Here is a 116,463-nt window from a genome sequence, read left to right as displayed (position 1 = left end):
ACCCTCTTTTTTTCCAGCTGTTAGTTTCCCATGAAGGGTTTCTTTCATCTTTCTGCTTCATCAAACTACTGTTCTGATTAAAGGTGGACATCTCCCACTTCAGTGGAGAGTAAACTGGGAGCTGATCTTGGTTTTAATTACGGTGACCATTTTCATTGTTGGCATTCAAAGACTCCAGCTCCCACAAGTTATATCGCTGGATATGCAGTCAGTACTTCATCACAAGTCTCAGCATCTCTTAGCTTTGTAAGACCACTCCAAAAACATCTGTCGAAAAATGTTTTTCTTTAGCTTTTTGCACCAGATTTATGTTAAATGCGTCATCGGTATAAAGTTTAAAATATCTGTGATTACTCTTTGACTGCTAGAAATCACCTGTTGAGTTTTGAGGGGAAACTGCTCTTGAATTCCAGATTGTCTTAATTGAGATTATGATTGTCAAATAAGAGACTTCTTTAATTAATTTTTTTTATTAGGATCTGCCAAAGAAATGTTATAAAATATCAGCTTTTTTATACCAAAGGGGGAAAAAAAAAAAAAGCTGAAGAACTGTAAATGCTTTCTAACTTTAATTATTAAAATTAAAATGCAAAATAATTAATTTGTAGCTTGCAGAAATATAATGGTTTAATATAATAGTTTGGTTTATGCTTTTTGGGCAGTTTGTTTTTCTTAGCATCCCTGGTAGTTTATTATTTTTAATTAAGTTTTAAGGCGATTGTTTGATTAGTGCTATTTTTGTTTAGACAGGTTTTTCCGTTTTCTTTTTTCTTTCCAGATTTTGTTTTTATTTGGTGGTGTGTGTGTGTGTGTGTGTTTTTTTTTTTTTTTTTTAACAACCATAACCGTTTGTTTCATGTTTTGTAAAAATTTTTTTTTTTTTTTTGTTAATTTTTCTTTTTCATTTGGGTGGCCGGTTGTTTTTATTGGTAGTAATTTATTTATTAGGCAGTCATCACGGTAGTTTTTCTTCTTTCTTGTTTAGTTTATTTTATTTTGTCTTGGGGGGCCGCGACGGTGGGAATCCTTCGCCGTGCGTCGTGACGCAGCACGCTACCAGCAGTCCTAACGGGGCGGGGCTCGTAAACAGAGGAATCGGAATAAAGGATCGTGCAGAAATTTAGCCTAAAGTGTTTCCGTTTTCCCGACACGTAAAAGGTAAGTTTGGTTTGTATGTACAGAAATTGTTTGCTAAACATGCAGTTGCACGGATGCGGTGCGGGAAGGAGCCGCTGGCCGGTGTTTTTTTCACGTTGTGCAGCTGGAATGAATTTCATCTGCCTTGTGAGACGCCATTACTGTGTGTATAAACCAACGGACAAAATGGCGAAAACTGCTGAAAAATTCTGGCACCTCGTCCTCTGGCTCCTGCGGACGTGATGGAAATCTGTTGGCAGAGGCTGGCGCGTCAGCGGGACAGCTTTGCGGTGCCTTGTAGGTGCGCTGCGTTTCACGAAATGCAAACTGCAGCTTTTCTTCAGTTGGAGCATAAAAGGCCTCAATGAATGGAGGGGGGTTTGGCACCAGCGTCAGCTTTAACCCTGTGCATACACAAAATGGGCCTCAAACCAGTTAAACACACAGTCACACTCCAACAAGCAAAACCTGAATTTATATTTATGAATACACTTTGAGCCGCATAAGGGAAATAATTGTGCACATTTTCATTGGATTTATTACTGTTAAGAACTCAAACTGAAGATAAATTACCATGTTTTGTTTATTTATCTGAAACATTATCTGAAATTATTACCTGAAACTGTTGTTATAACAACTCAAACCTACACCTTTCGCAATACACCTTGAATCCCAAATATTGATTGTAAAATAAATCAAATCTAGGGGTTCCATAATTAATAAATTGTAGACTTGCATTGATTTATAAAATGTCAGGTTGGCTGATAACATATTTCCAACCTTTTTGAGGCTTCATAGCACTTTTTTTTTTTTTTTTTTTAATTTGCCAGATAAATATTTGTCCCTGGCACTGAACTACAGGCACAATATTGTTATTAAAATGTACTTATGGAAGTTTAAATGTCTTTTTGGCTATTCTTAATTAAATATTGTTTGTTTAAAAAAAATGGTTTTCCACTCATCCAGGAACTCAAATGACTTTTGTGCTGCTGATCCTTCAGATAAATCTCCTGTGATGCCGATTCGCCGAGCAGCAGCGACTCCGACCCAGGAGAAGGCCCCCTCCGCTGCAGCAGAGAAAGGTGAGGCCGAGTTCATCCTTCGCCTGCACCCCTGCAAACGCACCATCAGGTTTTTCTGTGATCTGAGTGCTGTTACGAGCCACACAGCTGCAATGTGTGTTCAGCATACACCTCAGTTTATTTCTTTTAACAAAGAACAAGCAAAACTCTGGCTTGTTTTTATTTATTTATTTTTTCCAGCAATGTTTAAAAGGTTTTTGGTATAACTGTTGTTAACTTTAAAGATATTTGCTCATCCTTTAAGTTTATTAACATCTGCTTTACATTATCAATACAAATAAAAGCATTTTTTAATGCTTTTTTTAATGCAGAACCTGAAGCCTCTTCAGAGGAGTCACCTGCTGCTGACGAGGAGCAGGCTGCATCATCGACCGCGACTGCCGAGGGCGACCAGGGCAGCGCTGCGGGCAAGACTGCGTCCGCGGAGAACAGCGAAAAGGCCAACGGCGCGGCAGCGGAGAAGGAAGGAGATGGGAAAGAGAAGAAAGAGTGAGTTTCACAAGAGAGATAGTCTGCAAGTGTAAACAGTGCGATATTTCACTTTGATAGCACTTTTATCTGTTTATATTATCCTTACCTCTGCTGGATAACCGCAGACTGCTCCTCTCGTGGTTGCAGTGTTGCATTTCTAAAAGATGTGACCTGTCACATCCACATTCATTCCCTGTATCATAGCTGTCAGACAGATGTGACCGCAGTCTCGGAGGAGTCCAGGAGGAGAGGACATTGGCATCGCGACAGTCTGTGGATTTTATAACGCCCCAGTCCGTATTTTAAAAAATAGGAGAATGAGCGGTGTTTGTTTTGCCCACCGATAAAATTTAGCAGTTTAGCTCTAGATGATCGTTTTCATTTGGGCTGGACACAAGCACAAGCATTTATAGACCCCCCCCCCCCCCCCCCCCCCAATGTAGGTGTAAAAGATTTTGTAACTTATAGTTTTGGTCCTCCTCCTCTTCTTCTCCCAGACCTCGACAAAGCAGACCTTTACTTTTTTTGCACATTTGATCATTAACACTGCAATTCAGTCAGGGTCAAATTACCATGGTGGTCATTAAGACAGATGTTCTCAAACTTCATTTTGTCTTTCCCGTCGGTGACAAACGGACAAAGTGACAAATGCAAGGACTGCGCGGCTGGACAGTGCGCAACACACTGCTATGTTCTCCTATTAAGGTGAGGATGTGATAAAGATAAGGGTGGTAAAGATCACAGTGAAATATCGCTTCTAAAGAATCAGCCATCGTGACTGAATTTGTGTCTTGCTGCTTTTGGCGACAGGTTGAAGGATGGCTACAAGTACGAGAAGTCTAAAGTCAAGAAGGTGAAACGGACGATTCCTGCGTGGGCTAGTGTCACTGCAAGCAAAAAGGTCCCTGTTACCAACTTTGCCGGCACTCAGAACAAAGTGGATAACATCCTCATTGAAGCTATCACGGTGTGTGCCAACACTGTAAATCTCTCAACACAACCGCGCTCTCGATTATTTATTTTCCTTTTTAAATGCGTGTCTGTGTTCATTTCCTTTGTAGTCTTGCAATGACAGGTCTGGGGTTTCGTATCAATCTGTCATGAAATATATCGTGAAAAAATACCCAGGGATGGAGCTCGACAGGAAGAAGTTTCTCATCAAGAAGGCGATGAAGAAACATTTGGAGAAGGGAACCATTAAACAGGTGAAGAAGCCAAGAAACTGGCAGATGTAATCGGGGTGTGTGTGTGTCTGTTTGTTTAGTTTTCTGTTTCCTCAAGAATTTGTTGTTTTTATGGAATAACATGTAGAAACTTGTCAAGTCTACTTACTCTTATTTTAATTTTATCTCACACAGCTGAAGGGTAAAGGTCTTTCAGGAACCTTTACCATTGGGAAGCAGACTCCCCTCTCTAAGGTACGTCACAACAACACACGTGCTCAGTCCTAATTAGTGATCTTTATAGGTGCTAGGTATTTCTTAGGGTTGAATGTTAAGAGTTTCCCCATGGTTCGAGTCTTAAAGTTGACCCAAGCAGCCAGCTGTAGCAGCATAGTTCTGTACAAATGGTATATGAGTGCTATTGATCATCTAAGTCATGATATTTGCTCTATTCTTTATAGTTTATATACAGCACACTTGGTAGAGAAAACAAAGGTTTTAATCATGAACAGGTGACCACACCTTCAAGGTCATCTCCTGGTCCTCCTCTGCAGCACTTCCAGTGCAGCTGCTGTTTTTCCACTTGCTCTGTAGAAGCCCTGATCTGAGCACTTGCTCATTGTTGTTGCATCCTGGATCTCCTCCATTGTGTCATAATGGGAATTGTTCAATTTAAATTTTAAATTGTGGAAGAGGACAAAGTTGCAAGTTGGGTCCAAACCCCCCCCCCCAAAATCCAGTGATCAAGCAAACATCAGCACGCTGGCATGTGCCACAGTTGAGGATTAAGGCGTTCTCCCATCGAAGCCACAGGAGATTACCTGAGATCAACACTGACTGAGAAGGATAAGTTTTTGGTCCATAACTTATGACTGCATGACTAAGAATGTCTTTTTTTTTAAGAAGAAAAAAAAAAAGAAAAAGTAGTAAGCATTACTGATTTGAAAGCTGTCAAGTTTGAAGTCTATGGTAAAAATCACAGACTTACAATTACAAGTGGTCGGAGACTTCCAGGGTGCGATCTTTAAAATGGCAGCTGCACTGGAAGCAGTCCAGATGTGCACAAGGAGACAACTTTGAAGGAGATTTAAGCATCTTTTTTAAAATAAGGTAAAGTGTGTGTTTGTATGGGAAGAACATGTAGTGTCAACTTTTTTCCTTTTCCCCATTTTTCCCTATGAGACTGGGATGTGTTTGGTTGTAATTGTCATGTCTGTAAATGGGTGGTGTTTTAGAAAGCTGCTCTGAAGCAGGAATCTCTGGGAGACGCTCTTCCTCTCATCATCACTCGGCTCTGTGAGCCCAAAGAGGCCTCCTACAACCTGATCAAGAAGTACCTGGAGCAGCATTTTCCCAGCTTTAACATCGAAAACAGGTGCAGCGCAACATCTTTTCCCCAGTTGAATGTTGTTTCAATCGGCAGACATTCGAGCCCGGAGAGAAAAATGCTCTTTATTATTGAATCGTTTATTTTATTTATGAAATGGGACGGAAGGATCGATAAAAGATGGAGATGCCGTTGGGGTCAGAAGTTTACATATACTGGGCGTGGGCATGATTGTTATGGTAATTTGGGGCTTTTAATGATTTATTTGAACGGTTCTTTTTCCGTGGTGGAATGATTGCACAGCATCCATCTTTAATGACTTTTAAAAAAACACAAATTGGGTGCAAAAATTTGAATTTATTTTGGATTTTCTCCAACCCACACAGGATCTAAAGTGTGCATATAGGCTCAAATATATGCATACACCCCCACTAATATTTGGTTAAATGTCCCTTAGCAAGTTGCAACTTGACCAGATGTTTTTGGTAGTTCTCGCCAAGCTTCTGGCATAATTCTGGCTGGATATTTGACCATTCTTCTTGATAGAACTGCCAGAGCTAATTTAAAGTGGTTGGTTTCCTGGCACAGACTCAACTTCTTTGGGAACGCCATTCCTGAAGCTTAATGCTAACCAGTACAAAACCAGTTTTGATGTGTATTTGGGCTCGTTGTCCTGTTGGAAACACCCAGGCATGTCCAAGTTTCAATTGTCTTGCTGTGGATTTGAGGTGAATCTGGAGGTAGTCCTCCTTCATTATTCCATCCACTTTTTCCATTGTATCAGTACCTGCAGCAAAGTGGCTCCAGAGCATGACGCTACCACCACCATGCTTGGCAGTTGGTACAGTGTTCTTCGGTTTGAATGCCTCACTTTTATTCCTGCAAACAAACATCATTGTGGCCAAACTCAGTCTTTGTCTTGTCTGACCACGAAGGTTTTCTTCAGACGGCGTTTGGCTTGTTCGTGTGGGCAGCTGCAAGCTTGTAGGTTTTGATTTTGGAACAGGGGCTTCTTCCTTGGTCGGCACCTTCTCAGTCAATGATGATGTAAAACTCGCTTCACTGTGGACAGTGATGCTGGTGTTTCAGCAATATCCAGTTCATGGCAGGGTGAGCATTTTTGGTTTCTGGGTTGTTCCTGAACATCCTAACCAATTTCCTCTCATCTGAAGGTGGCACTTTGGGTCTTTTTCAGGACCTTGGCAAAGTGGCGACACATTCGAATAACTTGTACTTGATCTTGGAATGTGCAGTTATTTAGAAATGTCTGAGAGACTTTATCAACTTGGGTAAATCTGTGATCTCGGAAGACAACTTTACTGATGAGTTTATGTTCATTTAGTAAATTATGGTCTTTATCAGAGTCAAAAATGAAGATAGGCCTTGATTATACTCGGACACAGCCGGCTGGGGACCTTCAGCTGTGTAGTCATTCCTATTATACTTCTTTGAAGCCTGCTGCCTGTGGTGCATTAGCAGTTGTTGCATTGTAATGTAAATTCTCCACTGACGAGGTCGCACAATCACAAAAAAGCAGGCAGGCCCACAGACATCCACACAGAGCTTTGCACTCAACGTCTGATGACAAAATTGACATCACTTGGACTCCAGTGGGCTCATGGATACAGAAAATATAATCCCAGCTTTACTTTGTCACTGAAAAGTTGTATGAACATCCAAGGACCCTAAATTTCTTGTCAGGTCCTAGCTTGTCATATCCTGGTTCAAAACATCAAGATGGAAAGGTTAAACCTGAAGGTTTAATGGTTAAACTTTAAGGTTTTAATTAACCAGTGGGTGACAACACATTGGCTACGTCAGTCTGCCTTTACAATGTATGGATTAAAGAAACTTTGGCAAGTGTGGTCCTTTATTAAAGAAGGTTTAAAAACTTTTTAAACTGGAACCAATTTGCAGCCAAAAGTACTTGCTATGAATTTTTTTTAAAGGTTTTAAACTACTTGAATTAAAGCTTTCAACAGGATGTGAATTAAAAACTGCTTTGGCCATCTAAAATATCCATCTATTGTGTGTAAAAGATGTAAGCTGAAGATAAATGAAGGCCAAGCTGTACTTTAATGCAGTACCACTGTGTACCACATGATGGAGCAACAAGTCAGTGTAAACTGAAGAATATATTGATCATTTATTTCTTAGGCCAGAAGTCTTGAAGTCTGCCCTGGTGAGAGCTGTTGAAAAAGGACAGCTGGAGCAAATCACTGGGAAAGGAGCAAGAGGGACTTTTCAGGTAAACATCTTAACTTTTTTTGTTTTTGCTCCCAAAGGAGCGACGCGTGTTAAAATTGTCTGTGACGACACAGAGGTTTAGATTTTGTTGAAGAAAAGTTGGCCTCATTGAACTAAAATGGCATGTGTTCTGTTAACAGCAAAAAACCTCTTGTTGCGTTTCGTTAGCAGACCAATTCCTACATGATGTCTGCTTTTTTTAATCAGCATCTAATTTCATGTAGCAGTTGCCGCCTGCTATTAACACCTAAACATTTCAGTGACTGCTTTGTTTCTGCGCCGCATACAGGACAGGACCACAGAGCCAGTCAGTCTGCCAGCTCAGGCAGCTATACTTTTGCTTAGACGTAAATGACAGGTTGTTTCTTTGTACGTCAGAGGGCAGCAGACCTTGCTTTCTAAAATACTTATACCCGACAGCTGAAGCGCACTGGCAACAAGGTCCTGCTGAAGGGTGGAACCTTGGAGGACGCCATCACCGCAGCTATCACAGCCATGAATGAACCTAAAACCTGCAGCACAACAACTCTACGACGATACCTATTAGACGCCAACAAGGACAGAAAGGAGTACCAGTTAGGTAAGACTCTCTCTCTCTTTCTCGCTCGCCTTAACAGGATTGCCGAAGCTGACTGCGTCAGCTGGACATGGGAAGGTTGCCTTATCTGCACATGCTGCATCATCTAAAACTGCAACTTATTTCCTCATTAAACCTAACACAAGTCCTCCTAAAGCCAATGGAAATACAGGAGGTAACCCCTTTCCAAGCATTTCAAACCTTGGCTATGGTCTTATGTATGTGAGTAACACCTGAACTGTGCAACAATCACAGTTCAGGTGTTACTCACTTATTTGAATCCTCATGTTTGGATTCAAATATAGATTAATTACAACTGGTGCAAAGAAATGCAAAGATGCATCATGTCTTTTTAGACTGAGCCCTTTGGTCATCTGCACTGATTTATTTATTTATTTTTTGCTAGTAAACTGTCCCCTCACTCTTATTTTGAAAGTTCATTTGCTGGTAGCCCCAGCACTTCCCGTTTCCATTCCAGCAGGTCGCTGCTGTGGCGGTTCTCCGTATTGTTCAGCCGTCTCTCTGTAAAGCCTCTCGTCTCGAAGTCGGGTGGTTTTAAACTCCTTTTCCATGAACTGCAGCTGTCGACAGTAGTTCATGTGTTCTCCAGGTGGAGAACTGAGCCAAGCTCATCATCTTCTGCATATCACCTTGAGAACTATGGTCACCAGCTGCAGTTCAGGGTGATGGAGTTGGTGTCAAACTGCAGGGCTTCATTTTTAATTATTTTATAATGTGACATGAAAACTTTCTTTACAACAACAATGGCGTCACTAACAGAACTCTTGTTGTTCCTTTAGTGGCCAATCTAAGGAGGACCCTGACGAAGTGTAAAGTGCTCGGATGGATGGAGCAGATTACCGGTCACGGCTTCAATGGGACCTACCAGTTGTCATTTCCTTTCTACCCGAGGTATTTCACTTACATTTGGACAGTGTTGTTCTAATACTCAGCCTGATAGTGGAGCTTTGTCTGTGCAGCTCCTGTGCTTCTTTTTTCTGCCTGCCTTGTCTTGATGTCAAATCATTTCTTCTTTTTTTTCCTTTAGTCCCACCATCTTGTACCCAGACAAGTTCAAAGAAGTTCCAAAGAAAGATGCTGCCCCTCCAGCTAAGCGAAGGCGAACAGTTGAATCTTCAGATGAAGAAGAGGAAGAGTCAGAAGAAGAGGAAGAGTCTGAGGATGAAGCCCCACCCCCTAAGAGGTGCATATACCTGTTGCACCTTGACTCTTGGTTTTAGTATAATGTTTAAAAATGGCTACCACTGTATATACCAATCCACTCTTTTGTAATGACAGCTCTCCAACCCACAATGATTAGCAGTAACAAGTGGAGTATGATTTTGAAAATAAATAAAAATCAAAGGCACACTAATCTTGAACTGAAATACATAATTATGCTCATTTTTCTTTGTTAAAATAACTCTTAGGAAATCTCAAAAGAGGCCTCCACCCAAGGCTCGCCGTCCTCCTCCACCCAAGAAATCTCCGAGCTCCAGTCAGTCAAAAGCTAAAGGCAGAGGACGTCCGCTCGCAAAGAAGTCTCCAGCCAAGAAAGCAGTGTCTTCAGCCAAAAGGTCAGTAAAGAAGCAGTCGGCTTCTAAGAAGGAATCAGAATCGCCATCTAAAGCCACGCCTGTCAAGAGAGGTGCCCCTGCAAAAAAGCCCAAAACACCAGCTGTGAAAAAGCTAAACAAAAGGGGGTCCAAGCGACCTGTGTCCAGGGAGTCGTCCCCCGAGGAGCCCGTAGCCACGAAGGAGACAACAAGGAGCGGTTCCAAGCGCTCTAAGGCCGAAGAGTCGCCCCCGGAGGCGCCTGCACCTAAAAAGCAAGCGACCAAAGGTGGATCCAAACGACCTGAGCCCGAGGAGGAATCCCCCGCAGAGCCTGCAGTGAAAAAGGGGGCCAAGAGCAGCAAGCAGTCTGCTCGCAAGTCTAAGAGAGGGAAATACTGAACCCAGGAGCACCTTCCACAAACTGGGCTGAATATGCAGCAGTCTGCCGCTTTAGTTTCAGTGCTCTCTCTTTATATCATTGTTTTCTCCCTCTTTAATGGGGCCGTAGGTTTTTTTTTTTTTTTTTTTTTTAATTGTAGAATAAGAACATTATCCTACCAGTTAACTGTATTTTGAGAGTTTCTGAATTTAATTTTTTTAATCACCATATGTAGAAAAGCTCCGTTAGTGTTACCGGTGAAGCTGCCATCTCGGGAAAGTGTAGGAACATCGAGCATACTGTAAAACTAGAGCCACGTAGTGACTTCAGTTTTGTTATGTTTTTTTTTGTTTGTTTGTTTTTGTTTTTTAAAAAACATGTTCCTCATTTACTCTGTAGGTGCTGGCATCACACATTCCTAATCTCAAATCAAAGATCAGTGTTTTGGAGGAGTGAAAATGGTGTCAGTTTTAGGTTTAAAAGTAGGTTTAAAAGTTCAAAAGCTTACTAATGATATTACATTGTAAAACGCAGAAGTTAAGGCTGCTGGCTTTTGTCCCAGGATTAAATTAAACTTCGGTCATGCACTACTGCATCCAAATCTGAACTTTTATCCGTATTTATCGTTTATATGATTTCATTCTTTATTATTACCAATAATTTATATTTGGTTATTTAAACAGATATACCCCCTGGAAAAGATTAGGCCTGCAGGTGCCAAGTTGAGAATAAATTACTGTTAGTATTCAAGTCATACTAAGGAAAAAATGTCATTTTGAGGTGTGTGTGTGTGTGTGTGTGTGTGTGCGTGCGTGCGCGTGTGTGCGTGTATGTGTGTAAGCGAGCATATACATAAATTGATTTTTATTGCTTCACTTCTGTATTCAGTACCAAACTGTAAGAACTGTGTGTTGTGAATAAGAAAAAGGAGGATAATAGCTCATAACTTCCCTGCATGCATGTATCCCTTGTGTTGTTAAGCTTTTTTCCAAGTCATTAATAAAATGGCTATATTTGTAGACTGTTGGTTTATTATTTTTTTGTTGTTTAGTGGGAACTGAAAATGTTATTACACATTTCATAGATGTGAAAACCTTTTTAGTCCTGTAAATGGGAAATGTATTTATTACAGCAGCAAAGTGGATAGTGCAGAATAAATTGATGTAGCATAACTTGTACAGGGTTCATATCATCACCTTGTTAAAATAACGCCCTAAGTCATTATTAGTGAAAGTTTTATTTTTGCCTAAATCATGTAATTTCTATTTTTCGTTGAGTTTTTTTTGTCTTTTCTGAAAACCCTAAAAAAAAAAAAAAAAATGGCTTAGGCCAAGCACTTTCAAGGTCCATTTTCAATATTTTCCAGCACATTAACCCTGGGATACATATTTATACAAATACATACGGTACATACCCAAAATTATTTCACGTTTTTAATCACATTAAAAAGATTGTATTATGCAATAAGTCACTTGACAGGAAACAATAACTACTGATAGTTAATTCTGGAAACTTTAATCTCCAGATTGTGAGCAAATCCGGTTTAAAACAGCTCTTACGGTGCTGCCACGGTGTAACTCGGTAACCTGAACTATCCATCAAAGTGACAAGTCACATTAGGCTCCGCCCAAACGGTCAAAAGTCAGTTTCTTCACGGGCTAGAATTCAGCTCCGCGCGCGTATTTTCCTCATGAAAGCCTGAAAGTATGGCAAGCCGAATCGGCCATATATCGCCACTTCCAATGTGTTTAATAAAGAAATTATGAAAAAATGCCATAAAAGTCGGCGAAAATCCGGCCAGAATGACGGAATTTACGGCGTTTTGAATGCATCATGCTGAGCGGCGGAAAAACGACATTTTTCGTTCTGTGACAGATATGACTGTGTTTAAAACGCAATTTTCTTAAATTATGCAATGCCCTCCCATCCGGTTTTCTCAGGCACTGCAGTCAACCAATCGAAGAAGAGCAAGTGTAGACCACACTAGTTCATAACAGATTCACTTTGCTGCGAAGTAACTGCTTGCTGTGGCCCGCTCTGTCCATTCAATAGCAAACCTCTTGGCCTCTAGAGGACACACATGTCAACTACAAAAAAAAAAATGGTGAAATTTAAAAATGTTTGCTTGTTTTCCCTCTTTTGATGTTATGAGCCCAGATGGGACACAAGTGTTTTTCTCCATGTCTCCACTTCTTTCTTGCTACCTGCCTGTTTCCTAATTTATCCCGCCCTTTCAGAAAATTAAATAAGTTCTGATTGGATGTCGTCCCTGGTTGACGAAAGTGTCAGTTAATTTCGTCATCGTTTTTATCCTTTTAGGTAGTTTTTATTTAGTTATCCTCTCGTTTTCGTCATGAAAAAAAGGGGTAATTGACGAAAACTATGATGAATATATTTCGTCAACAAAATTAACACTGGTATACTGGACTAAAGACCATGCCAGTGAATGCCTCTAGTACCTTTCCCAGCTGATATCTTGGAGTGGACTCTATCTTGTAACAAGCTGATGCAGGTTGCTAACTACATTTTACTGTCATGTATGACGAGCTGATGTAGTGCCGTGAAGACCTGGCATTGAACGGTCTTAAGTTCTGCCAAATAAAGGCATTGTCTTTGCAACCGCCAATAAAACCTCAAGAAGAAGAAGGCATTGTGTTCAAATTCTTTTTTTTGGCTGCTCCTCTGAGCTAACCCGGTTACAGCTAGTGCTAACAACAGCTAACATCGCTAGCCTCTCCACCCGCACCACCCGCATAATTCTCGTTGGATATTTGAACACGCTTCTTGGCAGAATGAATTTAAAATAGAATAGAATGCCTTCATTGTCATTATATAGGATGTACAATGAGATTGGAGGACCGCTCCTGTTCAGTGCCGTGCAATAGAAAGTCAGGGTTGGAGCAGATGGGTGGTCATGAGGTGTCTCAAAGTGAGCAAAGAAACAGTTTAGTTACTCTGCTAGTGACAAACTGAGGTCATGTGACTCAGGTCTCCTGCAGTCACATGTCACGTTTTTTTGTTTTTTTTCCCTGGCTTTGGTAAGGCCATTCCAGAAGCTTAACATTAGCCTGCTTTATCTATTCCAAAACCAGTTTTGATATGTGTTTGGGATCATTGTCCTGCTGGAACACCCAAATGTGCCCAAGTTTCAATCATCTAGCTGTTAATTTGAGGCAATCTTGAAGAGTCCAGAGATAGTTCTCCTCCTCCAATATTCCAATGTACCATTGCAATGTACATGTACCACTGGCAGCAAAACAGCCCCACAGCATAATACTACCACCACCATGCTTGATAGCTGGTACAGTGTTCTTAGGTTTGAAAGTCTCACTTTCACTTTTCTAAACATTTTGACCTTTTGAAATTTTAGCCAAACAGCTCAATATTTGTTTCATCTGACCATATATATATGTGGTCTGGGTTTAAATCCAACTTGCCCTGGGCCTGTATGTGTGTGTGTGTGTGTGTGTGTGTGTGTGTGTGTGTGTGTGTGTGTGTGTGTGTGTGTATATATATATATATATAAAAATAAAATCTGCAAAATAATAAAGTGGTATGGAGTAGAAGAAGCATAAGTGCTCTTAGCCAGTTCTCTTCTGGACCTTTGGACCCCAAATCCCTGGTTAGAAAAAATGTTTCTTTAATAGAAAAACTTCCTGAACGACCTTCAACAGTATCAGCCACGGGGGGGATGCTTAAAATAGTCTAGTTAACTTTTGTAACCAAAGTTCATGTAGACGCAAGTTTTCCCATACAGCCTGCCATCTTGGTGACGCCTCCGGACATTTATTGTTTCTGCTTTTACCCAGTGGAATTTCAATGCAGAGCTTTTAGATAGTAATTAATATGGCAACATTTTACATTGTTTTATTGACACATGCTCCCATTTTTGGTTTTGTTATGAAGGCTTCAATTATTGCACAATGAGTGTGAATGTGCGGTGGAGCTGGGCGGGGGGGGGTTGGACCGAAACAGCTGCAGGGGGAGGGTGATGTGATTCATTGAGCTGTCTTCCCGCTGAGTTTTATGTCTCGGGAGAATAAGTTTGCATGTACACCCTGTCTTCCTCCCCCTTGTTTTTTTCCACCCAAACTCCGCCTCGGAGGAGCGCCGCACACCTGGGGTTCGCGTCAGCAGGTAAAAGTGGCAGGGGAAGCCTCGGTGTGCGGTGTGTCAGCTTCCCGAGAAGACGCATAGCGGTCGGAGGGGAGGAGGGTGAAGCCACGACTCTGAAGAGTGAGTTTCTGTGATTTCAAAATGTTGTTGCTACCTGTGAGCTGAGCGCAGGTGGAGACGACCCGGTGTAGCCTGCTACCGCTGCTGTTGGACTCGACAGGGCGGAAAACGTTAAAATATTGTCTGTCTTCGGCTTTGGATTTCGCCCACTGTTCGGGGCATTTCGTGGCGCATTATCTCAGTAAAGTCATCAAACTTTTCCTCTTGTAGCTGCGACTTTATTTGCGACGTTAATGGACCAAAACGCGTCTTCAAAATAAGGCTCTTGCGACAGACCAATCTTTCATGTTTTCCTGAATAGGTGCACACTAATTGTGATTCACTTGTTTTAAGTTCCCGTCATACTGCTGTTTCGAGTCCTAAATGAAGGCGTGTTGGCTCAGGAATTTATTATTATTTAATTGCTGTCTGGGTTTTCACAGGGCAGGATGGGTGAGGCATCGGTCAGAGAAGATGGTACAGTGACGCGATCAGCAGAGGTATGTCTGGAAATGTGATTTTCTGTCGTCACTAGTCTCTCTCTGTGTGTGTGTGTGTTTGTTTAACCTTGTGTCTTCACTGGTGAAGTATGTGGGCTCATTTCCTGTGGATGACAACTGTTTGGATGACCAGATTAAGCAACTGCACACACAGTTGAAGTCCCTTAAAGTGAGTCCCCATCTTTCTAAACCTACAGATGTGACGATAAAGACTGAACCTAATGCAGTTCTGTATTCAATTAGGCATGCAAGAGAAGGAGACCTGTGTCCCTAAAATTCTCCATTAAAGGTGTGAAAATGTATAATGAGGATGAAACTGTAAGTAGAGAAAATGTGAGATTGAATTTGTCTCGAGCTCTTTACGTCACTCTGGTTCTTTTTGTCTGATTGCGTCCCCCCCGCCGCCTGTGTGCAGACCCTCCTGATGGCTCATGCTCTGCGCAGAATCTCTCTTTCCACCGCCCGACCCGTCGATTCCCAGTTTGCCTTTGTCGCCCACAACCCAGGCTGCACCGACACCCAGCTCTACTGCCATGTCTTTAAAGCAAGGCACTCCAGAGCGGTAAGGAATTGTTCTGTAACAGTGAAGTAAATATTTTGGGCTTCCTGTTTGGTCAGAAAAAACTACTGTTTTCCCAAGTCCTTTTATCAGACAGTATATTATAAAAAGTGTGAGTAAAGTTTATGCAGCGCTTTCCATAAAAAGAAAAAAACAATGATTAAAATTTGCCCACAATCCCATTCAAGGGTCTCTCCTTTTTTTGCACTTGGACTACTTCCAGTGTTACTAATATCTTTATATTCCCTAAAAGACCTGCTTTGACCACTTGCCTATTTGCATTTGCAAGTTCACCATGTTGTTGGCCAAACTGACCCGACGAACTGGTGATGACCACCAGCTATGACCCAAGACAGTGGACGAGTTAGCACTGCCCAGAACCAAAGTTGGTGCATCAGGTCAGAAGTGTGTGACAAAGGGCATGCTTGAAGGTTTTATTTAATGCAGCATTTACCAGGCTATACACAGAAAAGTTTGCAAGATATTAATAAAATATGAATATTTTTGGACCGTTTTGGTCAGTGCTTGAAACAGTCGTAGGATTTTTTTAAAGATACATTAAAAGCATGATGCCATGCATTTTTAAAGAGACCTGAGAATGAGAATAAGCAGTTATTGTTTACATGGCCTCTTCCCTCAAATGTATTTATTTATTTTTTCCCCCTAAAATTTGGTGCAACTAGAGGTTTGTATTAACAGGGTCATGAAAACTGTTCTACCTGATTTTTTCATATTTCCATTCTTATCTTAATAGGCAAATGATTTTAGAGCCTCTCTGGGTAGGAAAATAATGCTGATACAATGGCTGAGTGGAAGAAAATGGATGGATGGATAATGACTGACGTTTCTGCTGTTAACAGCAGCTTGAGTTCAATGACCTTTTGACACATTGAATGGATTTATTTTCCTGTGTCATCAAACTGAGGTGTTGCATTTACAACTCCGTGCACCTAATCACAATGCAAGTCTGACCACCTCAAAATGTGGTCGGTCCTGCTGATCTAGTCACACATTAAGCACAATGTATGCATTTCCACTTCCATTTGCCATGGTAACTGCAAATAAAAGAAGAGAAACCACACAAGTTTGGACTGGAGAGTGTTGAGAAATATGCTAATCAATCTGTCTTAAATTCCTTTTCATACTAAACACTGATCTGATCCCAACCAACTACTGAATCTTCCCAAGTCACCCTTGAAACTAAGCTTGCTGTGTGACACTATAATGTGTGACCGCTCCACTGTTTGATCTGGTAGTATTCAATTGTTTTGAGTCAGTCTCACCACACTGTAGTTTGTAGTGAGACTTGTTGCAACATGGAGAGATAAGAAATAGTTTGACACTGATGTTGCCTCATGTCTGTCAGTTATCTGGTGCTTTACTAAGTCTCTTGCTAAGCTTTATCTTTTATGAACACTGTTGTATTATATTTTTCATGGTGAATTGCTGTAGTTCCAGCATTGATAGCGTAACTGTTGGGTTGTCTGTGCCCACCTTCCCTCTATCAGGCCCAGTTCCTGAACCTGCTGCTGTGCCGCTGTTTCCAGCTGTTATACCTGGAGAAGCACCCAGAAGAGGCCCAGGAAGACTCTGCTGGTTCACTGCCCCATCGCAAGCCCTCACTGCTCAATCACGGCTTTCCACTCAGTGTTAGCGCCCTGGTTTCATTCAGAAGAGCTCCTTTTCGTGGGTTATTGGATGGCATTAAGGTTTGGATATTCATCTTTTTTTTTTTTTTTTCTCTTTTCCCCTTCACCCAAACCCCTTGAACCAACTTATGTTTGCACAAAGTATTCACAAGAGGTATTGTTTTTATAAATGAAAATTTCTTTTTTTTGTTTTCATTTAATCTGAAAAGTAACGCAGCTTTAAACTGTCCGTGGCCAAATGTGATTCAAGTATAAATTTAAGGATTTTTATTTTGCTTCCAAGGAGCCAGTGTCATGGTCCTGGGTTAGTTTCCCAGCATCCCCCCCCCCTCTTATGATACTTTATGGAAGCACTGGGATGCATCATCGGTGATGTGTCCTGGGCTCATCGAGTGTTTCAGGTCTGTTCGAACATCAGACATCCTCGCCCAAGTGATCCAACTGGGGGTGATCAGTCCCCAGCTTGCATCCCAGCAGCAGTAGACCACTGGACTTCCCTCTTTAGCTAGAGCCATCTTGTGGCACTCTCTATGGCAGCCATGGTCCATCTGATGGCCCTCTTCTGTATCACACCCACTATACGTAACTTGGTCAGGACTCTGCAGAAATACCGGCCTGCAAAGCCCCAATAACCCTCCTCAATAGGCTCACAGTGGGTGATCCAGCCCTGTCACCAGTACAAGTCTGTCAACTCCCAGTACTTGGCATGTTTCCGCTCTTGAGCTTCATCCATGCACTCTTCCCGGGTACATAAAGTTCCACCATGATCATTCATTTGGAACTGGAGAAAAGGTCCATGCCTGGATGCAGTGTATTTGAGGCAATGTGCTCAGGAAAGCGCAGCTGCCTGTCCAGATCAACTCTCAGCCATTAATCCGCTGCTGAGGCAAGGAGAACAGTTATGGATCTTGACTGTGGGGTGTATTTTCCTCCAGCCTTGGCAAAGATAGTTCTCTGGTGGCATTGCTTGCTGGTTGTTATGCCTGAGGCTACTGTCTCCTCCACTGCCTTAAGCACTTGGTCGTGCTGCCAACTGTAACGGCCGTTCGTAAGTGCCATCAGGCAGCTGCTAAGGATATGCTCTATGGACCCCTGTCCAGAGCAGAGAGCACAAAGTTGTTGTTTTGCTGTTCCCCAGATGTGGAGGTTTGCTGGGCTTGGTAGGCCATCCTAGATGGCCTGAATCAGGAACTGAGAGAAGCCATTCTTATGGGGGGGGAGAAACAGGGAGAAAAGGCTAATGCAGTAAAAGCATACCTGGATAGAAGAACCAATAACAGAACACTATCATTCATGGACTAGCCTCCCCAGAGCCTGGACCTCAACATTATTGAAGCATTGTGGAATCATCCTGACAGAGAACAGAACAAAAGGCAGCCAACATCCAAAGAAGAGCTTTGATTGTCCTTTAACAAGCCTGGAGAACTTCTCCTGTAGACAACCTAAAGCACAATAAAGAAACTAAGATGGTCATATAAAATACATGTTTCAATAAATTTCTGCACCTAGTTCCCATTTTCGTAGTGAAATACAAAGAAATCAAGAACATCAAGATTTTTGCACAGTGCTATAGTTTCCAAATGCATGCCTAAAACTTTAAATTATCTCTACAGAAAACTCCAAAGTCTTCGGATGACCAACAAAGCAGCCAAGATGAGGTCTTTCCCACCTCCTCTCCCTCCCTGATGCGCAAGAAAGTCATACGCACCAAAGCGCTGCGTTCTGGTGCTTACCGCTCCTTCACTTTTACGCCACGCAAACAGCACACCATTCAGGAGCAACTGAGTGTATCACAAGGTGGGCCGAGTGTTCACAGAGCGCTATCGAGGTTCAGAGAGTTGATTAGGTAAAGCGAATCTGTCAGTGTCTGAAGGGAAGTCACTGCTGTGGTGTCTTTTTTTTGTTTGTTTTTTTTGGTAGTTTTAGGCTACATAATGAGGAAACTTTATCTCACGTGGGTGATGCTACATTTCTAGAAGCTTCACTGTTCTGTCACTAATGTTCCTTTTAGAAGGTTGAACATGTTGAACCACGTCTTTGTCTTTAAGGGGGTATTTGGCCTTCACTGAGTTGAGATTGTCCACATGAACATGGTGGTGGAATATGCCACCTTTTTTTTTTTTTTTTTTTTTTTTTAAATCAAATTTTGCATTTATGACTCTTATTATATCCAAAACAGAAAAGGATCAAGACAAGACTCCAGCGAGGAGAGCCCGTGCTTCAAGCTTGGCCGAAACAGAAGAAGCGCTTGCTCAGGCGGTGTATTGTTGGGCTGGTATCGCAACGTAAGTACATCGTGCATCAAACCCATATTTACGTTCATAAATGTCCTTTTCTTGTTAACACATCAGCGGTTTCCTCTTTGATATTACAGTAACAGCAGCTATTCGCTGCTTGCAGATGATGTTCTGGGGTCCTACCTTCTGTGCCCACATCCTAAAAAAGCCAAATGTGGTTCTCTAATTATTCACTTCCCCTCTGGCCCGATCACCCACCTTATTGAAAACACCCGTAAAGGGAAATTCATGCTTGAGGTAATTTTGTTAAGACATGTTGGATCTTATGTGATTATTAGCAAATATTAGGAAATAGTGAGTCTCTAAGGGAAACCAGATCATGAATGATGATTAAATGTACTTTTCTTTATGGACATATACAAAAATCTTTTTAAAATTTTCTTCTTAAATTTACAAATGTATTGTTTTTTATTTCAATCCCTCAGAGAAAATTCATGAGGATGATATCTTATTAAAGCATCAACAAAAAAAGAGGCAGTTATTTTTAGGATATCTTGCCACCTTATACTTAATTTGAAAGCTGGACATTGCCACCCTACCTTCACCTATCAGTGTTTGGACTTCAGTTTTGAAACCTCAGATTTGATATTTTGACCTTCTGCATCACTAAACCATGTTGGGCTGGAAGCAGAGTTATTGCCAGTGCTGACTTTTCATTAAATCAAATTTTACTGGTGATTTATATACATATAGATGTTGTGTTCAAGTGACCGTCAAAGTTCATTTAGATAAATTAGCCCAAATAGGTGCCCAGAGGCATTTCAGTGTGGCTGCCAAGTGGAATGCAGACTTTGGCCAGTGAACAAAAGGTTTGAAAGCAGCTTGATGTCCAGTTTAAAGAGAACAAGATGAAATGTCACCCACTAGTGAGATCACACCTAGAGCTCGATTGATTAATGGGCTGATATTATCAGCTGATATTATAATGGCAATACCAATAGATCGGCAGATAGCTAAAGTGGCTTTTTTTGCACTGGAGATTTCCACTTGACAGCCACACTGAGATTTTTCACTGAAACCAGATAATTAAACTATTTGTAGTTGATTAGAAATGTGATAAGAGACTCATAATCATGTGTAATGTGATTTTTATATTTTGCATTACTTTTTTCTCTATTTATATATTTTATTTTTTTGATAGAAATGCAAGACTGAATTCGATTCCATAGCTGAGCTGATTGAGCACTACACAGAGACCCAGGACGAGCTGCCGTGTCTGCTGAGCTGTGCTCGGGTGAACCACTGCTACGAGTGGGAGGAAAGCGTCAGCGGACGGCAGCCTGTGAAGCTTCAGATGAGCCCAAACAAAGCCAAAGTTAAAAGCACCCATAAAAAGGAATGGGTGTAAACCCTGGACACAGGAACATGTGGACTGCCAACCTTAGAGGGCACAGAATAAGCAACACTGATCATTTCTTTTGCACATTTATCTTTTAGTCTGTGTTGTGGTGTTGGGGGGGTTTAACTATAAAACAGTCACTGTTTAAAAGTGTTGGCATTTAATGTGAATAGTATACATTTCCTAAGAGGGTAGTTCTGTGTCAAAGACACCACTCCTGCTTTTTTGTTTTTATTTCAAAATAAGTTTTTAAAGATTATGTGCCTATAGGGGATTTTTTTTCCCTTTTTCTGCTTATTTTTTTTAAAGACATTAAGCTAACAACCTGAATCTGTAACAGGGAATTAATCACTGTTTATTGTACCTGATGGCAAAGATGTAATACCTTTTCTTCTTGTTTCCTTGTCTTGTAAATATCTTACTCAAATATATTTGGTCAAATTTTGATTGATTCCTTTTTACTCATATTTTTTGTATGCAGTTTATTTAGTTGGTAATTTGGTGAGGATTAATATAACTGAAGCCACTTTTTCAGATTTTTTAATTCCTGACAGAATATACCAATAAAGCCAGCAGTAATTCATCATACAAGCAGCCTACTTTAAGGCTTTATATAGAAATTATTTTCATTATTATATGTATTGGGGGGGGGGGGGGGGTTGTCCATAAAATTGAGGAACATTGTTTACTGTATGACCAGCAGCCAAAACTACAAAATTCAGATTAATATAAATTTTTGAGAAGTTTGTATATTTGAATGTATACTAGATATACAGTACTGTTAAAGTATGTGCCCCCTTCCCGTTTTTTTTTTTTTTGCATATTTGTCTCACGTTTCAGATCATCAAATATATTTTAATATTAGACAAAGATAATCTGAGCAAATACAAAATACAGTTTTTAAGTGATGATTTCATTTCTTAAAGGGGGGGGGGGTACCCAAACCAACCTGCCCTGTGTAAAAAAAAAAAAAAAAAAAAAAAAAGTAATTGCCCCCTAAAACTAATAGCTGGTCGTGCCACCCTTGGGAGCAAGAACTGCAATCAAGCATTTGCGATAAACAGCAATGAGTCTTTCACATCGCTGTGGAGAAATTTTGGCCCACTCTTCTTTGCAGAATTGTTTGAATTCAGCCACATTGGAGGATTTTATTTTATTTTCTGAGCCATTCAGAGGTGGACATGCTGCTGCTGTTTTCTTCTGTTGCATAACCAGGGGCGGGCTGGGTTTAAAATTCAGCCCGGGAGCTTGGTTTGGAGAGGCCTTTTATCCGATCGTACAACGGACAAACCATAATTTAAAGACAAGAGAACTTTATTTGCAGGCGCGGACTGCAAATGTGGCCGCGAGAGCTGCAGCTGCGAGCGCTGCTGTGCTTAATTGGGTAAAAACCTCCCGAACCTCCCGATGGCCACCACGCCCCTGTGCATAACCCAAGTGCACTTGAGTTTCAGGGAACAATGGTCAGACATTCTCTTTTAGGATTTTCTTTTGGAGAGCAGAATTCACGTTTGCCTGTTGGTACGATGTTCTATGCAGTTTTATACCAAATGTAATGGGATGCAAACCTTCCAAAAAAGTTCCAAGTTTTGTCCCATCAGTCCACAGCATATTTCCCAAAAGTCTTGGGGAATCATCAAGATGGGGTTTTTTTTGGGGAAATGTGAAGCAGACCTGCAGTTCTTTGGATGTTGTTCTGGGTTCTTTTGTGACCTCCTGGATGAGTTCTTTGGAAAACTGGCCGCTCCTGGGAAGGTTCGCCACTGTTCCAAGTTTTCTCCATGTGTGGATAATGGCTCTCACTGTGGTTCCCGGAGTCCCAAAGCCTTAGAAATGAGTTCGTAACCGTTTCCAGACTGATAGATGTCAGTGACTTTGTTTCTCATCTGTTCTTGAGTTTCTTTAGATTGTGTTATGATGTGTGGGTGTTTTTTTTTATTGTCTGGGGACGCTCGGTCCCTTTGACAGATTAAAACAAGCACCGAAAAGGGCTGTAGTTTTCCTGCTAAAATCAGTTTTAACATGTCTTCACAGTAACACATAAAGCTTACAGCAAACTGTTTTCCCCTCTCACCTCACTCTGACCTCACTAAAATGGCCGCCGCTCTGGGCCTGTTACATTCCTCAGCTGTTACTGATGGTTGCTAAGCAACTCCAAACACCTAGGGGACAGGAACAGAATGGGAAAGGACCTGAAACGATACCTGCCAAGGTCCATCAACACTGTGTCTGGAAAGTTTCCTGCTTTTTCTCCACTGATCGCTTCTCACTGAACTTCAGTGGAGACGCGAGCTGTTAGTGAACTACTGCTGTCATCTGCTTATTAAGGTAAGGTTAGCCATCAGGGTCCTGCTGCCACGCTTCTCAACACTCCCGTATTTGTAAAGCAGAATTTAGCAGGTTTTGTGCTGCATTGCTTTCACCTGTTATCCACAACACCAGCCAGCTGCTGTGGAGTGAATGCTGAGACATGGGGTCAGAGTCGGTGAAGGTGGTGGTCAGGTGCAGGCCCCTGAATGACAGGGAGAAGGCGCTCAGCTCTAAGATGGTGCTGTCCATGGACCTGCAGCGCTGCCAGTGCTTCATAGAAAAGCCAGGTGCAGTGGATGAGCCACCCAAACAGTTCACCTTTGATGGGACCTACTACATTGATCAAACAACTGAGCAGATGTACAATGAGATTGCCTATGCTTTGGTTGAGGTATGCTTGTGATTTCTTAGATTACCAGCCTGCAGAGCTGGGCCTTAGAAAAGCAGCACACTTGTCACTGGACACCTTCAGTCCAACATCAGCAGCCTATATCTAGTTTCTAATGAACGCAGACCTCCTCATTATGAATATCCTGCTGTCAAAGTTTAACGCAACCTCATGAAAAAAATGTAACTTTTACAGGGTGTCACTGAGGGATACAACGGCACAATTTTTGCCTACGGACAAACTGGAAGTGGAAAGTCGTTCACCATGCAAGGGGTGTCTCAGCCGGCAGCCCAGAAGGGCATCATCCCACGGGCCTTTGAGCACGTCTTTGAGAGCATTCAGGTATGTTTGTTGACCACAACCATCTTATAAATTGCAACATGCATACAGTTTTTGTCTAGGCTTGCCTCAGCACTGAGAGAATAATCATGTGTTTTATCTTTGTGTGCAAGCTAGTGTGCAGAAAATACCAAATTCCTGGTGAGGGCCTCCTACTTGGAGATTTACAATGAAGAAATCAGAGACCTTTTGGGAAGCGACACCAAGCAGGGATTAGAGGTGAGTCGCTGTTTTTTAAATAAACAGAACAGGCTACACTGTAACAGAAGAAGCCAAAGGCATTCTTGTTCTTTGGTTACAGCAGTTTTTTTTCTACATAGTACTGTACATGTTGCCATGGTGACTTAAAGTACAGTTGATTCTTTTAAAGGTCAAGGTGTTTGAACAGGGTGACATATTTGCTGATTGTGTGCGTGCGTGTGTGTGTGTGTGTGTGTGTGTGTGTGTGTGTTTATGTGGCTGATGAATGCCTAGCTGAAAGAGCACCCAGAGCGTGGGGTGTATGTACGGGACCTTTCCATGCACACTGTGCACAGTGTGGGGGAGTGTGAAAGAATCATAGAGCAAGGCTGGAGGAACCGGGCGGTGGGCTACACACTGATGAACAAAGACTCCTCACGCTCCCACTCAATCTTCACTATCCACCTGGAGATCTGCAACACTGGTGAACATATGATATCTTTGCCTTAACTCTGTTTAATTTGTGCTGATGTTTTTCCTTTGCTTGTAGGAGCACATGATCTTCTTATGTCTCATAAGGTCATCAGCACTTCACCATCAGATTTGTCTTTGTTCTGTGGGGCCATATCTTTAAATCTGCTAATTTACAAAACTCCTCATATACAGAGTTTGTATGTTCTGCTTATGCTTGTACAGGGTTCTCACACCATCAAGTGGTAGACCCAGTAGATGTTAGTATTTCAAGGCCTTGTAATATACTGACACAAACTTGACAGTTGCATGCTGTCTGTATTCCCTCGGTCACCTCAAACTTTCAGATGCATCTGGCCAGGACCATCTGAGGGCAGGAAAACTCAACCTTGTGGACCTGGCAGGAAGTGAGCGTCAGTCTAAAACCGGTGCTACTGGCGAACGACTCCGCGAGGCCACAAAGATCAACCTTTCCCTCTCGGCCCTGGGCAACGTCATCTCCGCCCTGGTAGATGGACGCTCCAAATACATCCCCTACCGAGACTCCAAGCTGACCAGGCTGCTGCAGGACTCTCTGGGAGGAAACACGCGCACCTTGATGATTGCCTGTCTCTCCCCTGCAGACAACAACTATGAGGAAAGCCTGAGTACGCTGCGCTATGCAAACCGGGCCAAGAGCATTCAGAACAGGCCTCGCATCAACGAGGATCCGAAGGACGCTCTGCTCCGAGAGTATCAGGAGGAAATCAAGAAGTTGCGGGTGCTCCTCACAGGCCAGCTGGGCGCTGCTGACCTTTCAAGTAAGTGATAAATTTTGTGTTTATATAAAAAAGCAACATGCTGTTTTAGTTAATAGTCCTAAATCTACCTGTAGATTATAATAAATATTTGAGTTTCTTGCATGTTGTTTTGCTTTTATTATCTGAGCCCACAAAAAAGAACCCTTTAAAGAACTTTTATTTATCATGTAGCTCTGCTGTCCCGTCACTTTTCTGAGGCATCCCCTGCTGGTCCCTCAAGGCCACAATCCAGCACCACCGAAGCAAAGAAGGAAAAGATTAAAGAGGCAAGCATGAACCAATCCCACATCCATTTATCACGTCACCTTTAAGCATGCGTTGTATAAGAACCCTGTGATTTATGGTCTGTGTTCTGCGCTCTCTGTAGGAGTACGAGCAGAGGCTGGCCAAGTTGCAGGCTGAGTACAATGCAGAGCAGGAATCCAAGGCGAAGCTGCAGGAAGACATCACTGCTCTGCGTTCCTCCTATGAATCAAAGCTGTCTATTCTGGAGAAAGCCCAAGCCAGCAGGGGGAGCTCTGCCCCTAAGAATGGTAATAGAAAGTCATAAACCAGCAACAGAGAACCATGAAACCACTTTAACAGTGAATTTTCTTCAGGGAAAATGCTAAAGAAATAGCCTTTGCGTTTTAATTAAACACAAAAGCTTTTCTTCAGCATTTTTGCTGTTGCATCCTCCCCATGTAAACTGCTTTGTTTTGTGCTGCTTGTTGACGTTAGAGAGCGCCAGCTGTACGACCCAGGTTGCTGAGGAGGAATTGTGTATCAGCATTGATCCAGTCTGCCACAGTACATCTGAGGAAACTTCCCCAACCAAGGTACCACCCACCCCCACCTCCCACAAAGACCACTCATCCTTCAAATGATATTCTTATTCTGAAAGAAGGTATCAAAGCACCTCTGTGGTGCAAAATGTTGAATGTTATTCCCTCATGTAGGTCAGCAAACCTACCCAAAGAAGTCCAGATGGAGATGAGCTCATGGAGTCTACTGATGCCACTGCAGCAGGGCCTCTGGACCAGAAACATGTCCTGGAAAGGTTTGTGGGCTTCTATGCAACATCAGGGGCCTCAAATTCATATCTATGATATTGTTGTATATGATGTCTTGATTGTGTCTTTTCCAACACCATCAATCAACTGATCCATCTAATTTCTACTGCTTATTGGGGTGCGGGTTGTGAGGGCTCCAGTTTTTTCAGCCCTGTTCATGGGATACTGAAGATGTTATTATGATGGTATCTGCCATGTATTATTACATTACATGGTGGATATGTCATACCTATGCTACTGGCTACAGTGCATAATCAGTTCCCAGCAGTATATTTTTCAGATATATTTACCCCTGCATTTTTCTCCGGTATTAACATAATCCAATAATTAGCTATAATAGTATAGTGAGAATTATACTAAGCACGTATCTGCGTGGTGTCCTTGGTGTTCCTCAGACTGCAGCAGCTGGAACAGGAAGTGGTAGGAGGGGAGCAGGCCAGGAACAAAGAGCTACAGCAGAGACAATGGCAGAGAAAAAAACTTGCTGACCAGAGAAAAGCTCAGCTTATTAATGCTCTGTCAGAGAACAGCGAAGAGAGCGAAAATGTGCTGCTGAACGTCTACAACTCCATCCAGGAAGAAGTCCATGCCAAAAACCAGATGCTGGTCAAAGTTCAGGGGAAGGTGGGTGAAAGTAGTTGTAGGACGAATTTTTAATCTTTGTATGGGGCTTACAGCAGATTAAAAAAAGCATCTTTCTGTTGGACAGGAAGCATATATATATTAAGAGCTTTCTGTAAATTTCAAGGTGCGATCAAAAAGTTTGAAGTTTTCACCCATAAAAATCTATTTTTATGGGTGGAAACACGACCATTTCATGCAACTCTGGACAAATTTCACTTCTTAGAAGTCTAATTTTGACCACAGTGCAGTTTTACCACAGTGGGATTGCACGTTCGTACCCCTCTGTGGCCACAAAACCCCAATCTTTGCTCACCATTTTCTCTGTGACTTTGTATAATTCCTCAAAATCAAATTAAAGTTGAAGACTTGCTGTTTTAACACACTGAGCAAGATCCAACGCTCTTTGTAGAGGCACAAGTGCAACGGGCTTCCAGGGAGTGATCCAAAAATATCAGCGGTGGTCTGGAGATGAACGAGAAGGTGACTTTGACCACATTTAATTCGGGTATTTTATTAACTTTTTTTACCCTGAAAAATTAGGTTATCTCTTCAGGGATTTACTAATTTGGTGTGTCTTTCTTCACACATCAGATCCTCACTATGAACAAGTGGGTTCTAGCTGAACACCACAAACTATAGAAATATGTCTCTACTTTAAGATGTAACTGATAAATTAACATATGGGACTCTTTAAATGGTTTCCAGCGAATCATATACTCTGTCATTGTTGTAACAGCTGAAAGCAGCCAAACTGGAGATCCGTGACCTGCAGGCGGAGTTTGAGGTGGAAAGGAATGACTACCTGGCGACTATACGCAGGCTGGAGAAGGACGGCCAGCTCCTGAACAGCCTGCTGGAGCGTATGGTGTCTCTGGTGCGCCGCGACTGCAACTACAGCAACCTGGACCGCTTGAAGAAAGAAGCTGTCTGGGACGAAGACAGCGCCACCTGGAGGCTGCCAGATGTAATAGTGCAGAAAACAACACTGCCTGCAGGTGGGGCATATGATGGGGGGTATGTGTTAAAAATAGACTGTGAAAGCTTATCAGTTTATGAGTAATGGTGAAGCTGACATGACGCAGTGCATCCTGTGTTGGTTTTGCACATTACATTCTTTAAATATTTAATTATCACTTTCTTTCTCTTAGCAGTGGGTCCAAAAGCTTCAACTCGCAGAGGCTCAGGTCCTGATGTTGGAGAACCATTTATGGTGTGTGTGTATGTGTTTGTGTTTAATGGTTAGTCCTGTACTTGACATGCGCACACTGTAACATGGACAGAGACCATGTGTGTTTTAGCAGGTGGAAGAGGACAGGTACAAGCAAATGCTGGACCGAAGTGACAGCGAGAACATCGCCAGCAGCTACTTCAAGTCAAAGAGAGCAAGCCAGCTGCTGGGAGGTGACTCCACAAAGGGACACGGTGAGAAAAGAAACTGCAGACACATTAGCAGTTAAATTAGCTAATGTTACTTCATTCTCACTTAGCCATAAATTTGCATGATGTCAACATCTTGTGCTCCTCAGTCCCAACTGGTTGCTGCACCAACCTCAGCCTGGTTCTGCTGGAGGTTTCTTCCTGTTTAAAGGGAGTTTTTCCTTCCCACTGTCACCAAGTGCTTGCTCATGGGGGGTCGTTTTGACTGTTGGGATTTTCTCTGTATTATATTAGGGTCTTTACCTTAAAATATAAAACGCCTTGAGGTGACTAAATAAAATAGAATAGAAATGAACTGAATTAGATCCTGACTGGCAGCTCTTGGCAGGAGAGCAATTAATCAGGCCAAGATAATAAAAATGTAAATAAAAGTAATCAAGGCTAGAATGGAGAACCCTAAACTTAAAAGAGGAGCATCTCCAAAAATTATTTTGTTGTTTAAATAGAAACATTGATGGTTTTTTTACATTTTAGCAAAAGTTCACTCTAAAATTTTGAAAGGCATACAATAAGTCATGTTATTACACCGTCCACTACACTTTATGCTGCTACAATAAACTTTTTTATTGCATTTAGAAATTATTATTATTATGCTTTGTCAAATTTTAGCTATTTTACTTTATAAAGACAGTTTATGTATTCAGCTTTTTACATGGCATTTTATATATTTCAATTTTGACTTCTTTTTACTTTTGTTGTATTTCATTTGTATTTTTACTTATTGAGCTAATTTATTTAGTTTTACTTTATCTTTTCTTTTTGAGCTTCTTACTTTGGTTAGTTTTTACCTTATTAAGAGAATTGTTTTCTCATATTGTATTTTATCGAGCTATATATTTATAGTACTTTATTTAGGCTATTTTGCTATAGATCATGTTTATTTATTTTTAATTTTATTTTTATTTGGAAGATAACAGATTTGCATACAGATACTTATTTCGTTTTCCAGACATCTTCCCAGTTTCCAGTTTTTATCATTAAACAAGGGGGGAACTAAAAGCAACAAAATAAAAAGGGAAAACAAAAGAGTAAAAGAGGAACAGAAAGAGGTGGGGGATGGAGTTGGGATGGAGAATCAGAGAGGTTAGAGAAACCTGGCTCTAAATGGGGTTACATACTTTATCCACCTGTTCCAAATTCGGTAGAATTTATTTTTTTTGGATATTCAGGGTTTAGGTTAATTTTTCCATCTTGAATATTTCTAAAGTAATATCTAACAAACCATCTAATGTAGGAGGGATTGGGTTAAGCCATTTTCCTGTAATGTTTTTCTTGCTCGCCACTTAAAGGGCCTGCAATAGTTTCCTGTCCATTTTCTGTTTCAGAATGGCAACATCAGAAAGATAGAGCATCACAAAATCAAATGGTATTTCAGTTCTAAAAACCAAGTTCAAAGTTTTATGGATTTCTTTCCAGTAGGTACTCAATTTAGGGCAATCCCAGAACATGTGGTAATGATTGGCTTTTCCTGTTCCGTGCTGTCTCCAACATATCCCTGTCACCTTTTTGTATTTATCCCGGGCTGGAGACTTGACGTACCTTATTACATTTTTCCAGCCGTGTTCTCTTCAGAATGAGGAACTGGTGGAAGATCACTGGGATCTCCAAATATTCCCCCAGGTTTCCTCTGGAATGACAACTGCTGCTTCTTCCTCTCATTTTTGTTTTATATACAGAGTATTATCTTTCTCTGTTATAAACAGGGCAGTATATATTCTGGAAATCAATTTATTAGACTTTGAGTTATATGCAGACTCTAGAATCTTGAAAAACTCTGATTCAACTCCCGTAAAGCTATAGATCGTGTTTAATGTTTTGGTTACTGTGATATAGGAATTTACCACTTTTACTGTGAAATGCTCCTTTATTCACAAGGCGTCACCACAGAAAGTAGCTGTGCATGTTTGACTTGTGCCGGATTCCCTTCCTGATGCAACTAGGGTTCGATCCCTGGTTTGATATCTTCCAGGATCGAACCTTTCGCTTTGTTAGGAAAATGTGTAAAGCTTTACAATACAGAGCCACTACTACATAATAATCATCTCTTGCTAATTCATATCCTAATTATAACCTTGTGCAAGGGTCAGAGTGCCAGAGCAGCTTACATTTAACATTTTCCGTCAGTTTTATCTACCTTCGTGTCTCTTGCAGCCATCCACTCTCCTCCCGTGGTTAATGTGGCAGCGTACCTTTCTTTGAGCGGCTCCAACACGAACCTGCCTCTGACCTCAGACACCATCCTGCCTCGCCCCTTCCGTCTGGAGTCATTGGATGTCCCAGCGTCCAATAGTAAGGTGAAGCGCAAAAAAAGCAAATCTCAAATCCATAATGAGGGAATTTAAATGGACTGTGAATTCCAGTGCCCCACATATTCTCAGCTGCCTGCTTTTTTTTCTATATTTTCTCATCTATGACTGATCAGAAAATTGTGTATGGGTCACTCCACACTAAACTGTACCACTGGAGCCTGTGTGAAATATGGTATAATATTTATTTAATCAAAAGCAGCACAATTTTTTTCATACTCAATTTTAAATCCATGCTAGTCAAAGCTATTTTTTTTTTCCACGAGTAAGGACCTTCTCTTTAAATCTCTCTCCTAACACAACTTTATCAACAAGGAAAAAAATGAACGCTGGAATTTTGTTAGGAAAGGCATAAAGAAAGATTGTCAATGATGAAAATCAGACATTTGGCAACAATCTGCTCAGAAAGTGTGTTCAGATTTGTGTTGGCATCTTTGTTATGGGTGTAAATACTGGTGTCCAACTTTGCTACATCCATGGATCCTTTGTGCTGCTCTCACAAAAATATTCATCATACATCGCTCACTTGAAATAAACAGCAATTCAGCCTTGCATTAATAAATTAAAATTGATTGGTCCATTTTGTTAACACCTATCTAACACTTCAGAACAGTTTAGTGTGGAGTGACCTGGATATGAATCCCTGGATATGGATTTTTTTTTTTTTTTTGGAACTGCTGCTACTACAGTAGCCATTTATTGTGGAGGTTGTCATGTGTTTATAATTGCATTGTGAATGTTAATTCATTGCTATCTACAGTATGATGCTGTCCTTGATGTGTGTGTTTTTTTTTTTTTTTTTTGTACTATAGTTAAATGTTTGTGAGAGTTACGTTCTTGAATATTTAGATAATTGCATTTTAATGTTGCTGTTTTTTCTTTTTACACAGCATTTAAAATTCTGTACTTTTCATGAATAGATTACATCAAATGAACTGATCTAGCTTGTGTTTAATTTCATTCACTTTGCAAAAAAGCCATTTAAACTTGGAGTATTATGAAATATCAGCTTGGGTGTCAAATGTAGTACTCTGCTGTCACAAATGGAGAGGGGAGCTGTTCTCAAGGCAGGAGTATGCTAAGATGCAGTTCTTTGTTTCCAACTGAAGCCTTTCTGCAGCTCACTTTTCTGTGTGAATATTGTATTTCTCATTTTGGCCTGATTTATTCATTTGTTGTTTAATATTACTTGACCAGCAGAGAACTGTGTCAGGTTCAAAATTTGACACCATTTTTTTTTTTTTTTTTTTTCGTCTGTGGTGACACAATAGACACAGACACGGATTCTTTTTGGCAGGCCTGCTGCCTTACTAAGAGATAACACAACTCTAAAGCCTCCTGCAATAATTAACCACATGCTAATCTGGGTTCTTCAAGACTGTTACATAACAGACACCGTGCCATTCAGATAAGCCAGTGGTAGAAATTAGAAGTGTGACGTGAGGGTTACAAGAAAACAAATGAAGGAAAGCGCTGGTTCACACAGAGGTGGAGCTAAAGATAATTGGATGATGGAAGAACCGCTGAGCGGGCTTTTTCATCATGGGGGTGCTGTGTAAGATGAGTAGCATGGCTGATAGTCTTTCTGTAACAGGAGAGAGGCAATGACTACAGGTATACAATGATAAAGACTCAGGGTCCATGGGTTAGCTTGTTAATCAAGATAGTCAGACTGAATATAGACAACCACAGCCTGGTTCTTCCATATGCTGAAGTGTCTTTGGGTAAGACTCTGAAGTCCAAGGCCCTCCTCGTGGCAGCTCTGCCACCACTGATGTGTGAATATGTGTATAAATTAATTCATGAAGGAGTGACAGTAGGTTTAAAAACAGAACCACATGGACTGATGTAATCTTTAATATTTTTTTTTTGCAAATATAAAGATTTTAATATGCAATGAGGAGAAATAATGAGGTCATGAATGCAAGTGGCCAAAAATGAGTTTTCATATGTAGGATGACCTGGCTCAGCCTTAGAGATGTGAAACGCAAGCAGCCCGAGAGAGCTCTGACCAGAGCTGTTCATTTGTGCTGAGAAAGCCAGTTGAGGTTGTTTGGGCATCTACTTAGGGTGTCTCCTGGGCCCCTCCTTTTTTGAGGTTTTCTGGGCACACCCAACTGGGAAGAAACCTTATGGTAGACCCAGAACTCACTGGAGAGATTGTATACACTATATGAACAATAGAACAGGGCCACCTATACATTACACCTACAGGAGCTGCTCAGCCATGGAAACTCATGCCATGAAGCTCCTGGCACGCAGTTTTTGTGCTGATCTTAATGTCAGCAGGTTTGGAACTCATTGGCGACATTTACACAATATCTGCTTCAGCACTTGGTGACCCTGATCTGTAATGTGGTTGGCACTTTCTATCTGAGTTGCATAAATGTTTCCACTCTGCAAAAGTACCACGTTGTTTGTGGAATATCTATTTCGGAAGGAAATTTCCCAAACTGACTCACAGCAATGGTGGCATTCTGTTAGAGTACCACGCTTGAATTTAGCGAGCTCTTTAGAACGACCTGTTCTGTTACAAGTAGGTGCTTGATTTTATATACCTCTGGCAGTGGAATTGAAGCGAATTGAATTAAAAGTTTTAGAGGTGTGGGCCAGTGCTTTTGTCCATATAATCAATCTGATCTGACCTGGGAATGCCTCAGCATCCTCCAAGAGGAACTGGGAAACATTGCTGGGAAGAAGGACATCTGGACTTAGTCTGCTGTTCTGATGGCACAACTTCGAATAAGCAGAAAAAGATGGATGAATGGCTTAGTATGCAGTATATTACTGTATATGTAAACTTTATTTTCAGTGACATTCATTGACATTGTGGAATAGATAGAAATGATTAGATCATTGTTGTTTTTCATTCTGCGTAACCGTTCACATTTTCAGTTTTTAAACAATGAAGGCTGTTACATAAACACATTTGAACACTCTTTAATCCACTGTAAAAAAAAAAAAATAGTAGAAAAACGATTGATGCACAAGATCTCGTTTTGGAGACAAGTACTGAAAAATCATCCCCAAGCTCTTTCAAAATGTCATGACATTAAAAGACTGCATGAACTGATATGGTGCTTTGAGGCTTCGCTCCAAGAAATGTACTCAAAAAAACCCACTTACAGGCACATCTGTGAATTGTAAAACAATGAGTAAGATATAAATTCTGCTGATTTAGGCACACCCATGTGCATGTCTTTGATTTGATGTCTTATGCCTGTTGGGTTTAAAATTTCTATAACAACATTTTGTTACGATGGCAATAGATTAAGATACCAGTCTTGTGAGTGCATGAAAATGATTTTGAATTAAAAAAAAAACAAAAAACTACCTTTTAGATGACTATATGTTCTACATTGTAAGTGCTGGTATAGCCCTTTAAAAAATTCCTCTCCTGCTTTAATTTGACAAAGTGCCAAGTGCCAGATTTCCACTTAATGCTCTAACTCTCTTTAAGCTGATCGTGCTGTTGTGTTCTTTCTGAGCATTGCATTTACACCAGCAAGCATCTGCTGTTTCAGTCTTTGAGAAGTCCAAGCTTTTTGAGAGCCTCTTTTCGATCACCTCCCATCCCAGGCACCACCATCACGGTGTAGCCTACTAAATTTGAGGTTTTCTGGGGTACTGGGGGAGCTGCGGTGGTGGCGGTCATCATTGCTGGCTTGGCTGATTTGATGCTTTGTGGTTCAGAGCAGTTTCCACTACTTCTGTGGTTTTCTAGGGTAGCAGAGCGCTCCGGATTAGCCGTCCTCTGCCCATAGGATTGAGCAGGATGTGATGCTGACACAGGCTGCTGGTTGTGTCTGGTGTACTGATGCAAATTGGCACTGGTCTGCAGAGGCCTGTTCTTGGATTCTTTGGGCACTTGAGAGTTACAAAATAATTCACTCCTTGATGGATTACAATTAGCTGGACCTCTTGTAAACCTGTCAGTTGTTACATCCAAGGAGGAGTTAAGTTTGGGTGGAGGCAATGGAGCTACTTTATCATTTTCTGGCTCTTGGTCTTTCAGGAGCCCCAGCTTCTGCAAAGCTTCCACTCTCACTACCTGGGGATCTGCTGCATTCTTGACACTGTGTGAAGAATCTGTGATTAGAGATGCTTCATTTTGTGTTTTTGCAGATATGTTGGCAGGAATCTTTTTGGGTTTGGGGGGCACAACTGGAGGGCTTTTCTTAGACCTAGAAACCTCTGACCAGGGTCTGTCAGGTCTTGGCAGATTTCTGAGTGTTGGGCCTTCAACTGGAGCAGAAAGACCCTTGTCTAAGTCTATAGTATGATCAACTGTGGGGCATAAAGGGGTCTTCTTTGTGGAGGCACTCCTCCGCAAATGTGCTAGTGCCTCATAGGACAGAGGTCCTCTAGGTAAAGGACCTTCAGCTGTCCTCACTGAGGGTTTTGTGGAAGGAGGTATAACATCAGCCTCTGAAGGTACTGGGGGAACAATTGCTTTCTGGTTGTCTTTGTAGCCTGGTTTGTTGTTTTTAGATTCAAACTGAGGCTTGGAGGAGACCGTTTGGACTGCAGGAGTGCCCGGTTTAGTACCGAGTACAGAACAGGGAGCACTGATTGCAACAACAAGAGGGGTAGGAACCAGGTAGCTGTGCATGGGCTTGGTGTCAGCATTTTTGTTGATTGGTTTCTGGTGATTGGTTGATGTCTGTGAGTCTGAAAGTCAAACAAGTATGCATTTGTCACTAGAAATACTGCACATTTACCTTCAAAGTATTTCACTGAATACCGTGTCACTAATTCTGCATCTGTTCGCCCAGGGATTAACTCACCATCGAGCTTGCTTTTGCTCATGGAGGCTGACAGGTCAGCCACTTTAGTAGTGAGGCTGCCAGGGCTGGGCAATCGATCAGGCTCGTCATTGGAGAGTCCGCTGTCCTCCTCGGTATCCAAAGACTCAATAGTCTCTTCCAAAAACATGAGACAGGCCTTCTCCTCAGCAGACAAGTGCTCCAGACTATCATCACTCTGAAATGCAATAAAGCAGGGCTTTCATTTAGAAAAGAACTCCACAATGAGAGATCTCTAACCAAGAAATAGACACATAAAAATGAAATCAGATGCATCTTTTAGCTTTTATGTTACACCACTGTTATCAGCATTGTTTTTGCCTCAGTACTTAATGTGTAGTTCTATTAGAAGTATTCTTAGATTGAAGAGGGTAAGCTTGGTTACTCACAAAGCCAGAATTAGCACTGACCACACTGTCACAGCTGCCAGCACTGTCCATGCCATTCATCGTCTGCAGTCCAGTGTCACCTAGCCAAGTATCACTTTTGGGCATCTTAGTAGCCTACTTTTCCAGGGTTAGTGACACACGCTGTTGTTTCAGTCTGAAATGGAGAGTAAAATTACTACTGAAACTGTTACTCTTAGCAAAGAGATTTTTTTTTTTTTTTAAAAAAGGACTCAAAAGCAGTATTTTCTTACTGAACCATATTAATTGTTTACCCATGTAATTTATTCTTTATGGCCCTATAGACCATTTTCCACAGAACCATAAAAAACAAAGTCCTTTCTGAGAATCTCCTGTTTACCCCACAGCTGCATTTGTGTTATCTAATGTTAACCTTTTGTAGCAATTACCATTACCATGAACAGTGTAGAAAGGCATAATTTGACAAAAAACTGAGAATCTTTAAGGATGTCTTCCTTTTTATATAAATAATCAACCAAATTGCTAAGAAAAATTGAAATAAGTCACATTTGAGACTGTGAGAAGGATACGTCAAAGCTAGTCATCGGCACAGCTAACCTTTTTACTTTCAAAACAAATAAAAATCTGTAAATATTCGTCAATCAAACCACATTATATGCAAAAAGCAAAGCACTGACCATTGAGTCTGTTCACGCTGTGACCAAGTCTCCTTTTAATTTTTGTGCTGATATTTTCTTCTAATTGTAAAGAAATTTAGTCCCTGGTATGTTAATAAATAAACAGCGATACAGAGTGCAGCCTGGAGTCAAGTAAGCGGCACATCTGATATGAATAAATGCACGCAGTTATGCAAGGAGTGGAATGACAATCATCTGATGTGTATAAAAGGCAATCAGCATCAAAGCATTGAGGTCATATCCAGATAAGGCTGGTTATGTTCACTATTACTAAATAATTTTTCAAACAGCCAAATACAGAAATAACTACAGCTTAGATCCGTATCAGTCAAGGATTAAAATTAGTCTGTAGTTATTTATGTAACTACAGACTACAGTAATGTGTACAGTTTGGGTGTGTTGTGTTTGATATTTGGGTCAAAACTGATACACACCATTGCACACAAGAATCTGTAAACTTTCTGATATCCACTATGACCTGCATTGTGGACTTCATACCTGATCGTGCAACTAAACAACAGCAAGCCACAGCTTTATTTTAAGCACTGAAAGCTCTATATGGATGAATGACAGGTTATCATAGCTGAGTGTGCTTCTAGCAGATATCTAACTAGTCCTATCACTACACGTGACTTGGATTACAGCACACATGCCACTCCTAATCTTCCTTTACCAGATCAGTTTCAGAGGGAGTGGAAGGCAGAAGCAATCATCTCCTGAAGGCTATATGATATCCAGTTCGACCAAGCTGTAGCAGCCTTGTATTAGTAAATGTTTCATTTATATGGCTATTGTAGCATAGCTGGATTTTGAGAATAAAGGAAGTCCTGTTTGACCCTGGTGAAAAGAAATTCACTTTTGGATAAGTTTCAACACCTGAGACGCAAGGTCTGCCAGACAGGCCAGCGGAGGCACAAAAGCACTTCTGTGCACTGTTCATGCTTTACCATATCATCCCATCCCCTTAAAATGGTAAAGTCCCTATAGCCAGACCAATATGTAAAGTTGCAGATCAGGATATGATTCAGTGATAACATTTATTGTAATTTGACCTGATAGGATTTGGACTGCAGCTATGATGGCCTATTATATATATGGGTCGCAGCTACTCTGCTAAAAAAGAAAAAAAAATTAAACTGTAGATAGATATTAACCTGATGAACATTTATCAACGTGTTATTACAGTATTATAGCTGCACCTATCAACACAGTAGCAAAAAAAAAAATCAAACAGACAAAAACAAAAAACAAAAAACAGGGTGAGTTTAGCTATCATAAGACTGTGATGCACAAGTCAAAGCAATAAACTTAACTGCTGTGTCAGACTCTTTGGAAAGTATCTGTGGTGCAATGGCACAGTTAGAGTTCTGTTGTCATTGTGGTTGTAAAAGAGCACCTGGCTAAGCTTTTATTAAGGTCTTTGGAGGAGGTTGTGTAATAGGTGAAATTGTCATTGTTCATTTTGGCGACTGTAACCAAGCCTTCCACACTCTGCCTTCATTCCTGAGTCCAAGTCTGGGTTTTTTTGTAACTAACATTATCAGCCCCAAATCTCCATAAAAATCCCCTCAACGAAAAGTTTATGAATTAAAGTCTGAGCATTCTGGTCTAGTCTAAGATGTAAGAAAAACAAAACCAACAAATAAATAAATAAATAACTGACATGAGCAGTAAATTATTTTAATAGCGGCCAAGCGCCTATATTATCTAGCAAATAAAAAGAATATTAACTACTTTTAACTTGAATTACCGGACAACACAGTTTTATTTATTAAGCAAATGAAGCCATACCTGTCCGAGGCTGTGCACGGTAGTCACCCATATCCTGCTCCGCATGCCGCTGAAGACAAGGTGAGCGCGCGCCTCAGAGACACCTGGAAAAGGGACTTTGTCCTTTAAGCCTGTAGCCAATCAGAGAGCACCATTCTCCTTAAGCCACGCGAGCCCTCGTCGTCGTTTTTACAAACAGCAATCCATTTCTAACTCTGTGAGCCGTGTGCCGTCCGCTAAAAAGCAGTGAATAATTTGATTTCCTTAAATTAATTGCATTTTTGCTGTCATTGGCCGAATGACAGATAACTACTCTATGTCTATGTGGTTTTTCAAAGAAGACACACACTGGATTAGTCATCCTGTTTATTATTGCGTTGTCGTTTTTCTTCTTTATTTATTAAAAAAGAGCTACAAAAGCAGGTGCTGTTTACTGCTGCATACAATGTTGGTTCACAGACACTGCCTCAGACGAGGTAGAGCTGCAAGAAAGTAAAATTTCACTGATACTGCACGCGAGGAATGTGGCGGGTGGGGCTTCTTAGTGTCTTTAAATAGTTTAGGGATGCAGTTAATCAATACTGATCCATGAAGCAACACAAACCCTGCCTTTAAACTTGAGCTACTTCCGGCTGCTTCCTTATTCACAAAGGATCTCCGCATATTTGGTTTGGCGGATTTTTACGCCGGGTGCCCTTTCTGACGCAACCCCAAAGGGACTTGTGTCTACTCCCGGGATCGAACCGGGGATGTTGTGTAAGCCACTGCGCTATAAAGCCACTACAGGTTACCTTTAAGTTGTTCGCCGCTAATATTTCCGAACCCAATCATTCACTTTACTGCCTAATTTAAAAAAAAAAAAAAAAAAAAAAAAAAGCAAATTGAGAACAGGGAAGTAAATAACATTTAAACCTGTAATCAATCAAAAACTGTCCCAAAAAGTAAATTTACGCATGTGTGAACACATAACTTTGTGTATAGTGAGCTTTACTCACAAAGGTACACATGTTCATACAGTTAAAGAGGTTTGCAATATTGTCAAAAGTATGGGTTTTATGAACAATTAAAAGATTTATTATCACAGCTTGAGTTTTATCACAAGGAAAACTACTCAGCTCTTTGTTACCAGTTTGTTTTACTTTATTCATCAAGCACTGCAGCAATTAAACTTGTGTAGGCATTAGTAAACCAAACAAATATAGCAAACAGTTGACACAAAATAACTTGCACACAGCACTGTTTGCTATAACCTTTAATTGTGACACAACACTGGAAAAGAAAAAAAAAATCAAGTAAATCCAGTTTATTCTGTAGTGCTTTGTGTGCAACATTCACTGTTATTGTTAATCATGAGAACATGGTAGAATGCAACAAAGCCATTTCATCATTTCATCTTTATGCAAGTTAATTATTACATAGTAAACAGTGATTAATGTACCTAAAGTAAGAGATGAGGAAAAAAAAAAATCATACAAACAAAAAAGCAAATTGTTCCTTTGCCTTTCACTGATTCCCACCACCACATGAATCTGAACCAAGTTCAAGTCCAGTCAAGGCTCTGCCATGAAGCTTTTTTTTGGCAACAACTCTGCCATCGAAACACTGTTTTTGCCACAATGAGAACTAACCACAGTTATCAATCTCTGATCACTTTTTACCTGAAGTTTAACATAAATAAGTGCTTATTTCACCACTACAGCCAGTGTGTGTGTGTGTGTCAAAGAAATTAGCAAAGAGATGGTGGAGAACAGACTCCTGTTGTGGTGGGGAGAAAAAAAAAACAAACAAAACCAGAACAACCAATACAAGAAGGGCAGTTTTTGGATAACACACACAATTCAGTAAATAATAACTCATAATTCATCCATCGACTTTAGAGCTACAAACGTGAGATGGAAATATTTCATGTTTATTAGCAAATGACATAATGAGCAGTTAAAGAGCAAAAATCATCTCAAAACACTGCATCTCTTACCTTGATTTGTTCAAAGTATACAGTAATTTAAACAAAAAACAAATTAAAGTTCTTACAGCATTTGAAACTTGTGCACTAGAATAATAATTTTAAAAAAAGTAACACTCCTCAAAACCTGTGGCACACATTATGAAAAATGATGAGCTACAGATTTTGTAAAATATTTCATTTACAGCACCATGAACTTTGTATTTTTTTTGAGGGGTGGGCTGTCTTATTTAAAACAAGCGCACTCATGAAGAATGTTGCAACATCCAAAAAACAAAAGAAATCCACATATGTATTTAAGCAAATTTTTAACCAGCTTTTGCAATATGATACTGTATTTAAAATGCACAATCTCAATTCACTTGACCACAGCTCAAATTCAGATTGATGTCACAAATGGCACATTTGTCACTTCATTTAAAAAAAAAAAAAACAAACAAACAAACAAACAAAAAAAAAAAAAAATCACTCAAATCTGAGAAAAGTTCCCACCTGATCCCCTCAGAATCAGCTGGGGTTTTTGTACAATAACACTGGCATATTTAATGAAGCCATGGACAATTTTACCTTCATGCTATGAGAACTCTTCCAGCTAAATTTGATGCTTTGTAAGATGCCTTAATTTTTACAGCATTTTCGAGCCCTCAAATTCTTAAGTACACATTAAATTTTCAGGGCTGAAAAACACAGTTAAGTTTTGTTAAAAACTGAAATCAAATCACTTTTACACCCACTCCAAGTGTCCCAATCTAAAACCAAAAAAAAAAAAAAAAATCACATTTTTGTTCAGCATAGTTTTTGTATAGTTTTTAGCTTTATTATATAGGGACACATCATTGATTTCATCCATTTAACATTGATGATGTAGAGTAACAGAAAATGTTATGGCCTATGAAAGGTTTAATTTTTACCTACATTTTGATACAGGATCATCTTCTAGCTGTCATCCTTTCTCAGCCTAAAGATAATATAAACTCAAATTTTGAGCCACCTCTGTGTACTGTGAGACTCCATTACTACGCTAAAGTTATTACACCCCCAATCGAAGCGTTTAGGTAGGAGGCACTGACTGAGTTTTCATGGAGTGACCCTATAGATGAATCCAGCTCAGCATTAACCCAGGCCATCTGTGCTGAACTATTCAGACATTTAAAGTTGAGCTAATTAATGTAAGAATAAAAAACAAAACAAAACATAACAAAAAAAACAAAAAAACATGCTACATAACCAACATCATGAATAACAGTCAAACTCTGTGTGCTGTGTTTAAGACAAAAGTGAATGCAGTCATAATAGTGCAAATAATTCTTAGTGGTTGTTTTAAACTTCTTTGTTCATACATCTTCGTCTTGTCTAGTTCTGCCAATTTGTTGCTTTTTCTAATTGACGACACATCATCCAATTTGGTTTATGTCAGTGCAACCTGGTCGATGAGTAATCTTAACAGATCAAAACAAATCCTAAGAATTTTTTGCATCCTGACCCAGTAAAACAGATCTGAACATTATGGTTTAATCACATCGGAGCACTGCAGTAGCATTTCTGACTGTAAGAACTGACAGTAGTTAAAAAGTAATACTGAGCAGGTAAGAGGCTGAACACAGTACCTGCAGTGTCTCCAAAGATGTTGCCAGATAATGTGAGGTAGAGGATCACACAAGCAGACAGACCAACAGAGTTGCCAGACGGGGGGGGGGGGGGGGGGGGGGTTGGTGGTTGTTGTATTCGTGAGAGAGGAAAGAAAAGACGACAAGACTTTCACACTTCACCGAAATTAGTGTGGCCTGTCTCCTTGGCGTGCTCACGAGCCTCCTTTTGTCCCACCAAGCCCATCTGGCACACCATGCAGCGCAATGCAAAGCGGTTAACGTCTGTGAACTGCCGCTTCCGGCGAGCCTCATCTGCCAGCTCGAGGGCCTGGGCCAGGATTACGTCGTCTGTGGTTGAAAAGATAGTCTGGGGCGGGGTGTTGGATCCGGGGATCTCTTTCTGCAGTGGGTCATAGTGGATGCCATCATAGATCAGCAAAACGCGTTTGTGGTAGCCTGCATCCTCCCCAAATCTGTCTACTCGCACTGTCTGAGTGTCCACTACGCAGATCTCACACTGGTAAAACTTAGACAGGATGGACACCTCGATGGCTCCTCCCCAGGTGTCATCACGTCTTATCCAGGTGCAGTACTCCTCATTGGTTTTCCCCAGCACTGCTTCAGAATAAGCCGCAGGGTCACTCGAGACTATCTGGGCGATGAGACCTCGCATCTCAGGGGCACAGGCGGGGTCATACACTCCACCTTCCACCACGTAATAAACACTGGTGAAGAGGCAGGAGTTGTCAGCTGGGACCACTCGGCGTGCCAGCACAGGTGACATTTCCAGATTAGGTCCTTTAGTGACAGCGGGAAGAGCCTGAGGCTTTGGCTTGTTTTTTTCCTCCTCAACGATGAGTGTGTCTCCTGTAGAGGACGACACACCAATGACAACACTGTTCATCTTGGTCAGACTTTGGTTTGGAAAGGGAAAAGGAAAAACATTACCTTCTGAATGGTAACTGAATATTTTGCACAGATTTAAAATGTCTGCCTCATACAAAGAAATTAAAAGTCAGTTTGCCCAATAACAAAAAATTCTACTTCTAATATTTCTGCCCACACCCCAATGTAACAGATGAGAGCTGGATTAAAAAACACACCATCATTTTCCCTCTGAGCTCCTTGTAATTATCAGCAATTAAAAGGAGACGTTATAAAGACCACTTCCTCTAAAATCGTGCTTCAATTTTTAACCTGTCATCACAGGTATATAAATTCTTACAAAAATGTTGACTCGCACAATTAAAATGGTCAAACCATAAAAAGATGAATTTAGTACATGTTTTCTACACATGTTGGATGCCTGCCAGCATACCTGATTTGATGGGGTAGTCCTTGAGGTGAGCGTCTCCATTTCGAAGGTCAAGACTGGAGGGTGGGTATCCGACCATAATTTTCTGCACATCACAGGGAATACCAGTCAGCTCCTCCACCTTGCTCTTCAGCTCCTGCACACAGGACTGATGAGTCAAGCCCTGCATTATGTGGCTCCCATTTTTGGTCTTACAGCGAAGCCGCAACATCCTGCCTGCAAAAACATGCGATATCATATCACTTAAACTGCAAGTTCCTGGGAAGAACTTTATACACATTTGTTGTGTAGACTGACAGCTTGCTGTAAAGACAACATTTTCATTCACAAATAACTATAAGAGCCTAGGTGGACTGTATCAAATGTTATTCAAATCTGGTAAATATTCATACATCTGCTGCTTTCATTTTAATGTTTAGCAAAAAATTACCTTCCCCATTAAATGGTTTGCAAAACACTCCAAATGTGAGTCTTGGGTCCAACCAATTGCATCACTGCAGGGTTCACTTTACTTAGATGAAAATAAAAATAAAACCATACTAAATCACTATTAAAAAAACAAACAAACAAATAACCACAAAATAAAAATACAAACTTCAAGAGAATAGCAGGAATTTATACAGTGTAGTGGTGAGATCGCCACCTTTAACATGGGACACCAGGGTTCGAACCCTGGCTGTGGTCTACTTCCTGCATCTCAAATATGAGTGATACCCGTGGTACCCCAGTGAAAGGGGTTATGTGACAAGGATGTGGGACATATGGACTCATCATCTAGATTCACATCAAAACAACTAGTAGCTCAGTGTTCCAACATCTACAAGAAGAAAGTGCTATTGCAACTAGAGTCAGATGAGGTACAACACAACTTCTATGGCAAGGGGGAGCCAGGACGTCAGGTCATCCTCACACTCCAAGCCTGGGTACCAAGCCCCAGTAACAACTGGTATGTTGAATGCGAGAAAATATCATGGCTAAGCTGGAAACCTGGGCCCTCCATGGATGATTACTAAGACTACGTGAAGTACCCTCTGAAGAATGCATTAATCCTTAATGCAACTGTAACAGAGTTAAAAATGAACTTCATTAATTATTATTTCTAATTCATGTTATGTTGAGTATTTGTGAATTTTATCTCACTGGGCTGTTTTTAATTTGTCATTGTTTTATTGATTTAGCTTGTGGGTAATGCCTTCCTGCACTCTGCCTCGTTTGTGTCTCCTGGGCTTCCTTAGCCCTCCCTAGCGTGTGTAGCTTCCCCCCTCCCCCTTCCCCTCACAGTGTTGTTCTGCGCTGCTGAGGGTAAGTCGCGGGAAAATTTGCTGCTGTGATTTATCATTGTTTTCTTCATGAAAGTAGCTATGTATGCAGAAACCTCTGGCACATGTTGTTTACCATTGTTTATTTGTATGTTGTGAGGCATTTCTGGGCTGTTTAGACCACTGTTATAACTTTTATAGATGTTTTTCTTGTCGATCTTTTTTGCGCGAACATGACCACTAGTTCGCCGTCCAGTGTATATTCATGCAGCACAAGTGGCTTAGATACCGCTTTTGTTTACATGTTTAGGAGCAGAGTGCATGGAAAAAGGCAGACAGAAGTGGATTAATGTGGTTTTAATCTCTTCTGCAGGTATGTGCTTTTATTTTAAGTTATATGTTTTATTTCCATTCATTTCTTTAACTCTGCCCCCCCGCATTATATGTTAATGTGGCCACTAGGTGGCGTTTTTCTCCTCTTGTTACTTTGTGAGGAAATTTGTTAAAGCTTGAATTTAAAAAGAAAGAAAATATGTTACACACAGTGTTGTTCTGCGCTGCTGAGGGAGCAGAGTGCATGGAAAAAGGCAGACAGAAGTGGATTAATGTGGTTTTAATCTCTTCTGCAGAAAATAAATATCTCAAGTCACATGAGTGAGCTGTCTTCTTCTGCAACCTATACGATCACGGAACAGACCCGTTACACTGGTGCCGTGACCCTTTGGATCTACAGATCAGCTCGACGCTTTTCACCGTGGATGCTGTGCAGCTGGCCAGATCGACGTTTCAAGATCCTTTTGTGGTCAGGTTAATAATAGACTCTGAGTTACAACGCTATTCTTTTGCAATCATTGAGTGAAAAAACAAAAAAAAAAAAAAAAAAAAAAGGGGTTCATAGTGTGTGATTTTTTTTTTTAACTTTTGCTCCTGTTTGGATGATTGTTCTGCTTTGTTTTTTTGTTTTGTTTTTTTTTTTTCTCTTTCTATTTGTGAATACACCTGTGGTACAGTTGGTAGTTAATGGTAGCCAGTGTGTTAGCAATGGATAGGTTTGCTACTCCTAAGTTACCTAAAGGTAGGGGTGTATGGTTCAGCGATCCTGCTGACAGTGGGGCTGTGGGACATTCAAAGCTCTCATATGATGGTTGCACAGAATCAGGGCTAGGTCAGAGCCAGGCTTGTACCTCTATTGATGGGTTGATGGGGGAGAATCCTCCTACTTCCACACCCCGCAGCGATGTTGATGCCCTCCATCACCTCACAGACATGGTTGGACAGTTAGGGGCACAAATTGGTGAGTCAATTGTTTCCAAACTAATGTCAGCTGGTGTTGTAAACACAAAGAGTGAACCTGAGCCTACCCTTGCCACTCAGAACTCATACTGCGACAGTAACAGACATGACCTACCTCATGTGACAGTCCATGTTAAACCTGATAGGATACTCCAGCCATACAGAGGCGACAACACTGACAACTGCTCAATCCGAGACTGGATTGACTTGACTAAAATGCACCTCAGAAAACAAGACATACCTACCTGTAGTCAAGCAGAAGAGATCATGTGCCACTTAATGGGCAAAGCCAAGGATGTGGTACAGATTGCTTTGCGTAGTGATCCCTCATTGGATGTCAAGGAGAATCCTGAACTGATATATGACGTTCTCCTCCATTACTTCAGTGAAGCCACCTCATGTCTCCCTCTCGCCGACTTCTATGCCACTCTGCCCAGACACAGGGAGAATCCCGTTGACTATTGGATAAGACTAAACAAGGCAGCAGACCTAGCTCTTGACGGCCAGCGTAAACGTGGGAAGCAGACGGAGAGCATGAATGATGAAGTGGCTCTCATGTTTGTCAAACACTGCCCTGACCCTGAGTTGTCCTGCATTTTGAAGTGCAAACCAATTCATGAGTGGACTTCACGTGATGTTCAGCTAAGGATTGATGACTACCAGAGAGAGTTGAGGGCAGCTGGCAGAACCACTAATGCCCCACAGCTAAGAAGTCAGGTCGCTGCCATTACTCCCGAGCAGCCCGGCCCAGCGTCACCTAGCCTGGCAGCTTATGAGCATTGTAACACCCCCAGCTCTCTATCGTCAGCCTCCCTTCGCCAATCTCAACATCGGGCAGACCGTCCTTCATACTCATCTCCAGCTTTGGCCTCATTCCAAGGTGGCTCCCAGGATGGTCAGAGCCAAGACACTGTTCCAGTTGTTACACAACATCTTCAACAGTCAGAAGAGAGACTTCTCGCCCGAATGGTTGACATGTTTCAACAGGTGATGGAGAGAATGCAGCAGCGTGATACTCCTACTCGGGGTGGGAGGTCCCAGCGTGCACATCGTGAGCAACGCACCAGAGAGACAGGTTGCAGAGTCTGTAACGACTCAAGTCACACCACGACGTCACACTGCATGTCTAAGAGACTGTGTTTTGCCTGTTTTGCTCCTGGCCACACTAAACTGAACTGTCCTGCAAATAAGCCTTCCCAACACCAGTCGGAGGGAAACTAGCAGACCTGTATTTGGAGGGAGGCAGTGCAGGTCACATCACAAGCTCCCACATTGATGACATGTCAGATGCTGAGACTTTATACGCATCAGAGAAAGATTCTTGTAGTGGCTCTGGAGTTGTTGTTTACCAGAATGTTCACCGAGTAGGCAGCAGTGACAGTCTTTTCTACACTTCTGTGAACATGGGTGGGACATTTAAGATGGGTGGAATGTTGGACAGTGGTTCGATGGCCTGCAGCATCAGTGAGGCAGCTGAAATGAAGCTTAGAGAGGCTGGTGTAATAACTGAACAAAAGCTAATTGATGTTGATGTGGTCTTAGTTGGATGTGGTGGACTCCGTGTTAAGCCTAAATGTGCTTTTGATGTGGAAATGGAAGTATATGGTTGTAAAATGGTGGTCCCCACACTCGTTGTTCCGGGCCAGCATGATGATTTGATACTAGGCACTAATGTCATAAAACACATCCTACATCAGTCCAAGCTTTGTGAGTCTTACTGGAAAACAGTGTCTGCCCCCTGCTCATCTGGGGATCCAGAAACTGAACACTTCCTATCCATGCTGTCTGGTCTCAATCCCTGGAAAGGTGGAGATGTTCCTCATAAGGTCGGCACTGTGAGATGTAACTCAGCTACTTGCCTTGAGCCTGGGCGAGAATATCTTGTGTGGGGGAAACTGCCCAAAAACACTCCCGTGTCTCCAGGCGGCACCATCATGACGGAGCTCACATCATCCCGCTCAGCGCCCAGAGGTATTTTGGTTGCAAAGATTGTGACTACATTGTGGGGAGACAGGTGGGTCCCATTAAAGCTCATTAATATGTCTGACAGACCTGTGTTGTTGAGACGCAACGCAAAACTGGCTGATGTCTACACTGTTGTGGCCCTGGAGGACATGGGTGGTGCTGAGTGCTCAGAGGTTCCACTTGCTTGTTGCCCTCAATCTGCCAGGTCACCCGCTGCAGATGCCAGTTTGGCCAAAGACAGGCTCAAATCAGTTGGGCTCGGTGATGTCGATGTCGAGTCTTGTGAAGTTTCTGAGGACTGCAGGACTAGAATGGCTAACCTTGTTTTGCAGTATGAGAGTTTATTTTCCCGCCACCATCTTGACTGTGGGGAAGCGAAGGGTTTTGTGCACCGCATAAACCTCTCTGACAGCAGACCTTTCCGGCTTCCATACAGGCGAGTGCCCCCTGGCCAGTACCAGAAGCTGCGCCAAGTACTGAGTGAAATGGAAGAAAAGGAAATCATCAGAAAATCCACAAGCGAATACGCATCACCCTTGGTGCTGGTGTGGAAAAAAAATGGAGATCTCCGCATCTGTACAGACTTTCGCTGGTTGAACAGGAGAACCTTGAGGGATGCCCATCCTCTTCCTCATCAGGCAGATTGTCTGGCAGCACTGGGAGGAAACAGTCTGTTCAGTACAATGGATTTGACCTCTGGGTTCTACAACATGCCATTACACGAGGATGACAGGAAGTATTCAGCCTTCACCACTCCTATGGGCTTATATGAATACAACCGCCTGCCGCAAGGTCTCTGCAACAGTCCTGGGAGTTTCATGCGCATGATGACCAGCATATTTGGAGACCAGAACTATCTAAGCCTACTTTGCTATTTGGATGATCTGTTGGTGTTTGCACCTAATGAGGAGACCGCCTTGCAACGTCTGGAAATGGTGTTTTCTAGGCTACATAGCCACAATTTGAAACTGGCCCCCAAAAAGTGTTTCTTCCTCAGGAGGTCTGTTAAGTTTCTTGGCCATATCATTGATGAACACGGTGTTTCAACAGACCCCAGCAAGGTTGAGACCATCTCAAAAATGACAGCTGCCCAACTCATGGAACCAGATGGTGTGACTCCATCTCAGAAGCGGATAAGATCCTTTTTGGGGATGATCAACTACTACCAACATTTTGTACCCAGGTACTCTGCCATTGCCAAGCCGCTGTTTGATCTGCTAAAGGGTGGCAGAAGGAAAGGCAAACACCAACACAATAAACTGTCAGCCAGGAAATTACATGCCTCCGACTGGAAACTGGAACAAGAACATGCATTTGAACACCTCAAGTCCTCACTGACACAAAGCGTTGTCTTGGCTCACCCAGATTTCACTCGTCCTTTCGTGCTGTCCACTGATGCATCCTTGGATGGCATAGGTGCTGTTCTGTCTCAGGTCCAGGAGGGCGAGACACGAGCCAGGCCCATTGCTTTTGCCAGCAAGTCTTTGTCCCAGTCACAAAAGAACTACCCAGCTCATAGGTTGGAGTTTCTGGCATTGAAGTGGTCTATCTGTGACAAGTTCAGCCACTGGCTGAAAGGTCACAAATTTACAGTCTGGACTGATAACAATCCATTAACTCATGTCCTGACGAAGCCGAAACTAGACTGCTGTGAACAACGCTGGGTGGCTAAATTGGCGAGTTACGACTTTGATATCAAGTACATCCCAGGTCAGCAAAACATTGTGGCCGATGCACTTAGTCGTGTGCCATTTGTTCAGGAGACTGTTGGTCACAGGCTGCTTGCTGAACCTTACGCCAATCTTCTCACTGAAGTTAGGGATATGTCAAACTCCTCTGTCCAGAATGCCTTTCGGTCATCCAGTGGTCACAAAGAATCCTCCTCGTTGAGTGTTAACGTCCAATCAACATGCAGCCCACTACAAGTGCTCCCCGAGACTGTTGCGAGGGAGGATGTGTCTGCTGTATTACGCTCACACATTGAGTGGGATGCTGGTCCAAGAACCCGTGCCATTGAACTATTGCAGCATCTACCTCAGTTCATTCCATCCGGACAAGACACCCTACCTGCCTACACTGAAAAAGAACTCCGCGACAGACAGTTGGAAGACAGAACTCTCTCTCATGTTCTGCACTATGTTGAGAGGCGGAGGAGGCCCTCTAGGAGAGAAAGATTTAAAGAATCTGTTTCTGTAACAAAATATTTAAAGCACTGGGACAAGCTAACTGTACGAAACGGTGTGCTATACAGGATTTCTCGGGACCAGAAAACCAAGGCGAAGAGATTCCAATACATTGTCCCCGACTCACTCAAAACCGAGGTGCTTCACGGGGTTCATGACCGAGCAGGTCATCAGGCTCAGTTCAGGAGCCTCAGCTTAACGAGGCAGAGATTTTTCTGGTTGAATCTGGACAGGGATGTCAGAGAACATGTTCGACATTGTCAGCGATGTATTGTCAGCAAGTCCATCGAGCCTGAAGGTAGAGCTCCATTGGAGACTATAACATCAACCAGGCCGCTCGAACTTGTATGTATTGATTTTTGGTCTGCTGAAGACTCCAGAAACAGATCTGTCGACGTCTTAGTAATTACTGACCATTTTACAAGAATGGCTCAAGCATTTCCATGCAGAGACCAAACAGCTAAACAGGTGGCGAGGGTTCTCTGGGACCGTTATTTCTGTGTCTTTGGCTTTCCTGAGAGGATTCATAGCGACCAAGGGGCTAACTTTGAAAGTCAGCTGATAAGTGAGCTCCTCAGGGTTTCAGGTGTCAAAAAGTCCCATACTACCCCATATCATCCAATGGGGAACGGGAGCGCGGAGCGGTTCAATCGAACGTTGGGTGGCATGATCCGGGCATTGTCCCCTGAAGAGAAAGCTGACTGGCCAAGACGGTTGCAGACACTAGCCTTTATGTATAACTGTGCAGTCCATGAGACAACAGGCTATCCCCCCCTTTTACCTCATGTTTGGTCGGGTTCCTCGCCTGCCTGTCGATGTCCTCTTCCATGCCGTCCTTGATGACTCTGCCGTGGGGAACTATGACAAGTATGTGGCATGCCTCGCCAGCGACCTGAAGGAGGCGATGATGATTGCTCAGGACCATGCTTCCAAAGAGCAGAGCAGACATGCTCAGTTGTACAACAGGAGGGTTAAGGGTACCAGCATTACTGTCGGTGACAGAGTACTCCTAGCCAACAAAAAGAGAGGGGCAAGAGGAAGCTCGCCGACCGGTGGGAATCAACCATTTACACCGTGACGGATGTTAACCCAGCAACACATACTTACAGGATCTGTGACACAGTCACTGGACAGGAGAAGGTGGTTCACAGGAACCTGCTCATGCTGGTCAGCTTCCTCCCTGTGGATCCCACTTGTGATGTATCTGACTCTGCTTCACTGTCTGCTAATGCCTCTTCAGCCACTGAATCCGACGACATTGGAGGAGATGGAGGAGTCTTGGATGAGAGTGACAAAAGGACTCTTCATGAAGCAAGTGTGAGCTGTGATCGTGGCAGTATTGGGGACTCGCCTGAAGTTGTGGAAGAGGAAGAGAACCCTTTATCTGATTCGGAACCTGTGGATTCTGAGAGGAGAACCATTGAATGGATAACACAGCTGTCTGCACCCAATTCATCAGTTGGGGATGTTGCTGACTTACTGAGCATGACCTCTGACCTCAAACACTGCTCAATATTACCTGAGAGCCACACGACTGTTCGATCTGTGGGTGGCAACTCTGCCCCGGTGTCTGTGACTGACATCCCAGCAGGTGTGAGAAGACCTGACCCCGCTCTTAGGTGCCGTTTACACGAGACCGTTTTCATTTTGAAACGGTGTCGTTTTGATGCGTTTCGGCCTTGCGTTTACACGACAACAGTGTCGTTTTGATGCGTTTCGGCCTTCTGTTTACACGACAACAGAGTGAAAACGATGTGTTTCAGAAACGGGGTCCAGAGTGGAGCGTTTCAGAAACGCACCGGCTTGCGTTTTCGTGTAAACACTTGAAACCGGGGTGATTTGAAAACGCTCGACTCGCACATGCGCACTATGGTTGCGACGGCCAGTTTTTCGCGCACGCGCAAACTGATAAACAGTACTCGCGGATTCACGAGTGCTTCTTATGCTTTTCCTGTGTTTTTACCGTTTTGTAATTCAGCGTTGTGTGCAGCAGCGATCCAACCTCATCATCGGTCCACACAAAACCTCTCACATTGGCCGTTTTGTAAGTAATGAACAATTTGCCGCACTACCTACTGTGTCACTCTACGCATGCGCGTCTTGCGTAAACAAACTTTGCAAAGAGAAAACCAACGCCAACTTGTGGCCTGGCATGGGAACTACATCGTTTTCATCGTTTCACATGTCCTCGTGTAAACGCAGATCGTTTCTGAAACGCCATCGTGTAAACGAAAGGCTGAAACGCATCAAAACGACACCGTTTCCAGTGAAAACGGCTTCATGTAAACGGCACCTTAGTGTTGTGGCTCACACAGACGATGCTCCAGACATTCTGCATACTGTTGATCACACCTCAGCTATGCACTGTGATGGATGTACTACACAGACGCAGGTCAGGTCCAGATTCGGCCGCCTAGTCAAACCAGTGACCAGGCTCATACAAACTATGTCCAGGCAGGATGTTGTTCAGAACAAGTTCGATGTTAAAGCTGCCTGCAAATCTATGTTCCAGGCTTTTACTGATTAATTTCTTAACCAACTGACCTATAATCTTTCTGGGTCTGCCATTTTTGTTTGGATGAGATGTTAAAATGTTTTCATTCTGTACTGTGTAATGGGTACTGTGAATGCACTATGCTATATGTTGGGGTCTTGTGGGGTGTACAAGGCACCCTGTAGACAGTTGCTGGATTGAGGGATAGGCGCTGCCCTCATACCACTTCATCCTTATGGGATACATTAGTTGTCTGTGTTTCTATTGTCAACCCCAGGTAATCTGTGGACTCGCATTGTCTTCGATGATGTATGCTGTGTGGTTGGTGCTCATGTTCGATAAAATTCAGTGGGGGTGAGTGTAACAGAGTTAAAAATGAACTTCATTAATTATTATTTCTAATTCATGTTATGTTGAGTATTTGTGAATTTTATCTCACTGGGCTGTTTTTAATTTGTCATTGTTTTATTGATTTAGCTTGTGGGTAATGCCTTCCTGCACTCTGCCTCGTTTGTGTCTCCTGGGCTTCCTTAGCCCTCCCTAGCGTGTGTAGCTTCCCCCCTCCCCCTTCCCCTCACAGTGTTGTTCTGCGCTGCTGAGGGTAAGTCGCGGGAAAATTTGCTGCTGTGATTTATCATTGTTTTCTTCATGAAAGTAGCTATGTATGCAGAAACCTCTGGCACATGTTGTTTACCATTGTTTATTTGTATGTTGTGAGGCATTTCTGGGCTGTTTAGACCACTGTTATAACTTTTATAGATGTTTTTCTTGTCGATCTTTTTTGCGCGAACATGACCACTAGTTCGCCGTCCAGTGTATATTCATGCAGCACAAGTGGCTTAGATACCGCTTTTGTTTACATGTTTAGGAGCAGAGTGCATGGAAAAAGGCAGACAGAAGTGGATTAATGTGGTTTTAATCTCTTCTGCAGGTATGTGCTTTTATTTTAAGTTATATGTTTTATTTCCATTCATTTCTTTAACTCTGCCCCCCCGCATTATATGTTAATGTGGCCACTAGGTGGCGTTTTTCTCCTCTTGTTACTTTGTGAGGAAATTTGTTAAAGCTTGAATTTAAAAAGAAAGAAAATATGTTACACACAGTGTTGTTCTGCGCTGCTGAGGGAGCAGAGTGCATGGAAAAAGGCAGACAGAAGTGGATTAATGTGGTTTTAATCTCTTCTGCAGAAAATAAATATCTCAAGTCACATGAGTGAGCTGTCTTCTTCTGCAACCTATACGATCACGGAACAGACCCGTTACACAACATCTCTGAAACCAACCAGCTGATCTGTACAACAGTGATCCTTCAAAGACAGAATAATTAACTTCAAATATAAAATTTATTGCATTTATTTTAAAAGACAAATTAAACTTCTAACCAGAGGAGCTGCTTTTAGATTTCCCTTTTATCGTGTTATATCATGTTAGAGTGCCATGTGTTTTGTGTGTTCAAGTATAGTGATTCATCAAATTGAGACTTCCTTGTGTATTACACTGTAGCATTTAATGTTTATCTAAAGTTACACTGAAGTCTTTATCAAATAAATGATATGAATGAGTCTTCAAGTACAGATGACAAAATTATTAGTCACCCTATTAAAGTTAGTTTGTCAATTTTTTTTCCAAATTTTAAAAGAGCAAAAGCATTTAACCCTTAGGAGATCTTAGGGACATTTTGCGTTTTGTTTTTTAAATTTGCCTGCCATTTTGTCTGTGCTGATTGAACATAACTCAAACTTGCCAAAGGTTAATAATTTTCAACAAATTTTAGAACTGTCAAATCAGTTTTTAAAAATAGCCTAAATTAGCTTAGCAATTCAAAAAGTCACACTCGTTATCCTAGGGACACAAAATGTCCCATTCAAAACCATTGAAAATTGCATTTTTGATCACACATTTATCTTCACATAAACCAATGCAATCTTTTTCATTAAGATTTTATTTTGGACTACTGACTTTGAATTTTTGATTTTTATATGTGTCCACCAGGTGGCGCTACTTTTTTAACCATTCAATGCATGCATCAAAATTACACACTTTTTACTGTTTTCTGCAAGGTTTTCTTGCTCCCGAAATAATAAGTGTGTGTCACCATTGATGTTGGATCATCGTATATGTGTGCACGGGCATGCATGTGCACGTGTGTGTGTGTGTGTGTGTGTGTGTGTGTGTGTGTGTGTGTGTGTGTGTGTGTGTGATGTCCAACTTCAAGTCTTTTCTCTTTGAAGGCCAGGTTCTGCTTTATAAACCTAATTCAAGAATAATAAACAATGAGGGACCTTTCAGTGCTTTAAAGAGGCCTCAGCAGCAAGAACCAAAACAAAATTGGACTTTGTTCTGGTTCTCGCTCAGGTAGATTATACACCTGCACTGCAGCCATGGCTATAAGAATGAACAGTAGTGCAGGATTAGCCCTTTTGGAGATGACAAGATTTTACAGCACATGGCATGGTGTTTACAGGTCAAAAAATGAATCAACTCAAATCTACAAGGTGCTGCTGCAGGCCCCTCTCTCATCAGTAAATGTAGAAGTAAGAAGCAGCGTGAATTTTACATGCAAATATGGGAATTTTACATGCATTTTACATGCAAAGACCCCCACAGTCTGTCCATTTACAGTCTCCGCTTTACCTTAGCTGGACTCTCACAATCAGACAGACATATAGCTCTACACTGTCCCATCCTGTCTGTCTCTCACCCACCCTGTCTGTCTCTCACTCACCCTGTCTCTCACGTCTTTCTCTTTTGCTCTATATTTTTACAGCAGTTTTTGAGAAGGTGACATTTTTTGTCCTCAGAACCTCAAGTATGATTTTCTTTTATTTGTCACTGCAGGAAAAACAAAAAAATGCATGAAAAAACATATTGCTGCCAATCATTTACCATCTCATGGCCTAATAAAAATCAAATATTCCATTCATTTGGTTCCACTTATCCAATTCTGCGTCACAGAGGGTCTGGAGCCTATCCCAGCTGCCATAGGGCGAGAGGGAGGGTACACCCTGCACAGGTCACCAGCCTGTCACAGGGCCAAGACAGAGAGACAGATAACCCTTCACATCGATGGGCAATTCAAAATCACCAAATGACTTATCCCTACAAATTCCATGTCTTTGGACTGTGGTAGGAAGCTGGAGTCCCCTAAGAGAACCCACACATACATGTGGATAACATGAAAACTCCACCCAGTAAGGCCCCAGGCAGAAGGTGGATTTGAACCCAGGACCTTCTTATCTTCTTGGTGTGTGCCAACAGTGCTAACATTTGCACCGCCATGTTCCTCTCCTCCGTAAAATGTATTTTATGTAAATGATTTTAGTTATTTGGATGTTTGATAAAAAAAAAAACAGTGGCGGTATGTAAGAATACTGGCATTTGAAGGGTTAAAATACCCAAAAATATATGCAATATTTGATATATTTATTTCAAGCTGTTTATTTCAAGTTTTAAAAGACTGGATCATTTAAAGTGGAAAAAAATATTACTTCATATATAATGTTGATGCCAATCAGTGACTCATCTCAGGGCCTAATAAAAATAATAATCCAATAGTCTCCAAAATACATTTTATGGAAATTATTTGAGTTTTTAAATTTTTGTCCATGAAAACACAGTGGCACTGTGTAAGTAAATGGGCCTATAAAGGGTTAAAAATTTTCAAAAAGTATATAATATTTGGTATCTATGTGTCAGGCTGAAGTAGTTTTAAAAGACTATATCATTTAAAGTGGAAAAAAATATTACTGCATAATATTTTTACAACAGTATTTGGGTAGAGGACAGTATGTGTCCTTAGGATCACGAATGCAAGTTTTTCACAAAACCTGATACTGTAGAAAAAAAAAAAATGCATGAAAAATAATGTTGATGCCAATCAGTGACTCATCTCAGGGCCTAATAAAAATAATAATCCAATAGTCTCCAAAATACATTTTATGGAAATTATTTGAGTTTTTTAATTTTTGTCCATGAAAACACAGTGGCACTGTGTAAGTAAATGGGCCTATAAAGGGTTAAAAATTTTCAAAAAGTATATAATATTTGATATCTATGTGTCAGGTTGAAGTAGTTCTAAAAGACTATATCATTTAAGTGGAAAAAAATATTACTTCATAATATTTTTACAACAGTTTTTGGGTAGAGGAAAGTATGTGTCCTTAGGATCACGAATGCAAGTTTTTCACAAAACCTGATACTGTAGAAAAACAAAAAATGCATGAAAAATAATGTTGATGCCAATCAGTGACTCATCTCAGGGCCTAATAAAAATAATAATCCAATAGTCCCCAAAATACATTTTATGGAAATTATTTGAGTTTTTTTAATTTTTGTCCATGAAAACACAGTGGCACTGTGTAAGTAAATGGGCCTATAAAGGGTTACAAATTTTCAAAAAGTATATAATATTTGGTATCTATGTGTCAGGCTGAAGTAGTTCTAAAAGACTATATCATTTAAAGTGGAAAAAAATATTACTTTATAATATTTTTACAACGGTTTTTGGGAAGAGGACACATTTTGTCCTTAGGATCACGAAAGTAAGTTTTTTAAAGGATCTCCCAAGGGTTAAGCATAGTATACGCATACTAGTTTTCTTTAAAAAGCATACATTATTTATATTTGCGCACAATAACAGAATAATTTAAGAAAAAAACACCAGGGTCAAGATTACTATCCCTCTGAAAAAAAATGATCTTTTTATTGACTCAAAGCACAAACCACTGCTGTGCAATGATGTGCTTTAACTTTGTAATGTTCAAAACTTGTAAAATCAAGTTAAAACTGAGGGTTATCTTCCAATTTCCACACAGTATAAAAACTTCAATAAGGGTTTGAGCGGTCACTTGGGAAAGCATTATGCCAAAAACAAAAGATGGATATGAAAAGTTATCACAGCATTTCCAAGTGTCAAAAAATGGAGTGTGATTCAGAGTGCCACACAGTAAAGAACAAGCCTGGCAGAGCGAGGAAGCAAAACATTTCAAAGACTGTGGAAAGAAAACTAGTGAGAGAGTGTCTAAAGACTCCAGAACAACTGCCAAGACACCAGTGAATGACTTAGACAAGTTGGGACTTGTGGTCTCAAAGAAGATCTGCAAGGTTGCAGATCAGGAAAAACTCCACTTCTGCAGAAGAAACACCTTCAACCCAGACCGAAGTATGTCAAGGACAACCTGGAGAAAGATTATGTATACTGGAAACAAGTCCTTTGGTCAGATGAGACAAAACTAGAGCTCTTTGGCCACAGAGACGCTGCTTATGGTCTCAATGCCATCTTACATGCCAGTGGTTCTTTTGATTATAGATTCGGAAAACTTTATTTATTCCTCAATGTACAATTCACTTTGGTATTTCCCAGCTGTAATAAATGGGCACTTTTGATAGTTTGAGAACACATTTGCAACATCAGTGCAGCCAATGATGGGACTATAGCTGTGCCTTGAAATTTTGGCCAATTGTTTTGCACAAAATGTTTGAAAACCACTGCTCCAAAGCAGCATCAGATCTGAACTGAAACTGGACTTCATCATATATGCGAAGAGGTGATTATGTGGGAAAGAGTGTGATTTGCATGACACATAAATAAGCCAATCTTTGACTGTTTTGGGACATGTTTTTTTCGGGGTTAGATGTACTGCTGCTGTAAGCTACATTAGCTTCTAACAGTAAACATATTTGTTAGGCAATGCTGCACATCAGACATTAGGATGGCGGATAACCTACATTGTGCTCGCAGCTACATCACAATGCTGCCATCAGGCCACGCATAACAAATGAAGTGCTGATGAATCGTAAGAGAGTAAAAACACCTGACAGCGACGTCGCTTTGTTTTGGTTTCTTTGTTCTGGCAGTTACACTTCACTCAACAGTAACACAAACACACAGCAGTGTGTTGTTGTTTTTTTTTAAATAAGGAAAAAAAAGGCAAAGAAAAAAAAAGGAAGTCCCAGTTGGGCTCGAAATTTTAGAAAATCTAAGGGAGCTGACTCTCATTATAGCTCAGATAGTCGCTGTGTTAGCAACAGTTACTCTGAGCCCGGGTGAACACATTTCTGCTAGCTAACCGTACCGTGTGCCACCTGCTAACGTTAGCATGCTAACCTGCCCATTAACTTGGCTCTAAGTGAACTGTTTTTCCACGCATTTCCTTTAACCATCGAAAAAATCAGTTACTTCTCTACTGACAAGCCTAACCCCGGGAGGGCGCACAGAACAATACGACAGCGAGATAAGTTATTTTGTTGTCTTACCTGCCGTTAACTCCCTGCTCGCCTCAGTGGGACTGACGTATAGCACGTGAACATACGTATAACTTATGTAATTACGCACAAGCGCCTCAGTTTACGTACGTCCGCCCGCCGTGTGGTACAGAAGACAGATTTTTATTTCTAAAACAAATTTAGTTATTATGTCCTTTCTCTGTATTAATCTTTAAATCAACAAGACTCTGAGCATTTCTGTTTTTAAAACCCAGTGTAATCTATGCCTGCTTCTTACATCTTAAGTCTGATCAGATTTTGAACAGCTCGTCTGGGATTAAGGCTTAAGGGCTGCAGTATTTTATTCCTACCCAACCCACAAGTATACAATACTGAGCCAGTCCTTATTTCTCTAAATTTTGCTAGGAAAAAGGTGAAATAGGTGCAGTGATATATCGAAACGTGCAAACATACATGGAAATACAGTATATAAGGTAAAAACAGTATTTGCAAATCTAATGAGCTTGAGAGTCAATATTTGGTATGACCACCTTTATTCTTGAACACAGCCTGTAATCTCTAAGGCAGCTTGCTTTAATTTCTTTAAGCAGTCTTCAGCAGTAGTTCTCCAAGCATCTTGACTTACTTCCAAAGCTCTTTGGATGTTGGCTGCCTTTTGTTCTGTGTCAAGATGATCCCACACTGCTTCAGTAATGTTGAGATCAGGGCTCAGGGAGAGGATGATAGTGTTCCATCAAATGTTCTTCTATCTAGGTATGCTTTTGCATTGGCGGTGTGTTTGTCATTGTCATTCTGAAAAAATGAAGCCACCACCAATCAGATGTTTTGCATTCTGTGTTCATAATTCCATCAGTTTTGACAAGCTCTCCAACACCACTGGCTGATAAGCTGCCACAAATCCTGACGGACCCTCCACGTGTTTTACAGATGGCTGTAGATACTCACTGCTCTACCTCCTCTCATCTCCTGACCTTCTTTGTACATTTTGAAAACAATCTGACCTGTTACCACTGATTTTGAGTCCAGTTCTTGTGTAATTTAGCGTTTCTCTTTCTTAGGAATGACTTCTTGATAGCCACCCTTCCATTGAGACCATTTCTGATGATGCTTTGACACACAGTTGATGGTCAACTGAAGGGCCAGATGCATCTTTCAGGTTCTGTGTCAGGTCTTTTCCTATCCTGTTCATCTGATGTAGATAATTTTTTTAGGCCTGCCAATTTTATCCTCTACTTATCCAGTTTTCTCAGATTTCTTTAAGGACACATTGCACAGTATCCTGAGATATGCCACGTTTTTGGCTAATAAATCTTTGGGAATCACCTTCTTGGTGCAAAAATACAATTTTATGCCTGTAAAACTGTTATATTTGGCATTATTCATAGATTCAACCAAAGAAATGGGAAAATATGTTTTTGTGACAGGCTGCTAGTGACAAAGTGCCCAAAGATACAGCTTAAAGTAGTTTCTTTGATTTAAGTGTCTTTTTATGCTTGAGCTTAAGTATAGTATATACATATACATAAGTATATGTATATATAGGTATATGTATATACTATATACATATACATAAGTATATGTATATAGTATATACATATATATGTATATAGCACATCTGGGACATCATGTCTCGCTCCATCCACCAACGTTACGTTGCACCACAGACTGTCCAGGAGTTGGCGGATGCTTTAGTCCAGGTCTGGGAGGAGATCCCTCAGGAGACCTTCCGCCACCTCATCAGGAGCATGCCCAGGCGTTGTAGGGAGGTCATACACGCACATGGAGGCCACACACAATACTGAGCCTCATTTTGACTTGTTTTAAGGACAGTTGGATCTGCCAGTAGTGTGTTTTTCCACTTTAATTTTGTGTGTGACTCCAAATCCAGGCCTCCATTGGTTAATGAATTTGATTTCCATTGATGATTTTTGTGTGATTTTGTTGTCAGCACATTCAACTTTGTACAGAACAAAGTATTCAATGAGAATATTTCATTCATTCAGATCTAGGATGTGTTATTTGAGTGTTCCCTTTATTTTTTTGAGCAGTGTATATAAGTATATACATTATCTTAAGTATATATACCCAGAAAGCAAAACACATTTATTGTGCTTTGAGGCTAAAATCAGCCCTTGCAATTAATTTCGGTCCCTCTATCAATAAACTGTAACATTCTTGTTTCCTTCAGTTAAAATGAAAATGTTTCATTTGCAATTCCTGCATTTCTGCAAAAAATAGACAAAAAAAAAAACACAAAAGAAAACTCAAGCCTCTTTAAAAATTATTTTTAATGTCTGCTTAAAAGGCACAGTAGGCTGCTTTGTGCAGGGCAACAACTCAACAACAAACATTACAGAATCATAAACTAAAATTCTGACTGCTGACTATTATACAAAATCAAATTATTTTGCATTGGAGGAACAAAATATATTTGCATAAAACAAATAAAACACATTCACAGCCAGTCTGATAACATGAACATAAATATCAAAGTACAGCTAAAGGTTTGGATGTGTAGTTTTACTGCAGAAAATAATTCAGTGGAAAATGCAGGCATGATGAAAAATAAAGAAACAGGGTTTAATGTTAATTTTGATTGTTAACACCTGCTTAGCACATAAGGTACCTACTGCTGGTATATAGTGCTGGTATATCCAGCAATTTAGTGTATTCTCACTGCTTTTAGAACAGACAGATGATAAATAAAGTACTTTTATTTTCTAGAGAACCTAACTAGCAAATTCTCTCAAATTAAGACATAAGAGATGATGGCCTGGGAATACATTTGACAAGATTCCCAACTACAGATTATTTATTTATAGCATATAAATGGTGGATATGCATTGTAGAAATATTTTAACAGGATCTACTTGTTCTAGTTGCAATTGTTTAAATTGATTTTCATCATTGCAATGCATAACGTGTCCCTATTACATTCAGTGGCAAATAAGGAGCTAATTCTATCAGTATATTTAAAATTCAGTAAGGCATTGCAGGATTTACACTGAGTCTGTTGCCAGTTCTGTGATACAATATGTTGTGTCAGTTTACTGATTTCTTTATGTGCACATGCATAAGTGTTTATGAGACTAACGATAAGGCTTCCAGTTCAAAGCCTCGGCATGCAGAGAACAGACAGAGGGCTCGAGATAACGAGAACAATGTTACCCCGTGCAGAGTTGACCCGCTTTTCAAAAGAAACTCTCATGACTGAATTCAGAAGTTGTTCACTGTGGCAAGAGGAAAAACGATCTGATCTTCACTCAGAAGCGGACACAGCCACTAGTTTCTTCTGAGCTGTCAAAGTCGCTTCCTTCGCACAGGGACTCCTTTAGGAAAGGTTAAAAACAAACAAACCAACAAAACCCATCATTGACCTACAGCAGCCCATTCTGTCTGAGACAACTAACAGTGTCCTGGGAGGCCCAGGAGTTTCAAGTTTAAAACCGAAAATCAAGTCATTATGTGACGTGTCTGTTGTAAGGCGGCTCCATTAGTTTGTTATCAGTAGCTAATTAAGGTTTAATCATATGGTGCCCTTCCATATTCTAATCTTGTATACTTCACTTTAATCAAAGTTTAATAAACACCCCTAGATTTCCATGATTTAATATGTTGTCACTTTTTTACCACTTTAAAACGTGCATCTTGAATAGTTATAGCTATCATCATTTCTATTAAAATACCAAAGAATCAATATATGTCAAAGTGTTCCTGATGAAACACTTTGGGCTGCTGTGATTAAAAAAAAAAAAAAAAAAAAAAAAAAAAGCTGATATCAACTTTCACTGTGCAAAAGTAATGAAAGATTAAACAAACTCAAAGAGCATAAACCATAGACCACTGTGGCAACATATACTGATATGGGTAACCATGACATGAGTGGAAATATGAGAAACAAAATGAAAGGCTGACAACAAGTCTCCAAAATACTTACAGACAACTGCCTCCTCTCCAAGTCTGTAAAGGGTTGGAGCAGGTGAAGAAAGGGAGGGGGGAGAGAGAGACAGATAGAAATGTGTAGAGGGACTGAAGCACTACACCCACAATGCAAGGCCAACAAGTACACAAGACGTATAAATATGAATATGCATTTTAAAATGTTAACACTTTCAGTCTGAATTGGTTAATATGTTTTTGGGAATTAATTATATTTTAAAATGCTGAGGTGAAATTTCCCAAATTGTTTTCTGGTTTTTATTAAAAGATTCATTCATTTGGATTTTTATCAGTTATGAGATGATTATGATGTGCATCTTTTGAACAAAAACTGTCTCTCTCTGATGTTTGTGTGTCTTTCGCTCAACTCCACAAGGAGCTTTCCTTAGCAAAGACATGCTGTTCTGCATATTCAAGCTGTCGACAGCCTGGTGGTGAGGCAGACATCATGCAACACAAACATATTACAGAAACAACATTTGAAGAAAGGCGCAACCCATTCGAGACCCAAAACATGCCCTGAGAGGAAAAAATAGATGGTGGGGTGGATTTCATGTACGTCGGTTGCAACACAGACACCAAATTATCAAGAGGATCCAAAAGTGGGGTGAGAAAATGCCAAACACACGGTTACAACTGTGGTGGGACCAATTACGGTAAGACGTGAGAGATTTAGGGGAGCCTGTAACTATCTCACTAACTTGGCTTTGCCGTTCCTCCGGCATCAGAGCGGATGGGGTGGGGGCAAGCGGTAGCCAGGGCTGGTTGCCTGCGCTGTAGAGCCTGGGCCGCTTGACCTGGTCGTGACTGGACAAAGGAGTGTAACTATTCCGACGATGTATGAGAGCAGAGTCCTTCGGGATTTTACCCTGGCAGAAAATGAAATACCGCAGGCGTTAAATAAAAAAAGATCTGGGAACAAACAACACCAGGGGACAGCTGACGAGGCACAGCCAAAAAAAGAAGGGAAAAAAAAAAAAAAAAACTCGCCACATTGATCCAAAGCAACAGGTGAAAAACTGCTTCCACCCACAAAACTGAAAAAATGGACCTAATACGTCAGAATATACATAATCTTAATATGAGGACAGACAACAGTAATGGCAATGATTCGATCAGCCAAGCAAAGAAGCATGCTCAGCAATGGCTTCCTTCAAGGTAAAATATCACTTAGCATTCATAGGCTCATAGCTCAGGCCAAGCTGATAAATTAAGGTTAAAGATAAAAGGGAGCTACAAGACAAGGATATAAGGAAAGGAGGCAAGGAAGCAAAGCCTCACACATAAAGGGGATAAGGCTCAATTGCGCTGAACTAACAGACACAACAAACAACAGCACATCAGTCTTAAAATTATATGCTGATATTCATTGATCATTTTAATGCAAGTAAACAATAAGCATATTTTTTTGCACATGATTTAATGGCGCAATGACGCGTGATTTTTCTTCTCCGCTCAACTCAGAGCAACTTACAAGAGGCCGGTCTCGATGCGTGTTTACTGCCTCCACATTCAGATAAAACATTTCCACTTTACAGCCTACAAGATAAAAGACAAGACATTTACATTTTCGCCTCATGTTGTCTTTTGTTGTTACAGTGTAACGATCAGGTAAAGATCTACCGTATGCAACGGGGGTGAGCTTGAGCACTGTGTGCAGCGGACATTTCATGTATGGAAGATCCTCTGTGAAATGAAATAAAGAGTGTACAATTCATCATCATCTGCTTGTGTTATCTGTTGCATGAATGTGTGTGTGTGTGTGTGTGTGTGTGTGCTTGTGTTTATCTGACCTGCACCCTTGTCTAGGAAGTAGGCCAGGAGACAACGCATCACAGCCTGGTGGCAGATAACCAGCACATTGCCCTGCCTCTCTAACTCCATAATAACAGGCTCCAAGCGCTGAACAAGATCTTGGTAGGACTAACAAACAACAAAAGATCATTTCAGACTCAATTATTAACCCTTAAAAGGAAATGAACTTTGGCAGCTTGAAAGGGCAGTTAAAGGGAGCTGCAAAAACACTGCTGTTAAAGAAAGAAAGTTTAATAAAAACAATAAAAAAAAAATTTTGTGGAGTTGTGAGGAGTAGTTCGGGTTACAGTACCTCTCCTCCTGGGTAGCGATAATGGTACTTGTCCTGGTCTCTCAAAGCAAACTCCTCTGGGAATGTCTCCTGGATCATATCATAGGTCATTTCCTCGCAGACACCCTGGGAAAGAAAAAAATATTATCCTCACATCGTGGCCCAAGATGAAAAGAAATGTTTCAGCTCAGTGCGAGTTTAAAACTTGAAAAACATGACTGCTGAATTTCCCTTGATAAAATATATAAAGGTCTCCAAAGAGAAAGCCAGTTTCAAATAGGTGATCACATAAGGTGATCTTGAAGGCTAAAATGTGTCATGGGTATTAAAAAGACCTTTGTTAGTTGGCCATTTCACCCTGATAAGAGAGCCATCATTTGGTCCCTTGATTTAAGACTCAGTGTATACAGTATAATGACTGTTATCTCCTGTGACCTGAATCTTTTCACAGTGTTTTACGCCTTTTTATTCTCCCAGGATGCTTCTTTGAGACTGAATGTGATCAAAAAAGCTCATAATTTCTTTTGGTTGTGGTCCTTACCTCTACACTGACGCATTTCACAAGCATCTTAGAAATAATGGCATACAGTTTCTATTATTATAACCCAGAGGTCGAGCTGTAATCATTGTTTTAACTGTAAAAATGTGGATGGTACTGACGGCATCGATCTCATTGAGGATTTTCCACTGTTCGTAAGGCACACCGAGCTCTTCCGCTGTCTGGATCGTCCTTCTCAGTTGGCTCGTCCACACCTTCAAATCTGACAGCTTGTGTTCATCAATGAAATTGCGCAGAGCGTGGGCGAACTGGGATGTGAAAGAAAGGGAGAGGCTTAATTGTGTCCCTCGTTAAGGGCATTTCTACTTTATTAGATAGATGCTCATCAGCCAGAGCAAAACGAAAAAGGAAATGGAGAGGATTAAATGCAATAAAGGCCACAACTCTGGAGTGATATTGGAGTTGAAGTATATCTTATCCCAGTGAGCTATCTTCTCTTGCAGTTCATTAAATGAGCATTAAAAGACAGAACCTGCAAAAAACTCACCTGTTTCCCACGAGGGGAGAGTTCAGAATCTCCTCCGATGCGCCCTTCAACATTGTGTTTGCTCTCTCCGTGCCGACACAGGTAGATGGAGTGAGAGTCCACGTGGATGTTCATGAGGTAGTAGACGATCTTGCTCTGGATGTAGTCCTGCACCCGGTTCACCAGAAAACGTTGTCCCACGTTCATAACCTTTATAAAAGAAAGGTCCCTGCAGATGCCAATGAATCATGCAGGTGATTTACTGCTGCCATCTAGTGCTAATTCCCCTGATATTACAACGTTATTATTTGGTTTAATACGTACACTTTAGAGGTACAATAAATATATGAAATTTAAATAATGAAAAGCAGACAAATTTCATCAGTTCTTACTTGTCATAGTCATCAGGATCTAAAGGTTGGTAAGTGACCTTGTAGCACTCAATTCTCTTCAGGAAGTCGTCCATAACTCTCTCTCTGTGTCTCTCAGGGTAGTCTGGACTCGAAACCTTCACTTCCTGTTAGGGTTAACACGTTCAAACAGTGTGAGCAACCAATTCAGGTCTTACACATTGCTGCAGATGTTGTGAATATTATTAGGTTATGGGGTTTGACCCAAACAAAGTCACAGGCAGAGGTTAAAGTCATTCAGGTGAGATCATACCAGGATATTAGCAGCAATGACTTCGGGGTCATCACACACCGACTCCACAAAGAACACCTGTTGGAAAGATGGAAACTCAGAAGGTCAACTTACACTAAACATTCCCGAAACTGACAATTACACTTTTTATGCCTTTGTTTTTTTTTTTTTTATAAAGACATTTGAGATGAGATGAGTTTTATGGGCCAGACAAAATTCTACATTAAGTCACCAACCTGGCCAAGAAATAGCTAATTACCCTCTATTTTTGGACCAACAAAGCAAATGAGAGGTTATGAATCAGTGAGCGCTTAGAGATGCAGATGTCCTGAGGATGCATGGAACTTTGCCTCAGTCCATTTCAAATGAGCTTTGACTCAGAGAAGACAGCAGCATTATTCCTCCTCTGCATGATAGAGCTCTAACCTGCATTTGTGGATGGCACGCCAAACTGTGTTCACAGATAGAGACTTCTGGAAGTGTTCCTGCAGTGGTCTCTGTGACATACTCCTGCCTGTTTTTAATGTGGTGCCGCCTGAGGGCACGAAGATCACGGCCATCCTGATTTTTCAGCCTTGCCCCTTTGCACACAGAGATTTCTCCAGATTCTCTGAATCTTTTGATGATATTATGCACTGTAGATGATGAGATATTCAAACTCTGCACTTTTATACTGAGGAACTTGATTGTTGACAATTTGTAGCAGTTTTTGTAGTATGGTGAACATCTTTAAGATTCGTTTTTTTATACTCAGTTATGTAACTGACCTGTTACCAGTTAACCCAACCTTGAATGTTTCTCCAGCTGTTTCTTTTTAGTACCACCACCTTTTTTTAGCCTTTTGTTGCCCCATTTCAACATTTTTGAGATTTTACTGCTGCCATCAAATACAAAACGAGCTAAAGTTTTTTGTGAAAAAATAAAATGTTTAAATGTCTGATATGTTTTGTATGTTCTATTGTGAATAAAATATGGGGTTATGAAATTTGCAAATCATTGAATTCTGTTTTTATTTACAGTTTATGCAGCATCCCGACCTTTTCAGAATTGGTGTTGTACCTTTGCATTTAAAATATTTTCAGTTTGGTTTAAAGTGAGTTTATATAACCTCTGAATGATGAACAACACATATATTAAACAGAAACTCACAATGATTTCTTCAAAGAAGCATTTCAATTGGATCTTGAAAGGTCAGTTTAGTAATCTGTTTTAAATATATTTAAAAATATATTTCCAGGTAGCCACTCCAAAATAGAAAATAGCATACAATTTTACCTTAAAAGAATTCTCCTTCACAAAAGCTTGAATAAGGTCTCGTCGTTCTCTTGTCGTGTTTGTTGCATCGAAAACCTGATCAAAGGGTTAAAAAAAAAGAGCAAAAACAAAGACGATATTTATCTGCGCTCTGCTGAATGTTTGTAGGACAGTTTAGGATTAAGACTATCCTAATGCCAGATGTGTTTCTGTTCTGCTATTTAAAGGAAAGGAGCCAACATCGAGACACGTGTCAACAGAAAAACATGCACATGAAGCCGGAGAGACGACTCACTGCAATCTGACCTCCCTCCTCTGTCAGGTACGCCTTCACATCCTGCAGCGCTACCAGAGCACACCGCCTGCAGCAGAGAGAGCAAATGTGCCAGCAGTCAACTATAAAAGACACATTCACTGAAATCCACCATCACCAAGGCTGATGCTGCATTATCAATATCAGAAATCTGAAAATATTACAGTAATACATCGTAGATGTCATGTAAACATTGACTCTTGGGAGTGTTGGATTACAGTTTGTTTTCCTTTGTGCATCAAGTATAATGGTAACATAAAAAACAATCACAAGACATGAAAAAGACCCTTTAAAACACGCACGCACGCACATTTTAAAAACTCAGGTGCAACATATCTTTCCTGAAACAATGTCTTTGGGGGTGGATTTAATCTACCTGGAGGGAAAACTGTTGGAATTTACAAAACAAAACAAAATTACCATAAACTGTTTGGAAAATACATTTATTGGTTTTCTTGATGCGTGTTAAATGAGGAGTGGATGTTGGTCCTCTGCACACGGCAACACCAGCTTCGACTCTTGTCACTTTTATAGGTGAAGCTAAGAGACTGCTGGTTCTAGTTCTAAACACAGTAGCATGTTTAGGGTAACTTAGAAAAGCATATTTCGTATTATTTAAAATAATATTGAACTAAAAGAAATATTGCAAATTACAATTTTTATGAATCAGAGGGATAATAATTTTTGGGGCGGAGTACCTACTTATGTGTACAGAGGCCCATTTTCAGCAGTGATCAGTGTTTCAACAGCACATCCTGGAGTAAGTTCATTATAATGAGGCTAACTAATCAGTAGAAAAACAAAATTAGCATATCTGAATTCTTTGATCTTAGCAAGAAGGTTCAAATCCACACATTGAAATCTGGGGCGTTTTTTGTTTGGGGTTTGCATGCGCGCCTATGTGTGTTTCCTCAGGACGCTCAAGCTTTCTTCCACAGTCCAAAGACATTCATGTTAGGTTACACTGTTGATTCTGAACTGACTGTCGGTGACTGTGAGTGAATGGTTGTCTGTTTCTTTGTGCTAGCCCTGAGACAGACCGGCATCTTTTTTCAGGGTTCGACCCCGTTTTTGGTCTCATAACAGCCAGGATAGGCTCCAGCACAGAATTGGATACAAGTATCTGTTAAGAAACAAATGAATGAAAAATGTGTTGATTAAAGAAACAATACATGAAGCTAGCTGAGTATCTGAAGCGCCACCCTTGGTTGGCAGTCTCAAAATGGCAACAAAAAAGAACTTTCTTCTGAAACATTGAGCTTTCTTTGTTCTGAGAAATGAAGATTATTCCGTGCAGGGCGCTGACAGAAAAGCCTGAAGATTTCACCACTTCCTTCACAGAGCAGTGCAAAGTGACTCTAACCAGAAAAGAAAGTGGGGGGGCTCTGGTGCACAGCCGAGCAAGAGAACAATTACATCAGTCTCTAATTTGATGTAAAGACACCTCACAGTTCCTCAGCTGGCAGCTTCATTAAGTGATACACAGAAAACATCAGTCAGTGTCAACAAGAGAGAGGCGACCCAAAGATGTTGGCCTTGTAGGCAGAAATGCAAAGAAAAAGCAATTTCTGAGAGCGGCCAATAAATGGAAAAGATGGGCAAACTAACAGAGACGCTGGCCACAAGAAGACTGGAAAAAAATAGTGTTATGGACAGATTAATCGAAGTCTGGGGTCAAAAAGAAGAGATGCAGAACAAGTACTCTAGAGGAGTGCTTGATGCCATCTGGCAAGCACTGTGGAGGAACTATCATGGTTTTAAGGTGCTTTGGTTGTCACAATGGAAGATTTCTGCAGGAAGAAAAGGATCTTAAACAAGGAAAGCTATTTTTCAGGGCCATGCCATCACCCGTTGACTGGAGTGAATTTATTTCTACAGCAGGACAATGACCGAAAGCCTCGAACTATGGAAGAATTATTCCCAGAAGAATCAGTGAGCTGGTAATCTGTATGTAACAGAGTGGCCAGAACAGTCACAGGATCTTAACTCTTTTGAGCTGCTGTGGGAAAAGCCTGACTGTGCAGTTCAAACTCAGCGCCTATCAAACTGTTTCTAAAGTAAACTTGTGGGAGGAAATTCTGGAAGCATGGGGTCACTTTGTTCCAGATTAATTAACAGCTTAAATACCGATGGTCTGCAAGCCTGTGATTACTGCAAACGGATAATTCTTTGACAAAAGAATTATTTCTAAACTTGCAAATATCTTGATATACCCTTGTATTCATTTTGCAACTCACTGTAGTGTAGACTTGGAACAGTCTTGTGCTGCGTCGTTCAGTAAACGCCACCCAGCTGATCTCCACTTTTCATTTAACTTACAGGGAAAAAGGTAAATTTCACATGGAAATATTCCTTTAAACCCAGCTTGCTGATACTTCTGATAACAAGAAGAAAACCTCAGAAATATGTGCAGCTTATGTTTGACCTGGGCTGGATATCCAAGTCTACAGAGGGCTTGTGTCAGCTTCAGAGTGACAGCAGCAGCTTGTTTAATATCTAGGTCAAAGTCAGCACTAGGATGCTGTCAAGAGCCTGTCACATTTTCATGATAGCCAGGCGTAACACACCCCATTTCAATTAGACCAGGAGGAAAAGAAGCCTTTTTATTCTCTGTTAATCTTTCTGGAGAGTGCAGCACTGATTTACAGTCACTAATCACAACCATTTGTAGGCCATACTGTGCTGCTTGTGTGTGTATGTGTCTATCAGGTTAGGCTGACCCTGGCTGAATACAGACTGCTGGCCAAAAAACAAAAAAAAAAACAGCTTAGTCACTGATGCAGCAGTGAAGGCTGCAGAATATGAAACCAACTTAGGTTGGATGGAAAAAATGTGACACGGGCAATCAGGATATAACGGCTTCTCTTACTGTTAGATAACCTGCAAGTGTCCACTCTAAGCACACGTCCTGGGCACATGTAAAAGTGAAACTTACTTCCTTATTTTCATGGCTTCTTCATTGTCGTGGCGGAAGAAATCATAGGACTTATAAGCTCTGACGGCCTCTCTGCGGTACACGCCCAAGTTAAACACTGCAAAATGAATTAAAAGACGTTATCAGTCTGCCCTGGGTGCGCTGCCTCCTCCCTTTTTGGATACACCTTTGTTCTGGTAAGCAACTAAAACCATAAAAGTTTAAGTGGCTCTTTTCTGTTTTAGAGTAGTTACAGTTAAATATTTATTATGTACATGTCACATCAGTGTGGGAGTTTTACAAATACAACTTTTGCACTGTAAAATTTTGCTGTCATTCTAAGTATTGTTCTTACTACCACTCATTTTTGTGGCATCAGTCAATCCAATTTGATCCATGTGATATGAGCCAAAATTAAACTCACAATCAGCATCCAAATTCAAAATATTGATAGTTTTTAGAATATAATATATACCATGCATGATCTCAAAATAAAAAGTTTATTATAGCACCTATAAAGGCAATGTATTGATTCTAATAGGCAGTAAAATGGTTTAAATAGAATGAGAATGTCAGATGTTATGCGCTACCTTTGGTTGGGACTCCTATCCAGTTGAGGTAACGTGTGAGTTTCTTGGACATGTAGGTCTTTCCTCTTGCGGGCAACCCAATCATCACGATCATCGTGGGAGAATTTGTCATGTAGGAAGCCCATGCTGCGCAGGACAGAGATGCACAATACTGAAAGTCACAGACAGTCATATGCAAATCATACCTGATCCATAATCTGCATTATGACAGAAAAACATGTGGCAGGCATAGCAATGTAGCAAATCTGAGGTATTTTTTTTTAGGTATATTTAAATGCAAACCCAATCTTATATAACTAGGTCATCTTATATAACTCGAAAAGTAAAAAGTCTCTTTGGACACAAATATCTGCGGAGTGGGTTCAAAGATGTCATTTGAATAAATTAGAAGGACTTCATCCTGGGAGAGTTAAGTAATTTCCTTAAGAACAGTGGAAACCACAGAAGGTTTCAAAGTATTTTTATCGCTGATCATGATTTATATTCTTCTCCTTTTTTTTTTTTGCCAGTCTAGAGAGATCCACTCCCTAGAAAACTGTCTTTTCTAGTTTGGAGGAGAAACAAAGAACCTTTCCTCTCCTTGAGATGATTGTGATTTGGTCTGCAGCAAACAAAACAGTGCTTTATGTTTCAAGTGCACCCTCTATAAGCATTAATGCATAACTAATTCAAATCTAATTGGAGTTTACTTACAGCATTTTTTCTCGTTGACTCTGAGGTCTGTTTTCTTGGCCTCTGTGGAGTTTGCAGAGCTACTGTCTCTCTCAGTGCTTGACATGTTGAAATCTTCTTTAAGCTCAATTCAGATCAGCTCTCTCTCTCAGAGGGACATCGTCCAAACTGATCTGAAACAGGCATGTGAAGGATTAGCCTCAGACACAAGAGTACCGTGCACACAAAACTGTGGCTTTCCTATGAATGTGTTATGAATACGGCTTAATGCATCCCAGGCAACATCGACTGCAGATCAAGAAGCTGCGGATGAGGATGAGAAGTACTGCCACATCATCTGCTCACGAGAAAAAACACTTGGCTTAAAAGCACTATATTTACGAAGCCGCACATGAGCGAAGCATGCACTGGTTTCCCCTCTCGCTCCCCGAGGTGACTGAGTTCAATCCGACATCATTTATACCATAATCCGCATAAGACGACCACACAGCAGTGAGTGTTTTACCTGGTCGGCAGGCAAATACGAAGAGTCCCGCTATTCAGAAAAGCCTCTGCAGACGCAGTTTTGCACTGCAGGCACGGGGATCTCGTGATCTGCCGGACCGGGAATTTATGCGGTTGGAGGAGTCAGTCTGGTCGGCCTGTCCTTGGTGCTGAAATGCCCCCTAGGCCGGGTGTCTGTCCAAGCTGGAGGTGCGCCTCGACGTCAGCTTTTTTTTTCTCCCCCTCTACCGTAAAGTTTATAATAGATCTACGACAGCCTGCGCCAGAGGACCCTCCACTTCCCCACCCAATCACAGTGCCCCTGCAGAGGATCAGGCGCAGGAGCAAGCAGGAGAAAAGAGGCGCTAAACAAACACTTAAGGGTGAAAATCATTTTATTTTTTTTAATCTTTCAAACATTTTTTTTTTTTTTTACAATAAGCATAACTAGCTTATTTGCATAGTTACTTTATTCAGCAATACAGACCTCATTATAAAAGGCAGATAGTGGTCAAAGAGCAATGATTTAACAGAACAAGTGCTAAAACCCCAAATAAATAAAACCAACTTAAATGTCCCCTTAAATAGTACAAAAGATTGAAATAAAAGTTGAGTCCTATGGAAAAAAAAAATTAACATCTGGCCACCTATTTTGATTTACTGGCACACTATATTTATGAGGAATATCAGTAAATAAGACTAAGCAAACTATACACATTATCTGCTCATTTACATGCCCACATAAATGAACAAGAAACATTTATAAATCTGGATGCCACAGGAGCCTGGAACGATCTCAGACTTCAGCTTGCTGCTATATTTAACCATTTACAGAACATTCAAGAGTCAGAGGTGAGGCACTGAGCTAGTGGCATGGCTGATGGAAAATGTGATAGCAGATCAGCTGAGCAGCCAGCAATGGCGTGTGTGCGATTGTCAGAGCATCTCAGGCTTGTGAATGACTGATGAAACTCAGCTGGAAGGCACAGATAACAGAATATAGCGTCAGTAGGTTTTGCACACTTTTTGTCGATGAGTACGTGTCCGCAGTAGAGGGAGAAAGAGATTCTGGCCTCCAGTGTCCGACTGTTAGTGGTTTGTAGTTTTCACATTAAGGTTTGATTTTCCACAGCTGGAAATTAAGCAAAGAAGAAAAAAAATGTTATAAAAGAAAAGGTCAATCATTTTAAAGTGCAAAATAACTGGTAAGAGTGCTGCATCACCCACAGTGGTGGGTACACAATTGTCAATAATGAACCTTTTTTTCTTTTTCTTTAGAAAAACAGCCGGTCAGAAAAAGTGGGGTGAAATTAAAGCATTAAAAAGACACTTTAAATCTTTATATAAAAGCCAGTTTATGCAGATGGGTGTTGAAGAGTGAGAAGAAGCTTGCTCCACAGGCTTTGGGGCTACAACAATAAAAGGGAACATTTATCTTGAGCCTGGACCGTGGAACCAGCCACACTATGAAGTGATTTAAAAGTAATCAATCTGTAGTGAATGGGAAATGCTGCCAGGACTGGAGTGATGTGTTCCCTACATTGAGTGCTTGTGTTTTGCACTCATTTGGGCATGTATACAGTGAGTTGTATGAATTTAAGTGGCAGGAAATTAGGGTGTGTATAAGTTGTTCAGTTTTGTTATTGGTGAGAATTGATCTGCAATCTTCCTCACGTGCTGGTTGAAATTAAACTACCAGTTTAGCATTTTGGGAGAGACCCTCCTTACCCCGTATTTATCTGTAAAGCTTATTTACGTAGTATAGTTTTCAATAATATCAATGTCATGTTAGTGCAATAAGAATACAGCTAGAGACATGGAGAAACTAGCTTAGTTTAGCTTTGAATTGCACAACATAAGGACAAGACGATATCGTTAGAGCTGTGCAAAGGTAACATATTAATATAACATTTCTCAATTGTGTAATTAAATAATAAACAGAAATTTTCAAGCCGTGGTTACAGTGTTTGCGTACATCACAGGCTCCAGCTACATACTTATCAAACAGGTATTAAGTGTAGTATAAATTTGTAACTTCAGCTCCCCTGAAACAAGCAAACAAATATATTTCTCATGATGTCATTTATTCATTTAAGTGTTTGCCACTGTGCAGTCTTTGTTAAACACTTAACTTCACTTTTTTTCCCCCTCTTGTTATTCACATCCTAAATATAAGTCTCAGTTTGCACTTTTCCAGTTTGTATGCCAACTAAAGGAACCTTCTAACTTGTTTCAACCAAGGCATGAAGGTTTCTAGGTCAGCACTGTGGGATACTAACAGCTAGAGGGCAACATGCAGCTGTACTTTACAGTTAGCGATCCCTCTGGTGATTTATTATAACTAAGATTTTCAGTTTGAGGCATTATATTGCATTTTAAAAATCAAATTAGTCCAAATTAGAGAAGTCAAGGCTAATGTGAGCAACAGAAATCTGGGAGGAAGAAAATCAAGTTGCAGTGATGAACTTTGATTTTTATTTATTTTTTTGTTACACCATCTGACAGATTAAAAACTCAAGCCCAGACTGATCTGTGAAGTGCATCTAAAAATAATTTTTAGACAAATTTCAACATTTTTCATTATAACTTTACTCACTCTGATGTTGAAACCAAGCAGGTCACTGACCACAGCAGACACAGCAGAGAGAATGACAACTTTGGTGATGTTATAGATCAGAGGGTTCACTGTGAGACCCAGCAGTCTGAATGGAGTATCGAGCTCCTGGAAGATGTAAGGAGGAAGAAAATGTTATCTAAGATTCATGGCATGGGTATCCATACCCTGAGGCTGAAAAGGATCAAAGCCAGAATTTATTAAGGATGAAAAACCACTGACAAAAGGGGCTCCGCTGGGCCTTCATGAGAAATATAACAATTACATATTGCAATACAATCAAATTGATATCATATCATTCAGCACAAAGTCTCAAGGAGATCAGTAGTGAGGAACAAAGGGTGATTAAGCTGATGAATGATCGATAGTGCCAGCAGAGAGATGACATGAGGATAGAAAGGTCCCTTAGCCAGACTTATACTGGGAAGTTTTAATATTTTAATTGTGAGTATTTTCTACATGAGCAGGATAAGACATCACCAACTTTCAATAGGAACTGTATTTATTGCCTTAAAATTAAATGAAGAAAAGGAATCTGTCTGAACTATTGTGCTGGCATGTTAACGTCAAAGCAGTGCAGTGTACACACACACACACACACACACAGCATAACAGCTCTCCTTTTATCTTATTTTGACACCTGAAATGTGCTGTCTACTTAATATTTTAAATACGATCAAACATACGGAGACAATTTCACATTCACAGGAAAGTCAGGCTGCAAAATGCAACAGTCAAAATTCAGGCTTACCTTCATTAGTTTTGTAGCCAGTTTCAAAACATTATTCACAATACTGAGTTCTTCTTTCTTATTGGGCTTTTTCTCCATCCTGAGATACAAATTGATCTGGAAACAAAAACAGTTTTACACACTATGACTTGTACACAAAAGGCCAAGTATTGTATTTAAACCTACATTCAATCAATGTATTAATCAGACAGAGAAATTGCCTGCAACCTTGTGTGTTTTGCACAGCTTTACCTGCTCAGTAAGCAGCACTGAGGAGTTACTATACTTGGAGTTGGTCTCTGAACCCAGCGTGGCAAGCCTTAGCAGAAAAAGGATGAGGGAGGAGCACCACACCATGAGCTCCCAGTTTATGAGAGACTCTAGGAATGTCTTGTGGCTTTGCAGAAGCTGGAAAAAGAAAGCAAGTGTGTTTATATTCACTGACCCCAGCTTTGTTGTTGTGAAAATTGGATTTCTTTGCACCTAACAGAGCATATAAAACACTTCCATCTTAGCTTCATGGCTTATCTTCAGTAGGGTAATATCGATGGTGGCATGTTTTCATTGTACATCCTGTATAATGACAATAAAGGCATTCTATTCTATGTTTTGAGGCTGTCTACTTGTTATTTGATCTCTGTGCCAGACGCGCTTGTATTTGCACATTATCAAATCAATGTTCTCCAAACAAAGCAGATCTGCTGCAGCACATACGACTGACCTGAGCGCAAATGATGAATGAAATGGAAAGCGCTAAAAGGAAAACAGTGGAGACAATGACGTCAACGGAGCGCTGCGGCCCTCGTCTCTGCAAAGCAAAAGCAAATCGATGACACACCGTTACAAAGACAAGTCTACGACAAGCAAAACGCAGCAACAAACACAGACTGGGCATGTTCAAGCAGGAAAATACAAACCCGGAGAAAAGATCGTAGGGACAGCCACATCTTTATATTCTGCACTTTCTTCAGCCTGAAATGGGGAATCTCAGATTTCTTGGCCTTGCGAGCTGAAGTGAGGTGGCTGAAGTACTTGGCAAATAAAAGTCTCTGTTGGGCAGACAGCGACACAAACTGTGAGGCACTGCAGCAGCACTGGAAACAATCAAGTTTAGGACGCAGCTATTAAAATACTTTGGATTCTGCATTAACTGAGTCACCCATCACCTGTTTGTATGTTCTCTCAGCCACACACATCATGAAGAAGACCAGTCCTATGAGGCAGACTCTTTGCATTGTTGTGATGAAGAAAAAGGCATAGGCCTGTGTATTTGGTGGCCCAACTGCTATTTCCATCAGCTCTGACACGGACAGGGAGGTGAGGCTCGACATGTCCAGACGCTGAGCCAAGCGGAAGGCAAAGGGGAGCAGCACCAGAGTGGCAGTCATAAGCCCGCCGAGCACAAGATAGCCCATGCCCTGCTCCGCTAACTTCACCTGGTAATAGGAAACACAAGAAAGGAGGTGTCTAAGACTAGAAACATCTAGTTATGCTGCAATATTTGAATATAATGAAAGTTACAGTCTTTCTTGGATTTCTTTGACAACACATTTTACAGCTTTTCAATTTGCCACATTTGACAGCCAGAATAATAAATTCTGTCACTTTAATAATGTAAAATTTGACTTTTAATTTCTGCCTGCCACTTTATTTTTCGTATAATTTGTGGGAGAATTTCAAGGTGGTATCGCACCACTACAGATGTGACTGCAAATGTAATTATTGCCTTTCAAAGCCTATTTGCAGTTGGTTTGGTTTAAAACGTGCATCACGCTGAACTGTATGTTAAAGAAGAAACTGTGTACCCGTGTGAGGATGATCCCGCTGATCTCCAACACAGACATTTCTGCTTTCTTACACTCGCCCTGCTCCCATATGATGGCACTGACACGGTCCTTGGACGGGTGACACGCCTGCAGCCAAGACAGCTGGCTCTACAACAAAACACCACAGACAACATCCTGTTCATAATTCATGCGCGTATAGCGTGCAATCTATCCTGAAACAGGCCTTTCTAGGGAGTATCTACTCTCCACTATAAACACGCCCCTTTGAGTCAACTGCAAAGTGTCACCAAGAGATGGCGCTTTCTCTACAAAAACTTTAGTTTCAAATTTTTTTGACAAATTTTATGCCTAAATATTTTTTCCTGCTGAAATATAAAAACTTCATAGTAGTTATGTTTTGAAAATGTAAAATAGATGGAGAAAACTTTACAGTCATTTTGACCATTTTGCACTGCAAGATCCACTGCAGACCACCAAACCACAAAGTTCCTCACACTACAGATCCCAAAGCAGATGTGCAGGTTATATCTGATACTGGGAGAACCTAATTTTTAATTTACCGTTTGCTGGGTTGTCTTGCATTTTTTTTCTGTAATATTCTGATTTATGCTATAAATTTCTTTATATTCTCATACTGTGCAAAAGTCTTGAGCCACCATCATTTCTTTTCTTTCTTTTTGCATAGGAGAAGTCAGACTTCCACCTACTGTAATTTGTAAGTGTTATCAAGGCTTTATGAAGGCCTTTGTTCTTAGGACACTGATGGCTTTTGAACACAAACTGAAAATTTCTGTCTGTAGTGGAGGGTCTGTCATTGTTTGGCTTGCATTTTAGCCAGTGTTGCTGGAGATCTTGTCAGAATTCATTTATCTGCACAGAAAAGTCCCCAAAATGCTGACAATGCAGTAAAAGCATGCCTGGATAGAAAAAAAACAACAAACAAACAAACACACAATGGAACACAATCAGTCATGAATTGGCCTCCCAGAGCTCAGACTTCAACATTACTGAAGCAGGGTGGGACCATCCTGACAGAGAACAGAAAAAACGGCAGCCAACATCCAAAGAAGAGCTTTAAATGACCTTCAGGAAGCCCGGAGAACTGTTCCCGTAGATTACTTAAAGAAATTACAGAAAGCTGCCTCACAGAGTTCAGACTGTGCTGAAGAATAAAGGTGGTTATACAAAATATTGACTTTCAAACTCTGTTTAAAACTTACAAACTGCATTTCCATCTCTGCACCTATTTCCTGTAAAATATGAAGAAATTAGTGATTTTATCACTGTACTGTGTAATGAGTGAACCACCAAACTAAAGTGTATTAGACCAGTGTTAACTTTATGGATGTGGAGGCAGGGAAAAGGCCTTTGTACCCTAAATGTGACTGAGGCAGCAAACCTCATGGTGCCTCCAGAAAATGAGATATTAGAAGACTAATAAAATGGCATCTAGACTATTGTATGAATTCCATAAATTTAAGGTTTTTTAAATCTAAGTTTAGCGACAGACACATCAGCGCACTGAGTAAAGCTGAAAGTAGGCGTGCACGACTGTGATAGTTGTCGCTGTGGCTATTTATTTGGAAGTCAGCGTGTCAGTGGTACAGGATTATTCCCTGTAATTGCTCAGGTCCCTCCCCTACACTGAGTCTTCACCCTGTTGTTTAAATGTTTAAAACAGAGCTCCACATATTTCTTTAGAGCAGAGTACACACACACAAACAGCACTGTCGCGCGATCCCTCTGCTTTCTGTCCTATCACATCTAAATGCGCCGTTTACTGAGAGAACCCAGCAATAATCAACTCACGCTTAAATTTCAAATTTACTTTCTGTTTAAAAACATTAGCAGTGGGGTTAAATAATCGTTTTATGCTTTCATGTTCATTAGTCAGCAATAACCATCGAGTGCAAGCAGCTTATTCAGTGTGCACAGCCTCTACATTATTGGCGGGAAGCAAATATCTATCAGTGTTTTCAGAAAGGTTCATCATTATAGAACCCCTGAGCAAATTTAAAATGCATGAATATGCAGCATAGCAGGCTGTAAATGAATGTTCTTCCATTATCTCTGCTCCTCCTGGTGGATACGCAAGACATTACCACCAGTTTTTCTAAATGCTGCTTAGAGGACATTACCACTCGTGGTTGCACTGCCCACGTCACAAATGGGGGATCTTATTATGGCCAATGATCGGCCACGGACCCGCCAGCCACTTTGAGTCGCTGTATCTGTATGTAGCATTTCAGATTTGTTTGCATTTACTCCAGTGATTGCTTGTTGTAGGCTTTCATCATCGTCATCGCTGGTCAGGGCGGCGTTTTGTGGGACGGTCACGCTGGTGTTGCATCTCCCACTATCCTCACTGTCACTGCTCTCTGTGGAGGCAGTATCAGGGCCTTGGAGAAGCTCCTCCCACATCGTGTCGTCGGTGTCGGAGGCAGGACGTGAGCCCACGCTTGGCCTGAGACGCTCCACCTCACGAGGCTTCACTTTGTTGGCAGCTCCACTCTCTTCCTGACCTCAATGCAAACCAGAGACAGTGTTCTGTATACAACATTGAAGTTAGTTCACATAAAATTACTAGAACAAAATTATACAAATTACTATTAATCAATCTGCTGTTTTATTGCTATCTCGGAAACAAATCCTAGAACTTTAAACTGCATCTTGCACATCTGGCTTTACTAATGTCTGTTTCTTAAACTCCCAATCAGAAAAAAAAAAAAAACAACCCATTCTGCAACTCTGATGACAAACAGTGAAGCAATAAGATTTACCTGAGGCCTCGGTGTAGTTATGGGGTTAGGCTTTGGGTGTCTTTTCCGAATAGAAGACACTGGTGCAGCAGTTGGACAGGCTGCGGCGGGGTTTCTTTCCTGATGAGGTGTTTTCACTGGTTGTACTCCTTCCTCTTCCTCACTGGAGAGCTCATCAGATTCCCCAAACTCTGACTTTCCTTTGTTCTGCTAAATAACATCATATATACATATTAACATGTACATGAATTTGATAAACACTGACTGCTCATATGCACGCTCTATTTCTATGCATAAATTGCTATAGCTGCACATGACCAGAGGAGGTAGACTTACACCAGAAAGCATACCTGCTTTTCTACAGTCACAGCAATTAAAAATACTTTTAAGGGAAATTTCAGATCAGTTTGGCACCTACTCATGAACTTTGCTTTTTTTTTTTAATTCTGAAACTTGCTTGATATAGCCGAGAATCAGGTTTTGAGTAATCTATCCATCAAAGCCGACTGACATTCACTGACACCAAAGATTGAGTACAGACTGTACCCTCCTCTCCTCTTCTCTGAATAAATGCTGGGGTTCCTCAAACTGCCAGGAGCCCAGCTGCTCTGCGTCCCGGCTGTTTTTCTTTTCTTCAGATTTCTTCAACCCTCTGCTCTTTCTTGGCCTAAAGGAGAGGAAAATATGATATAAAAAATCAAAGACAAAAGATGGTACATGCAACAGGCAGATCATTATTATTTATATTAGTATATCTTTGTTTGTCTTTAAAATTATAATTAGTCTATATTTAACATGCAGAAGAACATCAGGGATATTCACGGGAGATTTAACATCAGGACCAGTTTTCATGTACAGTGGGATGTGAGAGCCGCATCATATACGATATATGATGTATAGAGAATGCAGAAATCCAGTGAATACAGTAAATCTCTCATAAGCAAATAAAACTGTCCAGCCATCAGTTAAGTAACTTTCTGTTGAGGCCAGTTTTAGTTTTGATTTAGTGTCTGGAGTAGTCATGTTGAATACTACAGTTTTTAATATGGAGATTTTGTTAATAATAATAATAATAATGCAACTTTAAATAAACTAGCAATGATATGACAAATCTCATGTGACGGGCTCTGATGGACTTAACTGCATGGCACAGGTACAAGTTCATGAGTACCATTTAGGGTCTATCTACATGCTTAATGTGGAACTTTATGCATGAGCCAAGAGTGTTAGTATAACCACTGAATACGTGCAGTGCCTAACAATGAGAAACCCACCTCCTCCTGCGCGCTGGGCTGGTGGTGCTGCTGGCAGCTGGACTGCCTGAGGGCCACCGGCTGGACTCAGTCGACACAATCTGGCAGTGCACGGTACCCAGCAGCAGCATCAGACACATGGGTCCAAACACCTCGCTGGCACTTGCCCTAGGGACCTCAAAGTACAGCAGCATCGCTGCCACTGGGGGGAACAAAACATTTTGCAACAGCAAACAAAATGGTCTCTTAGGGGAGACATTATAACAGAATTCATGCTTACTAATGAGGTCTCTTCTGTGCTGCTCAGGTGTGATGGGTAACAAGTTTAGTGTTGCATATAAATGAGTCACTGAATCAAGCCTGCAGCGATAGATTTAATTTCATGAACGTTAACAGGCCAAAAACAGAGCATATTGAGACCTGTGTACTTTATTTATTTAAATACATTTAATCTAACCAACCTAAACAAAAAAAACCTTATTTGTAAAACTGAGTGCTTGTGCCCGGGTGCTTGCAAGCCTAAGATTTTGGAGACACTGTCATGGGAAAGTACTTCTACTGTTTCCACCAATTGCTTTCAGACAGTTAATGTGGAACAGAATTAATCAGTGAGTGGTTGTGAGAGAGAGCTCGCCGCCTTTTTTGGTGGCGGTTAGTGATACTCTAGTCACACTGGTATGAAAGAGTATATCTGAAACCCAAATATTGAACTGCTGGCCAAGTTGGTGACAATCCAAACGACATATCTGGAGAGTTTTTACGTGCCATGTGGCAGCAGCTCTGTGACAGTAAGGCTCCACACTATGTAACCCAGAGCTTTCTTAAGTTTCTTGTGTTTCTTTTATAGTTTATTCTTGCATAGCTTTGCAACTTACACATTTTTCAGCAACTGATATAAAGAAATCTTCCTTTGGGAATTATTAATACTCTACTGATTCTGTGTGCTTTAATTAACGAACCAAACACACAAAGCCATTTAGTCATTCGCTTTGACTTAGCTCTTCCAGCACATGAATGCTGGCTAATGTTCTTGGATGAGAGTTTACTCTTTTTCCAAAACTCTTATCTAAGCAGATATTAAATTATTTCTTCAATACATTTAAAAATGAGCAGAAAAGAAAATTCTCTGGCACATAAACCCTGGTCTATGGTATTTGAACATCTACACTAATATTTAAAGTCAGGTCAGTCTTGTTTGAAGCCTGTAGCTGCAAGATGAGAAGTGGTGAGCTAACCTTGCATAATGTAGAGCATGAGGATACATGAGGAGATGGACTTAGAGGTCACCTGGATCCACCACTGGTAGAAAAATGGGAACAGCAGCACTCTGACCAGACCCTTTCGAGTCAGAGCCGTCCATGGACTCTCTGGTTTAGCTTTGCTAAAGGTGGATCCTGAGGGGATGAAACGGATGGTCTGTTCAAACTAAATTTACTTTAAGTGGTGGAGCGGGGCCAAAGTAAAGAAGAGATTAAACAGAGGTTAAGAAGTGAGGCAAGTAGGGCACTGTAGGAAACATACAAATACACAATGCACAGTGTTTCTGCTTTATGCATGAGCTTACTTATAAGAAAAGACATTTATTTCTGAAGTTGTAAATAACGGTAATTATTTGCACTCACCTCTGACTAAATCAACATCAATGAGGTCTGGCTTGATGTGACCCGTCTTCTTTGGTTTGCTGTCCAAACCCTGTATAAATATTAAGGGTTTCTTACTCAACTTAGAGATCAAACACAACAACAACAACAACAACAACAAAAAAAACCCTACAAAGATTTATTCACTTAAAGAGAAAAGTACATATCTTACATTTAGATCTGCTTTCTCAAGAGATTTCTCCCAAACTTGTTGATCATAGGCCCCGATCTGTAACAAAAAAAAAAAAAAACACTTTCCTAATTATCTTCCACATAGATAAACACAAGAAGTGATAGAACTGAAAATCAAACAAAAACTTTTCGGGCTAAATCTAAGCAAAATTGTGTAAAAATAACCATGTTTCTGCTCATGCCTATCATTAAGTTCTTTTTTAAAATAGTTATCTTTCTCAAAGCACTAAGAAGCAAAGCTGATATCGTAATATATTGTGAGAAATAAGGATGTTAAAGAAAGTAAATGCATTTAAAAATGAATAAGGAAAAATAAATTTTGGAATAGATATTTCAAAATAAATGCACAAATAAGACTTTATTCCTTGCTCTACTGCTTTTGGAACATGTCAGCATTTGTCATTAGCTTGTTTTTTTTCTTTAACTAAACTAGGTTAATAGTAATTTACTAAACAGTAATTGGTTTTACTTTCTTACTGAACAAATAAATAGTAAATGAGAAGTAAATTAGGGTACAAAAGCAAGCAAACAAACAAGGTTTAATATAGCCTCTTTTTTTTGTCCCCCCCAAGTATAGTTTTGATGGGTTCATAAGGACAAAGTCTAATTTGTCTTTGCCTATTTTACATACCAGGAACAACATATGAAAATTAGGTTAACTGTGGCTCAGTTAAAAATTTCCAATTAAAAAAAAAAAAAATCAGTGTTATATAATTTTACTTCCATACATCCCTTAAAATGCCACACACATTATATAGATACAAATTTTTAATGGCAGTGCTACAACATCCACAGTAAAAAGTGAGAATAAAACTGATTAGTTTCTAAATTGCATTAACTGCACTGGATGTGTTGCTCTTACCTTCTCTTGATACCAGGCTATTCTGGCCATTGTCATTAGATACTGGAACCGGTGTACCCGAGTCAGGTCATTTCACAGTAAAGAGAGGACGACTGGGCACAAAGCCAGATGTGTTTACTAAACAGAAAGTTTGCACGAACCCAATACTGAAGCTGGAAAAAAGCAGAACTAAAAGGAGTGGCCCGCAAAGGAAAGCAGATATAAATATTGGTGTGAAACAAGCACCTGTGAACACACAGGCACGCTAAGGGTTAGCTAAAAGTAGCCAAAACAACTTACCTGACACTGAACAGCACTGTGGCTTTGGCACACAGCGGATCAAACCCTTACTGATCATCACAAACCGCTCGTTAACACGTTGTTGTCATCAGTTTCAGGCGCGCTGCAGCGTCTTTTTGTCAAATTAAGCTATTAGCTACGCTTACGTCTGCTTTACCTCTTCCGCCAAGTTTCGACGCGGATAATCTTTGCAAATGTTACATTTTAACTGCTATTCTTCTAATATGCATGCGTTTACTTGTTTATTTCAGCTGTTTAGTACTTTTTTAGCTTGTTCTTCCGCTTTCCTTTTCCGGGGTTTGTTGTGTTTCTGAATTAGCGCTTAACTTTCCCCAAGCTTTGTCTCTCAGGTAGAAATTTCAAGCTATCCAAAGAGAAAAGCCTTTCAAATGTGTATATAAAACTGTCAAACCTTGAGAAATTAGCATTAGCTAAAACTATGGACAGAAAATATACGTTCGTATATATAGTTCAGTGATGAAACTTGTACACCTGAATAGGGGAAGCGCTACCTGAGAGTCAAATCCGAGGAAAGATAATACTCAATGTATTCCTAACATTTCGGCCAATGAGAGCGCAGCTACGTTAGAAACGCTAGTATCAACTATATTCCTGTTTAATCCTGTCTTTTAGAAAATAATATAGCAGCATTTTAACAACTAACGAGGGCAGTCTGTATTTTTTCACATTATTTAAAATTTTTAAAGGAACTTTTCCAAAAGGCAGCACATGTTGCAAATCCCCCGTTTTTTGTTTCTGGCCAAGTGACAGTTTAAGGGTTTTGATTTTTTCTAGTGACATCTCAGCCATGTTTAAACTCGAGTCCTATCAAATATGTGGGAAAATGTGCAATATAGATTCCCTGAAGAAAGTGTTATGTGTGAAAGTGCTTCTATTCCAGTTTAAATTAGTTTTGTATGAATCCAGGGATAATGAGGGGGTATCTGGCATATTTGACTTAAAAAAAAATGCCGTCTCTCAATTAACACACACATCCGTAATTTAATTATAATTCTGATGAAAAATATTAAGAATGCACACTAGAAGCCATGCAACACTACACCTCAACTACTGCTGTCTGAAGAGTTCATTGCTTAGCTAAATAACAGTCTTCTCAAAATGTTAAGGTCTAATAGAATGACTCTGCTGTCTAGCAGGTGAGTCGGCAAGCTGTCAAGATAGAGACAGAGTCATTTGTCATTCGACTCTTGAGTGTCCGCTGGTGGTTGGTCGTGCTCAGCTGCACACACGATCTTCGTCTTGACCTTTTTGTTGGAGGAAATGATAAAGTAGGGGCTGAGAGAGGCATAGCACGAAGAGAAAAACACTCTCATATCAGCCACCACTGGTGACACTTTTGCCACCGTCAGCATGTAAATCCAGATCACATTATCAATCCCAAAGAATACCACATAGAGGACTACCAGGGTGAGCACCGTTTTGGCTGCTCTAGTCTCTGCCCCTCCACCCTGAGAGCGACGGATCCCTCTCACTTGGTGGCTGTGGCGGTGGAGAAGCAGCAGGATGTAAGAGCTGGAGCCCACCATTAGGGCAACAAATGCAAAATCCCTCACTGAGACAGCCACCCCATTAATCACGTAGGATAAGTTGTCTCTGAAGTCCACATGACAGAAGCCCAGATTTAAGGTGAAGGCAGGGACAGTACCATTTCGTGGAGCCATGGAGAAAAAAGGAGCTGCTATGCATATGGCCATATTGAAGAGCCACAGCCCTGCAAAGGTGGGGAGAACCAGGGAAGGAAGCGCAGGCTTCAGCCTGGACAAGTAAGGCCCAGGGGGGGTGATGGTCACTGCCTGAAACACACTGAGCATGCAGGTGATGCAGACTGACAAAGCCCGGCTGATGCGGTAGGCATAGATTACTATCTTACAGCCGGGATCATTCAGTAGGTCCTTCAGCCCGAACACAGTCATCGTTTGGGGGACACAACGGGTCAGCAGCAACAGCAGGTTGGCGAAGGCCAGGTGGCACAGGATCATGTCCACAGGAAGGAGCTTCGGTTCAGTGCAAATGATGTGGGCGTATGCCAGCAGCACCACAGTGTTCCCTAAAATGCCCATACCTGTTTGCAAGAGGAAGGAGACCCCTTTGATGGTCACACACAGATCCATGACAGCAAAGCCTGCAGTGGTCATGATTTGCAAAGCAGAAAATGAAAACTGTGATAAATACTATGCATATTACATTTATCTTCCAAGTTGGTCAGATGATATAAAACCAGATAACAGGAATATAATTGTAACATCTGTAGTGAAAATGATGCCCACCTGAAGTTGCGGAGAAAAAGTAGTGTGTAGTGAATTAAGTGCTGAAAGGCCTTTATAAGTATAATATATAATCCCAGATGCCCCTCAAGACTATTGGCCAAGATTTCACTGTTCAGCCCACAGTTTGTGAAGTTAATGTAACAAACCAAATATGACTCATAGTCTCAGAGGACAAGAACCACAAAGGAAACAATACCCCCATGGATGCTGAAACTTTATTGGCTTCATATAGCTTTCCACCACTATCTGGCTTATATGAGATCCATAATTAACATGTTCTCAAAGTTGAGGGGAAAATATAGAGTCTGTGCCCAAAAATATACCAATACTTCTAAAAAGTAAGTAGTAGCAGTGAAGGACCATTAAGATAGGATTTAAAATGAAAAAGAGCTCAAATTTAAAAGATTCTAACATGATTTTTCTAACTCAATCTGATTACCATTAATTTTGAAATAATGTTGAAAATGCTCCAGAGGGGTCATTTCAACAAGCACAACATAAAACAGACAGGTTTCCACATGTATACTTTCTGTACATGTGGAAAATTGTTTTACGACAGTTTTCTCAATATTCTAATATTTACGCTCTTTCAAAGATTCAAGAGGAGATTTAAATTTCCGAGTTTAGCCTGGGAAAATAACTTCCTCGTGTAAACTCTTAAGTGTTATTTCCCTGCACTCTGAAATATCATAAAACCATTTCCCTGTGGAGGTAAAAAAAAAAAAAAGGGTTGATTGACCATGTGGAGACAACAGTGAGTGGTTACTGTTTACGCAAAAGCAGCCTCATGATGCTCCGAATGAGCCATCAAGAGGCTTTTACACGCACAGCTGGTGCTTCAGGGTGCGCTCCTTTTCTCCATCATGTCCTGGGAGCACGTCAAAGACACAGAGGAGCAAAACAATTAGCCATATAACAATGCATGTCTGCACTAATTGGAGGCACAGGGACAACCAGCCATTATTAATTTATCTTGTAATTCTCAGCACTGACATACACTGCAACAGAAGTTTGTTATAAATATCCAGGTTTTATAACCATCTAAACTGAAAACAGCACATCTGTCTTTATAAGGACTCTAACCCGGTCAGTTATTTTAGACTGTGTGCTGAAACAGTGTTGTTTGAGAAGCTTGCTTTCCCCATGGGTGGGGACTTTTGGAATAAACAATCGCTACATGTGTTTTTTATTTCCCCGAGTGTGTGTGTGTGTGTGTGTGTGTGTGTGTGTGTGTGTGTGTGTGTGTGTGTGTTTTTAACATGTTTATATGTTCAGAGAGCTAATTAAAATGGCAAGTTCAAGCACGTTCTTCTCAGGGGACTGCAACAGTACGCTTCATAGCAAGTTTAAAGTTTTTTTTTTTTTTGACATGAGATACATTGTAGCTGATGTAAACTGTTTTTTTTAGCTTTGCAATAATTCAATTTTATAGTCTGACAGAATAATAGGTATACAAGCACGATAAATGGACTAGCACCTATATAGTGCCTTTCTACTCATTTTTGAGCACTTGAAGCGTTTCTTCTACCATCATACATTCATGCAGTGCATTTTTTTTTTTTATACCTAAGCACTTTTATCTAACATTCACACTCTGATGGATGCATCGGGGGCAACTCTGGGTTTAGTATCTTGCCCAAGGATACTTCAATACATGGACCAGAGGAGCTGGGAATTGATTCTGATTGGTATATGACCTGCTCTACCAGCTGAGCCACAGCCGTCCTCAATGTGTTATGTTATATCATATCAAATACTAAAGACACCATCATGGACATTACTATTTTAAAGATCTTTACAAAATGAGAACAATCAGCACATCATTTACTTAGGCTCAGATTATACTCCCTTGTGGACAGCTACAGACACCAGGGATGTATCACTGTCCATCTCATGCTACTTTCTACCTTTGTGACAACTGCTTTGAGGTCAAGTGCATAGTTGTGTAGTGGCCTTTTGACAAGTCCATGCAGTTGCAGCAATATGGAAGGTGTGCAAATGTCATGATGAAACTGATGTCACTAGGACACAATATGACCCTTGCAGTGCCTCGTGCACGTGTCATGTGACAGTTGTAGAACTGGTCGTAGTTTATGTAAATGCATTCTCAAACTCAGGTCCCTTCTTAGGTGTTTAGCTCATTTTAGTTAGGAGAAATGTCACTTCTCAGCCTTTTGCTCCTTTAAATATGCCGGTGAGGGCAAAAATCTTTGGGTAGAGGGGATATTTAATCTTTCCAACAGAAAGAAAAATGCAGTTTAGGAAGCTTTTGGCTTGGCAGCCTCTCAAGGCGATGGGGACAGGTGACCTCCCATCACTTTACATTTCCTTTGGCTTCATCATCTAAAACTCATTAACTGTAAACTCTTAGGGAACCTAAGTTTCATTTTTTTCTATCTTTCAATACAATAAATTCAATACAAGCAAGATAAGTGATACTGATGTTTATGCCTTACTGTCTGTCCAAGCTGTTTCTGTTTTAATGATGTGAAATAGCTAATACAAGCTGGACCAACCTTGAGAAAAGCAGCACATCTGCACTAAATGTCCAATACCCAGAGCTGGCATGAATAAAAATGGTGAATATGCAACATGGTAAATATAGATGGAAACATACATATATAAGAACCATAAGAATTAGACTAGAAGAAAGGCAAGTAAGTCCTGGAAAAAAGATGAAAAACATGAAAAAATGATCCAGTTTCATCTGGCTGGCTTTCAATGAGAGACAAAAAGAAGACAAAATTACATTTAAGGTGGAAATTATTGTCAGCACATACATTCTACTTATGGTGTTCAGAATATCTAATCAGGTTGTTTTGAATGCGGTTGTTTTGAATGCGGTCACCCTATATGAAAAGAGTATAATTTCAAAGCAGGACGTGTCTCTCGTGTTCTTACAGGAGTTGATCCTAATGCTCCCTACCAGTTCTCTGCTGTTAAATCATATTGTCCTTACAACATCCTCACAGTTTAGGTTAAATTCTAATAATAATTTTTATTGCTGTGGATGAATTACACAATCATAAATCGGATGCTATGTCCCGCTCCAAATGAAAATTGCAGGTGATCTATCGTGCAGAGCGAGTGGAACGTCCTCTGGCTTTTCCTTTGTTTTCTCTTTCTCCACTGGAGGACACTGTGGTGTTGGTATCTGGTTAACCAACACAGGGAGGGTTTCTCATATGCAGTGGCTTTTAAAAAAAGATTATAGAAATGAAAAATGCAAAAGTAATGTTGAGGGTTTTTATACATAGATCTATATATAGGCTCAGTAATTAGAAAATTGATTTAGTAGTCTCCACTTTCTCTCTCTAAGAGGACAAACACGGCTTCCACTGTGTTATCCTGTCTGAAACCCAATACAGGTACAGAAGCAGTCATCTGAATTGATCTCAAGTAATTGGAGGCTGAAGGAAGAGAAGTCAATGGACCATGCAAAACAGATCCTACCTGTCTGCCAGTATAAGAACACAAACACCCTGACTACATCAGGAGAGAGGGATCACAGCGTGACAGGCGCAAGGTCCACCTTAGACCCCCTCAGCTCTGACAGTTCTCAGGTAGGAATTTAACCTTTTAAATGATTTTTTTTTTCCTGATACAATTTGAATGCTAGGCACTGTTTGACATTTACAAGTACATGACAAGTAACATCTTGATAATGTGATTTTATTGATTTGTTTTACACTTCCTGCAGGAATGGCATCAGAAGTGTTTGTCCGCGGGATGCTCTATCTCTCCCTGACCATTGTGGGAATTCCCGGTAATGTAGCTGTAATTGTGGCATTCCTCATCTTGCTGTACCAGGAGAAGCAACTTTTAACAGCTGATGCCATTCTCCTGCACCTGGCGTGCGCCAACCTGCTGGTGGTGGCTGTACGTGCTTTGCTGGAGACCCTGGCCTCCTTCCGTCTGGCCGACATCTTTGGAAACACAGGCTGTAAATCAGTGATCTTTATCTATAGAACATCACGCTCTCTCTCAATCTGGCTCACCTTCCTGCTGAGTGCCTACCAGTGCTTGAGCATTGCCCCTCCGGGATCAAGATGGGCTGCTGCCCGTGTCTTGTTAGGCCACTATTTGGCCTTTGTGTTTGTTTTCCTTTGGGTTATCAATGCCTGCATGACAACAGCAGCCACACTGTTTTCTTTCAGTACCAAGAATGAAACTAGCCTGGCAGAAAACAGCATTAATGTACAATTCTGCTCTGTGAACTTTCCATCAAAGTTGTCCAGAGATGCCAACGGGGCAGTCCAAGTTGCCAGGGATGTTGTGCCTATGGCATTCATGACTCTAGCAAGTCTAATTATCCTGGTCTTCCTTTACAAGCACAGCCAGCAGGTGAGGGGACTCCGCAGTGGTGGCAGCGGCAGAGCTGGAGGTAATGGTGGGGCTGAGCAACGTGCTGCCAAAGCTGTGGTGGCACTTGTGACCTTGTATGTTGCCCTCTATGGGGTAGATAACGGGCTTTGGGTGTACACCCTCACTGTGAAGAGTACCATGAGTTCCTCACTGATCTCGGACCTGCGTGTGTTCTTCGGCTCGCTGTATACAGCACTAAGCCCTCTGGTTATCATTGCATCAAACAGGAAGGTGAATAGCAGGCTGGGGTGTGTAGCACATGTTGCGGAGAAAACCAAAAATCTTTCTAACATATGAGGCCTGCTGGGATCAGCTGATCACTGGGCTGCAGGGGAAGCTGAGACAGATTCTAGTTTTACACTCTAGGTCATGCATGGGTTATTCTGTCTTTGAAATATATTGGGTACACTACCTTCCACAATTTACCAGTTTTGCTTAAAATCTGGGAATTGCACTGACTCTTCTTTGTTCTGTAATGGTGATGATAGTTATGAATTTACAACAGGATGCCTTTTTCTTGCTCTTGAGACCTTTCAGATATGTTCTAATTTGAATACCAAATAGCTGCTTATTTATTATGTCACCATCAATCATAACAACCCTGTTATTAAGTACAAGTCTGTACGGATCTCTGCTGATCTGGCACTATGTTGTTTTGTTAGTTAATACTCCCGCTACATTAATTGGGAGGAAGAATTATAGTTGGTTGACACGGGCTCAATGTAGCTGCCTATTTAGCTATAATTAAGGCTTTGAATATAATCTGGGGAGTGTCCTGTGCTAATGAGGCAAGCTAATTGTCCCACAGAGAACTGCTTAAAACCTTATGGAAAAAGCATATTCTTTAGAGAGAGAGAAAAATGACGCTCATTAATCAACAGTGAGTTACTCCATTCCATACGCGGCTTATATTGCATGTCTGGGTTCCTTGGGTACAGTTATAATCTGAGAAGACTTTGGGGACACAAAAATACATCTTAGCAAAAGCTCAGAAGAGCTTGCTGTGAAAGTGGCGATGTGGGAGTTTAGAAATCATTATGTAATTGCTATGTCTCAGAGAAGCGAGTGCAGAGAGAAAGAGAGACAGGGTGAGGACACAGCAACCTCTGTGAGTGACAGTCAAAAAGACCTAAAGTGGGGCTGCCAGCACTCTGTGATCCTGCAATAACTCTAAAGTGCAATCAGTGCAGCGGTATTCAACTCCTGTCGCAATGCAGGTACGAATGAGGAGAAGTCCTCTTTCAGTGCTTGTGCAGAACTGTTGCTTTCACCATAACGTTGCCTTCAGATGACATTAAAGGCCATTTCTTTTATTTCAAAAAAACCAAACCAAAAAAACCCCCCAAAAAGTTAAAAATGAACTTTTATTGTAAAAGTCGCAACCATTAAAACACTTCATAATGTGATTAGTTCTCCCAGGATGATAAATTCCATGTGTCTTACTCTTCAAACCACTGAAATCTGATTGGCACTTTATACAGACTCCGGTGGAATGAAGGATAGAATACATGGATGGTTTCACAGGTAGAGCGAACACGCTGAAGCCTCTGGTGACGAATCACTGCGAACGTTGACACCAATTTTTCCCTTCAATGCTTTCAGTGATGTCATTCTTTCTGTTTCTGTCAGGGAAGAAAAGTTGATTAGTTAAAGACAACAAATACATGAAAGACAGGTTCCATTGGAGCGTATGCTCAAGTTTCCTTCTATACAAACATGTGCGAAGGGTGTGCCAGGCGAGGCCTCTCCCTGCACAAGTAAGGACCTGTTTTCACTGTTTTCCATCCTTTTGCAGCCTTTTCAGCCTGATGAATGCGGAGTGATTATTAACATGTAGAGACCAAACCCACACAATTGTAACCATCTATTACCATATCTCGCAGCCTTCAGCTCAGACATTCCTAAGACTCAATTCTTCACATGAAAAAGAGCCTGTGACGGCTGATCTATGTACACTTTTTTTGTCAGCTTTTCAATCTCCAATCTCAGCTCATCTGCTTGACAAGGCAATGCACTCGCCAACTGGAAAAATACAACAAAGCACAACTAATTCATAATAAACCCACAAATGCTAACTCTTCTCTTTCTTTGTGTGCAGTTAGACAATGTATACAATACAAACCTGTGCAAAAGCCACGCATGAAAAAGCTGTCACCTTTTCCAGGGTGGTCGAATGAAATGAAACTGATGTCTCGGAGTAAGTTCCGCCAGACGATCCTCTTCTGCTGTGCCTGATTGCAATCTGTTTACCTGCACCAGGTACAAGCATTTTTGTCCCCGTGTCAACCAATGGCAAAGCAGCAACAGGGTTAATCCTCCCCCTTTTCTGCCTTGGAGCAAGTCCACACCCCAAAAACAGCTTTTTTGTTTCATCCAGGAACTGAATTTGAAATAAAACTGTCTCCTCCCCGACAGAAACGTTTACGAATTACACAAACATCGAAATGCAAATCACAGAAACAACTATGTGTGAAAAAGTGGCAACAAGCATGAATGTATTACAACCTCCCAATATCCATAATTTGACGATAATGATGATAAATGAAGTTCATTTGAAAGTATCACCAACCTGTTTACTTCTTAATTGAATCCAGCAACCTTAAATGTAAGTTTTATGGAAGAAACGGTATCTCAGTTGTTAAGCCCATGAAAATCCTCTCCCTGATGTTTCTTCCGTACTAAGAGTTCAGACCAAATATAGCAGCTGGGAACTCTGGGGCTGATTACTCTGCTGAAAATGTATCAGTAATAAACACATCCTTAGAAAGTTTCAAAACTTAAATTTCATAGAAATGACAGACGTAATAAGCTCTTTTCAAGCCTGCTGATATTGTGTTTGCCTTTCCTTCAAAAGGAGATTTCTTCAGGCTTCTTGTTTAGAGGATTTATTTCCTGTTTGAATGAAGCTACTCAAACACGAAATGATGGCAAATGCCACAGAAAAACTGCACTTTTATGTAAATCAACTCATTTGGTATATTTTTAAGTGCAGTTTCTTCTTCTTCTTTTTTTTTTTTAAGACATCTTGAGCCACAATTTCTGGGTTTACGTCAGAATACCTGCCAGGATGTGACCCGGGTTTAACACAATCTTTATTTTATTATTTTACAATCTTAAGTTACAGAGCGAGATGTGTGTGACCCATTTTTTTTTGCATCCACCCAGTTTAACTGATTCTCTGAAACAGAGAGCACACACGGTCATGTTTCAACTTGTCTGGAATGCTGCACTGCACATGAGCAAGGAAGTTAAGAGGAGAAAATTTAGGCAGCTGAGGCAAAAGTTAGCCCTGTTCGGTCTTGACAAACACAGCAAAACATTTTTGTTTTACACTCTTTGACCCCCTTTTTGTAATACAAAGTTAATATGCACACAAAACAGGAAATTGTGAGGTTTGGAAGCTTATAATTCTGGCAGCCCTGATTTTATTTATTCTCTCACACGTAGGTGAGGGAATAATTTGACAATTTGGGAATTAGACTTTTTTTTTTGAGCGCTAGATAAACAGACTGATATCATACTGGTGTTTTAGCACTAACGATGCAGCTACAGGCAGCAGCAGGCTAACTTAGTTTAGCTCAAATATAGAGAGAAACACCTACCAGGCTCTTTTCAACAAAAGGCAGGAAGTAGGACCTCTAAAGCTCACTAGTTAAAATGTTACACCTTTGTGTTTGCGCTGCACAAACAGGAATAGTGTAATATAAAACAAAGCTTTTTACAAATACCTTGTTTGTTTGGACAGTATCAGGCGAGCTATTATCCAATTTCTAGAGTGTGTTAATCAATACTATCTCTCAGTTGGCATTAGTCATATTCAGTACATGGGCAAGTTTGAGTAGAGTTTAAAAAAAATGCTAGACCAAGCCCCTTAATTTAGCATTGAGTAATGTCCTCAAAATAAACAATAGGGAGAGGAGAGCTGAATCAGCATGACTGTCCAAATTGGCATGATAAACTAAACTACTAGAATACTGCAATACTTAAAGTATAATCTATGACAGAGAAAACAAAAATTGAAAGGTATTTATGTAGAGCTTTTCTCATCGTTCCAACCACTCAGTGTGCTTTACACTACAAGCCATGTTCACATCCATACGGCACTTTTTTATTTTAAATGCACTTCAAGCAACCCAAAACAATGCCTGATGCCAGTTTAGAATCACCAGTTACCCTTACATGCATGTCCTTTGAGTGTGTAAGGAAATAGGCATGCGGGAAACGTGCAGACTCCACAGAGAAAAGTTCCAGATTTAGCCCAGTACGGAGGACTGGGTGGGGTCTGGTTCAGAAGCCTGGGGGAAGCAGCGTGCTGCAACTCCACCATGCTCAGGTAAGATATGCATCACTGTGCTCATACCTGAAAGAAACATTCAGGATGCCTTGCTCTTACCCAACAGTGTTTCTTACAGTAAGGAAAAGAAGAAAAATAGAAGCAGTAGAGGAAAAAAATAGGTTGTGGAAAAAAGAAAAAAAACCAAAAACGTAAGAGTGTTGTGATTTCAACTTCTGAACAATGACAGAATATTAATAATCTTTCTCCAGAAAGATAGAGCAGCTGGATTTGCTGAAATGAAAGCTGAAACCTGTCCTGACATGAACTGAAGAATCAGTGTAGGCTATGTAAGTATTCTCTCAATATGTGGCTCATAATTTATTACTCAGGGGTGAATTAGTTTTTGTTTTATCTTCATACAGGTAGTCTCACAGAGATCAAGATATCTTTCTAAAGTAAGAGAGAGAAATAAATGTATATCAGACAGGAACAGGCTTCATTGGCATGTCATTTTGCAAAGATTTATTCTTTGATGAGCCAATCCAGTGTCCCTGAGGGACACTGCTTCATACTGAATGCTGTGTGAAAGCATAAGCCCAGCGCCCAGATTTTAATCTCTTTAAATGATTGCAGTTAAAAGGCAGCAAACACAGTAGGGGTTCAAAACTCGAGGTTTGAAAGTTGTATTAAACTCCAGGAAAATAGTATATCTGTCTGCAACTACTTGGTAAATACACTGTTTTGTTATTTTTGATTAAAATGCCTGGATCCTGAACCAAATGCAAAATACAGCAGTCCCATTAGATTCAAAGGAAAAAAAAATGAAAGAAAGAAAAACCCAGTGACATGCAGGATCTTACTCAACACACTGAAAATCTGACATCAGATACATACAGCACCGACTCACCCCCAAACATCTCAAATTCAGTATATTTATATGGCATATAAAAGAGAAATGGCATAAATGTTGACTATGAATTATACAGTGCTTTGCAAAAACGTGAGGCACTTTAGATGATTAGAACTGGATCGTCATAAAGAACTGAAAGTGAGGGATCTAAATAGCCACAAATTCATTGTGTAGCAAGACTTGCAATACTTAATCATAAACATGGAGGAGGCCATGACATGGCTTGCATGTACAGGCTTTCTTGCCTTTGGTGACTAAGAGGAAGGATCTAAGCAGCAACAGAGTAAAATACAGAGTGCACACATTTTTTGAACCACTGTGTGTACAAAGTAGCTCCAGGTGGACCTTCACCTACAGTAACAACACAAGAATGACCCCAAACACACTGCCTGCACAACCAAAGCTTTTTACCGTGAATCTGTCAGACCTGCCAAGTCAGTCATTAGATTTAAACTCTATTCAGTTTACCAGCTGAAGGGGAGACTGAGACACAGCTGCACCGAAGACCTGACAAGAGAACATACTAAACATTTACTTGTGTCAGTGGGTCATATGCATATTGTTCTCCTTGCAGCAAAGAACTCTTCAGTGACTTTATCAGTTTTAGTTCCACTAACATTCATCTGTTGGCCTGCTTTTCTTTTTGTTTTTTTACATTTGGAATAGATAGACTTTTGGAGGTCAAAGGTTTTTTTGCCTTTGCCTTCCTTTCTGGTCAGTCTATGAATGCTCAGCTGCAATGTTTTCATTACAGAAAGGCTTCAGGGGTCCAGGCTCATCCAAAAGGTCATTGTACCCCCCCCCCCCCCCCCCCCCCCCCAGTAGATTTCTACTGGCATAGTTTTAGAACTACTATAAATAAAATTATAGTCATACAACTTGGTAATGAAAAGGTTAAACAGCCATGTCACTGATATGTTATTGCAGTAGCAACCAAGCTCATGAGGACACTGATTATAGACCACATGGGCCTATGCATGTCCCTTTGTAACTAAAAAGAGGTCATTCATCTGCTTGCGAGGCTAGCTTTACAGCAAGATCTCACTCAAAATGTACAAAACAAGTGGAAATGTGTTGAGGATATTCTGCGCTCACAGTCGATGGCCCTACACACAGTAGGGCCATCGAAGTTGATTAATCCACTTCTGCACCTTCAGAAAAAGTCTCTCCTGTTTTGTACGCGATGCCATTTAAGACGGATGCTTTTGCTCTTTTTTATAACCGTGGCTACATTTTACAGCACAATGTAGCCACACTGTGCGCACTTTGTGTGCATGGTTGTAATTATCCTTACTGATGCAAATTAAAGTCGGCCCAGTTGGCTGTAATTAAACAGGATTGCCCTTTTCACTGCTGCTTTAAATGTACTTTTAACATGTTTTTTGAAGGTGAGTCTTAGTTTATAACCTTGACTTTGTGGACATAGTGTGTGTGTGACTGCTACTGCAACTGTGCGATTATGACGACATGAATGTACTCTCAACTCCTTTTTTAAAATTTTAATAAAACAGCAAGGTGAGATGAACCAAAGCTGGTTGCCTGTCCAATCCATATGCTCTGGTGCTGACCCTGCTCACCTGAGTATTGTATGTGCTTTTTTTGTCTTGAAGTGTAGCAATCCACCATTCTAGCGATAATGCCGATGCAACCGTAATCCTTTTAGCTTTACAGTCCATCAGAGTCCTTATAAAGCACACATAAACTGATCCAATATAGATAATTTTTCAATTTTTCCATGCTGAAGACAGCTCCTGCATGGCCACTAGCACTCACGCTATGAGCACGCAGCTGAGTACTGCATGTGTCTCTTTTTTGAAGGGGGCTGGGTTGATGGATGGACAATACTACACAAGTAACTGGAAAAATATGGTACTTATTTGCTTTCTTGCTGAGAGTGAAATGACAAGACTGTTCACCTGTGTCTGCGGAGTAAATGGTAATGGTGGGTAAATGTTTATAGTCTGGTTCTGTCACCTGTGAACGCCACTTGTTATAGCTTGCTTATTTAATCCAAGCCAATCCAATCTAAAGTGTGAAAACCACATGTTGTGGTTTTAAGGGGATTATGTATTGTATTTCTTGGATGAATGTAGCTTATACTTAAGTTTTGGTTAATATTATACAAATCAGAAATAATGTGTTAATTAGAGTGTGGATTTTCTTACCACTAGACAAGAGCCAGACTAACCTTCCCCTTTATTTCTATTCTTTGTGCTTTTATAAGCTAATTGGCTGCTGGTAGTACTGAATAGCTGGGGTAAGAGTGACAAAAAGAATGTATTCCTTAGGTGGTTAAATGCCTTAAATGTTTCTTTTGAAATTTCAGTATAATTGTATTTTTATTATTTTCCCATTTAAAAATACCTCATAAGGTCCTTAATCTAAAAACTGAAATATTTTTCATGTTAAACTTACACTGTAGTAGGCGCTAGGATTCTGCCCTTATCCTTCTCATCTTTCCCAGAAATGCCAGAAAGGTGGAATTTTCCACAAGCCACTACCCTGAGTTTGCTGTGGAATGCAGACAAGATGGAGCAAGCCTGCAGAGAACGACATCTCGGCGGTAACAGTATGTTGAGGTACTTAGCTTGTGCACATCATGCCCACCTCCTTAATTCTCCCTTCAGGGGGTTTGTTGAGCTATTACTCAAAGTGTAGCTCTGTTCTGTAGTTGCTACTGTTGCTGTGAGGCTCCTGCAGAGGGCCACCTCAGAGCCAATCATTTCCACAGTCTGAATTCTCTGATTCATAAAGTCTGAATATTCTTGTTCATTTCACATAGGTAGTTTGCTGCATTAAATCTCAATGAATCATTCAATGTGTTTGTTCATCTGAGCAGATCTCACAAAGGCCCTAAAAGCAGCAGGATGTTCTACCACAACTCTGCGTTCAAAGCTGTGGGAGACATTTACGATTGCTCTATTAAACAGCCTTAGATTGCTATCTGTGCCTCAGAGCAACAGACCTTGTAAAGTTACACAATGTGGGGCATGTGCTGACATAACAGCTGCACGTATCTCATCTCTCCACTAGCCCCCCCTTTGCACACGAAATGGAAGAGGAAAATCACACTTGAGGAAAATGACAAGAACATCATGCATCTTTGTTACCACCAATGCAGCAAAGTCTTAAGAGTCATTTCTCTGCATACTGTTTTACATAGTGCTCAAATGAATCTCATAGTGCTACATTATTAATTGGATATACATATACGGGATGACAAATTGCCCAGAGTGGGAAGTTACTGGTATGTGATAATAAGGAGTATTGCTGCAATATATTATGAAAAATTGAGCTTCCTTGAGCTTTTTCAGAATAAGTGGTGTCACTCCACCCACTTAAAGCTGAATAATAGATCTGATGAATCCTCTGTGTATCATGCAGCTGCTGTCAGAGTAATTACAAAAGACACGAGTGGAACATTCACACAGTCGTATCAGAGTTTATGTGAGTTGAGGGTATCGCAGTATCGCAGTAGCAGACTGTGGCTCAGAGAGTGGAATAAGTCTGCTTTCCACGGTCTGCTGAGGTGAACGGCTTCACAAATTAAAGGCACACTTGCTGGTTTTGTTGTGGTTGCCCCGTTGAGATCCTAAATCCCCCAAAAGTCCAGCCAGCTTAATTTTGTGTTTTGTGTTCTGAACATTAGCCATGAGTTCAGTCTGAATTTTGAGCTGCTGTTTGGGGCAATAACAAAATCAAACAGTGCACCTCGAGCATTTGGGAATGGAGAAGGAGAGAGCGCCACCTGTTGATTTTTTAAAGTACTTGAAAGAAAGGGGCAGCATGACGAAGGCCAGTGGATTCTAAACGCAACCATGATGCGCCATGTCTGCAAAGTGTGGCTCAAAACAATATCTATCTATATTCTTCAGTGATATGCAGCAGAATACTTAAAAATTTCATCTCGCAGAAGTCTCTAAGACGTCTTAGTGTAAACATTAGTAAAATGAGCAGTGTGTGGTCATAGTAATATGAGTTCAGCCAACTGCAATAAATAGCTGAGCAGAATTAATGCGTTTGGTGGAAAAGAAATTGCTGCTGGGCCTTTATTTCCTCCAGGTGCGGCACACAAAACACACTAGATGGCAGATTCATTACATTTTGCATCCCAACGCAGAATCCAACCAGCAATTTAATAATTTAGTGATGTCTGAAGAAACAGATCTTGATAAAGGCATGCTCACCATGTGACCACAACATTAGCTACATTTATTTTTATTATTCAATTTTGACACGGGTTACAGCTTTCCATAAACATGCAGGGCTACTGTTCTTAAGTGGTGTAAAATCCCAAACAAATTTTCAAGCGATATAATTATTTAAAAAAAACACCAAACTGCACTTGGAATATTTAGAGGCTGCATGGGTTTAGCACCTGGGGTAGTTGCACTTGTTGCTCACATTAAATATTTGGTAATCCAGCCTCGCTTTAAACGTCCTTGGTTGAGTTTCCATCAGTTTCTGCATAAAAGGCACATATTCATAATGATGATCAGTAGCGTGAAGCAGCTATAAATTTACAGTGTCCTTTAAAGGGCCCTGAAACTTTTACAGAAGTTTGACAGGTTGGTTTAAAATGGTCCTACTCACTCAAATGTCAGTGTCCTTAGCCTCAAAGTTGTTTAAGCTTTTCTAAGAATTTCTTACAAATTAAGCTGTACTTCTGTCAAAAAAAAAAAAAAAATCCACATATTTTGACAGGCAGCATATCAGAGCAGCTCTAGTCACGACTCGCCTTATATTATCCTAATTGGTGTACTGCACCAAAACAAATGCTAAAATGCTTCCAGTGAAGCAGTTTTTCCAGCATTGTCAACGCCACACTTCAGTGACAATTGAGTAACAATATTGTCCAGGCAAAAAGACCAAAAGGAAAAAAAAAAAGGAGCTTACATAAAAAGACTGAAGGGAGTAAAAGCAAACACAATGTGTCAGAAAATGATTATTACATTTACGTCTTTATGTGCGCTGTCACCATGTAATGACTGCGTCCTAACCGGCGGTCTTAAACAATTTATGGGACAGCATGTATGCACCATGACATGCGATTACACATCGTTGGAGCAGGCATCATTTAAAACACACAAACGCGCACAAAAAAAAGAGGCAAATTGAAGTGCAAATCAGTGGCTCCATTCACAATCATAATGATACTCGAGGAAAATAGGCAGCTGAGGACACTAGTTTTCTCCAGTGTCACAGGTTTTGTAGGAGTCTCAATACACTGAATAATGTATTGACTCATTTGTCTGGAGGAGCGCCACAGTAAACCAGACGATCAATGGCACAGCAGCAGTGCCAGATTAGCCTTTAAAGAACCCCCCCCCCCCCCCCCCCCCCCCCCCAACACACACACACCCCAACTGCACAGCTGTGTTCATCCTTGTATTTGAAAACTATTCTAATGTTAATTTCTGAATTTGTGTCCTGGAAGACAGTTGACAGACAGCGTTAGTCAGCAACAATATATATATTTTTATTTTTAAAATAAGTGAAGAAATGAACCAAAAACAATAAACCAACAGAGAGAAACAACATGGACAACAAACAGCTACGCTCATGCAACACATGGCAATTCACACCCAGACAAATAAAATGCAAAAATTCCCTTAAATTAAAAACACATGACTGTAGATTAGGACCGTTTGTGATGGATGGTTTTAAGTACTGATTCTTTATTTTCACCAAGGCAATACATACATCTGATATCTGCTAATTTTTAGAAGATTACAAAGCGATAACCTTGTCATCCATGTAAATTAAATCAAGCAATTATAAATAATTGCTTGTTTTTTGTTTTTATCTCTAATTGTCATTTAAAGTCGTGCCTCCAGCAGTGCTCATATGCTCTACATCTCCTTTACCACCAACGTCTCTCAGCTTTCAACATGCACACAAACACTGACGCACACATGGGGCCCTTTTACTTGAACTTCTCCACCTTAGCTCTACCCTCCTGTGTTCCCTCTAGATGCACTCATTAACAGTAGAGGGCATTAGAAACATCACCTCATCACCTCCCTACAGGACCAGGGCCCTCCACCTGACCTTGGAAAATGTCCAAGCCAGCAGCACATCAAGCCTCAGAAGGGGAGAGGAGTTCAGGTTACATGATGAAGGTCAGCATACTGCAGCCTTGTTGCATGCTGACGAGCTCTGCTACTTTAGATGGAAGGGGAGTTTTAATGGTTTATCTTTTTATCACATGGAGATGGTGGGCTTGGCATATACAATATTTTTACAGTCCAACCACCACTGTTCATGTGCACTGTACTGATCAGGCCATAACTGATGGCCTTAATAAGACATCATCAGAAATGCAACTTGGCCTTGTGGTGCTGTTTTCCAACACCTTTGAAACTCCATCTGGCAGCTAAAGCAGACATCTAAGCAGCATTCACATAAAGCGAGACTGCCACTCACCAACGCTTTCATGTGAAAATACGATCCTGCTTTCTTGAAGCAGGGTAGGTGGAGGCAGAAAAAGGAAAAGTCCATTAATAAAGAAGATGGAGTCTAATGTGGGATTGACCAGTATGTCCTTTAACGATCACTAGCCGTTCATTGATCATGCACTGCAAGACAGGAACAAAGAACGCTTTGAGGGGAACAAATCCTCAGCTCTGCTCCGACTTCAAAAATCAGCCATCATGCCTCTTTTAGCCCTAGAAGTCTGTTCTTGAATACAGATCTTTGTAATTAATCTTTGGATAATAATTTATATATATTTTCTTTCATCAAACAAAATTTTAGTGCATTAGCAAATATCAGTACTTGCATTCTTGAAGTGTTTCATTGTTTACATATTGTGGATCCATAATTGTTTAATTACTGTGTTATATATTAGAAAAGAGGGTTTGTTGAGTATCCAGGTATCCTTAACATGCCATGGCTAAAAATGTATAGATTACCACCTTAGATGTGAGCATGCTTCACTAAGCATTTAGCTCAAAAATAGCCTCATAAAGCTGCCAGTGTGGCTTCAAGAAACTGAAAGGCACACATGCACAAAAATTTATGTAAGCACCACACTGCAGATACCAAAAGCTAGCAGCTAGCTGGTGAATACAGAGGAGAATTTAGCATCTGAAAATGGTGGAGACCAGGCAGGGAGTCAGTACTGGACTTTAAGTCATTAGTGCTCTGAAAAATAACTTTGGTGTGTATGTGACACTGACAAGAGGAAGTAAGTAAATCAAATGAAGTTTAATCTTATAGATTTCTGCATTTCTGTTTATTCTAATACACAAAGAAAAGCTCAGTTTAAGTGTTATATAGTAGTGCTGGTTTGTGCACCCTCACCGGTGGCCACTAAAAGCTCAAATCTGTACCACTGCAGTTCAGAATATAACTCTAGATGCTAGTTCTCACCAACTGATGCTGCGGCTGCTTGAAACAGGCACAAAGGCAGCGGTTATCTGAGTGGTTATCCACGTCCACAGCTTCAACCACCACAGCTGGGCATGGCAGCTCATGCAATAATTGCATCACTGCATCATCTGTATTTTCTGCAGCATTTCAGAAGCATTTCCCTAAACTGGCAGTGTATTATAACTGGACTGCAGCAACCAACAGACTGTGCAAACGTGTAGGAGAAATACAAAACATATTGTGCGGGATTGCAGAAATAGTTCAGAAAACATTTCCCATCACGAGCCTTAGGGACTCTGTATAATTATGTTACTGTTCCAACAATATGGCCAGACAATGCACAAGTCCCATCATCAAGGAAAAAAAAAAAAATCTTTTTCACTAGGTTCCCATTTTCACAAAAAATGTATTAATGGAGGGTTCAGCACAGAGACGACAGCTATTGATTCAAATGTGTGAGTCTGGATTCCTGCCCGGTTTGTTGTACAAAAGTTATATCTTCACGAGTTTATCTGTGAGCGTGCCCTTATTTTTGACCTCTGAATTTGTTGTTGTTGCAATGACTTTTTTTTTTTTTTAAATAATGGAATTGCAATTTGAAAAGAATACAAGCAACAAGAAAATAACACAAATAAAATACTTTTTTATTATCTAGAGTGAGTTCAAGGTAAAGACATGCCAGGAGAAACCAGTTTTGAGTGGATACAAACAATGGCGTATTCTAATTGATTTTTGCACAGATTTGAGGATGCTTTGGAAGACTTGTCAGATATCAGCATTAAATTCTTATTGATGATGGTATTAATAGATGTGCACACATTTATGAATGCCGTAGCTGTTTTTCCATATCAACAGTGAAATGCAAAAAGGTCAAAACCTGCTAAGAAAGCATAATGGATTGCAGAACGGCACAAAAGTGACACCTGACAAATCCGAATGTATATTCTCTGGTCTGCCTGCAATATGTCACATTTGCAGTACATTACATTGTTCAGCATCAGCCCTCCCTGAGAAAAACATGCTGTTCCTTGCTACAGTGCATTATGAAAGGTTGCAAATGGGCTAATTTGCAGCTTTGACAGCACCAGCCTCAGCAAAGGCGGGTAGTAATAGGTTTTGAGGTGCCGCTTCAGCGACTGCTGTGATGGGAACAACATGGCTGAAAGTAGACATAGGTCAGGCTCCTTTGGAAACTCTGACAAATTAAAAACAGAAAACCTTTGACATTTATCATGCTAGGAGTCTGCAAAGGTCATTCCCGGTATTTGCTGCTTTCATTTTCCTTCCCCCATCCCCTCTGGACATGTTTTGCTGTGATTGCTGCTGGAGCTGCAGCAGGAGAAATTGGGAGCTGCGATTTTAGAGAAATCCTTAAACACAATAACATCATTTCTCATACAAGCAGCAGATATATGGGCTAAACAGATGAAAAACAGAAGTCTGTCTGCTGCTGCTGCTTTCCTCTTGTTTATTTACTGCACTATAGCAGTTGTTAATGGGCCTATCATGATGATTAGTGATCAGATCAGTTTCATCAGGATACAATTTAGAAGGAAACTGCTGTTGTGTAAAGAACAACCATAGGCATGTAATACCACACTGAAATTCGTTTCTGATTTCCTCGCAATACATCATTCCACACCATAAACACTCAAAACTTGTGATCCCACTGGACCATGACCGTCTCATTTAAATGTTAATATAAGTCCCATCATTCACAATTTAATGTGCTCCCTGGCATTTTTCGTTCATTTTGGCGACGCTATCTTATGTGACAAGCCAATTTACTGCTGGACTTGACTAAATTGCTTTAGCATTGTAATGCTAACGCCATAATAAATCCTTGACATACTGTTCCTCCTCAGGTAATAAAAGAAAATAATGGAAAGTTACACACGTTTGCTGTGAAATCCATTTTCACTGATTTCCCCGGCATTGCACACAGCATGAGATTCCGCCTCCAAGTCGGATGCGATATAGCTGGAGAAACATTACATCTGAGGAATGTGACAGAGCTTGCCCTTTTTGCCCTCTTGTTGTCAGAGGTGGCATTAGTGGGGATGAAAGCAGTGTGAGCGATGACACAAGCAGTGCTAGAAAGACGAAGCAGACAGATTACAGCTCTGAGGAGAGAGCAAGGCCAGACTTAATGCTGGTAGGTGTCATTTTTTGTGACCTTTCTGGGAATTACCACTGTGCATGACCCAAAGCTTGTCCGCTTGTCACAGAGACATGTTATGTAGGAGTTTCTGGTGCTGGCTTACCCTCATCCACAGCTACCAAGAGCCAAGCTACCTTCCAGTTGACCTGATCATGGCCAAAACTCTGATAATCCCTCACTTCTCATTAGCTCCCTCACACATCCTCAACTAAAATTTAAATTCTAAAGGCTTCATGTGTCTGCAATGTAGCTTAACCTTTGATAATATGTTGGCACGACTTAGCAGAGAAAACCCGGGATTAGTCGAATCGTGGAAGCTATTGTGGGAGAAAAGCAGCATCAGAAGTTGATCATCATTTAGGGGTAGTCAAAGCTTGAAATCCTGTGATTAAGGCATGTAATCCTATGTTAATTGTAGAACTGCAGCATATGTTTATATGCTGATGAGTCACTGCGACATACCTGCTATTTCAAACCAGGCATATCAAATTTGCTTTAAAGGATAAATGTAGTGCTGTCCCCCCACCTTTTTTTTTTTTTTTAATAAATCCCATGAAAAGACCAAAACCATAACTGTGTCCAACTCTCAATTTTTTCAGACTTCACTGCTGCATTCAAAATTATGCTCAAGTATGAATAAGAATAAGAATGACTTTAATAATCCTCAAAGGGAAATTCTTTTGTCACAGTTGTGGAAGCTGTGCAACTAAATGAAAAATCAGAATTAAAAATAAATCCCTCCATCCAACCATTTTCTGACGCCAATCTGGGGCTGGGACGGGGGCAGCAGTCTAAGCAGAAATGCCCAGCTCTCCCTCTCTCCTGCCACTCCCTTCAGCCCATCCGGAGAATGCTGAGGCTTTCCCAGACCAGCCGGGAGCTATAATCTCTCCAGTGTGTCATGGGTCTGCCTCAGGGCCTCTTTCTAGGAGGAAAACACCTCACCCCAGAGGCATCCTAGATAGATGCCCAGACCATCTCAACTGGCTCTTTTTGATTTGGAGGAGCAGCTCTACTCTGAGCACCTCCCAAATAACCAATCACATCACCCTATCTCTAAAAAAAAAAAAAAGTCCTGACACCCTTTGGAGGAAGCTCATTTCCGCTACTTGCATCTGCAATCTTATTCTTTCAATTAACCCACAGCTTGTAGCCATAGGTGAGGGTAGGAACATAAATCAATGGGTAAACTGACTGCCTTGTTTTCAGACTCACCTCTCTCTTTACCGCAACAGATCGGTACAGCATCCACATTACTGCCAATGCAGCACCAGTCCATCTGTCCATCTCCACTCCACACTCACTTGCGAACAAGACCTCGAGATACTTAGACTCCTTCACTTGGGCACCCTTTTCTGGCCGGGAATGGCCTCAGATTTGGAGGTGCTAATTCTCATTTGTGCCACTTCACACTCAACTGCAAACCATCCAAGTGGGTTGGAGGTCACTGCCTAATGAAGCCATCAGAGTTTTGTAAATACGAAGCTATGACAAGAAGCCACTTAGCTAAGCTTAGAACAATGACTGAAAATAGCTACACTGGCTCAGTTCAAAGGTTAAAGTATGCCTAAATTTGCCTAAAAAAAATCTTTAAATGTTTATTTACATCTTGTATGTTTAATCCATAGACTTTACAGAAAAGCAACACTGTGACCTCACCAATTGTTTTTTGGACTCCCACCATTGGTTTACTTGGCTGTCTTGGGTGACCATATTTGGACTAGTGGGTGGTGGGCTAAGTTGTATCCTCATGCTAGCAAGCTTAGTTAGCAAGGTGTATCCTTAGACTGTATGGGTGCCTTGCATAGACACAGATACCTGCTAACTAGTGTAAAAATGTACCAAAATTTCATTCATCAAGACTTGTGAACAAACTTCTGCAGCAAGCTATGTTCACATCATTTTGTCAGACAACTGCATCAGGACCTTCAAACATGCTCAGCAGATACAGATATGTGACTCAAATAACTAAGGTGACTCTAGCAGAAAGTCAGTGGCCTAGTTGGGATCCACATCTAACTCAAGCAGCTCTGCTCCTAAAAGTGCAGCTTAAACAGACGTGTTTTACTAACAAAGAAGAAGAAGAAGAAAAAAACCCCTCATGTATCTCTTTGTGTATAGTGTACTGAGCTGCTCTAAAGTTGGGCAATTTCACATGGCAGTCTATAAGAACTGACTCACTTTTGGAACCAGTCTCAAGTGGCCATTCCTGGAACTGCAGTTTTTGACACTGGCTCGGGCTGTATTTTTCTGTCCCGGTGGTTGCTGCTTGGTTTAATCCTTATAAAATTATTAAGATTTTGTGACTTTTGAACATAGCCATGGCAGAAATCTAAACCATTTCCAGTCTTTGTGCCAAAGTAAGCAAACAATTTCTGGATCTTTCTAGAAGTTTGGGGTTATTCACATTAGGAGTCTTCTGTTAATTGTTATTCCTGTGCTCTAAGTTTGATTTTGTTACTGTAGAAACTATTTCAGTTATTGCTGATAATTTGTTAGTCATATACTGTCATGTACCACTGTGGCAGGCAGGTCTGATGACCCCAGAGCAGGACTCAGGACAGGAACTTAATATCAGCTTTTATTTGCTGGAACTCAGATCAGGGCTGGAAGGGGAGAGCAGAACATATCACAGAACTCACTTTGGCTGGCAAGGCAGGCAAGCACACAGCAGGCAGGAACTGACAACAAGGACACAACAGAGAACTAAGGGAAATGCAGAGAATAAATAGACACCAGGGGACTAACAAGACAAAGGAAGCAGAACTGAATACAGATCAAAAGATACAACGGACTGTCAAAATAAAACAGGAAATGAATAAACAAACACAGAAATGCGGACTTGACACATGGAGATGGAATCAAAACATAACTACACCATGCACAAGACTCAGGTAACTAAACTAAGAATCAAAAACAGAATCCAAATGTCCAGAAAAACAGAAAACACTGGGCTCCTACACCCAGGACCATGACATATACTGTGTGTTTGGGGTATTATGCTAGCCTCCCTAAGTGTCCTGTGTTTTAGTTACTTCCTGTTTTATTTTGTGACTCTATTTCTTCTGCCTTGATTTTAGTTTTACTCCCCCCAAGTTAGTGTTTTGATTATGTTACATTCCTGTGTGTGCAATCCTTTGATTACCTCGTGTATATTTATAGTCCATCCACTGCCCTTCGCCTTTGTCTGAGCATCTGTGTTTCCACCCTAGAGAGTTTCGTGCTCCTGAGTTGCCTTTTTGAATCTCTTTGAGTCTCTGTTGCCCTGTTGGACTTAGTTTGGATTCTTGGACTTTGTGCATTCAATCTTAATAAAAGGTTTGATTTTTGTTGCCTCTGCCTGTGTTTGGGTCCTTAACCTGTGAGTCCCGGCATAAATATTTACAGACACGAGCCTGGTATCATTCTTCTAACCTTCCTATTGCCAAGAAAAAGTATTTTCAAAAATGCTGCTGTATTGCTTTAAAGTCAGTAGAAATAACTTGAAATGTGCATAAAATGCAATGGAAAATAAATAGTTATGTGGATTTCTGTGTTTAAACAATCCCTATTCTGAAGAGCCAGGATGTGGTGGAGGGCGGGGGGCTTGTCTAATAATATGTCCCACTGAGCAATACGGCAAATCCAGCTTGAAATGCAGCCAAACACTAACAGGAAGCTACTGTGACAGGCAAAAATACAATCACTCTGCTTGCAAAGAACAATTACTTTAAGGCACTAATTAAGATAAATTAGCTTTAAAGACAGAGAAAAAAAAAGACACAGAGGGAGAGGAAATGAAGTTATGAAGTTAAATTGCCAGTTTACTTGAAATGATGTCTGCAGAATTGCACCAACTCTAAGAAAACATCTCCAAAGACACCCAATGTAAATCTATTTTCCTTTTCCTCCACACATTTCTCCCTGAAGACATTTCTCATATATTCACGGCAGCTCTGTGCCTGTGTTTTCCCCTCCTTTCACATCCATGTCTGTATTTGATGTGCTCCACAATCCAGCCTTTGGACACAGTGTGTTTTGAGAGACAGATGAGAGGAAATGATTCATTCATCAGACAAGGCTCAGAATACAAATCCCATCTGACCTGCTGATCGGATGGTTGATATTGCAGATCTTCCTCATGGCGGGTGCCGAGCTACGCTTATTAGGGCTTTCAGTGAAGCGTGGTGCACGGGTCATCATCTCTCCTGTAGTGACTCTGTGTGACAGCAAACACAAGCTGGCCTCACCTCTGAAAATGTGCACGTTGCACCACCTAATTCAAACATCAAACCAGATAAGGAACTGCAGGGATGATAGTGGGATATGAGGGCTGGACAGGCCTGTCAGAGGGGTAATTATTTTCCACCAAAAGGAAATATGGATTTGGCCTCAGGTGTGTGTTTTCTTGTTTCTGTGGGCAAATGTGTCACATCAGAACTCTGCAAAAGCAGATATATATACTCATCAAAACTTTTGTGATTGCTTTGGACTAGCAATTTCAAAGTGCTGCACGGAAGAAGATGACTAAGGAGAGCTATCGGTGGTGCTGAAAATGACATTTAAAGGCTAGTCTGTTTGCTTTTCTTATCTATAGGTTTGGCACTGACAAAAATGACATCATATTAATTTAAACAATTATTCTAGGGGTGGTTGGATTATTAGAAAACACTGTCAGACACAGTGTCTATCAGAGGGATTTTATCTGTGAAGTGCATTCATGGCAAGGTGCCCAAAAGGCAGATGTGAGAGCTGTAATATTTAAAGCACATATGACAGCAGGCAGATGAAAAACCACCTGCAGTGATGTTTTTGATGTATTTCCATTACTTTTATTATAAAAATATTTTTCATTCCCGGTTTTTTCAGCACCCAGATGCCAGAGATACAGCATTTTTGTATGCATTGACACACACAGAACACACAATATTTCTTCTTCTTGTTATAAACAAGAGTAATTATTTAGACCTTTCTCACATCACAGCCTTTTATTATGATGATGATGATGATGATGATGATGATGATGATGATGTGGTGATTGTGCCGTTGGGGTGGTTGCACGGTGTAACCTGTTCATTAGACCTCATTTTTATCATAAGACTTAGAATAAAATTTCCTTTGTCATTGATGTAAGATTTTGGAAGCTGTACAACTTAATAAAAAATGTAAATTATAAATTGACTATATGAAAATGTAAAAGATTCAAATTGAAAGAGATATTCTACAACCGGATGGCTAGAGGAATAAAATGAACTTTTGTGATGTTTTTGACACAGAACTAAATATTTTTCCTGCAAAACTAGTCTTTTGCAGGATGCGCTCCTCTGGTGGGTTTTGACAGGCTCCTCCTGTCTGCTACATGTGGATTGTCTGCCTCCAACGCTGGGCCTTTTTAATATGCTTACTGATTCTTTCAGTGTCATTCATACACATGTTTTTGCTTCGAGTGGGTGACAGCATAAAAAAAATAAAACATCTGGAATAGAGCTGCTGGTCTTGTCTTGTTTCCTGTACAAACAGACTTCCAGGCACTCCTTTACCACCTGTCCTGAATCCCCAAATTTACCTGTGGTGGATGGTTCAGTTCACCCCAATCCACAAAACATGTAGGTACAAGAATACTTACAGAAAAAAAATCTTCTTATTTTGATCTTATGTGATTATAATATAGTCAGACAGTAACTGGTCATTAAATCAAATCCATGTAGTGCCACAAAATGTACAACATTTCTCTCTGTGAAGTAATAAGGTGTGTGTGTGTGTGTGTGTGTGTGTGTGTGTGTGTGTGTGTGTGTGTGTGTGTGTGTGTGTGTGGGTGTGTGGGGTGGGGAGTCTTAAATTTAACAGGTAGCTCAAAATTACTTAATTACTTGAACATGGACAATGAGTGGACGTACAAGATTAATTTTCCAGCCCTTTATTATTTATACAATTTTATAGTTCTTTTTGCACATTTTAGCATTTTATCAATATGTGGCCCAGCCTAATTCAAAACACTGGGCTGGGTTTTTATTTATTTATTTTTTTGTTCTTTGCCATGCTGAATTTAAATAGTCCAGTCTTCTCAACCATTCACATTCATGATGCCTCTGGCCCTTTAGCTGATGAGGCTACAGCTCAGTGAAGCTTCAGCAGAAAGGGTCTCAGTGGAAGGGTGGCTGTCAAGAAGCCATTCTTAAGGAAGGTGAACAGGCTGAGATATGCCAAATTACACAAGAACTGGACTGTGTTGAAGAATAAAGGTGGCCATATAAAATATTGACTTTAAAGCTCATTAGAATTGTACAAACTGCCTTCTGTAACAGCTTTCCATGTATGTTTGCATGCTTCAATAAATCACTGCACCTATTTCCCTTTATTATTATTATTATTATTTTTTTTTTAGCAAAACACACATCAACTTTTTTAGTGTTCAGCATCTTGCCCAATAAGTTTTTGACATGCAGACTGGAGGACCTGGAGATCAAACCACCAACTGTGAAACTAGTGGACAACCATCTGAGCCACAGTTGGTTAAAGTCTGAAATAGCATTTATGATGCCTGGAGGATAAATCCCAGTGGCACTGCTGAGCCTTTGATGGTTTTCAGTAAAATGTTCTGACACAAGAAAGTATGGCCATAAAAATGTGGCATAAACATTCAGGTTCTCCTAAAAAATTAATTGGAAAAATTTCTCAAACTTTTAAACTGTAAAATGATTTATTTGGTTGAACATTTTGTTTTTTGACATTCCCGTTAGCCTCAGCTGTACTTTTAGGTTAGTGTTAATTAGCGAATGTGAGGATGCTGATATGCTGATCTAAGGTTAACGTCAAACAGGTTTATGTAAACTCCGTGTATTAATAGTATGAAGTTGGTTTGTTTCTACTAAAAAGCTCGCTGCCATCAGCACTGATTAGCAGCTTTAATCAAAGCCAATATAAACATCGCTTGTAGGCTCAGCCTACAAGCGAAGTTGAAGTTTATACCTTAAAGCTTTGCTTTATTTTAGATAACACTGAAACAACCATGATTCCTCATAGCAAAAAAACCCCCCCAAAACAAACAACAACAAAACAGGTATTGATGCTGAGGCACACTCACCCTCTGACTTGCTTCCTTTTATTTGCTCAGCCACTGTGCAATGATTTCCTTTGCCGAGGCAGAGACACTGCACATTAAACTCTATTCTGAGCACAGGCTTCATCCACCCTGTGTATTGTGAAAGAATCCAATAATAAGGCTGAAAGTGAGAGAAACCCAGCAGAGATCTAATCAGTGCCACGCATTATACTGTGCCAGGGTCCAATGTATACCCAAGTCAGGCTCATCAGCAGCCATTTTCAGAAACCAAATTAAGAATTATTATCACTCAAGGTCTTTGGTACACTCCTTAATGTGCAAATTAAAATAAAATATCCTCTGACATTTGTGCTGAGATTTCGATAGGCGGCCACTGGAACATCTGCAAAGGGGCAACTCTGAAATCTAGCTGAGCTCATGGTTAAATGGAAGTGATATACATTTTCATGTGCTTTTCACCTTTTTTGAACACACTCACTGCATCTTAGTTAAAAATCCAGTTTTGTATTTCCTCACATTAATTTGCAGCCCCAGGGAAGGTTTCACTCAGTTCCTGCTGAATATTCTGCCATTTTTTAACTGTGACAAGAAAATGCCAATTTATGGAGCACACAAAACTACTTTCATCCAATAAGCCAGATGCAAATGAATCCCAGTAAAGAAGGTCAAACATATTCAAGATTTTTAAAGCCCTCTTTAATCAAAAAAATAAATAAATAAATAAATTAAAAAAAGCTGGATGTTGGCCTAAATATGAAAGTACTCTTAAAATATGGCGCACAGTGTCGTAAGCAAAGGCTTGCAACGCATTCCGAATGCCTTTCACTTAACCTGCTAGATAACAAAAATGGGCAGTCATAAATTTGTCATGAATAAAATAAAAAGATAATTCATTTGATTCCTGCTTGAATTTTTGAGAAGAACTTGTGAATAAACAAGGCTCAAATGTGTGCAGTGGGCATGGTACCAGAGTGATTTGGCTTAAAAAGTGCATCCTGCTCCACAGGCTACAGGGAATTGCTGAGGGGGCTGATCACATTCCGTCCACCTGTTCGCAGAGGGAATGACCTCCAGGAAGAGGTAGACATCCCAGCAGGTAAGCTATCACTCAAGCCAAGCGCGCAGGTAATGCACAGTTGAGTGATGAAGCCATAAAACTCAGAGAGGGAAAAGATGTGATAGTGAACTCCGAACCAAAATTAAAACTAAAAGACAAAGCGATGACAAAAGTGGGGTAGATTAAAAACCCACGAACAAACAAACAAAGATGAGTTGTATAAACACAATGGTGATGAATCCTGAAAGGAAGTTTTCTATATACACTCATCATTATGTGCACCTGCTTGGCTGCGTGTTAATACAAATCTAATCAGCCAATCACATGGCAGTAACTCAATTCATCTGGGTATATAGACATAGTCAAGATGACCTGTTGAAGTACAACCATTCCTAGGGTTTACGAAGAACAGTCCGTAAATGAGAAAAATATCCTGTGTGCTGCAGTTCTTTGGGTGAAAATCCCTTGTTGATCCCAGAGGTCAGAGGTGAATGACCACACTGCTTTGAGCTAATAGGAAGCTAACAGTAACTGAAATATCCACTTGTTATGTCCAAGGCATGCAGAAGAGCATCTCTGAACATACAACACGTCCAACCTTGAAGCAGATGTGCTACAGCAGCAGAAGACCACACCAGGTGCCACTCCTGCCAGCTGAGAACAGGAAACTGAGGCCACAATTCATACAAGCTCACCAAAATTGGACAGCAGAAGACTGGAAAAATGTTTCCCAGTCTGACGAGTCTCCGAGTCTGCTGCAAGATTCAGGATGGTGGGGTCAGAATTTGGCAGTAGTAGTGGTGCAGTGGTGTGGAAGATATTTTTTTGGCCCCTTAGTTCCAACTGAGCATTGTTTAGATGCCACAGTTGCTAACCATGACCACAGTGTACTCATCTTCCGCTGGGTGCTTCCAGCAGGATAACACATTTTCTAGCCTTAGTTCTGTGTCAAAAACAGTTCTCTAAACAGGTGATATTTGGACCCTGGCTAGCGTAGATTATGGTCCTGTAATGAAGAAAGAACATTGATGATTACATGTCCTGTCACACTGATCAAAGATTTTTAAAAATTTTTTGAACACTTTGCGCACACAGAATGGCCTGGATCACAGCGGATCTCTGGATCAATGGACACTCTTTTCTTAATTTGTTGCTTCATTGACTGTGACTTCATTGACACTCACCGGCAACTCTTTTGGCACAAGATGGCGTGTTCCCTGTACTAAACCTTAGAAGATAGCATCCAGTTGCTGTGATACTTATGTTTAGTCCAGTGTCCTCGTCTGCTGCTCGATTCATATTCTCAGTTAATATTCAGAGTATGAAGGTAAGTTCACTTAATATACTTAACTTAATGTGTGAAAAGCATGCAAGCAAACAGCTTTTTAATGGAATGATCCAACTATGGGATATTTTGTATTACTGGTCAGACAGCACTCTCCACCACCGTCAGCTAAATGCAGTAATGTGGAAGAATGGTGTTCACTCCCTCTGGTCGTTCCAGAGACTCAGAGACTCAAGTGTCAGTGCACAATAAAGTTAGATGATATTAAGTGACATGTACATATTATGATGAGAGTACATTTTGGATATGTATTGTTTTTATTTCATCTGAATTCTTATATCATTCAAATTGTGAGAGAATTAATTCAGGCTAATCTCACTTCTACATACACGTAGTTTTGTAGTAAATGTCAGATGCTAATCATGTTGAGAAGAAGACTTAGGACAGGGACGCTGTTAACATATATAAGCAATCAAAAAAAAACGATCAGTACTCAGTTCCTAAAAATTATTAAATGTGGCTGGAGGCATTTAATAACCTACTAATTTAGATTAGATTAACAGAAGCCAATAAAAATATTCATTTTCCACTTTTGCTTAGTTTTCTCAATATTTACAGTATTGATTTGTTGCATTATAAACGCCAGAATAAATGGGAAGCCACAAAATGTCAGCAAATGTCAGCTGATGAAAATGCATGACTGATGCTTGCACTGTGTGTTTTCATATCACTTTCACACACAATTGGCTCTCACTGTCTGCCTCCCTCTTCTTCCTCCTTCAGTGCCATGAGACATCCTGCAAAATGCCGTCAGAGTTAATGACGGTAATAAACTGACGATAAACACTGAGCTCTTATAAACAGAGCACAGAATTTCATTTACTCACTGTTGTAACAGAGGAAAGGGTCAATTTACTTCCAATTCAATCGCCGGAGATGATAACATTCATAAAGAAGGAAACCTTTCTCTCCTGTTTTTAGTCTGTCAGGAACTTGTGAATGAGGTCTCTGTCATGACTTTATAATTTGCAGATTTAATTTGATTTGTGGATTGAGTCTACAATACTGGAGACCGTTTCAACTCGAACTTGACACATCTTTTCTTGCGACGACCACTACAGTAATGTTTTTGTTTGATTTTATTGCCTTGTTTCACCTTCAATGACACAGTCACTCACTTCATATTAAACTGTGTGAACGCTTTTATAGCGTCCTTGGCAGGTCCTTCAAAAAGAAATCTGCAAAGAAAGTGAAATAATAAGAACAATTTTAAAATTTTAAATAAGATTTTAAATAAGATTTCAGTTAGAAGTCAGAATTTTTAATTGTATATATAATGCATAAAGCTTACTAATAATTC

The 116,463-nt window shown here is 40.6% G+C and overlaps 9 protein-coding genes across 25 annotated transcripts; 4 read left to right on the top strand and 5 right to left on the bottom strand.

The window, feature by feature from the left end:
* The first annotated feature begins 1,037 nt into the window (after positions 1-1,037).
* Positions 1,038-10,959, top strand: hp1bp3 (heterochromatin protein 1, binding protein 3). 2 transcript variants are annotated; one of them, XM_030730102.1, is made up of 13 exons: positions 1,038-1,158; positions 2,139-2,219; positions 2,531-2,708; positions 3,333-3,395; positions 3,501-3,657; positions 3,752-3,895; positions 4,049-4,108; positions 5,089-5,228; positions 7,338-7,428; positions 7,848-8,007; positions 8,805-8,916; positions 9,053-9,208; positions 9,435-10,959. In XM_030730102.1, the coding sequence occupies exons 2-13, from the start codon at positions 2,153-2,155 to the stop codon at positions 9,958-9,960; spliced, it is 1,854 nt and encodes a 617-aa protein (XP_030585962.1). In that variant the 5' UTR covers positions 1,038-1,158; positions 2,139-2,152; the 3' UTR covers positions 9,961-10,959. The 2 variants fall into 2 exon arrangements, with proteins under 2 accessions (XP_030585962.1, XP_030585964.1); XM_030730104.1 differs by lacking the exon at positions 3,333-3,395.
* A 3,011-nt stretch (positions 10,960-13,970) lies between these two features.
* sh2d5 (SH2 domain containing 5) lies at positions 13,971-20,944 on the top strand. The gene is made up of 10 exons (XM_030729669.1): positions 13,971-14,176; positions 14,599-14,655; positions 14,744-14,824; positions 14,899-14,973; positions 15,071-15,217; positions 16,723-16,923; positions 18,477-18,660; positions 19,043-19,148; positions 19,238-19,397; positions 20,302-20,944. Exons 2-10 carry the CDS (start codon positions 14,605-14,607, stop codon positions 20,506-20,508), a joined length of 1,212 nt encoding a protein of 403 aa, XP_030585529.1. The 5' UTR covers positions 13,971-14,176; positions 14,599-14,604; the 3' UTR covers positions 20,509-20,944.
* Positions 20,945-22,672: 1,728 nt separating this feature from the next.
* On the top strand, positions 22,673-31,181 carry kif17 (kinesin family member 17). 6 transcript variants are annotated; one of them, XM_030729759.1, is made up of 15 exons: positions 22,673-22,827; positions 22,942-23,200; positions 23,393-23,539; positions 23,654-23,755; positions 24,011-24,200; positions 24,535-24,987; positions 25,159-25,253; positions 25,355-25,520; positions 25,708-25,805; positions 25,926-26,026; positions 26,435-26,663; positions 27,400-27,658; positions 27,815-27,873; positions 27,965-28,085; positions 30,252-31,181. In XM_030729759.1, the coding sequence occupies exons 2-15, from the start codon at positions 22,970-22,972 to the stop codon at positions 30,440-30,442; spliced, it is 2,442 nt and encodes an 813-aa protein (XP_030585619.1). In that variant the 5' UTR covers positions 22,673-22,827; positions 22,942-22,969; the 3' UTR covers positions 30,443-31,181. The 6 variants fall into 6 exon arrangements, with proteins under 6 accessions (XP_030585619.1, XP_030585617.1, XP_030585618.1 ...); XM_030729757.1 differs by having other exon boundaries at positions 27,962-28,085; XM_030729758.1 differs by having other exon boundaries at positions 27,812-27,873.
* A 2,022-nt stretch (positions 31,182-33,203) lies between these two features.
* On the bottom strand, positions 33,204-38,128 carry LOC115780373 (specifically androgen-regulated gene protein). Of its 2 annotated transcripts, none has more exons than XM_030729529.1 (4): positions 38,048-38,128; positions 35,601-35,754; positions 35,194-35,389; positions 33,204-35,077 (listed from the first exon to the last, which is right to left on the bottom strand). In XM_030729529.1, the coding sequence occupies exons 2-4, from the start codon at positions 35,703-35,705 to the stop codon at positions 33,927-33,929; spliced, it is 1,452 nt and encodes a 483-aa protein (XP_030585389.1). In that variant the 5' UTR covers positions 35,706-35,754; positions 38,048-38,128; the 3' UTR covers positions 33,204-33,926. The 2 variants fall into 2 exon arrangements, with proteins under 2 accessions (XP_030585389.1, XP_030585390.1); XM_030729530.1 differs by having other exon boundaries at positions 35,622-35,754.
* Positions 38,129-39,263: 1,135 nt separating this feature from the next.
* On the bottom strand, positions 39,264-58,386 carry yod1 (YOD1 deubiquitinase). Of its 2 annotated transcripts, XM_030729118.1 has the most exons (3): positions 58,342-58,386; positions 42,897-43,109; positions 39,264-42,445 (listed from the first exon to the last, which is right to left on the bottom strand). In XM_030729118.1, exons 2-3 carry the CDS (start codon positions 43,102-43,104, stop codon positions 41,748-41,750), a joined length of 906 nt encoding a protein of 301 aa, XP_030584978.1. In that variant the 5' UTR covers positions 43,105-43,109; positions 58,342-58,386; the 3' UTR covers positions 39,264-41,747. The 2 variants fall into 2 exon arrangements, with proteins under 2 accessions (XP_030584978.1, XP_030584979.1); XM_030729119.1 differs by lacking the exon at positions 58,342-58,386 and having other exon boundaries at positions 39,264-42,492; positions 42,897-43,030.
* Positions 58,387-60,609: 2,223 nt separating this feature from the next.
* On the bottom strand, positions 60,610-72,394 carry pfkfb2b (6-phosphofructo-2-kinase/fructose-2,6-biphosphatase 2b). 7 transcript variants are annotated; one of them, XM_030728703.1, is made up of 17 exons: positions 72,252-72,394; positions 71,768-71,919; positions 71,075-71,200; positions 70,506-70,602; positions 67,553-67,619; positions 67,279-67,353; positions 66,025-66,081; positions 65,754-65,878; positions 65,383-65,590; positions 64,997-65,143; positions 64,358-64,462; positions 64,044-64,173; positions 63,874-63,936; positions 63,725-63,789; positions 62,952-63,119; positions 62,249-62,271; positions 60,610-61,640 (listed from the first exon to the last, which is right to left on the bottom strand). In XM_030728703.1, the coding sequence occupies exons 2-17, from the start codon at positions 71,850-71,852 to the stop codon at positions 61,571-61,573; spliced, it is 1,611 nt and encodes a 536-aa protein (XP_030584563.1). In that variant the 5' UTR covers positions 71,853-71,919; positions 72,252-72,394; the 3' UTR covers positions 60,610-61,570. The 7 variants fall into 7 exon arrangements, 6 of the variants coding, with proteins under 6 accessions (XP_030584563.1, XP_030584561.1, XP_030584564.1 ...); XM_030728701.1 differs by having other exon boundaries at positions 63,725-63,936; XM_030728704.1 differs by lacking the exon at positions 62,249-62,271.
* Positions 72,395-72,618: 224 nt separating this feature from the next.
* Positions 72,619-84,665, bottom strand: phtf1 (putative homeodomain transcription factor 1). 3 transcript variants are annotated; one of them, XM_030728698.1, is made up of 17 exons: positions 84,346-84,664; positions 84,067-84,218; positions 83,185-83,241; positions 82,995-83,064; positions 82,608-82,766; positions 81,394-81,574; positions 80,666-80,786; positions 80,141-80,329; positions 79,626-79,877; positions 77,379-77,507; positions 76,740-77,009; positions 76,491-76,622; positions 76,295-76,381; positions 75,826-75,981; positions 75,595-75,690; positions 74,826-74,951; positions 72,619-73,361 (listed from the first exon to the last, which is right to left on the bottom strand). In XM_030728698.1, exons 2-17 carry the CDS (start codon positions 84,100-84,102, stop codon positions 73,341-73,343), a joined length of 2,082 nt encoding a protein of 693 aa, XP_030584558.1. In that variant the 5' UTR covers positions 84,103-84,218; positions 84,346-84,664; the 3' UTR covers positions 72,619-73,340. The 3 variants fall into 3 exon arrangements, with proteins under 3 accessions (XP_030584558.1, XP_030584559.1, XP_030584560.1); XM_030728699.1 differs by having other exon boundaries at positions 84,067-84,158; XM_030728700.1 differs by having other exon boundaries at positions 80,141-80,326; positions 84,067-84,665.
* Positions 84,666-85,535: 870 nt separating this feature from the next.
* On the bottom strand, positions 85,536-86,477 carry ora1 (olfactory receptor class A related 1). The gene has a single exon (XM_030730266.1). It carries the CDS (start codon positions 86,475-86,477, stop codon positions 85,536-85,538), a length of 942 nt encoding a protein of 313 aa, XP_030586126.1.
* A 3,858-nt stretch (positions 86,478-90,335) lies between these two features.
* Positions 90,336-91,295, top strand: ora2 (olfactory receptor class A related 2). Its single transcript, XM_030730101.1, has one exon. It carries the CDS (start codon positions 90,336-90,338, stop codon positions 91,293-91,295), a length of 960 nt encoding a protein of 319 aa, XP_030585961.1.
* The last annotated feature ends 25,168 nt before the right edge of the window (positions 91,296-116,463 follow it).

The sequence above is a fragment of the Archocentrus centrarchus genome, chromosome 5 (genome assembly GCF_007364275.1).
Source record: "Archocentrus centrarchus isolate MPI-CPG fArcCen1 chromosome 5, fArcCen1, whole genome shotgun sequence".
NCBI lineage: Eukaryota > Metazoa > Chordata > Actinopteri > Cichliformes > Cichlidae > Archocentrus > Archocentrus centrarchus.
The sequence above is the reverse complement of the archived record's forward strand: the minus strand, read 5'-3'. Positions and strand labels throughout refer to the sequence as shown.

Coding starts and splice junctions, on each gene's coding strand:
- sh2d5 (XM_030729669.1), top strand. CDS start 14,605: ATGGGTGAGGCATCGGTCAGAGAAGATGGTACAGTGACGCGATCAGCA. Junction 14,974..15,070: donor TGTATAATGAGGATGAAACT/GTAAGTAGAGAA, acceptor GCCTGTGTGCAG/ACCCTCCTGATGGCTCATGC. Junction 18,661..19,042: donor GCAACTGAGTGTATCACAAG/GTGGGCCGAGTG, acceptor TATCCAAAACAG/AAAAGGATCAAGACAAGACT.
- ora1 (XM_030730266.1), bottom strand. CDS start 86,477: ATGGATCTGTGTGTGACCATCAAAGGGGTCTCCTTCCTCTTGCAAACA.
- kif17 (XM_030729756.1), top strand. CDS start 22,970: ATGGGGTCAGAGTCGGTGAAGGTGGTGGTCAGGTGCAGGCCCCTGAAT. Junction 25,521..25,707: donor GAGCTCTGCCCCTAAGAATG/GTAATAGAAAGT, acceptor TGTTGACGTTAG/AGAGCGCCAGCTGTACGACC. Junction 26,027..26,434: donor CAGAAACATGTCCTGGAAAG/GTTTGTGGGCTT, acceptor GGTGTTCCTCAG/ACTGCAGCAGCTGGAACAGG.
- hp1bp3 (XM_030730102.1), top strand. CDS start 2,153: ATGCCGATTCGCCGAGCAGCAGCGACTCCGACCCAGGAGAAGGCCCCC. Junction 2,220..2,530: donor CTCCGCTGCAGCAGAGAAAG/GTGAGGCCGAGT, acceptor TTTTTAATGCAG/AACCTGAAGCCTCTTCAGAG. Junction 8,008..8,804: donor CAGAAAGGAGTACCAGTTAG/GTAAGACTCTCT, acceptor TTGTTCCTTTAG/TGGCCAATCTAAGGAGGACC.
- pfkfb2b (XM_030728701.1), bottom strand. CDS start 71,852: ATGTCAAGCACTGAGAGAGACAGTAGCTCTGCAAACTCCACAGAGGCC. Junction 64,174..64,357: donor ATCGCTACCCAGGAGGAGAG/GTACTGTAACCC, acceptor GTTGTTTGTTAG/TCCTACCAAGATCTTGTTCA. Junction 62,272..62,951: donor CGGAGGAACGGCAAAGCCAA/GTTAGTGAGATA, acceptor AACCCTTTACAG/ACTTGGAGAGGAGGCAGTTG.
- ora2 (XM_030730101.1), top strand. CDS start 90,336: ATGGCATCAGAAGTGTTTGTCCGCGGGATGCTCTATCTCTCCCTGACC.
- yod1 (XM_030729118.1), bottom strand. CDS start 43,104: ATGTTGCGGCTTCGCTGTAAGACCAAAAATGGGAGCCACATAATGCAG. Junction 42,446..42,896: donor GGACTACCCCATCAAATCAG/GTATGCTGGCAG, acceptor CGTCCTCTACAG/GAGACACACTCATCGTTGAG.
- LOC115780373 (XM_030729529.1), bottom strand. CDS start 35,705: ATGCCCAAAAGTGATACTTGGCTAGGTGACACTGGACTGCAGACGATG. Junction 35,390..35,600: donor TCAGTGCTAATTCTGGCTTT/GTGAGTAACCAA, acceptor ATTGCATTTCAG/AGTGATGATAGTCTGGAGCA. Junction 35,078..35,193: donor GAGCAAAAGCAAGCTCGATG/GTGAGTTAATCC, acceptor TTTGACTTTCAG/ACTCACAGACATCAACCAAT.
- phtf1 (XM_030728698.1), bottom strand. CDS start 84,102: ATGACAATGGCCAGAATAGCCTGGTATCAAGAGAAG. Junction 77,010..77,378: donor GCGGGATCATCCTCACACGG/GTACACAGTTTC, acceptor TCCTATTACCAG/GTGAAGTTAGCGGAGCAGGG. Junction 74,952..75,594: donor TGGCTACAAAACTAATGAAG/GTAAGCCTGAAT, acceptor TACATCTTCCAG/GAGCTCGATACTCCATTCAG.